Source organism: Homo sapiens, chromosome 1 (assembly GCF_000001405.40).
Source record: "Homo sapiens chromosome 1, GRCh38.p14 Primary Assembly".
Lineage (NCBI taxonomy): Eukaryota > Metazoa > Chordata > Mammalia > Primates > Hominidae > Homo > Homo sapiens.
Window position 1 is genome coordinate 182,770,448 of NC_000001.11, and position 120,999 is coordinate 182,891,446.

Sequence of the window (120,999 nt, forward strand, 5' to 3'; positions counted from 1 at the left end):
ACTGAAAATAGCAAGTTCATTGAAGGCCAAGGGAACATCCCCTTGTGAAAGTAAGAAAGGATGATAAAATAAGAAGCTTACTGGCAGTGAAAAGAAAACATCCTGTCTGAGTTGAATTGCAGGAGGGGGAGTCAGGGAAGGCTCCAGCCACCTTGGAAAGGCAGCATGGAGCAGCAGGGAAGCCACCAGATTTGGAATCTGAACAATCAAGTCTCAGTTCTTCATTTGATGAGCGCACTTTCTCCTCTTTAAAATGGAGACCCAGCCTGATGTGGTGGCTCATGCCTGTAATCCCAGCACTTTGGGAGGCTGAGCCGGGCAGATCACCTGAGGTCGGGAGTTCAAGACCAGCCTGACCAACATGGAGAAAACCCGTCTCTACTAAAAATACAAAATTAGCCAGGTGTGGTGGCACATGCCTGTAATCCCAGCTACTCGGGAGGCTGAGGCAGGAGAATCACTTGAACCTGGGAGGCAGAGGTTGCAGTGAGCCAAGATCACGCCATTGCACTCCAGTGTGGGCAACAAGAGCGAAACTCCATCTCAAAAAAAAAAATAATAAAATAAAATAAAATAAAATGGAGACTGAAACAAAGAAAACTGTGAAGCACACTATGAATGTAAAAATTTATCCTGTGTTGTTAGAAAGGCCCCTTCACACAGTAATTCACAGAAAGGGTTCCCACTCTGAACAAGGTCTTTCCATCTTCTCCACTTGAGGGCTGAAAGGGATGTCTCTGCCTCCTTTTGATTTAAATTAGCAGGTTCTTAAGAAGTGAGGGTGGGCAACAGAATTGGAGGCTTTCATGAGACAAAACTTACTAGGAATTTGCTTAGGAATCTGCTTTTGGGAGGCACTATGTAAACCCACACAGTGTGACTTACAGCCTATGAGGAACTTTCTTATGTTAGGCTCAAGTGTTAAAAATGCAAACCGCCTGTGGTGCACTGCTGGAGCTGCTATCCCCACCTAGCAAGAGCTGACTGCACACGTCTCTTCCCACCTCCTTGAAATTGGCCCTGGTAGAAGTGTTTACCTCATGGTAATTGACAAATGCTACAAATCAGGGTGTCTTTTCTTCTCTGTCTCCAGGAGCTTGCTTATGAGCACACCTCTGACTGAGGTCCACAGGACTCAAGATTCCTCCAGCCATCACTCTCCACTACAAATGCCACAAAAATGAAAATTTGACCATATACATAAGTACTAGATGGGAAACACTGAAAAGATACACCATGAGGAGGGAGAAAAAACAAAAAGCCAAAAAATCTTAGTATATCAACTGCACATTCCTACCACACGGAGATCTGACAATGAAGTATCTTGAGGGTTTTTGGGGGTTTTTTTGTTTTTTAAACTAAGAATAACTGTAATATGCCAGAGAATTTTGAATCAGCCTTATCTGTAGTCTCAAATGAATATATTCAAAAGTCATATTATAGCAGAAATGCAAATATCTTGATTGCATATTGAGGATAATATAATGGTGGAACAACTAGCTTGTCAAATAGGTGATCGGGATGGAATAAAAATGCATTCTTGGTTGTCTTCTATCCCAATGAGTTAAAGTAATATTGCACTTATAACTTTTCAATACATTATGGTCATATTGTTTCCTCATGCGTATTTTATTTGTTCTTTTTATCGTTTAAATGGATTGTTCCTTTTCTTCTGGAACTCCAAACATTATGCTAGGTTTTCAAGGCTGGTGCTTGTGATAGGGGAAGAGAATAATGCCTGTGTGTGTAAGGTGCTTGATGTTTCTCAGAGGCCTTTCCTATATGCAATCCTCACTTAATCGTTATACACACCCCCAAAGCAAGGCATACCCATTTTCAGACAAGGAAGAAGACACTCACATGATAAGAAGAGCTACTGGAATCTGGACCCTGCTGTCATTATTGTTCCTGGACATTAGATGTTGACTGTTATAGCCATCGATAATGCTGCCACTAGAATGATGGTCGAATTGTCTCTACTTCTTTGCATCACTCTTACAGTCATAAAACTCAAAACAAGAACATCTGCTTAACCGGGCTTAGGTCTCCTGTACGTACACTAACTGGCGAGATTTCAAGTGAACCGGCAGCTTGTATTTTTTGGGCTTCTGCTGTGAAATGAAAATCCTTCATCTAACAAGACAAAAAATGGTACATTCTCCAAACACAGGAGGAAGTTTAAATTCAGAAGAGTAGATATTATTATTACTATTATAGTAAGCATCTATTCTACCCATGGGAGCCTATCATCTTTTGAGTCTTTTCTCTATATTTGGAGACATATCCAAATTATGAGTTGTTATATAGGATTCACAATGCAAATTTCCAGCTGCCCTTGCAGCTAGGATTCAGGGACATGAATTACTTGGTGTCAATCAAGGACACCATATCATTATAAGATTTTGATTCAAGGCCAGCTGCAGTGGCTCATGCCTGTAATCCCAGCACTTTGGGAGGCCGAGGCAGGCAGAAAACTTGAGTTCAGGAGTTTGAGGCCAGCCTGGCCAACATGGTGAAACCCTGTCTCCACTAAAAATACAAAAAGTAGCCAGGGATGGTGGCAGGCGCCTGTAATCCCAGCTACTCGGGAGGCTGAGGCAGGAGAATTGCTTGAATCTGGGAGGCAGAGGTTGCAGTGAGCTGAGATTGTGCCACTGCAGTCCAGCGTGGGCAACAGAGTGAGACTCAAGAATAAAAATAAAAAATAAAATAAATAAAAAATAAAATGACACCAATTTATTTTTAAAAATGTTTTTGATTCAGAAGGAAGCAATAAGAAGAAAAAGGCTCTGCAGAAAAAGGACCTTGAATCTTTGCAAATTTGATGGTGAAGGGGATGCAGAGGTATCTGGTATTTTTTTGTGGTGGCTGTTTCCCAGGGTTTACAATAGGGTATTTTGGAGATAAAAGCAATAGCTGTGGAACAGCAGCATTTTTCCATTAAATCTGCTGTTTAGTTTGGGATATTATTCCTCAAGGCTTATTCTCAAGCCCAGTTTTCCAGTTCACTCAACAGTCCCGTGATCCACCCAATATTTTTAAATAAAACGCTTTTCTATTGATTCAACAAGAATCAGCGTCTGTTGTTTGGAGCCAAGAACTTTGATTAATACAGTTATATTTCCTATAAATGTGGAAACTTATGTCTTAAAGGTTAAATTGCTCAAGATGACAAAGTCAGTCAATGACAGGGCAAAGATTTGTACCTGGACTGTCATAATCTCAAGCCCATATTCTGATGCAAAAAGAGTATACCATAAGGTCATAAAACTAATGAGTTGTGCTTGAGTTGTTTTAAAGTTAGTATAAATTATAGAAAGATCTAGTCTAACCTAAAGCTCTGAATAACAAAGTATCAAGTGGAGTCCACAACCCAAATCTTTTGCTATGTAATCTAATGTGCTTTCTATGACACCTCTCATCATCATAATCCTATCACATTTTGCTTTATGTATTTTGAAACTAATTTTTAAGTGCATTTGTGTTCAAGAATATTATACAGAGAAGAGATTACCATTATTTCTTGCATCCCACACCTCTCTGTATTCAATTTTCAACTTACTGAAGTACATCTTTTAATAATTCTTTCAGCCAGGGTCTATTTTGAATTATTTATCAGAAAATGCCTTTATTTTTGCCTCATTCTTGAATGATGTGTGTTTTCTGGATAGTATCTTTAAAAGATGGGCATGTATGTCCCTTCTGCCTTCCTTGCAAACTACCCTGCTCCTGCACCTGCCTGGGATGCAGACCTGAGGGACACAGCTAAAGTAGCCATGTGGGATCCTAAAATAGAAGCCGCAAATTGAGAGTAACAGAGCCACTCTATCAGCCCTTGACATCTGGACTGTTACATGGGAAAGAAATAAATTTCTATCTCTTTTAAGGCTCTATATTTTGGGGTCTATCCTTTTTAAAAAAAACAATGTCTACTATGTCTTAGCAGTTGTATCCCTGCTTGCTTTGCTCTCTCCTTTCCTTATGCCTTCCTCAATATAGATGTGTACGGTGCCCTGGTACACACTCCCAACCCCTACCTTCACTTTTATTTCTGGGTCCTAACCAAAATCCACAGAGTGCCTTGACTGCTATGTGACCTGGCCAGTTGCAGTTTTTTCCCAGCGGATTTTAACCCTAAGCAGGGCCTTGAACATTCCCAGGTATTGTTAAAGGTATCTAGGCTTACTAGAAAGAAACTGGTCCTGAACCTGAGCCAAATTCCTTAAACCTTCATATAAACTCCATACCCTGACCCCCTTGCTGCTGACATACCTAAGTAGAACATCCCTTTCCTCTCGCTGTTCATGGGAAGGATTGCTGCAGCCCACTCTGTACACAAGTTCCCCTGATAAATGCTTTGGACTGGTCACCTTAGCATTTAGTGCTCCTTTCTTTGGAATCCCAATGAGCCCTATCTCAGGATGGTTTGGGGCACTCTCTTGTGAGAACTCCCCAGCACTGCTTTTGGGGTGACTCCAGCCACCACTTGGGTAGAACAAAACAATACATGTGTGAATACATAAATGCACGTGACCTCATTCTTACTTCAATTTCTCCTCTTTATGTCATATTTTTCTATCTCATTATTTCTCTGTGCTGCATTTTGGGTGATTGCCTTAGTTATTTCTTTCAGTTTACTTGTTTTCTTCAGAAGTCTAATCTGCTATTTAACATGTCCCTTTGAGTTGTTAATGTCAACAAATATATTCTTAATCTCTACACTTTCTATTTGGTTCTTTTACAAATAAGCCTGGTCTTTTCTAATGACAAAATAGTCTTCTGTTTTATTCCTTCCTTTATGTCTCTGACATTTAAGAGATACTTGCATTAGGCCAAATGTTTATAGTCCCCCCCGAAAAAAAAAAAATCATATGTTGAAATCCTAATCCCCAACATGATGGCATTGGAGGTGGAGCCTTTGGTAGATTCGTGTCTTTATAAAAGAGAGCCCAGCGCGCTCCCTCACCCTTTTGGCCATAAGAGTACATAGCAAGAAGACTGTCCTCTATGAACCAGGAAGAGTGCCCTCATCAGAAACCAAATCTGTGGGCCACTTGATCTTGGACTTCCAGCCTCCAGAACTGTGAGAAATAAATGTCTGTTGTTTGTAAGCCACCCAGTCTGCGGTATTGTGTCATAGCAGCCCAAACACATCAAGACAATACTTATTTCATAGTCTCATTCAGAGTTTTTAAATTAACCCAGTTCTTGGATTGTGATTTCTCTATTTATTTTATCTTCAGGTTTCCCTTCAGGGTGATTCATTTTGTTCTTAATTTTGTATTAAGAGTTCATCTTTAGCAGAGCTTGTTATCTGACCATACACCTGTGTACCTAAATCGTAGAAACAGCCCAACATGGCACTTTGTTTCTGGTGAAATTCTAAGGATTCAATTGTCCTGGACCAGATTTCATGGTAATTTCTTAGAATGAGATTTCTGTATCTCCCAAATCCTACATCTACTCATGGTAAATGCCTGGGAAACACATTTTTCCCACCCACAGCCATAGACCAACTACAAGTTTCCTTCCTCCTCTTCATAACAATTGTCAGTATTTTCCATAGTCCCTTCCTCACAGATGAGGCACCCCTTCTCCTAGGCTCCAGAGATTATTGACAAGACTCTGTCACAGGATTACCACATAAAATACAGGAAGCCCAGTTAAATTTGAATTCCAGATAAACAACCTTTTTTTTTTTTACCATAAATATGTTCCTTTCAACTTGTAGAACATACTTACCCTAAAAAATGATTCATTGTTTATCTGAAATTCAAATTTAACCAGCCATCTTGTATTTTAATTTGCTAAATCCGACAATTCTAGTCATAGTGTCCTGCCTAAACTTGGCCTGAGGTCCCATGTCCTATCTCCAGATGGGCCTCCACACCCAAGACCCCAGATCCTGGGACCTATGTGCCGTTCTAGCAACATCAGCCACAGTTATTACTCTGGCTCTGAGTTTTCTTTTCACATTGAGAACTAGAAGATTTCCCTTACTTTTTTCAATGCTGGTTGTAATGGACGGGTGTGGTGGCTCACGCCTGTAATCCCTGCAATTTGGGAAGCAAGGTGGGCAGATCTCTTGACCTCAGGAGTTTGAGACCAGCCTGGGCAACATGGTGAAACCCCATCTCTACCAAAAATACAAAAAATTAGCCAGGCATGGTGGCATGCACCTGTGGCCCCACCTATTTGGGAGGCTGAGGTGGGAAGATTGCTTGAGCCTAGGAGGCAAAGGTTGCGGTGAGCTGAGATTGCACCACTGCACTCCAGCCTGAGTGACACAGTGAGACTTCATCTTAAATAAAAAAAAATAAAAAACAAACAAACAAACAAACATGGTTGTATATTTTAAATTGCTGCCACATATTATCTAGATTTTCTATGTGACAGTGGTGGAGGGAAGGTTTCCCCATGTCAGCTAGTCTGCCATGTTGTCAGAAATATTTTAATTACTTCACATCTGCCCTCATCCTCCACGTGAGCATTGTACTATGCCATGAAAAAAAAAAATGAAGCACAGAGTGGCGAATTCACCCAAGTTAGTTGGAGACAAGGGAATGTCCAGGAACAAGTCCTCCTGACTTGTACTTCAGGGATGCCGCCCAGCTCATTCTTTCTACAGGACGGGTTCTCCAAAGAAAGGCAAACAGCTCCCAGTTTTGGCTAAGGTTGGACTTCCCAAAAACATGGGTATTCAAGGATTTTCTTTATATTTTTTGGGCACAGGAAGGAAGTAAAATTCTGACTTGCTACGTTTTACCGGGCCAAGTCAAAGATGAAAGGCTAGATGATGAGGTTAAAATAGAAAATTATTAACTAAAAAGGGTTGAAACGTCTATTTTAAGACCTTAAATTAGTCAAAACCTAGGGAATGGAAGACATAGAGTCATAGGATGAGAAAATAATGTGGTTTTGTATTGAAATGTTTCAGAGAAAGGCCCCTTTTAAAACAGTTCTAAATAAAGTTCTTGGAACAGAAGAAAACTATTTTGTTTTCACTTTAGACATGGAAAATCCCCTGGACCAGAAATTCCAAAATCCTCTCTGCATATTTTCTGATTTTTTTCAATAATTCCACATCCTCTACATGGTTTCCAGGCAGAGCCTAATTTGGCCTTGACCCTGCATGCACCAAAGATCTCAAATTCAAGCCTTTGACATAATGTCACAATGAAGTTTTACTTTCTGTTCTTATATACTGTGTATTAAGGTATCAGTTTGTTCAAGGTAAACATTTAAAATCATCACAGTTTTTGAAACTCTGTTTCAGCACATCTACACTTATTTCTACATTTTTCTTATTTTTATTTTTAGTATTCTAGACATCTTAAAAATTAATCCATGCCCTGGGCTTTCCACCCACTCTGGCAGGCTCTGCTGCTAAAAATTCACGTTGTATAAGCCTTAAAGAGTGTGTGTCCCTCCCAAACAGCTCCCACATGAATATGAGTTTAAGAAAAGAAGGTATACATTTTGCTAATAGAAATCATTTATAATTCAAAAGAAAAAGGAATAATACTTCTCGTGTTTGTCTCTGGTCCCAGAACTTACTTGTCCCACAAGACCTTTGGCTCTAATCACCTCCTAGGATTACTCCCTCTAGGTCTACGCCACTCAAAGAAAAATCACGAGATGGCAGTCTAAATTATGACTATCCCAACTTTCAAAGCAACTTAAATCAGAGAACCGTAGAATTTTAATATATGTCTTATTACAAAATAAACCATGTAACTTGGAAAACATTTGGAAATTTCGCAAAAGCATAAAGAAATGGAAATCACGTATCAACTCACCACTCAAACATGTTTCTGTGAATAAAACATGTTTTATGCATAAAACACATTTTAACAAAATGTAATCATACTCTTCAAGTTTTCAAATTTGCTTTTTTCACTTATCTATATATTGTGAACATTTCCCACAACATTACATATTTTTCTACAGTACCACTTTAGTGACTATACATTCCATTTTATAAATATGTGTTTATTTCATCAGTCCTCTCTTTGGGGGCATTTAGATTGTTCCCAGTTTCTCCTAACTCTGTGATAATTATCACTGTAGTAAAGTTATTCTTGCAGTTGGCTATTATTATTATGTCCTTAGGATAAATTCCCAGAAGTGAAACTGATTGGTTGAACAATATGCACATTGTCAAAATTTTAGGCACACATTGCCAAGTTACCTTGTAAAAGGTTCATCAATCCCACCAGTAGTGTATCAGAGTACCTATTTACTATCAGCTTTGAGGAATTTTGTATAAACTAAGTGATCATCAATAATGCAAAAGTATTTTTCATTTATGAAAAGGATTTACAACATGGCTCCTTTAAACAGTGAGCTTCCTGGTACATTTAAAACATTATTCAATTTAAAATATGATTTTAAGTTTCTGTAGAAATTTTCTATAACAAAACTAATAAAGAAAATAAAATATTTCTCTATTTGATTTTTTTTAATGGAGAATGCTACCTTTCAAAGGACTCTTTCTCTTTCTGTGTTCATCCAGCCTGAGAAGAGATACCACAGTTCAGCACCATTATTCTGCTCATAATCCATCTTCTATTTCATATTCCATTTCCCGTCATGCACTGGATAAACACGGCAGCACTGACATGATGAGAAGCCTTCCCTGAAGACTGCAGCCCACACTCATCTATCCCTTCACTGAACTCCTATTATACTTATTGTCTGTACCACACAATTAGCACTTTATTATATACTGTCTTGTTCTCTAATTGTCTGTACCACACAATTTAGCACTTTATTACATTCTGTCAGATTCTGTAATTGTGTCATTTATTTTTATCATATCTCTCCAACTAGATTACAAGCACCAGGGTGTCAGGGACGCTGTCTGGTCCTGCTTTGCCATTCCACATGGCACCAAACACTGTGCCAGGCACAACAAGGTAGGCCTTCAATACATGCTGGTGAGTTTATGGGTTGATGGTGGGTGAGTGGGTTGGGAGATTTGTTCACTGACTTTCTGGTGGGCTTTAAGTAGGCTGAGTTATCTGGAAGGCAGAGTAGGAAATATTAATTGATAAGGTACTGGGTAACAGAAGATTCAGGCACCATGGTCATTCCACCCACTGTCCATCTGTCCAACCTGCTTTGTTGCCTAGTAAGTCATTTGGTTCTCTCCACTTAAATTTTTCTGTATATAGTCACACATAACTTACAACAGGGATACATTCTGAAAAACACGTCATTAGGCAGTTTCATTGTTGTGTGACCATCATAGAGTGTGCCTACAAAAATGTAGACACTGTAGCCTACTGCACATCTGGGCTATATGGTATATAGCCTGTTGCTCCTAGGCTACAAACCTGTATAGCATGCTACCGTACTGAATACTGTGGGTGATTATAACACAATGGTATTTGTTTATCTAAACATAGAAAAGGTATAGTAAAAATACAATACAAAAGATTTAAAATAGTACACTTGCATAGAATACTTACAATGAATGGAGATTGCAGGACTGAAAGTTGCTCTGGGTGAGTCAGTGAGTGAGTGGTGAGTGAATGTGAAGGCCTATAACAATACTGTACACCACTGCAGACCTTATAAACATTGTACACGTAGGCTGTACTTCATAATTTTAGAAAATATTTCAACAATGATAAACTTAGCTAACTGTAACTTTTTTCCTTTATGAACTTTTAAATCTTTAAAAACTTTTTGACTCCTTTGAAATAGCACTTCACTTACAAACATTGTATAGTCATACAAAAATATTTTCTTTCTTTATATCCTTATTCTATAAGCATTTTTGTATTTTATTTATTTATTTATTTATTTTACTTTTTAAATATTTTTGTTAAAAACTAAGTCACAAATACACACCTTGGCCTAGGCCTGCACAGGTTAGGATCATCAATATCACTGTCTTCCTCTTCCACATCTTGTCCCACTGGAAGGTCTTCAGCGGCAATAACACACATGCAGCTGTCATTTCCTATGATGACAATGCTTCTTCTGGAATACCTGTGAAAGGACCTGTCTGAGGTGCTTTTACAGTTAAGTTTTAAAAATATAAGTAGAAGCAGTACCCTCTAAAATAACAATTAAAAGTATAGTAAACACATAAGGAACACTTGTTTATTATCATTATGAAGTATTATGTACTGTACATAATTGTATGTACTATACTTTCATAAGGCTGGCAGTGTGGTAGGTTTGTTTACACCAGCATCACCACACCCACGGGAGTGTGCTATGTGACAACAGCTACGTTACTAGGCAATGGGGATTTTCCAAGTCCATTATAATTTTACAGGACCACTACCATATATACGGCCCACTATTGACCAAAACGTCCTTATGGGGTGCATAACTGTTAAGCAGAACAGGGAAACAAGAACAAGTGACCAGACAATACCGTTTTAAAAATCACCGGAAACCACATTTTTCCTCTGATGATTTTACACTATAACTTTCTCTAATTGGGGAGGCACTGCTGTGTACAGGAAAGAAGTCATGCTTTGGAATTAGAGAGACTCCTTACCAGCTGTGTGATGTTCAACAAATTGTTTAACACCTCTCCCCCTCTCTCTGCTTCCTCATTTCTGAAATTATTGTGATTATGATTATTTGTGATATTGCCACTGAGTGTCTGTAAGCCTGCTGGAGTATTCTTATTTTTCCCAATTTCTGTAACTATCATGCCTTTAAGGAAGTGTTAAGTATTATTATTACCATAATTAATACCTCTGTTTGTTTCACACACTACTTGAAGAGTTTCTGCCTAGGCTGTGATTAATGGGTTTGCTTCTCAGTATGTGTAGAGAATAAAGTCAGACAGACTTACATAAGTCATCTTTTTTCCTGATTGAAGTCATTTACATATTGTGGTCTATCACATGACATCAGATTATGTATAGTAAATAATAAGAGAAGAAATGCCCAATATTCAGCATCAACAAATTTGTGCCTCAATCTGTCACGTTCACTTCTGCTATAAAAACTTAGGTGAATCAAGCATTGAGTTAATTATATTTCTCTGAATTTGGAATGATACAAATAAAATGTCCTGTCCCTGTGTGTCATCTGCTTTCCCCTGTCTAATCAGTATGTTTTGCCATGTTCTATCCTTTTGTGTTTTTGACCTTGTTTTTTTCAACTGGCAGGTACACAATAAAATGTTAACTAGTCACCTGGCCGTTCAACATGTTATTGTTTCAAAACAAGGTCAATGAAACCTCCCCCAAAAGTGCTGTTCTAACCCTGGGTCTTCTCTAACCCTGAGGGTCCAAGGAGTCTAGAGAGCTATGAGTGGCTGCTCTATAAGAAAGTGGGTCCTCTTTAAGAAGAGCTTCTCTCCCTCTGCATGTGTTGCCTGAATATCCTTTTGGCAAAGATGGGCTGTTTCTTTCTGCATATTTATGCTAATTGGGCTGTGTTCATTTATTCTTTCAAAAATATTTATCAAGGTCAGCTGTGTAACAGACAGGGGACTGCATGCTGGAGATACAAAAATGAACACCACACGGTTAGGAGCTCGCATTCAAGGAAGCCACAGTCTAACAGGGGAAGCAGACACGTCTGCAGACAATTGCCACACAGTGAGATAAGCATTAACAGAATATGCATGGCCAGGCTATCAGCTTGAGCCCAGTAGTGACCACCACAAAGAGTCAACTTGGTCTGGTAAATCTAAGGGAGCAGTTGACCTGGCTGTAGGTGCTGAATAGCCTGAAGGGAAGAGGACTGCTGGAAAATGGTCTCGTGGTATCTTAGGGTGGAGAAAGGAGAGTGGGAAAGGACAGCCTTGGGATGGGTATGGGGTGACTTTGGTTCCCTGTATTTGCTCCATAGACTCATGCTTGACCTCTACAGAGACAGAATCTGCAGGTAGAGAGGGAAGGGGCTCAAGTGAGACAATGAACACTTGTCATGCTCTTTTGGGGCCTAGGTGAAAAAATGTGAGGCAAAGTGGAAGAGAAGAGGCTTCTCTCCACAACTTAGGAACAGTGTGGTTGATGGCCTTGGGGCACAGGAAGAAAGCAACTTTGACTGAGAAGAGACACTGCCCCCCAGTGGCCTCGTGGCAGGGGGGTCAACAAGAAGCTCAAAGTGGAAGCACAGGCAAGAGAGGAAGCACATTGCAGGGATCACTTATATCGTGCCTCCCACTAATAATGGGAAGTTGGAAGGGAGCAGTGTGTCTGCATTAGGCAGGTGGAGTCTCAAGCCAATGCCATGTGAGTATTACCACTAATATAATAACTATTCTCATTAGGGCTGGTGTGTATAGGAAACCTAATTCTCCATATGCACAAAAGTTGTGGGAACACCAAAAAAAAAGCACTTATTTTCTGATCACAAGATTAAGCAGAGTGATGCCTATACTGGTTAATAATGGAATTGAGGTCTGGTAGGTGGAAAGACAAGAGGCCCAAGATAAGTAATAAAAGGAGACTCAGACACAGTGTTGGGGTTGGGGGCAACTGAGAGATGATGAGAGGGAGTTCAGCCAGGCCTTCCCTTCCCCTCAAACAGAGGGGCTTAAGAAGCTTAAGGAGAGCTCTCAGTGGAGGAGTCAGCAAAACGGAACTAAAGGAAATGGCCCTGAGGCTGGAGACAGGCTGGAGGCAAATAACTAGACAGAAATGTCCGCAAACAAATTCTAAAAATAAGACTTATCTCCTAAGCTAAACAAAATGAAAATCTACCTATGTGCACATAAATAGAATTCAAACAAAAAATAACCTTTCAAACAGCACTAAAGGGCACATTGAAAAATAAGTCCCTCCTGCCTCAGCCCCCTCAGGAAGCAGTTGGTGGCTGCCTGGCATGGTCTTGGAGTGCTGCCCCCCAGAGTCTTGACCGTCATTACAGGGTGAAAGCATAAATGTTAGGGGAACTCCAGGATCCCTAGAGCTCTAAAACCAGCATCCATCCCTGTGTGTCAGTGCTGAACCAGTTGTTAAATATTTTGAACATCACTGGTATCCTTCTAGAAATATGTGCACATATACAAGTATATCCCTACAACACCTCTTTTTTCCTTTTCATACAAATGGAAGAACTGAATAAAAAGCATTCCACATTTTGCCTTTTTTTGTGCCTACTTGGTCTATCTTTAAATGCATGAATATACATCGTATGTTTTTCTTTCAGAAATAACAGAATTTAGGTTACAGAGATAACAGAATACCTAAAACTGAGATATGGAGCACAGGAGTAACACGAGAGACTTTGGAATAACCTCTTGGAGCTTTTCATTAGGCACCAGTGAACCAGGCCAATGGCGACTGGGGAAACCACTCTGAAAGATGGAATCTGAGTGTGCTAGTCCAGGCTAACAGCGCCCTGCAGGCTTGGGCAAAAGGGAAAAGGAGGGACAAGATCAGTCACATTTGCCCAGGAGGGATCTAAGCTTCCTAGAGCCCTGACTCTTAGTGCCTAAATACAGCAGTTACCGAGAATCAAACCAGCCTCGGGTGGCACCAAGTTAAATTTCAAATTTCACACTCTGAACTTTTTCCAGGGAGTTTTTCCTTCATTCAAAAGAGATATAAAGTGAAGTTCTTCGTAAAAGACCTAAAATTTATTTCTCCTAATTGTCCCATTTTTACCTCAAATGCTGAAGGAAACATAGAGTTTTATTCATGAGAGAGAAAATACTTATAAACTAAACTTGAACTGGATTTTACAGTATATTCTACACATTGAAAAGTCAAGAGCACTAGGTGTACTCTTCTTACAGGTATGTTTATTTAAAAAACCCAAAGAACCAACCGGGCATGGTGGCTCACGCCTATAATCCCAGCACCTTGGGAGGCCGAGGTGGGAGGATCACGACGAGGTCAGGAGATTGAGACCATCTTGGCCAACATGGTAAAATCCCATCTCTACTAACATACAAAAAAAATTAGCTGGGCATGGTGGTGGTGTCCTCCTGTAGTCCCAGCTACTTGGGAGGCTGAGGTAGGGAAATCACTTGAACCCGGGAGGTGGAGGTTGCAGTGAGCGGAGATCACGCCACTGCACTCAGCAAGATTATGTCAAAAACAAAACAAACAAAAACAAAAACAAAACCAGTATGGGACAGGAGGCAAGTGTTAATTTTCCATGTCTCATTTCTGTTTCTATACAACATATTTTCATTATTTTAATATAAATGAGAGAGAGGCAGAGATTGAAGAAGAACATTTAAAACTGAGGGAGTAAACTGCACAGGAAGAGTACACAGAATGGGAGCAGAAAACTATTATCTAATACTTTTGTTGTTCCCTGATGTCCCCAGAAATTTTCAGTCTAGAAAGAGTCATAAAGGAGCAATTTCTGCTGATAGACTGTCACCTAGCGGTGGGTTTTTACCTTATTCATAATATAAGTGGCTGCTGAGCTTTGGAATGTTTTTAGAAAACATGCTCATTACTCCTTAAGATCTCCGGGGAACCTTTTACAATACTGTCACAAGCAGAATGTAACTCACTTTTGTGCTTCCCAAAGGTCTAATGTCCTTGTCGGCAATAGCTAAAACAGGTTGCACATCCTTCAAAAGGAAGTTTTGCCTCTGTAATTATTTGAATATTGTCAAAGAAGCCCTGTAGGCAAAATTAAGATTCGTAACTTTCTCTTCTGTTTACAACTCATAGCACCCTCAGTGTTCTCCTTGCTAATGGTCAAACTAGGCCCATATTTTCTAAAGTTTTCTCCATTTTTAGGTGGTGACAAAAGAGTGTATGTAACCCACTGGTCACATTGGCCTAGAGATACGATTCAGGACAAGGAAGTCACAAACTCAGCAACAAGACAATGTTCCCTAGATTTAATCTATGCCAGGAATCCATCCTGCTTGGTCACAAAGAGGCATTACAGTCCTCTTTGTCCAGTCCTTACTCTCTGTGTGATACCAGCCCTCTTGGCCAGGAGGGTTCCTACTGTTGCCTTAACCCTAGTCAACAGGGAGGCACCCTGCTCCCATCAGTGATAAAGTCTATGTTCAGGCGACAGAGCCAGCACATAGCTCTCTGTTATCAACATCCATTCTGCATGCCATACTATTTCAACCATTTATGCAGTATTGGCACTATATGTGTCACATGAAACAGAACAGATAGACCACATCCACACCAAGAAGTTGTGATCAGAAGGGAAAGCACTGGGTGTTATGAGGAGAGGTTGTCACCTACATTGGGAAGATCTGAGTGAGGTCCCTTTTAGGAAGGTTGCATCTGAGTAGAAGTCAGCCAGATGAAAAGCATCCTTGTCACAATGGAAAAGATAAATAAAATGTGGTATAGCCATACAATGGACATAAAAAGGAATGAAATACTAACTCAATCCACAATATGAATAAATCTTGAAAATGTTATGTATGCTAAATGAAAGAAGCCAGACACAAAAGACCACATAGCATGGCTGGGTGAAGTGGCTCATGCCTGTAATCCCACACTTTGGGAGGTCAAGGCAGGCAATCTCTTGGGCTCAGGGGTCTGAGACCAGCCTGGGTAACATAGTGAGACCTTGTATCTACAAAAAATAAATAGAAAATTAGCCAGATGCAGCACACGATTATAGTCCCAGCTACTTAGGAGGTTGAGGTGGGAGGATAGCTTGAGCCTGGGAGGTCAAAGGTACAGTGAGCTGTGGTCATGTCACTGCACTCTAGCCTAGGTAACAGAGTGAGAGCCCGTCTCAAAACACACACACACACACACACACACACCATATAATTCCATTTATATGAAATGTCCAGAATGGGCAAATCTATAGAAATAGATTAGTGGCGGCCAGGCACAGTGGCTCACGCCTGTAATCCTAACACTTTGGGAGGCTGAGGTGGGCGGATCACCTGAGGTTGGGAGTTTGAGACCAGCCTGACCAACATGGAGATACCCCGCCTCTACTAAAAATACAAAATTAGCCTGGCATGGTGGCGCATGCCTGTAATCCCAGCTACTCCAGAGGCTGAGGCAGGAGAATCACCTGGGAGCCAGAGGTTGTGGTGAGCCAAGATTGCATCATTGCACTCCAGCCTGGGCAACCAAAAAAAAAAGTAAGAAGAAAGAAAGAAATAGATTGGTGGCTGCTTATGGCTGGGGGTGGGGAGGGGGAAATAGAAAAATGAGTGACTACTAATGGCTAGGGTTTTATTGGAGGGAGTGATGAAAATGTTCTAAAATGGTGACACAAGTTGCACAATTCTGTGAATAGACTAAACTACTGAACTATTATACACTTAAATGAATTGTATCATAGTGAAATATATGTCAATAAAGTCGTTACTTAAAAATCTGGAGTCACAGATCTTAGGTTTAAGAATGCCAAATATGGAAGTATATCTCTTGTGTTCAACTCATTTTTTTCCTTCTAGCTCTTTCTCCTTAAGAACCCAGTAAGCATTCACTAAAGGGCTAAGCCAAAAGACAGCTGAGCATGGCCGCACTATGCTGCCCCCTCCTGGGATCCCAAAGGATCTTCTGAACCCAAGCTTATGCACAGGACTTTTCCCTTCTCAAGAGATGTCCCTCTCCTAGTTAGCACTCACGCTCAGAAGATAAACCCTAAAGGACAAGGGTTTTTGTCTCAGGGCCAGCAATCAGTTCAACTTCTATTCGTGGCCTGTTCCCTTCTCTGAAGACCTCTGGACTCTGATGAAAAAATAAACCCTACCTTTTCCATCAGCCCCATTGACACACCCATACAAGCCAGAATTTCCAGAAGTGACTCTCATACCCGGTTACGCATTCTTCACAGTGAATGGAACAGACTCTTGTCCACCTGTGGACAGACCTTTTACTGGAACACAATGGGTAACAACACTTCAAGATCCAACTTAGGTCTCCTTCCTTCATAAGTGTTCCGCAATTTAGCAGTGTTTCAGTTGTTGAAAACCCATTTTCTCTTTTCAGGTTAGTATAGCCTTACCAGAAGATAAGGGGAAACTTTCTGGGGGACCACCCCTCACCCACAGTCAGTTCAGGAGCCTGTGATGGGGGCATCACCTCCAGCTCCAAGGATAGAACATATGACTGTTCTGACCAAGTTCATTGCACCATATCTCCCAAGCTCTTTCCCCTGCACCAGTGGGTTTCAAATTTGAATTGTAGCAAACAAAATCTGATACAAAACCCTGACATACATTTGTTTTAAACAAAGAAGAGTTGATGGTAGTAATATTTCTAAATCTCACCCTCTTGGCCTGCACTTGGATAGACACTATGTCCTGCACTGTGGGAAAAACAAAGGAATAGGACATGATGCCTGCCTTGAACACCTTGCAGTGGAGTTGGGGGCAAGAAACAAAAGCAAGAAAATTAATGATTAAATAATACTACATAATAATAGAAGAAATCTCACAGAGACTGCCGCTTATCAGAAGGGGGTTAGAGGCCTGCAGTTCAGCACTGAGCCTTTTGTTGCCTCTCTTCTTCTAAGCCCTACTCATTGTCTGATATTTAGCTTGGCTGTGACCTTCCCCAGTAAGACGTTTCTGGAACACCCTCCTGCCTCTTCACACACACACACACACACACACACACACACACCACCCCCTTCAGCCCAGATTAGAGCTCAGTGTTCCTGTAATATCTCTGTACAGTCTATCACTGCATTTACCATATTTTAAAACAACGTCTCCCCAACACTTCACAGTATAGGCTCTGAGTTTCATAACGGCACAGAGTGGATACTGTAAGAATGCAGTGAGACTCTCCCTACTCCATGCTCCTTTCTTCCATCTTTTGTTCCACAGATGTCAGCCCTACATCAGTCTGCAGGCTGCTCCTGTCTGCTCCAAATCCCTCCCCCAGTAAGTTTCTTGCACATCTAATCCCATCTTAGCATCTGCTTCTTGGTAGACACTAACAAATTATTATAAGGAATTACTTTGCACTACCATATTTATACAAAAAGTAGTTAGTTCATGCATTTAGAATATTGGTTTGTTGGTTGACAATGTTAAGCCTAATGACCTATACCTTTTGGGTACTGACATACTTAATTTTGCACTTATTAAACTGTGACTTTCCAAAAAAAAAAAAAACTTTCATTGTACCATTAGGATATAATATTCTTGTTAATATTACAAAAACCAAACCAAAACAAAAACCATGCTGCAGCCTTAGGAGAACTTGCTTCATGTAACTAAGGGTTTTTCTTTTTCTTTTCTTTTTGTATTTTTTTTTCCTGTAGGATAACATAGTGTTAAAAGCACAAGCTTCTGGACTACTTGAAATCAAACCACAGCTTAACCAGCTCTATGGCTTTTGGCAAATTACTTCAACTCTTTAAACCTGTTTCTGATCTGTAAAATGGAATGATCCTTGCTCATCTGTAATATATACATTTATAAAACAGGACCCACCAATGGGATTATTTTATGAATTAAATGTTAAAACAGCTAGAACGGTGCAGGCTGAGTAAGCACTGAACACAGTACTTATTAGCTATTATCTCTGGTGCTCTGTGCAACGAAAGAACTATTAGAATACATTTAAAAGCACTTTGCAAACTAGAAAGCCCTTTGAACAATTTAGTTTCTCTAAATGTAATAATAAGCATCAGCCATCGCCTTTTATGGAAAATTGAGGTGGAATCACATCAGCAAGAGAAAACTGAGGACTTGTCTCTGGCTCTGTTCCTGATTTATTCACACAGTACATGATCCTAGAATAAGACTCCTGATACTCCTGAAAGTAGAGGCGGTTGGGTTAAAAATAATTTTCCCTTTCAAAACTCTTTCAAATGTTCTCCAAAAGAAGCCAGGAAAGCTCCCGTATGAGTAGATAATTCACTTTAAAATTCGCTCATCTCTCTTTAACACGAGAGTCTGCAGGGCTGGTGCAGCGGCGTCAACCCGAAGAGACCTGAACGCCGATGGGCAGTTGGGATTCTCCGTACGCCTCGGAAACAGCAGCCCAAACCTCACAACGCAGAACCACGAGATAGTGGGGATTGCAGAGCCCTGCGCAAGAGAAGGAAAATTAAGACGCAGCGGAGCCCAGGAGGTGCCCGCACGCGGGAAGGACTGGCGTGCAGACGAGGCAGGGGGAGGTTTGCACTCGGCGTGGCGCGGGTGAGCCGCGTGCTCTCGGGCACCCGGCCGCCAGTTCGGATGCTTCCGATCCTCGGGGAGCCGGGGCGCTGCGCCGGAGTCACTTCAGCCCATGTTGTTCAGGTGACACCCGGGGAAGAGCAGACTCCAGTGTGCAAAACGTTTCGGGGTTTCCGGGCCAGCGGTTCCGGGCGCGCCTCGCGGGCGGCGGCGCAGAACTACAACCCCCAGGCTCCCTGGCGTGGCGGCACGTGGGCCCGAGCCGGGCGGCCGCGGATATAAAGCGCGGCGGCGGCTGCCGGGCGGAGCGGCTGCACGGACAAGAGCGGAGGCCTGGGTGAGCGCGGCCCGCGACGGCACGGGCTAGGACAGACGGACGCAGACGGCCCGACGACCTGGGCGTTCGGGCGGAGGGGCGCTGGGGCCTGACTCGCGGGTGGGTGAGACGTTGACGGACCCGGAGGAAAGAGGGAAGGCAGATACGCTGGGAAACGGATCTGGGGAAGGTGTGAATGCGAAAAGTGTAGGGACAGACGGGGGCAGAAGAACTTACTCCCCCGGATTGTTTGCAGACAGCATATCTGCCGGGTCTCCAAAGGTCCTTTCCTCAAAATAGAGTTAGCAATTGAGCAGAAGAGAGCTTAAAGTTAAACCTGATACATCCCCCCTTCACTTGAGGAGAAATTGGTGGTTTTCTGCTTTTTTAAAAATCCCTATTTGTATCTCCTCTTCTCCGAGTACCTGTCCCTCAAGATATTCTCTGCCCAGAGGTACATTCTGCCCTCACTTTCTGTCTCTTAAAAAAACAACTTTGCCATTTAAAAAAGAATTTGACTTAGGCAGCTTTAATTCTTTGCACTGAGTGTTCTTATCTGTGGATGGAGGTATAAGATTTCAAGAGTAATACCCCCTCCCAATGTTTCAGTAATAATCTAAATTCACATTAAGCCTTAGGCTGGAGAACATTTGAGCTATTCGCTTTAGCTACGAGCTCTGAAAACTTCAAAGCATAACATTCCCAAGTTTATCTAAAACTTGAATCTTAAAAATAATGATAATTATCTGTTATGCTTCAAAGCATAACATTCCCAAGTTTATTAAAAACTTGAATCTTAAAAATACTGATCATTCTCTGTTAAAGTCTTTTGTTGTTGTTGTTGTTGTTGTTGTTGTTGTTGTTGTTGTTGTTTTTGAGACGGAGTCTCGCTCTTGTCGCCCAGGCCGGACTGCAGTGGCGCTATCTCGGCTCACTGCAAGCTCCACCTCCCAGGTTCACGCCATTCTCCTGCCTCAGCCTCCCGAGTAGCTGGGACTACAGGCTCCCGCCACCACGCCCGGCTAATTTTGTATTTTTAGTAGAGACGGGGTTTGGCCATGTTGGCCAGGCTGGTCTCGAACTCCTGACCTCAGGTGATCCGCCCACCTCGGCCTCCCAAAGTGCTGGGATTACAGGCTTGAGCCACCGCGCCCGGCCAAAGTCGTTTTTATCCCATTTCTTCCTGTAGGCGTTTCAAAGTTTGCAAAGGCAGCAAACTTTTACGTAGTGTAGTTATCTGTGCAAAGAAATTTTCCAAGCTGCCATTGCCCCCAGATGGCAGACAGTCTAGGAGAGGAGCCAAAACCACCCTGCTTAATAACTCTGATGTAAGGTTTTTAATGAAAAGCCACTGTTTGGGGGAATTCTGAGGTTTAAGAAATTATTTTCGGCTGGGGTATCAGGAAATCCCCTGGTTTTTAAAATGAGAGGTTTTTTGGTTTTTGTTTGTTTTTGTTTTTAAGCTATACCTGCTGGAATGGATAAAGTGAGCTTTAAAAGTTGATCAGACCGAAGAGATTGAAGTGAGAGAACCACAGGAACAAAGGCAAGCAGACAGACAGTGAAAGGTAGATAGGAGGAACAGCAAACAGTTTGTTCAGCTGGGCAAGTATAGTGCAGGCACGAAGATTTCAATAGAGACCCAGACCCCAGGGAGCTGGTTCTTTAGCCTACTGGCATTTTCTAAACAGGACAAAGACAAGACCAGAAATGCTGGTGTTACTGGAAGATTAATCTGACAGCTGGTGTGGATTGAAGAAGAGAAGAGGGATTAGGACAGTGATTCCTAACCCCTATCCTACACTCCCAACGGCCCCTTGTTTTGAATTTTTGAACTAATCAAACTACATTTGTGGTAATTAGTTTTATTTCTTTCCATTAAAGACATATAAAACTGCCAATTTGAGCTTCTGATGATTCTAAGAACATCAGTGTTACCGTCCTTAGTATCAAATAAATGCAGGCAAAAGCACAAGACTACGGAGTTTTATTTAGCCTGAACAGCCTAGTAGTGTTGGATTTAGGAGGTGTTTAATGCTGACTCAAGCTCTCAGGACTCTTATCACTTGAACCTTCTTGGGCCCTGTGGACCTGGGGTTTTGCCTATTTGTCTAGATAAGAGGTAACGAAGGGAAAAATTATAAAGGCGAAAGGAGGAATAGCAGGGGAAGAAGATAACAGAATTGAAATGACTTAGTCCCTAAATAGACAAGAGTAGTGAGTGTTGGAAAGGAGGCACTAGCAGAGCAGAGATGACTGGGAAGATGATGCTGGTAAGGGCATGATAGTATTTTCTACTGTCCTATACACATCAGGCAAGACTTCATGGAGAGCACTGAACACGTACTCACTATGTGCCTAGCATTGTTGTTAATCACTTTACATGAATTAGTTCATTTAATTCTCTCAACCCTATGAAATATAATTACTATTATCCTCATTTACAGAAGGGGAAACTGAAGCAGAAAGAGGTTACTTAATGGGCTCAAGGTCACCTACCTGGTAAGTGGTGGAGCCAGGATGCAGATCCATGAGGTCTGACTCCAGAGCTGGCCCTCTCACCCCTCTACAGTAAGGAACAAAGGAGATGGCAGGTCCCTTTGGGCATGTTAAGTTGAGATGTTTGTGGGAGTGCTAGGTGAAGATATACAGCAGGCATAGCATCAATCTCCTTTGATACTTAAACATCCCTCCAGTGGGGAGATGGCTTAGGTTATGGGCCTTTAAGGCTCAGAGGCTAAGTGGCCTGCTTATTGTACTGAGGGTGGTCACATGAAGCTCAAAGAGTGATTAGAGCCACATCTTATGATTTATTATCTTGTGTTTTCCCATGGGCCAGGTTATTGGATTCATCTTTCTAAACTTCCAATCTGCTTTTAGTCTCATGTTTGAACTAGGAAATACAGAGCAAAGCTACATGCAGGACTTGGTCTTGATTTTAGGAGCAACTCTTGCTGAGAACATGTCTGTTTGCAAGGAAAGTATCGTGTTGTCTTTCTACTGAAAACAGTCAGTGTTTCTCAAGGGCTTACCTGAGCCAAGACTCTTGGGGAAGAAAAATAGAAGATATGGTCTCTGTACTTCAGAAGTTTATTCTCCTATTTGGGAAGATAAGATGAACAATTAGAAGAGCAAACAAAACAAGATAGCTTATAACTAAGTACTACATTATGTGGGTTAGATTTAAGTATAGTGGGCATTGCATTTTTGAATGTGCCAGTAATGTCAGAACTATAGCATAACCCTTCTTGTTGGTCACCTACAGACATCACTTTATTTGCTACAAGACCACTATCTTTTGTAGAATTGTCATCAAATACTATCTGATTATATTTTATTTTCATTTTCAATTGTTAGACATTAAATTTGTGGTCTGAAATTGCATTTGTGGCTTTTTATGTCTTATAGCTCAAAAAACAATAATGCTTCTAGAACTAGCAAATGTCAGAGCTGTGAGTTGAACCAGGTGGTCTGCCTATGGAACTGAGGCTGTTAACCAGTCTGCTCTGTTGCTTCTTGTGGCCCATCCAGAGTCTTTTACACTGATTATGGGCAGGTACACTCTCTGCCAGATGGTGAGAGATCCTTTGGCCCCAAATGAGTGGTGTGAGTTGGACTCTTCCAGCAGTGCGCTACCCATCTGTGGAAGCCATCATCCAGTCACAGTCTGAACACCTCGTTCAGTCACCCACATATTCTTCGCTCTTGAATTGAACACCTGGTGTCAAGCAGAGGGCTCACTGCAGAGAGCAAAGGCAAATGAAACATCCCTGTCCTGGGAGCCTGCTGTAGTGGGGAAGAGGGAGGTGAATATGCAGTCTACATGGTTAACTAGAACTAGGAAAACTGGACAAAACTGGGCAAAATTAGGATATAAAAAGATAGGTAAATCTGAAGGTAGTTATGTAAATCATGATGAAACCTTAAGACAGGCTTGTTTTAGGTGAGATTCTAAGAATGAAGACAATGGAAAGAGAAAATGTCCCCTTTTATGACCATATTTCAGTTTAAGTAATAGTACAGTTGACCCTTGAATTACGTTGATTTGAAGTGTGCAGGTCCATTTACACAGATTTTTTTCAACCAAATACGGATAGAAAATCAGTATTTGCAGGATGCAGAATTCTCATATGCCAGGCTTGGGGCTGACTGTGTGACTTGAGTAGGCATGGATTTTGGTATACACGAAGGTCCTGGAACTGATCTTCTGTGTATACTGAGGCATGACTATAATTCACTGTATGTTTTACTTACCTGAGTTAGGTTCAAGCTCTTTCTTGGGTCTGCTGCTGTTAACCTCTATCCTTTGAGGTGTTAGATTGCTTCCATCATCTGTATAGCTAAAATGGGAGACTGTCCACGTAGTATTTTCTCAAGTCTACCCTCTCCTGTCTTAAAGTTTCCTCCTCAATAGAATTAAGCACTAAAATTTTACCATCTTGTACTTGCTCTGTGTGTTTGTGTACTTGTAAGCACATTTTACAGTTCTAAACTAGAAATGGACTTTGCCTGGGAGTTTTATCATTGACATTCCTTGAAGAAAGAGAGAAATTACATTGTATGTTTTCCAGACCTACCAGCAGCTCAATGGCCTTCCCAAAGAAGAAACTTCAGGGTCTTGTGGCTGCAACCATCACGCCAATGACTGAGAATGGGTAACTATCATTTGGGGCCTTGAGGGGATCAGTTCTCATTCAACCAAAAAGGAGAGAAGTTCTTTGTAACAACAGTCACTTAAGACCCTGCACCTCTGTAGAACTGTTGCCAAAAGGCAGCTTCTGTCTGTCATCCCTCTGCACTGTCTCTGATCCCCAAGTCTGAGGAGGCATTATATCTCTGACCCCAAAGTCAGAGAAGCACTATATCACCTTGCAGAAAGGGAGAAGGTGAGAAATGGCAGCTTGCCTTTCTCCCAGTGTCTGTAGCACCACAGAGCAAATTCTCCTTGGATTTCACCACAGCCTTGGCCTTTCTAAACAGGGCCAGTAGCATTGGATGAGAATCCCATTTTAGCATAATTGGATATCAAGCACTGACCTAGGCCCTCTCAGGATGCTGTCTCTGGACGTCAGCATGATTCCACTTCAGGCTGTTCATAGACTTGATAAAAATGTCCTACCCTGAGGAAAGTGGGAGGTTATCTGCAAGATGGACTCTTTTTTCCTGTTTACAGCCTCATTTCAACATTGACTAGATGTTGGGCAGCGGGGGAAGGGAAGTAACAACAGTCCGTTGTTGACTAATCATTACCCCAAGCAAGTATTTTGACCTCCAGATGAATACAGTGGCAGTCCTTCTGCTAAAAAATCAGATAACAAAAAGGCCCTGTGACATAGGGAGCCATGCACTGTGTATAACTCCTCCTTGAACATCACCCCTGACAAAAGAGAGTTCATCCACCTCCTGGATCTATATGTTTTTGACCTGTCAGAGGAGTCAGGCTGCCAAAAAGTTAGAATGCTGGCTTATTTAAGCTTCTCCTTTCTTTCTATGTAATATTATAATAATAATCATACCTACATAATGAATTATAAGCATTAAATGAGATAATTCATACAACAGTGCTTGGCACAGGGTCAATACGCACTTAGGTCAAAAAGTTTGAACTGCCTTTATGTCATAAGGCAGAGGCAAAAGGAAGATGTATTTAGTACACCTTTTACAAGGGACTTTCTTTTTGGTCTTCTGTTGCTGAATTTATAAACGTTCATCTTACCCTTTTAAAGGAGATGAAATTTCTCATGTCTTTTAGTATTCTCCTTCAAAGTTGGCCATTTTGCAGTTCTACCTTAGAGACTCTCCAATGAGTCCAAGACTTCTGGCTTCTAAGATCCATGAAAAATCACGTCCTTACTAGGTCTAAATAAGATTCTTGCTGATACGGCATTTAGATTACTCAGCTGGTTAATAATAATTTTTTTTCTGTTACTTCCCCTTTCCACAAGTTTTAAGAAAGACTGGCATCAGCTGTTTCTCAATGCATCAGTCACTTGTTCGCAGATCAAACAGAAGACATGTGATTGCATGAATCGGCAGGATTTACTTCCTGTTACAGAGTGAGATCCTTTCTGTAATCTCCTAACACTGCATCTGGTCCATACTACTTTAACCTTTTAATAAGACCCCTCTTATCCTGGAAGTGGCTTCTTAAAACAGTCTTGTTTGTTCATCAGGGACCCACGGACAATGTCAGTGTGTTCTTCCTCCCTGTTTTGCCGTTTTCCTGGAAGGCCAGATCCCATGATAGAGATAACTAAAATGACTTTTTCTGGATCTTTTTCCGTTTCCCAAAAATCTGTGGTCCTGCTGCATCCATTTTACTATTTTCTCATCAATTCTGCGTTTTTCTTCTAGGAACCTTACTTTCCTAAGGTGTGAAATCAAAAAAAAAAAAAAAAAAAAGAATGCATTATGTGTAGGCTCTTTAAGAAATAAATAGTGTAGGTCAGTGTATAGCACAGAGTAGGCATGTGAGCCATGTTAGTTCCCTTTTCTCCCACCACCTGCTTCATCAAACATTCCTGTAGGTATAAAGTAGCTTTGGAACACCCACCAAGAACACGTAGGCTTTAATGTACTTACCCACAAGGGAATCTGCACTTCTGGCATGTTTCTAAGACATGAGATGGAAGGAAGGGGCACATGGAATCTAATACCTGGAAATACTGCCAGGTGACCTGCCATTGTGGGAGTTCTCCTAACCTGGCATGTACATATACATATCCTCCATAATTCTGAGTGGCTGAACAAGGACTATTTCCCTATATCCTTTTTTCTTCTCAATTCCAATGAAAGCTCAGTAACAATTCAGCTTTCTGCATATAAGTTGATGTCCTGGAGTAGGGTAGCTGGCAGAAAGAACATGGGTAAGTAGATCTTAGTGAAATGATGTGAGTCCTGGATCCCAAGCTTTGCCACTAGTTAGCTCTCCGACCCTGGGGAGATCTTGTCACCTTTTGAGAGCTCTCTCGGCCGGGCACGGTGGCTCATGCCTGTGATCCTAGCACTTTGGGAGGCCGAGGTGGGCGGATCACAAGGTCAAGAGATCGAGACCATCCTGGTCAACATGGTGAAACCGCCTCTCTACTAAAAATACAAAAATTAGCCTGGCGTGGTGGCGCACACCTGTAGTTCCAGCTACTTAAGAGGCTGAGGCAGGAGAATCGCTTGAACCTGGGATGCAGAGGTTGCGGTGAGCCAAGATCATTCCACTGCACTCTACCCTGGGCAACAGAGTGAGAATATGTCTCAAAAAAAAAAAAAAAAAGCTCTTTCATATTCTCCAAAGGAAGTTCAACCACATTATCTCTATGACCCTTTCCAACTCTTAAGAGTCTGCAGTCCTCTCATGTCATTGGGGATATTGTGGGGATCACCATTAAATAAGAATGTATAAAGTACCTATAATTCCAGTCCATCGTCCACACTGTAGCTCAGTGAGCTTCCTAGTAAATAAATCTGATCATGTCACTCTCCTCTTTAGGAATCTTGACTCTCTTTTGTCTAAGCCTTGCTACCCATCATATGGCCCATGGACCAGTTGCTCCACCACCATGGGAACTTGGTAGAAATGCACAAGCTCGGGCTGTATCATACTACAGATCAGTCCTGCATTTTAACAGTGTCCCAGATGATTCTTTAGCGCATTAAAGTCTGAGATGAGCCGGTCTAAAGATTAAAGCCCAGACTCCCTGGGATGGCATAGGAAGTCCTCACAGTTTACCTTTCCTGCTTCATTTCTTTGTCACCATACCTCTTCTGCCTTTCATGCCTTCACTCATTCTCTTTCCTCTGCCTTTTTCTACCACCATCTTCTTCTTTCTTGCTCCACTTGAACACTTCTACTCATCTATCAAAACCATCCTTAGAAATTCTTCCCCAATTCTCTTAAAAGGAGTTAGATGACCCTTCTATAGCACCCTGTCCATACTCTTCCCCTGTGATCCCATAGCACCCTTTTTGTATTGCATCAGAATTATTTGTTTATTATTACAATAACTTTTTGTTACTTGTCTATGTCTTCCAGCAGGCTTTGAGCTGCTTAGCCCTGTTCAATAGATATTGAATGCCAATAATATACAAGAACTGAGAAATTATCTTATTTATCTTATATCTTAAGCATGTGGCATAGTTGTGGTAGCTTTTGTTATTTTATGAGTGAATATACTGCAGGAATTACTAGTGCTGATAGTCGAGAAAAAGGGAAGGAAGCAAACACTGATTGATGCTATGTCAGTCATCATGCAGGCATTTTCATTTACATGTTCCCACTTAATCTTGACAACAGCTATGTGAGGGAGCCATAGGTATCTCTGTCCTGGCAGTTGAAGAAACGGAGATCCTAAAGGCTAGCCCAGCTGCCCCAAGCCACACAGCTAGAAAGGTAGGATTTCTCTACCTATCCAACCCTTGCCTTTTTATACACTAGTAAGTCTAATGAAAGACTTGCTTTTTTTTTTTTTTTTTTTGAGACAAAGTCTCGCAGCAGGCGGGAGTGCAGTGGCACAATCTCGACTCACTGCAACATCCCCCTCCCAAGCTCAAGTGATTCTCCTGCCTCAGCCTCCCGGGTAGCTGGGATTAGAGGTATGCACCACCCTGCCCGGCTAATTTTTGTGTTTGTAGTAGAGACGGGGTTTCATCATGTTGGCCAGGCTGGTCTCAAACTCCTGACCTCAAGTGATCCGCCCGTCTCGGCCTCCCAAGGTGCTGGGATTACAGGCATGAGCAGCTGCGCCAGCCAAGACTTGCTTTCCTTATTTGTTCTAAGAACTCACTTTTTCTTTGGGCAGGCTCACAGTCATTAGACCAGAAAGTCCATTTCAGATCTAAAATGTCGAGAAAAAAGTTGTGTTTTTTCCCTCAAATGTTCTTGGCATCACCCTGGGGAATCTTCACAATACCCTCTGGTAAAAACAAAGCTGTTACCCCAGTGAGGAAAGGCCTGGCCTGCTAGAGTCAGACTGGCATAGATTATTGTCTTTTTAACAGTCTTTGGGAGACGAGGGGACCCAGACTCCCAGAACAGAACATTTTCCACCTCCAACAGGGTGGGCAGGTTAGTCCCTGCCTGCCTCCCTGCTGAAAGAATTTTAAAATAACCAGTGGCTGTTTTGCCAAGAGTGCATATAACTGCTATCTGATTGAATGCTGAGAGATATGTATAAAAGGCAAAAGAAAATGGAAAATCAGATTTTCTGATATGCATGCCACATCATGTCAGGTATGAAAATAGCCTGTCCTGTGGATTCTGTCTTCTCAGATGAAGTGAAAGTCTTTCATGGTGGTTCGTGCACCAGGAGAGGAAACAAACAGCAATAGGGATTTCTCCCTGAAAAGCCACTTAGGAAAAATTCTATTACCCTTTTACCGTAAGAGAAGAGTTGTAGAGTCTACCTGCAGTTTCACAATCCACCCACTCTGGACCTCAATTTGTGGCAAAAAGAACAGAAGACTTTCTTCCGCTTATGTAGTTTGGGCAAACTAAATGTCTAAAAACAGACAATTAGAAAAAGGAATTAGAACAGACAATTAGAAAAAGTAATTATACTCATCCATAAAATAGAATGTTGTTTAGCCGGTATAGTAATGGACCATCTAAAAATGTGGGAAGATGTTAAAATTAGAATGCTGAATGAAAAGTATAAAACTGTGTCTAATACGGCCATATTTATACAAGAAAATATAATGTGTATTTGTGAATAGAAAAATATCAAACTAAGAGGAATCATCTCCAGAGATATCCTGAGTGGGTTTTCTTTTTTTATTGTATGTACTTTCTAAAGTAAACTATATAGCTCCTGTAATTAAAAAAAAAAGTTAAATAAAATTAGTGGGGCACAGTGGCACACATCTGTAGTCCCAGTTACTTGGGAGGCTGAAGTGGGAGGATTACTTGAATTCAGGAGTTTGAGGCCAGCCTAGACAACATAGCAAGACCCTGTCTCCAAAAAAAAAAAAAAAAAAAAAGCCCCAAGGCATGAATCTAAACCCAACGCAAAGAATCTGAATCCCCAGGAATTGAAATTAAGACATTAAACTGGGTTTAAATATAAAAATGACTACAGCAAGCATGGAATTTGGTTCTGGGTCACTCTCCCCTGATGTGCCCAGTTGTTAGATGTGTTCTTGGGGCTCATGAAAGAAGAGAAGGTGCTGTGCAGCCTATTCAAGTGAATTGACTTCTGTCAACTCACTTCTGTGAGCACTGAGCTCCAAATGCCCAGTGGGTGGGCAGAAGAATAATCCAATCTCATTGTTTCCATTCTCTCTAGTGACTTCCTGGTAACCGATCATGGTTAATGGCCTCTGGTGATGAAAATAGACCTAGGTACCATCAGAGTAGGGTGGGAAAACAAGTGAAGGGACAGGCTGGGCATGATGGCTCACACCTGTAATTCCAGCACTTTGGGAGGCCGAGGCAGGCAGATTGCTTGAGCCCAGGAGTTCGAGACCAGCCTGGGCAACCTGGTAAAACCCTGTCTCTACAAAAAATACAAAAATTAGCTGGGCGTTGTGGCACACACCTGTAGTCCTAGCTACTGGGGAGGCAGAGGCCAGAGGATCACTTGAGCCTGGGAGATTGAGGCTGTAGTGAGCCGTGATTGTGCCACTGTATTCCAGCCTGGGTGACAGAGCAAGACCCTGTCTCAAAAAAAAAAAAAAAAAAAAAAAAACGGACAGAATCCTCAAGGAGAATTATTTTCGCCCTAACCCTGCCTTTTGGGTACCTATGTAACAAATGTGGTAGCAGCCCTGGATGATTTCACCCCCACTTGTGCCTGGAGCTGCTGAGCATCCCAGCCCAAGGCTGCAAACTTGCACCTGCAGAGTCAGGCAGGGATCTGAAATGCCTGAGGGACCTGGGGGCATCCAGTCCTCTAAAGTAGGGCCTACTGCTGCTTTTTCTAATTTCCAGCTGTATGGAAATGTAGCCCTGGCTTTTTTTTTTTTTTTTTTTTTTGAGACCGAGTCTCGCTCTGTCACCCAGGCTGGAGTGCAGTGGTGCTATCTTGGCTCACTGCAACCTCCACCTCCCGGGTTCAAGCAATCCTGCCTCAGCATCCCTATTACAGGCTGAGATTACAAGTGCCCACCAATACGCCTGGCTCATTTTTGCATTTTTAGTAGAGACGGGATTTCACCATGTTGGCCAGCCTGGTCTCAAACTCTTGACCTCAAGTGACCCACCCACCTCAGCCTCCCAAAGTGCTGAGATTACAGGCATGAGCCACCATGCCCAGCAGCCCTGACATTGTTAGATTTTTCTGGCTTTTCAAATACTCATTTTTTTAAAGAAAAAATACAATATCGTCAAAGTCAAACATATTTAGAGTTAGCCCCTTTTCAACCTAGATCTCTCTAAAGAGGTCTGGTAGTTCCAAAAGGACTTAAGTCCAAGAACATTTTCTGGATGATGACCACTGCCCCCAAAATTCTGCCATTAGTGTCATTCTTGTAGGTTAGGGGCATTTTATAAGAAGCAGCAACCTACTTTCTCCTTTCTTGAAGGGACAGATAATGCAAAACCCATTAGACCTCTAACCCTGAGTGAAATTGTCAGCTGAATAGCCTGCCTCCCAGCAAGGCCTGAGGGAGAGAGGTGAGGGTAGGTCGAAGCACTATCCACTGAGGCCATCAAAACTGTGAAGTTCATGGAGAAAAAAGGAGCTTCTAGTTTCACATACTGGCCTAGACCTGCCTAAGGGTGCAGCCAACTCCCTAAAAAGAGGATGATACTAGAATAGGACAGAGCAAACAGTATCTCTCAAGAATGTTGGAGGGGTCGGGCTCAGTGGCTCACACTTGTAATCGCAACACTTTGGGAGGCTAAGGCAGGAGGATCGCTTGACCCCAGGAGTTCGAGACCAGTCTGGGCAACATAGTGAGGTCTCATCTCTACCCAAAATTTTCAAGTTAGCTGCACCTGTGGTCCTAGCTACTTGGGAGGCTGAGGCAAGAGAATCACTTGAGCCCAGGAGGTCAAGGCTTGCAGTGAGCCACGATTACACCACTGCACTCCAGCCTGGGCGACAGAGTGAGACCTTGTCTCCAAAAAAACAAAAAAATGTTGGAGGGAAGGAGGACATAGGGTTTTGTCCTATTTATCCAATGTCTTCTTTCCAGCCTCCCTAGCTGTCATTTATCAGTCCTCTTCTGAGCCCCCATACAATTACTTTTTGCCTCAGTCATAACCTTCATTATATTTTGCTATTTTAATCACGTATACTATCTTCTTTAATTAATGTAATAGTGAAATTTCAAAATATTATGCAAGCGTGGTGCTAACCTGCTTGTAAAGGCAGAGCTTGTGGTGATTTCATCATTGTAAGTTCCCACATCACCACTCCTTTGCCCAGCCTTTGCTGAACACCTGGGCTGTTCCAGGTGCAGACAGAGGTCAGGAGGGAGCAGTGTTAGGATATGGAGGCATGTGCCATAATGAGGGAGTTCGCTCCCCTTATAGGCTTTATAATTGCATTAACACACCTTTTCCCAAGTGGCAGGCTCAGGCCTGCTATCTTTTCTCTGAGCTTGTTATAGGCATGATTGCCTGTGCATTCTTTGCATTTAATAGCTTTCCTTTTAAACTCAGAGTCAGCTGTTCTCTATCTTTCCTCATTTTGTTCTTATGCCTTTTGACATGTACATTTTGATGCCTTTGTTTCCTAGATGCATCAGATTTTTTTTTTTGTTTTTGTTGTTTAAGGAATTACCATAGGTAAAGGTGAAAAGAATGTTAATAAGGCCAAACTTCAATTAGGATTCTCTGGCCCTACAGACAAAAGTGCGGTGGCAGCCAGCTAGCACTCTGTGTTCTTGGCAGGGTAACCATGGGCACAGTGTAACCATTTAATGCAGGCTTGCTGCACCATTTTCCTTTGAATTTCACTCTTCATTGCCCATCATTCCCCTCCTGCATTTTGATTGAGGACAGGTTGCCTAATACAACTTGTGAGGAGTCAGTTTTTAGATTTTGAAATCAATATGATTTTAAGAGATCTTAACCTTAAGCATCAGATCCTTACAAGGTTAGTGTGCCTCAAATTGCCAAGTGCATGCAGATCACACGGCGATCTTGTTAAAATTCAGATTCTAACTGGGCCGGACTGTGTGGGGCTTGGGATTCCATGTGTCTAATAAAGTCCCCCAGATGCTGATGCTGCTGTTCCGCCTTTGAGAGGCAAAGTGATGACAAAGTTCCCTTCTAACTGCTAACCTTGTTCAATGTAAAACCAGCAAATACAGATGGGTTTAAGACTCCATGTTTGTCCCAAATATTAAGTGCTAAAATTCTTATAATATTAAGATTGACTTTTCCTATCCTGTGAGCCTAAGAAATGAATGTTTCCATCCTCTGTAATGACTTCCTAATAATTGATCATGGATAATGGCCTCCAGCGATGAAAATAGACCTAAGTACCCTAAGAGTAGGGTGGGAAAACGCAAGAAGGGACAGGCCAGGCATGATGGCTCATACTTGTAATCCCAGTACTTGGGATCAAATGGCAAATGTTAAGTTCTCATTTAACCATGTCTGCAACCATCAATCTTCCCCTAAAAGGGCAAAAGATGTGTGGCCATATGGACTTTAAAGAGAGAGCGTTGGGCAAAAGATAGTTCGTTAACTACTTTTTAAATACTGCTTGTCATGAGGTGTAAATATAAAGCCTCTGTTGATAACTAACAGTGTTTTGCTCACAGAAGTGAGGCATACATGGCTGAGTGAAGAAATCACCAGATTCAGGGGGGGAAAAAAACCCCAGGCATTATTTACAGCAGGCTAAGAATTTCACAAATTGAGTGGATTTTTAATAACTATTAGCAAGAGGGAGCAGTTTATATACCTGAGCATTTGTTGAATAATAATCTGAAAAAGACTAAATATGCCTTTTTTTCCACATGTCTTCTAGAGAAATCAACTTTTCAGTAATTGGTCAGTATGTGGATTATCTTGTGAAAGAACAGGGAGTGAAGAACATTTTTGGTAAGTCAACTCTGGGGATGTCGCTGCATGTCTCCAGCTCAGTCTTTAGAAGGTATATCTTACCTGGTTACCAGCCAAGAGGTCACACAGTCATGGTGTCACAGGTTATGATGGAGCCTGGCTAAGCTAACTAAAATTTGTGAATTTGTAGGCCCACCAATCTTAGACCTACAAAGCACCTCAAGAGATTACCTCATTTGATAGTGTGCCAACACTTAAGGTATTATTTTTTATCCCCATTTGGAGATGAAAATATATGACTCAGATATACTCTAGGTTGCCCCAGGCCATTCAGCCAAGAAGTGGTAGAGTAACAACCAAACCCTCTTAAGTAACAACTAAACACTCTTCTCTCTTTTGTTTATTTATTTATTGAGATGGAGTCTTGCTCTATCTCCCCCTGGGCTGGAATGCAGTGGCACCATCAGCTCACTGCAACCTCTACCTCCCGGGTTCAAGCAATTCTCCTGCCTCAGCCTCCTGGGTAGCCGGACTATAGGCGCACACCACCACACCTGGCTAATTTTTGTATTTTTAGTAGAGACAGGGTCTTGCCATATTGGACAGGCTGGTCTCGAACTCCTGACCTCAGGTGATCTGCCTGCCCCAGCCTCCCAAAATTCTGGGATTACAGGCGTGAGCCACCGCGCCCAGCCTCTTCTCTCTCTTAAGAATGGGCTTTATTCTGTCTTCCCCTGGCCTTTCAAATTGTGAATGGAAGAAAGACTCTAAGTGTAGCACACAAAGAAATCACAGGACTAGTAGTTATCCCCTTTTATTTCATAGAAGTGAAAGTTTAAAAAATTAGATCTTGAACATTTTAAGCCTGACAGCTATACTTACCTGCGATTGAGCTGTCCCTTGCTTAGTGTTCTGGGCTCTCGGACCCTTGGATGCATTTTTATTCTGAGAACACTACACCTTGGTCCTGACCTACTGCTCTACCAACAGGAGCCCCTCCAGAGCCAGAGGTACCTGGTAATAATAATCAGAGCAGATTAAAACTTGTGTGGAAAAAGTGTCCTGGGCCACAGGTCAAAACTGAGACCTGATTACAAAACCACTCAATGTCCCTCTACAGCGCTAAGCCATAGTGGAGAAGGCAGATTCTTACTCAACAAAGGGCAGCAGATCTCCCCTGGGTATGAGGAAAAAGCAGGAATATCCCTATGACCAGAGTATACTTGAAGTCAAGACCTCAAAGAAGTGGTTAAAAATACTTTCCGACTTCCCTCCCCTGCCTCCCCAACCTCCCTTCTTCCAACCCAGTGCTGAGTGCTTAGAGATTCAGAGTGCCACCATATGCATGAGACCTCAGTAATGTATCCTACTGCCATAGGCATCTTTCTGTGATCCATTAAGAAATGATTGTAGTAGGCCGGGTGTGGTGGCTCACACCAGTAATCCCAGCACTTTGGGAGGCTGAGGCGGGCAGATCACCTGAGGTCAGGAGTTCAAGACCAGCCTGCCCAACATGGCAAAACCCCATCTCTACTAAAAATACAAAAACTTAGCTGGGCATGGTGGTGGGTCCCTGTAATCCCAGTTACTCAGGAGGCTGAGGCAGGAGAATCACTTGAACCTGGGAGGCAGAGGTTGCAGTGAGCCAAGATGGCGCCACTGCCCTCCAGCCTGGGCGACAAGAGCAAAATTCTGTCTCAAAAAAATGAAATAAAATAGAAATGATTGTAGTAGAAGGAAAAGAGGAAAGATGATGAGTTTTGGAATCACACAACTCTGGATTCAAACTTAAATTATTTTCTGTTTCAGACTTTATCTTTTTATCTGTAAATGAGAAAAATAATTTCTACTTTGCTGGGTTGTTGTGAGAGTAAGTGGATATGTAAGAGCACTTGGTATAAGAAATATTAATATCCTTTGTGCTTATTTATGAAATATTTATCTAAAAAACGAGTTGTCCTAGAGCACTACCATCATGTCAAACTGTAAATGGAGATAGTTTGAGATCTGTAGTATACAAAAGCACCCGCATGAGTAACTCCCACTTATTTGACATCCTGGTACTAGATAGTGTTGATTTCCCTGCCATTCAAGCCCAGATATAAAACTGGGTAGTGTGTTTGGAGATTGACGTAAAATGTGGGCAGTCATCTCTGTCTTTATTTAAAATATTTCCTGACTGTCCCTAATATCAAGGTCAGATTTATAATTACAAGTCACAATTAACCTTCCCACTGCCTTTGACAAGGTGAAAGTGGAAAAAAGATGGAGTCTGAAGTGAAAATGGAAACATGGCATTTTCCCCTCCTGACCATCCTCAGTGCAGTGGTTTCTGACCCTGCACTTTCAGACTCGGGGTTGGAGAAGCAGAGGTGCTCCTTGGTCCTGCTGACTTACTCTTTGTTTGAACAGTGAATGGCACAACAGGAGAAGGCCTGTCCCTGAGCGTCTCAGAGCGTCGCCAGGTTGCAGAGGAGTGGGTGACAAAAGGGAAGGACAAGTGAGTGGCTGCATGAGGATAAAAATGCCCTTTGGCAACAGCTGTATTCAGTGAGCCTCTTCCCCAGAGGATACGCCCTCCCTGCTTCCTGGTCAGAGCCGGGGCTTGAGGTCAGCTGGTGGGAAGATGAGCAGGGCCCCCGGGATCCTGGCTTCTTGGAGAAGAGCCCCCTCCCTTTCTGTGCAGAAGGGCAGCCAAACTGCTAGACACACCTGCCACCCAGAGGTTCCGCTGGGAAACTGCTTCTTACCTGTCTACAAGGCCAGTCCCCTCACAGTTACCCGTCTTTGGGCTGAAAGGTAAGAGGGGAGGGTGGTGACGGACTCTGCTGGTCACTTGGCTCTTCCACTGAGCAACTCACACCCCTTCCCTTCTTGGGATGAGCGCCTGATGCTTGTATTGGCCCACTTCTCCTGACAGGTCTCTGTGCATCCAACTCAATGTGCTCTTTTATGGTGCTTCCTCTTGCGCTGTTGGAGGACTTTCTGTAGCCCATAAACTTCCATGCAGTGATAAATTTTTGTAACACCCAATTCATGCCATGGTTGAACAAACAGGATAGTATCAGTTCCATAGCACTTCCAGTTTAACTAAGTTTGTTTTTTTGTTTTTGTTTTTGTTTTTCTTGAGACGGAGTCTTGCTCTGTCGCCCAGGCTGGAGTGCAGCGCGATCTCAGCTCGCTGCAACCTCTGCCTCCGGGGTTCAAGCAATTCCCCTGCCTCAGCCTCCCGAGTAGCTGGGACTACAGGCGCATGTCACCACACCTGGCTAATTTTTTGTATTTTTAATAGAGATGGGGTTTCACTGTGTTAGTCAGGATGGTCTTGATCTCCTGATTTCGTGATCCACCGGTCTTGGCCTCCCAAAGTGTTGGGATTACAGGTGTAAGCCACCACACCCGGCCAACTAAGTTTTATTGATTTGTCTGTTACAGTGTTATATGTTATGTACTGTGCTAGGCACCAGCAGTATAAAGTAAGGGCTCTGCCTTCAGGTTGCTGACCATCCGGTAGGGGTGTTAGATCATGAAAACTAACACCCCAACCCTTCTGATGAATGTATAAAAAAAAAGGGAGTAATTGACGTTGTCTTAGGTGGAGGTAAAAGATTGGAGGTAAGTTCCAAGTGAGCAGAGGTTGTCAGTGTGAAGCCCATGATGACCTTGGGAATCCTTAATGGCTTCAGGGCAGCTCCAGTACTCTGAAATTATGTGCCAAATTTGAGTGCATATCCACAGAAGCATTCTCTGGTGAGTCATCAGCTTTCAGTTAATTTCGTGAGATCTAGGGTCCAAAAATATTAAGGACCATGGGCAGAGTGTGAAAACAGGAGGGCTAAGGGCACACATTAAGAACAGTACTGGCCGGGCATGGTGGCTCATGCCTGTAATCCCAGCACTTTGGGAGGCCAAGGCGGGCGGATCACGAGGTCAGGAGATCGAGACCATCCTGGCTAACAGGATGAAACCCCGTCTCTACTAAAAATACAAAAAAAAAAAAAAAAAAAAATTAGCCAGGCATGGTGGCGGGCTCCTGTAGTCCCAGCTACTCAGGAGGCTGAGGCAGGAGAATGGCGTGAACCTGGGAGGTGGAGCTTGCAATGAGCCAAGATCGCGCCACTGCACTCCAGCCTGAGTGACAGAGTGAGACTCCATCTCAAAAAAAAAAAAAAAAAAAGAACAGTACCAAAAATGAGGGACAGGGAAGTAGGCAGAGACAGAAAGCCCTCAGAGGGTAGGAGGCCAGTTGGGAGTGAGTCCTGTCACTGCAGCCAGGGAAGAGAATGATTTCAGAGACTGTCAGTGTAGCAGGGGCCATAGAGCCCGACTGCCTGAGTTAGAGGCCCAGCTCTGCTTATTAGCTCTGGGAACTCAGGCACATCACCTAACTTCTGTGTGCTTCATCCCTAAAATAGAAGTAATAATCATATCTCACTTATGAGGTTGTAGTGAGGATTAGAAAAGTGCCTGGCAGGCACAGTTCACATAACACATTCACGCTAATGTAAGAATTCATTGTAACTATTTAGATGCAGTAAATGCTATGTTCATTATAACGTTTGTTATAATAACTATTAGATGCCATGAAAGTCAGCACACGAAAGACTGAGAAGACCACTAGGTTTGACACATCATAGGAAGTCACTGATGACCTCTGAAAGAGCAGGGCCAGTCAGGTTATTGTAGAGAAGCCAGACTGCAGTTGAGTTATAGAATGCAGCAGACATCTGCAAGTGGGAGCGGTGAGTGCAGCTGATCCTCACAAAAAGTTTTCTGGCAAAGGGAAGGAGAGATGGAGTCATACATTAGGAAGGAAGGAATAGGCAAGATTGAAAGAAGGGTAGTTTTGTTAAGTGGAAAAATGTTGAGCGTGTTTCTGTGCTGAAAGGACACTGCCATGGAAGAAGAGATTAAAGATACAGAAAAGACTGGTAAACCTTGGCTGGGTGCAGTGGCTCATGCCTGTAATCCCAGTACTTTGGGAGACCAAGGCAGGCAGATTGCTTAAGCCCAGGAGATCAGGACCAGCCTGGACAACATACAGAGACCCTGTCTCTATAAAAAATAAAAATAATAATTAGCCGGGCATAGTGGTATGCCCCTGTGGTCCCAGCCACTTGGGAGGCTGAGGCAGGAGGATCACTTGAGCCCGGGGTGACAGAGGTTGCAGTGAGCCAAAATCACACTACTGTAGTCCAGCCTGGGTGAAAGAGCAAAACCCTGTCTTAAAAAAAAAAAAAAAAAAAAGTGGTGAATTGATACCTTTGATGGAAGGTCTTGGATAGGGGGATTTGGCTAGGGGTTTGACATACAGATGTTCCTCCACTGATGACAGCATTACATCCTGATGGATTGATCAGAAATTCATTCAACTTACAATTTACATTGGGTTTTAAAGACATAACCCTGTCATAAGTCAGGGAGTGTAATGATGCTTTCACCCCATTTTAAGGTCAAACCATCATAAGTTGGGGACCATCCGCACAACCCAAAGTAGACGGAGTAGCTTTAGAAGACAGCTGAAGGCCTGGCACAGTGGCTCACACCTGTAATCCCAGCACTTTGGGAGGCCAAGGTAGGCAGATCACCTGAGGTCAGAAGTTTGAGACCAACCTGGCCAACCTGACAAAACCCCGTCTCTACTAAAAATACAAAAAAATAGCCGGACATGGTGGCAGGTACCTGTAATCCCAGCTAAGCAGGAGGCTAAGGCAGGAGAATCACTTGTACCCTGGAGGTGGAGGTTGCAGTGAGCTGAGATTGCACCACTGCACTCTAGCCTGGGCGACAGAGTGAGACTCCATCTTAAAAAAAAAAAAAAAAAAGTTGAGAAGCTAGGAGGAAAGCAAATGGTGATATAGCCCCACACACAGGTGGAGAGAAGGAAGGATAAGGGAGTCTGTGTGTGAAAGCTTCTTCATCTTTGGTCTCTGGGACTCTAGGACATCTGCCCAGAACAAGGAGTTGGGTAGAATTTAGAACTTGACAGGAATAGTCAAGATTTGGAGTAGCCACTCCAGAGAAATGAGTCATGACAGCCAGAAGGCTCGTTGGAGCCTCCTCCTGGATTGGGAGATTACTAGGAAATGTGTATTTTAAATTTCCAACAGTGGTAGCTGTGCCTAGCAGCCCAGGAGAAAGAGGAAGAGCAAATGGATGATTGGCTTCACCTAAACCAAGAGAAAGGGGTAGTGAAGGGAGGGGTCGTGCAATAAAACTGCTGGTGAGAGTTCAACAGGTCAGTCAGCCCTCCTTTCTCCATTCAGAAGTCTTCTATTATCCTTTAAAAATACAAACCTGATCATGTCACTTCTCAGCTAGGTCCTGTTTTACCTAAGACATAGCTAGCCAAGAACCCCTGGAGGACTCTGTGATTGGGCCTAAACAGGAATGTGGTGTCTCTGTCTCATGAGGGCATGTGTTATTCAAGGTCCTTCAGAAGATTCACTGGGAAGACTGCATTCACAGCTGAACATTATTAATCCCACTTTGAGATGACCAGTCTCACTGTGGCCTCTCTCTCCCCAGATGGGAACATGGTATACCCCCAAAAATGAACATCGGGGTATCAGAACAAATATCGCCTTTTGGCCAAATTCTGAGGAGATTTGCAAAATAGGAAATTGCTTTTTATAGTGAATTCACTTCTCACAGGACTAGTTCCTGGTTTTACTCTTTGAGGAAACTCTTTATTTTTCTCTCCAACCAAAAATATCCCAGTATCATACCTATCTTCATTTATGTGATACCACCAAATACAGCATCTAAAACAATGCTTAACCAAAATAAGTACTCATGTATTGATTAATCAATTATTGCTTTTCAAGTTCTGCTTGGTTGAACCTTAAATTCTATTCCCTAGACATTTTTTAAAATCCCTAATGATTCTTTATCTTTACTGTTTTCTGTAGTTTTGCAGCATTAAAAGGCTCTATTCTTTTTTCTCTTTTTTTCCTCCCAAACTTGTTTTTTTTTTCTTTAAGTCTCTATTCTTAAGGCTTAACAGTAATAACTGCTAATATTTATTAAGCATTTACTGTGTCATGTACCATGCTGTGTTTTACCTGCATGAACTCACATAATCCTTACAATAGCCCTGTGAGACAGGTAATGTTATTATCTGAATTATTCCAGGAAATTGAGGTGTAAAGGTGTTAAGTGCCTTTCTGAGGAGTTCACAGCTGGTTCATAACAGTCAGGATTCAAGCTCAAGACTCTAACTCTGGGATATAAGTTCTTAACAGCTATGTTGTACCACCTCTCAATTAGATTTCTTCCCTAGTGCTTGATTCACCATTGGCATCTTGATTTTTTTTAAATTTACATTTGATCTAAGTCAACAATTAGCCAGTGCCAGATATATGCAAAGCACTTTTACATAAATATGTGCAATATCATTTACTTACAAAAATCATATGTAATATCTGACACATAAATTGATTCTAAACATGATTAAACTAGGTCATTTCTTTCCATTAGAATTTATTATTTATTTTTATTTTTAATTATTTTTTGAGACATGGTCTTGCTCTGTTGCCCAGCCTGGGGTGCAGTGGTGTGATCTTGGCTCACTGCAGCTTCCACCTCCTGGGTTCAAGCTATTCTCCCATCTCAGCCCCCAAGTAGCTGGGACTACAGGCACACACCACCACACTTGGCTAATTTTTTGTATTTTGGGTAGAGACAGGGTTTTGCCATGTTGCCCAGGCTGGTCTTGAACTCCTGAGCTCACGCAATCTGCCCACCTCAGCCTCCCAAACTGCTGGGATTATAGATATGAGCCACTGCACCTAACCTATAATTGATTTTTAAATTTTGTGTGTTTTATCACAACTTAGAAGTGTTTTTTGTAAGCATGTATATAAGACGAATTTCTACAGACTCCAATTTAAGATAATGGGCTCGGACTAAATTATCTTTGTGATCCTCTGCCTCTAACTTAATGAGAGATGAATCCCATTTCTGTACACATTTAACGATTTTCAGCATATATTTCTGCTGTTGGTAACATGAAACCTCCATGATACTGTATAAACATACCACCTTCCCATTGGCTCTAAATGAAGTCATTGCAGAAATGGCTGTATTCCTACAGAAAGGAAGAAATGAATACCATTTTAACCTTGCCTTTAAATACCTCCTTTGGGGGCTGAATATTCTCTGCTGTGAAATCAGAATCATCCTAGGCACAGTCAAATCACAACCAACCTCTCAGTAACATGACAAGACTTTGATATCAATGACCTAGGTTAAAAAGATCACCATAAGCCCCTTTAAGTAGATTAAATATATTGCTATAGAACTTAATAAGTGAGATTAATAAGGCATCAGTTAACTGCTAAAATCAGCACAAACCAGGATAGTGCAGCCCTTCTGCATGCCTCTAAACTCTAAGCGATGCAGCAGTGTTTTTTCTTTTGCAGGCTGGATCAGGTGATAATTCACGTAGGAGCACTGAGCTTGAAGGAGTCACAGGAACTGGTATGTATGCAGTTCCATCTGGGAGAGACCATTCAAGGGGCCTCCATTTTTATGCCGCAGTTAAAATCAGTACTATATTTGCTATGTAGTAGATGGTGTGCCTGAAGAAATAAGGTGTGGGATCTCAGGGGCTTACTGCATAGAAGCAGGCATTGAGCCATAAAGAAAAGGTTGTAGCTCCAGGTGATGATGACTGTAGGATAGGAGATGGAAGCACCTTCCTCCAAGGAGAGTAAGGATGGATGCAGCTGTAGCTGAGTTTGCAGGTAAGGAGCAGAACTGAGCCAATTTCAGTTTTCTCTGGGAAGTAGAAGGCAGTGCCATCTGCAGGGCACAGAGGGACAAAGGATAGAGTAAAGGCTTGAAGAATGGCAAATGTGAATTCTGCATTGGAGAAAGGAGGGAGCTAAAACACAAAAGGATTGCTTGGTGGTGCTGAAGACCAACTTAAGTTGTAAGTTATAAATTTGTCATACCACCCTTCAGCACCGTTGTGGAATTTTTTTTTTCTGGGTACACTCTTTAGCCAGAATATAGGAACAAGAACAGAGACAATTGGATTGCTCCCACTTTAGAGATTAGCAGGTTAAGTGGAGCAGAGGCAAGAGAGGAAGGGGTTAAAGTTCCTGGCAGAAAAGCAGGTGGTGTGGTGATTCTGAGGCCTGGGTGAATTGGTTAAGAAAAGAAGGCACACACTTTGGGAGGCCGAGGCAGGCAGATCACGAGGTCAGGAGTTTGAGACCAGCCTGACCAATATGGTGAAACCTTGTCTCTACTAAAAATACAAAAATTAGCCAGGCATGGTGGTGGGCGCCTATAATCCCAGCTACTCAGGAGGCTGAGGCAGGAGAATTGCTTGAACCCAGGAGGCGGAGGTTGCAGTGAGCCAAGATCGTGTCACTGCACTCCAGTCTGGGCAACAGAGTGAGACTCCATCTCAAAAAAAAAAAAAAAAAGCACAAAGATGTTTAAAATTGTTTATCAGAAGGCCCTGTACCTGGACTGCTATAAATTAACCAAGTTTCCAGAACTTAGATATTCTACCTCTAAAGATTACAATGACTTTTTCTGGCCCAGCTTCTTCTTAATGGGTTTTGTTTGATTGTTTTGGCTATTTAGATTTAGAAATGGGATGTATAATATATTTGCAAAAAATTGCAACTTAGTGCTTTAGGCAAGATGCAAAGGAATATCTATCATTAGCCATAATAAGTGTGGAATCAGAATTTAGAGACTTGATTTATTCCTCTTACATTTGATTTGCTTCTCTTACAAAAGGTTTTTCAACTAAGGCAGTGTGGTGTAGGGTATATTTTTCTTTTTTCTCTCTTTTCAATTGCTGCTTTTCCAATGTATAATACAAATTTTAAAATATTATCATGTAATGACATGAATGACAGTATCATCCATTGGACTGAACACCCGAATAGTATAGAGGTAATCTTGGAATGAATAATCCTCTGGAATAGGGATAATCTCCTGGTATAGGGGTAGTCTTGCCAAAGAGATAATAACATCGGTATCTGCTTAGCCATAACTCTTTATTGGATGATGCTTGAATGGACACTGCCATCAACTCTCTTAGGTGTTTCCTCTTTCCTTGCTTTCAGCTAAGGTTAATCTACTCTTTTTCTAAACAGAGTAGTAAGCAAATGATTTAAATATGTCACATTCTGATCCTGTGTTAATGAAATTATTCCCAGTGCCTTAATTGGGCTATATCCCAGTCTTCTCCTTTTAACTATTCTAGTTTACTTCTGCAGAAAGATAATCACATCTATTAGATATAGATATTACAAGTCAAAGTCTCAGAAGGAAGGCCCTTTTCCCTTTTTAGATAGTGGGGCACGTTCTGAAACAACAAGTATCTACTGGTTCCTTGCTATGTGCCCAGCACCATGATTGACCTGGACTCAAGGGTAAGCAAGATCTGAGCCCTGCCCTGAGGGACTTACACTCTAGTTGGAGGACAGTCACCATACACAACTGCCTTAGAACCTGGTAGGTTTAGGTACTTTATTTGAAATAGATACATAGTGTTATAAGGGTCCAGCAAGAGGAAATGTTACTTTTTTCTGGAGGAATTTGAGAAAATATCAGAAACATGGTGCAGAGTATCTTCTGTGATGTATATAATCTTTTCCTTTTCAGCATGTCTCAACTGCATTCCCAATCTAATACAAATTTTACAATATGACTGTCTTGTCATTGGACAGAAAAGACAGTATCATCAATGGGCTGAACAGAACAGAAATTACATGAGCAGATATCTCGATTAACTGTTATAACTTATCAAAATGAACCACTTACGTCTCCTTAGCAAGGTTTTTTGTACTGACAAAATATGAAGTATAAGATTAAGTGCACAGCTCACCTTCATCGGGGAGCTCTACTTTGCGACCTGGGATTTTCCTGGCAATGACATTCATTAAATTTGGTTAATTTTCCCACTTTCCAGTGGTACATCAGTTAGCAAATTTGAAGAGCTTGTTACTGATCTTAGTATCTAAGCTATAGGTGACTATAGTAAATCACTTGCTCCAATATGGTCTTCTTTCTTCCTTTAAAGGCCCAACATGCAGCAGAAATAGGAGCTGATGGCATCGCTGTCATTGCACCGTTCTTCCTCAAGCCATGGACCAAAGGTAAGTAGATAGGTCTGAATGCATGGCATCTCACATGGTCCACTTCTTCTTGCCTCCATTCAAAATGGTTATATTTAATTTGTGAAAGTAAAGCACTATAGATTGGAGGCTTGAAGTCGCAATGGTACAGTGGTTCTCTGAAATATTTGCTCTCCCTGGATCCATAAAAGAGACTGCATTAAAGTACTTCAGTTCTTTTGCCCAGTAATTGATCTGATTGGGTCATCCACTGAGCCTGGTTGATCTGTAGATGCCTGTTTGGGTCAAGTGTCTGCTCCTAGACCAGTGAGTTGCATAGGGTGTCAGTCACATGGCAAAGCATGGGACCATTTTTCTTAGAAGAATATAAGTGATGGGCATTTTGAGACTACACATCCTATTCAAGGTTGAGTGAATGATGAATTTTAAGAGATTTCACAGAAATATTCATTGCCTTCTAGAATACCAAAGTATTGCTTTCTCTTTCTCTACTGTCTTCTCTGCAGAAACTATTTATGGTGTCTAAGTATACCAAGTCTTTTTAATCCTTTTTGATTAGCAAAAAAAGAAGTATAAATTTTAGAAGGATAAAAACAGACATTATTTGCCTACATGATTAAATAAATCCGTAATTAAATGCAGAATAGGTCTAAATCATCATGAAATATCAGCTATTATTGATACATAGAAAATAGTTCATTTAGGTAAGCAATTTAATATTTATAAATTGCGAGTTTAAAATGAACATTTTTAAAGTTTTAAAAATTTTTTAAATTATTTTTTAGAGATGAGGTCTTGCTCTGTTGCCCAGGCTGGAGTACAGTGGCATGATCATAGCTCACTGCAGCCTCAAACTCCTGGGCTCAAGCAACACTCCTCCATTGGCCTCCCAAGTAGCTGGGACTTACAGGCGCATGCCACCATGCCAAGCTAATTTTTAAAAAAATTTTATAGGGACAGGATGTTGGTATGTTGCCCAGGATGATCTTGAATTCTTGGCCTTGATCCTCCTGCCTCAGCCTCCCAAAGTACTGGGATTACAGGCATGAGCCACTGTGTCCAGCCCAACATTTAAAAATTTTTTCACATGGCTTTACAAATTTTTACGTGAATATGTTTCCTAAAAGGAAAAATAATGAATATATGCATAATAATTTGTCAGAAATATTATCATAGACTTGAATACACATCGTAACAGTATTAAGTACATAAAATTCTCCTATTACCCAGTGGCATCCAAAGCAGGAGGAGTGCTGCTGGACCTATCATCTGCAGTAGTGTTGCAGGCGAAGCTCACATGAGATGATGCAGGAAACCCCACTTACTCAGCAAACCAGAGTGTGCTCTCTTTTGATGTATCTGGATTTCTCCCCAAAGGGAAAAGTACCAAATTTTGCTGGAATTCTTGCAAAATGTGCCACTACTGCTATAATTTCCCTCTTGAAGCAGATATTGTTTATCTTTTTGTTACAGGATTTTCTCAATTAAAATCTTATTATTATCCTATAGTAGTCTCTGTTGTTTACTGTTCACACTTAGCCTTTTTGGGGTAAGACGACAAGAGTCTCACATGATGGACTTGTTTTTCATGATCATCTCTTAATATATGGGAAGGTTTTCATCAATTTTTTAATAGAGTTTAGTATGGTAGGAGAATAATCGTCTTACTTTGGGCTTTCTACAGAAAGGAAAATAAAACTTGAAGGAAGTGAGTTGCAAAAACATTGCAGTAGCAGTAGCAGGGATAGTAAAAGTGGTTGAGAATTTGAGGCTTCTGAGAAACATGGTTGTGTTTCATCAGATGATTCTCTTTTTTACCAGGAAAGCCACTGTTTTACACCTGTTCACACCATGACTGTTCCTACTGTTCTTTCAGATATCCTGATTAATTTCCTAAAGGAAGTGGCTGCTGCCGCCCCTGCCCTGCCATTTTATTACTATCACATTCCTGCCTTGACAGGGGTAAAGAGTAAGTACTGCTTCTGTTGATCTTTCTTTCCTTCCAACTCTCACATCTTACCCTATTATGCTAAGAAACTCCACTCCATCCCACCCTACCCCATGCCCCAAAAGCACACCACCACTGACTGGGCAGTTCCAGTTGTTTCTAAATGTCACTCTAAAGTCCCAGCCCTTATCAATCATTCACACTGCCGTATAATGGAAGTTGTTAGGTATGAAAGGAAATTTGATCTCTGGGCACTTGTAGCACATACCTTTCATCTCTATCACACACACACCCCTTCTTCTTATTGAGAAGACATGAGTCTGTAAGCCTCACTAGGACAGGAGTGTATCTACCTTGAACCTGTTGTATTCTTAGTGCCTGTAGCACATAGGAAAGTCCTCTGATCTCTTCTGACTTCTCTTCTAGCTTTTCTTTTATTATTACTGTATTTCTCCGAGAGAAGAGTTTTACAATTAGCTGAAATTTCTTAGATTATTTTTAAAATCCCACTCTTTTCTAAATTCCATAAGAGGAAAAATGGAGGCTGTACTTTATAAACATTCTGAGGAAAAAAACGAAACAAAACTGCTTTTCCTATTCTCTACTCTCATACTTAGCAAACTCAACGCAAAACATTTTACCTCTGGCCACCAAAATGTGTGTGGGCATTTCTCCCCACCAACAACCAATTCTTCATCAGAGACGAACTGGGTGTCCTCTAATTGGATTCAGTTCTGACACTGTCTACTGGAGTTAGCACTGGATCCCACAGGTTAAGGGCTTAGTCCCACAGGACTGCCCCCACTTCAGTGCCAGTCTCAAGTCCCAGGTTGTGGCCTGTACTTCCCACCAGCTGGCTATAAATCAGGGTTCCAATTACCTCCTCCTTGGGTTCAATTAATGTGCTACAGCAGTTTACAGAACTCAAACACTTTACTTACTATTGCCCATTTGTTACAAAGGAAACAGATAAACAACCAGAGAAGAAGAGATGCATAGGGTAAGATATGTGAGAAGGGGCATGGAGTTTCACGCCCTCTCTGAACAAGCCATCCTCCAGGCACCTTCACGTATTCAGCAACCCAGAAGCCCTGTCCTTTTAAGTTTCTATGGAGACTTCATTATATAGGCATGATTGAGTACCTCATTGGCCATGGGTGATCAGCTCAATCTTTAGCCCGGCTTTCCTCCCCAGAGGCCAAGGGTGTGACTGAAAGTTCCACCCCTCTAAGTACATGGTTGGTTCCCCTGGCAACCAGCCCTCATCCTGAGGCAATCTAGGTGATCTAGCCATCAGTGAACTTCATAGCATACAGAAATATACATATCACTTTGAAGATTCCAAGGGATTTAGGAGATTTGTGTCAGATGCTTCTATCTCTCAGGAAATTACAAAGGTCTTGGGAGCTCTGTGTCAGGAATCAGGGTCAAAGACCAAGTATTAGAATAAAATATTCTCCTAGCACCCCTGTCTACAAGGTTTTGGGTACTTTGTCTCAGGAACCAGGGACTGAGACCAAATATATATTTACACTTCACAAATATCCATCTACTGCCTTCAAGGAATGGGAAGTTTAGCATTATAATTGGACAAGCACATAGGAGCTGCTAGTCAGGGACCAGTGATTATGCCTAGTCTGCAGTCAGTTCTGGCTGACAGCAGCGTGTGGCAGCTCACTGCAGATGCATGACACTATATGAGATGTTATTTCCTAGAGATGTGCAGATTAATGAGGCACTTATTATTTTGAGCAGTTCGTGCTGAGGAGTTGTTGGATGGGATTCTGGATAAGATCCCCACCTTCCAAGGGCTGAAATTCAGTGATACAGATCTCTTAGACTTCGGGCAATGTGTTGATCAGAATCGCCAGCAACAGTTTGCTTTCCTTTTTGGGGTGGATGAGGTAAGTCACCCCCTAGCATGTTGCAGCAGGTCAGTTCCCTCCAAAACAATTTGTGTAGCTATATAGTAGCATCTCTTCTCTTTCTCTTTTTTATACAAGTGAATATTTTTTGTTTCTGATTAGCAACTGTTGAGTGCTCTGGTGATGGGAGCAACTGGAGCAGTGGGCAGGTAAGCATGACTCATTTTTCCCAGTGGTTATAAAGTCCCCCATAAAGGCATTCATCACCAAAGTAGCTGTATTTCTTGCATGTGTATCCTTTCTAATAGAAGTTTCCTTTCTTTTCCACATTCTTCCAGTGAAAGGGAATTAAATACTGCTTAGCTGTTTGTTAGAAATTCAGTCATTGGACTGGGCATGGTGGCTCAGCCTGTAATCCCAGCACTTTGGGAGGCCAAGGTGGGCAGATCACTTGAGGTCAGGAGTTCAAAACCAGCCTGGCCAACATGGTGAAACCCCATCTCTACTAAAAATGTAAAGAAATGGGCCGGGCACAGTGGCTCACGCCTGTAATCCCAACACTTTGGGAGGCCAAGGCGGGTGGATCACGAGATCAGCAGTTTGAGACCAGCTTGGTGAAACCCTGTCTCTACTAAAAATACAAAAATTAGCTGGGCATGGTGGCGGGCGCCTGTAATCCCAGCTACTTGGGAGGCTGAGGCAGGAGAATCGCTTGAAACCGGAAGGCGGAGGTTGCAGTGAGCTGAGATCGCACCACTGCACTCTAGCCCGGGCAACAAGAGTGAAACTCCATCTCAAAAAAAAAAAAAAATTAGCCAGGCGTGGTGGCAGGCACCTGTAATCCCAGCTACTCGGGAGGCTGAGGCATGAGAATCACCTGAACCCAGGAGACAGAGGTGGCAGTGAGCCAAGATCAAGCCACTGTACTCCAGCCTGGGTGACAGAGTGAGACTCCATCTCAAAAAAAAAAAGAAAAAGAAAAAGAAAAATTCAGTCATTGTTTAGAAGCATCTGTTGCAGTTACGGGTGAGACACATGACCACATGAATTGAGCACATGCACAGGGCCTACACCTTAGCAGGAGCTGACCCTTAGTGCTATAGACTCTGGTGACCAGTGTCTCAAGGATGGACTCACACTTTGTGAGTTCTATCTTTGTCAGAACTTATTTGGTTACAAGTAACAGAAACCCATTTGAACTAGCTTATGTACAAGAAGATATGTTATTATAAAATACTGGGAAATCACATAGAACCTAAGAGGAGGATGTACAACCAGGCCTCAGAGAAGATGAAAGCCAAGAACTGCAGAATCTCAATAGCCAAGGCAGATTATCTTCTATATGTGGTTTTTTGGAGAGACTCACCTCCACATCTTTCTGCACATCTCTTTATTTCTCTTCTCTCTCTCTGTATCCAGATGGGCTTTCTCTGCTTTAGCATGCACATGGCCAGTCATGGCTGCCCAAGCGTGGCATCTCGGGACATCATTAGATAGCACTACCTAGGCAAGTGTCCATGTCAGGTCCAACCAGAAGCATGTGGCCCAATGCCTACTTAGCAAAAGACAGGCAATTCAATTAGCATGTCCACTGCACATGTTAACCTGATTCATAAGAATATGCTTCCAAGCAGATTGAATGAAATTTTTGCATTAACTGAAAGGTACCAGGGGAGCAAAATAACATTTATAACATGTCTTGGTGAGCCTGGCTGTGAGGAAGAGTGACTGAGTTGAATAATATAAATGGCTTGTTCACCAAGCCAAGATGGCCTATGACAGCCATTGTAACTTCAGGGGTATTTCTACTGAGGAAATTTGAATGTGTATTTGTTGACCATATGTATTAATTCATTCTCACATCGCTATAAAGAAATATCTGAGAAATTTATAAGAAAAGAAGTTTAATTGGCTCACAGTTCTGCAGGCTGTACAGGAAGCATGGCAGCGTGTGCTTGGCTTCTGAAGGAAACTTTCAATCATGGCGGAAGGCTAAGCAGGCACATCTTACATGGCCAGAGCAGGAGGGAGAGGAAGTGAGGTGCCACACGCTTTTAAATAACTGGATCTCACGAGAACTCACTATCGCGACAACAGCACAAAGGAGGATGTGTTAAACCATGAGAAACTGCCCCTGTAATCCAATCACCTCCCACCAGCCCCACCTCCAGCACTGGGGATTACATTTCAACCTGAGATTTAGGCAGGGACATAGATCCAAACCATATCACCATTAAACCTTTTTCCGCCTGGAAATTCTTTCTTTTTTGGCTCCTGCTTTTTGTCCTCCATACTAGGCATTTTAATTCTGTCAACATAATCTATAAGCAAAGTACATTTGGTTAGACTTCGTTTCTCCCTAGTTATAATCACCTTTCTGTCTAACCAGGGATACACCTAAGACCATTGGGATTCAAATGTTAGTATTCTGAAACTCCTCAGACATTGTTCTTCCTTGCTCTATTGCCACAAGATAACATGAGCTTCACATTCCTGGAATCCCTTGCTGTTGACCCCAGTTCTATATATACAAGTCCAACAACATTTCTGTTAGTGGTACATCAAGATAAATACTTTTTCTGATACCGACTTACTATGAGAGAAGCCATTTGAATTTAAAGAACTTGGGGAAATATCCTTATTATGAGTTTCTATAACCTTCTACCTTGCTGGTTTCTCTAAGAATTCAGTGACTTATTTAAGATATTTATCTTTATAGGTAGAGTTGGAGAGTTTTTTAAGTCCACAAAAATATTTTGTCAGATCAAATTCTCACCTTCATTTTTGTTGAATTGTTATAGAAGACAACATGAAGCAATGGAAAGCTTTCATGGAAACCCTGAAGCCCTTCTTTAATCAAAATAAAAACCAGGCCTACCTTGCAGGGTTTTACAAGGATTAGACATGATTTATGTCAAGCACCTATAATATAATAGGCACTTAGTAAATGATCCCTCATTTTATTATCATCATTATTAATATTACTATCTAGAAACTAGTCTTTAAGTAATATACACATTAGCAAGGAATATAGGTAATTTATTGGGATTTGCCCCTATTTTCATGGTGCTCCATCCACCCAGTTTTTCAGCATAAGGCTTTTAGGACTCACCTCAGATGCTACCTTTTATCCACAGTTCTTGTCTAGCATTGCACCTGTGTGTACCCTAGGGCAAGAGCTGGCCTCAGTCGCTTCCTAACAAATACACCTCCATCTTTTTTATCTTTTTTCTGATTTTCTTCCTTTATCCCCTTTTGCCTGTCTTCCTTCTCTGCAGTACTGCTCAGTATTGCTGGAAAACTCAGAACTGAAGACAGTCTTGTCCCCTAATAGATTAGGATTCAAAAACAGACTTTAGGAGGACTAGGTGTATTTTTTCCCTTTTAAACAGCAGAGGGATTTGAAGATCTGGACCTTTCCTGTTGAGTTATTGAACCTGCAGTATTTGTTATTGTCTTGCCAGTACCTATAACTACCTGGGAAAAAAGACAAACCAGATGTTGGAGGCTTTTGAACAAAAGGACTTCTCTTTAGCCCTGAACTATCAGGTAAACGTTTTCTTCTCTTCCCATAAATCACAGCCTTTTTTCTTCCCCACTTGAGGATTCTTTTTCTTCTCTCTACCATGCCTGCCCTCATTAAAATTGCCCAGCCACTTCTTTCTTTACCTTTCTTCTGTTTTGTACTTTTTCTTGTTTAAAACCAAAGCTGTCCCCATTGTCTGTGTTCCCGACATGTCTAATCAGGACAGGACCCATACAGGGATGGCTCCTCTCTTCCTCCTAGAAAGGATCTTATTTTTACTCTATCTTCAAAGTACTTTTGTGACTATAATAAAATGGTCATAGATTTCTGGGAAAATGACCACAGGCTGTCCCCTTGAGGACATCACATCAGAGTTATCACAGAATATGAGGAAGCTATGAAGATGGTAACCTAAAATGGGGAAGGCTTCATTCAAAGTCAGGGCAGGTCAGTCTTGTCCACCCTGGAAATGTGCTGAGAACTAGGAACATCCACCAGGAAGGAAATAAGAGCCTAGTGGGTGATCCAAAGTAGATACAGGATTTGAGACAGGAAGGAAAAACCAGCAGAAGCTGATATGTTGCACGGAAGACCCCAGAGGACATAGTGGCTGCTGTGAATGTTCCATGGAGGACAGCCTAGCCATCAGGGAAAGAAGAGCCTCAGTGAAGGGTGGAACAGTCTCAACAACTGGTTGTCTTTTATTTAGAGATAGGGTCTTGCTCTGTTGCCCAGGCTGGAGTGCAGCGATGTGATCATAGCTCACTGCAGCCTTGAATCCTCCTGGGCTCAAGCAGTCCTCCCGCCTCAGCCTCCTGAGTAGCTGGGACTACAGGCATGCGCCACCATGCCCAGCTAACATCTGGTTCTAACCCATGGTTCTAAAGTGTAAATGGAATGAATTGGAAGAAAGTAGGGTGGATATGAGAGCAAGACTTTTGGGGTCTGAGAGGCGTGAGGATTTTCAGGATAGTATAAGTGGTTGAGAGGAGTATCCCAAGAAAATAAGTGGGAATGGAAAGACAGAAGCAAGATTGGAGCAAATGGTTGGTCCTAATAAAGCTTGGCTGTGGGATCTTTCTGAACAGGACAGGCTGCCATCAGGGTAATCAGAGATTACAGATCAGAAGTACAAAGTATCCTGGGGGTTAAAGGAAGTGACCTGCAGCCCCAACCCAAAGACAACATGAAGAAGCAGAATCCAGAGTGGTTTATTCCCTACCCGTAGGCCTCAAAGTTGAGCCATCATAAATCTACTTCCTCCTTAAAGTTTAAATACCATATGTAATATTCGCCTTTGTCCTCAGACCAAGTGAAGCTAAGAACAGGAACAGGGTAGGGATCTAGGAAGCTGTGCCAAATAAACTAAACATCGACAAGACTTTGGTTTAGATAAGGGTGAGAAGAATGAATTGTGCAGACTCTGCCATCTCCTTGCATTGATGGTTCTCTCCACCCTGCCCAGTTTCCTAGAAAAGGTTATTTCTGAAAATTCTAACCTGTTCTGAGCAGAACATGGAAATCATAGATGGAGTAGACTGAAGCAGCTATAATGCTGACCCTTCCATTCAGTGACTTCTCTTATTGGTTAATCTAGTCTCCATCTTTTTTCCCCTCTTAGTCCCACTCTAAATAAATCATCCCATTGAAAACAATGTTGGTAAGGAACTTAGTTTACCACTCTCTGTTTCAAATAAATCATCCCATTGAAAACAATGTTGGTAAGGAACTTATTTTACCACATTCTCTGTTTCTTCTTAAGAAAGCACGTGTGAGTGAGTCTTATTTACTCAGTACATAATTTCAGTAAAGGTGGTTTCTGCTCTTAAAGAGCTTGTAGTCAAGTGAAGAAGCAGACAAAAAGTTAGGGCTAAATTTATCTCATTCACTTTAATGTACTTAAGTGCCATCTGTTATATTTACATGAGTGAAATTACACATGTACAAAGATATTCCTTGCAGCTTTGTTTGTAACAGCAAAAGATAAAAACAGCCCAAATATTCATCCATAAGGCAATGGTTAAATACATTTTATTATGCAATTGAATTATATATAGCTCTTAAAATGAGATAGCTTTATGTATTCTGACCTGGAAAGATCTACATGCTATGTTAAATGGAAAAAAGCAGCAAAATATAAGATAGTAAATGTAATGTGCTATATTGTTCATGGGGTAGAACATATATGTTTGTAAGTCTCTGGGTATTAAAATTTTATTCTACATTTTATTTCTAGTATACAGTCAGTTAAAACAAATATGTTAAGCATTTTGAAAAATACTTTTAAATATAAAATGTTATTGAAAATGCATCTCTTAATAAGATGCATGAGGTTCTAAGGCCGGGCACGGTGGCTCACGCCTGTAATCCCAGCACTTTGGGAGGCTGAGGTGGGCGGATCATGAGGTCAGGAGATTGAGACCATCATGGCTAACGTGGCAAAACCCCGTCTCTACTAAAAATACAAAAAATTAGCCGGGCGTGGTGGCGGGCGCCTGTAGTCCCAGCTACTTGGGAGGGTGAGGCAGGAGAATGGCATGAACCTGGGAGGCAGAGCTTGCAGTGAGGCGAGATCATGCCACCGCACTCCAGCCTGGGTGACAGAGCGAGACTCTGTCTCAAAAACATAATAATAAAATAAAAATTAAAAGATGCATGAGGCTCTTTTTTAAAAAATCAGTTTGTCTGGAATCCGTGGATGAATATTACTTAATGCTAGGATAAGTTGAGGTTCAGCATCAATACTATTTTTGTTTTTAGAGAAGTAAGTGCTACAAAACTGTGTTCATGTAAGTTAGATAATAATGGAAGGAATTTTGTTATAGCAGTGTCACCCAGTTCTTTGAACATTTTTTGAGTCATATGCCAAAATCACAGAATGCTTTAATGATTTTCAGCTGAAACCTGAGTAGCAGTGTAGAAAGGAAATCATTGAAAAACCTCTGATTTTTGAGAGGACTTATTACCTATTAATTAGAAGAATCACTGTCCCTCTCTTTATCAATACCAATACTGATATTTTGATTTGTATCCCAAGGCAGTGATATAGAAGGCTGTCTTTATTTTTTTTCAAAAGTAGAAAAGACTGTGCAAGGGGAAACAGAAAAGAACAACCTGCACCTCCATTTCATGCAGATTCTTATGCTGATCAATTTTAGAAAACAGCACTTATGGAAGTTGAGGATCTAGAAATTGATTCCCATAAATCTTAGCCTTAGCCATGTGCTCCTTAGGCATCCTGGAAGGTGCCCCAGAGCTTATATGCACCTGAGTTTGAAAACCACTGCACTAGCTGATAAGTTTACCTATGTAAGCCAGATGGATAAGGGGTGTGATTCCCATCTTTACTCTCTTGTAGAATTCCATCATTGAAGCTTCTTTTCTGCACGGGCCCATTTTGTAAAGCCTACATGTATGAAAAGATCTTACCTTAGCCTGGATGGATCCCAGCCATCTTCACTTGGCTATTTTTCTCCACTCTGACAGACCTTCAGTAAATGAAGGTGTGCAGACTTTTTAGGGTTTCTGTAATTTGACTTCTACATTATTTACATTGTTTACACAGTTCAATAATACTAACTATAGATATGTTGTTCTTTTCTAGTTTTGTATCCAGAGATTTATCAACTTTGTTGTCAAACTAGGTAAGTGCCACCCATCTTCTGCTTTGTCTGCTGCTGGAGACTGTAAAGAAAATGGAATACCATCACTTTCTCTGAGGGTTCAACAAGAACACTTTTTAATGGTCTGTTGCAAGCAGAGTTCTGTTTCCCTTATTAACCCTCGGGGCCAACCATATAAAACTGTGAAGTAAACCTAGTTGGAAAATCTTTGGCAACCTTCTCCATTTTAGCACATGCCTACCCCATTTTCCATTCTTTCTCTCCTAAACCATCAGCACTCCCTCCCTTTACTTGCTTCAGCTCATTAAAATTCTACTACTGCATTGAGGTTGATTTCAGCCTAAGTGCTTGGAGGAAGGCAGTCTAAATACAGATTTTACTAAATTGTGAATGACTGACAGCTCTCCCAAGAGTATTTACAATTTAAACAGAGTTTATTAACACAAGTAAGCCTAAATGGATGGAGGTTTGGATAATATGACAAAGTAAAATTGGGGAGCAGTCGTGGGGAGAAATACAGTGAATTTGAGTAGAGAAACCGCTCCAGAGTCTCTTAAATCTTCTATAACAAATGACAAATGCCACTATCCACTCTTCTGCAAGAGATTGGCCCTTGGGCCAATTGAATCTGCGTTAATGCAGGAAAATTTTTAAGTTTATTTTTGGTAGACCTCCCTGCTCCCTGTCAGAGTCCTGCATAATTCTGACAACTCCTCCCTCTCCCCCAAGCACCTCTTCTGTGTTATGCCCCTCATTCTTGCAGGGTTCTCAACCCACTCTCTTACTCCTTCAAGGACGTTTCTGTTTGTTTTTCCACTTTCGTGATTTTTGCACATTTGTGTGCTGCCAGTGCTATGAACTACCTATTATTGTTCCATTTTTCTAAGCAATGGTTTCACAAAATTGTGGGTTTGGTGTGATAATTATTATGTTCCTAAAATACATTAAAATAGGTATTGAACTGTTAAAATTTTAGACAAACTAAAAGCTTGATGTGTGTAGTAGTCCCCCCTTATCTCAGGGGGATATGTTCCAAGATGACCAGTGGATGCCTGAAATTGCAGATAATACGAAACCCTATATATACTATGTTTTTTCCTGTACATGCATACCTATGGTAAAGTTTAATTTATAAATTAGGCATAGTAAGAGATAAACAGTAACTAATAATAAAATAGAACAATTATAACAATATACTGCAATAAAAGTTATATAACTATGGTCAGTCTCTCTGTCTGTCTCTCAAAATACCTTATTATTTTTGGACTGCAGTTGACCACAGGTAACTGAAACCATGGAAAGTGAAACTGCAGACAAGGGAGACCTACTGTATATTCGATCATGCTAATATTTTCCCTCCCAATGCTCAGTTTTTACTGCAACTAAGTTAACTTAGCAAAAGAAAGTTAGTTCTTCTATCTTGAATCTGAACGCAATAGCCAGCTAAGAAAACAAATTACAGACATTTTAGAAGATGGGGATTGGGGATTATGATGGATAATTATTAGTTATGCTTTTTACATATTAACAGTGTACCTGATCTTCCATTTGCCTCTCCAATCTGAAGGCTTTGTCTTTCTTTAGTTCTGAAAAAATTCTCTGTTATCTGTAAAGAATGTTTTGACTACATTTACTCAAATCTCTCATTCTGAAAGTCTATTAGTTGTATTTTGGATTTTCTCAATCTGTATCTCAATTTTAAAAAACATTTAACATATCTTTCTATGCTGTATTCTGGATTATTTCCTTAGATCTACCTTGAAAATCACTAATTCTTTCTTTAGCTATGTTTTTACTGTTTGATTTCCCTAAATATATATATTTTTTTCAGTATTTCTTGTTGTTTTATACTCTACTGTTCTTTACTTCTCTTAGCCTATGGCTTCTATTCCTTCTTTTATCTCTGAGAAGTCTCTTTCAGAATTTTCTGTCATCTACTCTCAGGATGTAAGTTTTGTCATTTTTGAATGTGCTGGTTCTCCTGCTGCTGCTTTTCCTCATGGGTTTTGTAATTTTTAGCTTTGAGCTCATGTTCAGAGACTGTTGTTTTCTGGGTAACCCATTGAACATTAGGTTGTAAGGTGCCCTATCAAGTGAGTTTACATTTGCCTCTGCTAGGACACTGTAGTTCCACCAGTTCTAACCAGTCTTTCGGTTAATTTTTTAGTATAGTACCTATACTAAGTGTGTGACATACATTGAGATCCACCATTCACCTTTGGCTCAGGCTTGAGATTTCTTTCATGAGATCTGTTTCCATCCACAAGCCTAGTAGAAGTCAAGCTTTCTTCTTTATCCCCAGACCAGTGGGCTGGGTTTTTTTCTATTGCTTTTTACAGAAGGCTGACTACCAGTTTTACATAGGTAGTTTAATTCCAGCTTCTCACCATGCATAGATCTAAGGCTTCATTTTCCATTCCCATCCCAGCCGTATAACACCAGCATGAAAACAGCAGCGTTGAGTCATAAGCCACCTTAAGTACTGCATTTCTTAGGGACTTCCTAAATAAGCTTAAACTAAATTTCATGCTGGCAATAAAGTCCTACCTCCTTTGATCAACAATAGTATATTCCTAAATCAGATTATCCTCAAGGGCTGTTTGGCATCAGCTTCTCCTCACCCTTCTGACCTCTTTATTCCTGACACCTTTGGCTTCTCCTTCTTGGGTTTAAGATTAACCTTGAGTCTTTGTTTTCTTTTACTGTGATCAACTTTTAAAATTTTCCAGCGTTCTGTGTTTGAAGCAGGAAGAGGGATTTCGAATGATTGCTCATCTGTCATATTGACTAGAAATGTTCCCATCTTTTGTTTTAATCTTACCCTGTTGTAGTAGTTGCTGTTAGCATATGATCTCCTTCTTTGGGATTTTTGTGGAGAGATAGACGGTACCAGTCATGTTTCCTCATTTGTTTTTCCCGTCTAGGTTTTGGAGTGTCACAGACCAAAGCCATCATGACTCTGGTCTCTGGGATTCCAATGGGCCCACCCCGGCTTCCACTGCAGAAAGCCTCCAGGGAGTTTACTGATAGTGCTGAAGCTAAACTGAAGAGCCTGGATTTCCTTTCTTTCACTGATTTAAAGGATGGAAACTTGGAAGCTGGTAGCTAGTGCCTCTCTATCAAATCAGGGTTTGCACCTTGAGACATAATCTACCTTAAATAGTGCATTTTTTTCTCAGGGAATTTTAGATGAACTTGAATAAACTCTCCTAGCAAATGAAATCTCACAATAAGCATTGAGGTACCTTTTGTGAGCCTTAAAAAGTCTTATTTTGTGAAGGGGCAAAAACTCTAGGAGTCACAACTCTCAGTCATTCATTTCACAGATTTTTTTGTGGAGAAATTTCTGTTTATATGGATGAAATGGAATCAAGAGGAAAATTGTAATTGATTAATTCCATCTGTCTTTAGGAGCTCTCATTATCTCGGTCTCTGGTTCCTAATCCTATTTTAAAGTTGTCTAATTTTAAACCACTATAATATGTCTTCATTTTAATAAATATTCATTTGGAATCTAGGAAAACTCTGAGCTACTGCATTTAGGCAGGCACTTTAATACCAAACTGTAACATGTCTCAACTGTATACAACTCAAAATACACCAGCTCATTTGGCTGCTCAGTCTAACTCTAGAATGGATGCTTTTGAATTCATTTCGATGTCACCACTTTTCGCTCTTTAAAAACACTGGGTCAGGTGAGGACTTGTTTCAGTTCCTATAACTAAGTAAAGGGCGGCTTTCTCATAACAAAGGAAAAAGTCTTCCCCAAAGATGAATTTAAGTCTCCACTTTTTTCTATACAGAAAACTCAAAACTCAAAGTTTCAAAGAACCAAAGGACTCTTCCTCTGGGCACCACAAACTTCCCCTTCCTCCACTGAGAAGACTGTCTCTCCCGCAGGACCCTGAATTATTGAAATCGAAGGCTGACTTCCTTTCTGCAGTGAGCCCAGGGGCTAATGTTATTATCCTGTCACACTTGCAACTAGTGACTTTTGTTTAGTGATAGAAGATTTGGGGAGGACCCAAAGGACTCAGAACTTTCTCTCCATACCTCCTTTTACTCTTTTCTTTCTGTGTAATGTATCAACAACTGTTTAATCTCCCTTCTAACAAACCTTGATATAAGCTTTCTGATATCAAAGTATATTGACAGTTAACCCTTACTGATTTTAAACTTGACTATCCAGTCTGTTAATTACCTAAGATTTTGTTTTCATTTCATCTCTAATTGTTTTGATCATTGGCAGAGAAAGAGTATTTGAAATTCATATCAGTTTTGCTCCTTATTTTAATCTCTTTGAATTAAAAATAAAACTTTTTCAAAATGGAAATTTGAAATTATAAGTAGACTTCAATTATCTTTGCTAATCCTCTCTTTAATTAGTCAGCTAGTTAAAAGTTGTTATATTCATATATCCTCAACCCTCTTTTTGCCTTTGTAGCTTTTAATTTCCTGAAAGAAGAAAATGAGTTGTTCGTTTTTGGTTCTGAGGATGTGATATCCGTACTTACTGATACTAAAGCCAAATTTAAATTCTAAAATTAATTCTTGGGTATCCAATAAACAAAGAACTATTTTTCTATTTTTGCTTTTGTGAAGTCAATGCTTAGAGGATTTTTAAGATGGTGAGTGAGCTTTTGTGAACATAAAGAGAAATATGATTTTAAAATGACCAGGTCTGAGTTTAGCTCTGTTAACATCCAGTAGCTTAGAAATGAATATCATGGCCGGGTGCCGTGGCTCATGCCTGTAATACCAGCACTTTGGGAGGCCGAGGCAGGCAGATCACGAGGTCACGAGATCGAGACCAGCCTGACCAACATGGTGAAACCCATCTCTACTAAAAATACAAAAATTAGCTGGGTGTAGTGGCGCACGCCTGTAGTCCCAGCTACTCAGGAGGCTGAGGCAGGAGAATCGCTTGAGCCCGGGAAGCGGAGGTTGCAGTGAGCCAAGATCGCACCACTGCACTCTAGCCTGGTGACGGAGCGAGACTCTGTCTCAAAAAAAAAAAAAAAAAAAAAAAAAAGAAGAGAAAAGAAATGAATATCATATAGCAGTAGGCTATTAATAGTGCACTTAAGTAAAATTTTGGAATACTATGAACTTACCGTTTTGTTTATAATCTATTCCTAAATTGTTTTTAACATTAAAACTACAGTAATGGCATGTGAAATATTTCATTCAACACAGTAGTAAAAGCTGATTTCCAACCTCTTTGTTTCAAGATAGAAATCTGAGATCAGTCCACTGGGGATGGTTGGAGGGACAGGAGTGATTTTAGGAATTGGTTTTACTTAAGATCTCTCTTGCCAGGTGCGGTGGCTCACGCCTGTAATCCCAGCACTTTGGGAGGCCTAGGCGGGTGGATCATGAGGTCAGGAGATCAAGACCATCCTGGCTAACACAGTGAAACCCCGACTCTACTAAAAATACAAAAAATTAACCGGGCATGGTGGCGGGCGCCTGTAGTCCGGGAGGCTGAGGCAGGAGAATGGCGTGAACCCGGGAAGTGGAGCTTGCAGTGAGCCGAGATCGCACCACTGCACTCCAGCCTGGGCAACAGAGCAAGACTCCGTCTCAAAAAAAAATAGAACATCTCTCTTGGGTTTATTGAAAGATGTAGGAAAATGCCATGGGGGTGAGGTGCAAGTAGGGTTGGGGGGCAGTGGGAGTAATGTATATTCTTTCCTAGAAAGGGTATTTGCCACAACTTGAGAGAAATTTCTTCTTTCTGATCACCTGAAGGGCACGGAAAATCCAAACTCTTAGGAGGCTGATGTCTAAGGCTGGGTTGAGGGGCTTTGCAGAGTGACTGCAACCCAAGTTTAGGTACCCACCTGGGCTCACCAAGGCTTTTTCATACAGAGGAAATGGAGTGGGATCTACAAACCCATCAAATCAAGTAGAGGAAACAACACATCCAAGCCATTTAACCATTTCCTTATCACATGCTGACTCAACCCTCAGTTTCCTCCAGTGGAAGTAAGAGGGAAACTTGGAACCAAAATTATGCAAATAGCAGAGCTAAGCCCCAGGTAGAGGCAGAGCACTACCTCACACTTTGTTTCTGGGGCTGAGAAATGGCTATCTGGGTGGACAAAAAAACCCAAATCGTAGTTTCTCCTAAGAGTCTCCCCTTGGTGACTCTTAGGAAATTGTTTGATACATAATACATTTTAGCATGTTAAGTTACACAACTAGAAGGAAAACCCTAAAGCATTTTCTTAAGTCTTAATCACACAATTAATAAATATAATGGAATGGATTCAACAAAATACATAGAGAACTATATCCAGCAGGATGTGTTACCTTTATCTGGAGACAAGTTACAGAGAGTGTTCAAGTTCTATTCCAGAGGGACCACCTAAGGAGATTATACATCAATCACACATTCACTTCTGATATATTTTCTCTGATATATTCTGCTAGAATGCCCTTCATGAATATCAGCATCCCATGTTTGAGGCAGATGTTGGGTTAGGCCCTATAGGCGCAGAAATTGTCACAAATGCCAGCCTTTGGTGTGAGAGACAAGCCTTCTCATCTATCAGCAAGCACACATAACAAGGTTATCTTTGAGGTCATGGGGAAGTGGGTTCCCACAAGCGGGCAAGTGCATCAGCATCTCAGTATGGTCTACAGTCCAAGACCAGTTTGTACCATTTTAAGGTTATCCTACCTCAGGTAGAAGGAGGTGGGATAATGACCACATACTACATTCTTGAGAATCCTCAGACTAGGGTGAAACAAAGTGATCCACCCTCAGCTTGAATGAGTGGACACATTTAAAGCATGTTAGAGTGGCAAATAATATTCATAGCCTGTATTAGTTCATTCTCATGCTGCTAATAAAGATGTATCTGAGACTGGGTAATTTATAAAGGAAAGAGGTTTACCATTCAGCATGGCTGGGGAGGCCTCAGGAAACTTTACAATCATGGAAGAAGGGGAAGCAAACACATCCTTCTTCACATGGTGGCAGCAAGGAGAAGTGCTGAGCAAAAGGCACCCTTGTAAAACCAGCGGCTCTCGTGAGAACTCACTCTCACGAAAACAGCAGCATGGGAGTAACCACCCTCATGATTCAGTTAACTCCCATCAGGTCCCTCCCATGGCACATGGGGATTATGGAAACTACAATTCAAGATGAGATTTGGGTAGGGACACAGCCAAACCATATCACAGGCCTAGCTGGTCTTCAGGTTGCAGTTACTATCTGAACTCCCCTGAATATTGGCCAATTAGTACTGTCCTTTTCCTAAGGTAATAACCTCAATCAGGTTTGACTTCCCAATTTGAGCAGAACTTCAGAATCATTCAGTTAAAACACTAAGTATATTCTGCCTTTTGCTCTTTCATTTGTCTATATAGAACTGTACCTATCTGTATGTCTTTCAAGATCCTTCAATATGGCCAGAGGAAAGTGGTGGGAGATGGAGGTGCAGAAGAGGGACCAATTTCCACAAGGTAGTGAGAGGGGGCTTCTCTGGGTCCATTAGACTTAATCTGAAGTTAGAATGTTGGAAAGAAACCAGTCAGGTGAAGAGTAGCAGAGGGTGCATTCCAGGTGGTAGGACCCACATATTTGACAGTTCTGAGCCATGGGAGAGTCTGGAGTGTGAAAAACTGAACAGAAGCCAATGAATCAGAGCTCAGACACCAGGGAGAAAGAGTAGGAAGTGATTAATTTAAAGGGACTGCAAAGGAGCCAGTTCTTGTAAGGTGTTGTAAGTCATAGGAACATTAAACTCACACTGTTTTTCTGTGCTGTAACTTTAAGTGCTATAAATTTAGAGTGTAAAATAACTATAGGCCCCCCTAAAGACTGAAAAATTGGTACAGAAAGAAGAAAGTTTACAACAAGCCTTCAGTACATTACAGTTTGTAAATAAACTGTCTTTATTATTTCAACTTGTTGATATAACCTTGTCTCTGGAAAAATTGATTTTTTTGGTCTGAAATTGTTTAGTTTTCTTGGGTTTACAGAGAATGCATCATGATTTTCCAGTTAAAATATTATTTTCATTTAGTGGCTTTTCACTTAGCAGTAGGGTTTTCAGGAGTGAATTAAACATAATAACGAGGAAAAGGTATATTTCTATTCAGTAGCAGATAATTCTAGTATCTAAAACATTTATATATAATTCTGTCAGTTTTCTTTTTCTGCTGGCACTCAACTCATTGGACTTTATTTGTTTTTTAGAGACAGAGACAGGGTCTCACTATGTTGGCCAGGTTGGTTTTGAACTCCTGGCTTCAAGTGATCCCACACTTCAACCTCCCAAAGTGTTGGGATCACCCACATGAGCCACTTATACCCTGCCACTCATCAGAGGTACTTAAGATCCTCACCCGTTTTATGATTTTTTGAACTCGAGCTTATGTTCAGTGGAATTTTATAGGAATTATTTGAGGTCTGGATAGAAGAATATTCCACCAAAGAGAATATAATTTTAATCCTTCTAAGTGATTTATCTCTGTTGACTAATAACCGCTTTAAATAATTGGCTTGAGGTTTTTTTGGATATCAGAGGAAGTAAGTCTTTTTATTCTACCTAGCATCTAGTTTTTGATAGACAAGTTTCCTTATTATACCCCTCTTCTGGTTGGTTTGGCTTCTCATTGTTGCTATTGTTGTTCACTTTTCACTGAAGATATAAGGCTTTCTGGTTTATGTGTAGGTCTCCTCTCAGCCTCTGCATGTTGGGCAGTCTCTTTTGTCTCCTTTCTCGTAAGCCCCAATGCAGCTTTTATTAAAAGGAAGCTCAAGTTCATTAAAAATCAGCAGACCCTTTCAGGGTAGGTGCTTACGTCAGGGTTCTCTTGCCTCTCTGGATTCATTCATTCACTTCATTTATGTTTACCTCTAAAGCATTTTCTTTCTTGGCAGCACAGCAATACATTTTTTTTTTTGTATTCAACATTTTCTGTTATTTTTCAATGGTAAGTTTATTTAGGGCATCTCCATTTTTTTCAAGCTTTTGGAATCTTTTGCTTTCAATTACTCTTAAATACAGCAAATTTATATTTTGCTACAGGTTCCACTCTGAGTCATTTTTTCTTAATAGATTATTACATCCCATTTACCTTTATTGAAAATCTTTCTAAAGTAGTTTGTAGAGGGAAACATTAATTTGTTCAGGTAAATAAATACAGTAATTCTAGTATCCAATAAGAAATTACAAATTCTAGATATGTGAAACTAATTAACACTGGAAAAAAGTAAAACCCCATAACCTTATAGAAATGTGTTGTTCTTGTGGTGGCTCATGCCTGTAATCCCAGCACCTTCAGAAGCTGAGGTGGGAGGATCAGTTGAGGCCAGGTGTTTGAGACTAGCCTGGGCAACATAACAAGACCCTGTCTCTACAAAAAGAAAAGAAAGACATGTATTAGTCTCAGTTAAAGCTTGTATAAAGCAAGCAACAAAAATGCTCAAATATACAAATGCATGGGTAAATAAAGCCCTGAACCTTAATGTGGGAACCGTAAAAGCAAATGTGAATATGGCATTTCAAGACTACATAACTGAGAAGCAAGCCAAACTATAAAATAAATTAATTCCTGTAGAATAAATACAGAGAAAGCAAATGTAACTGTAAAAATGGAGCAAAACATGTTGCAAAATCCTGTGAATGTGAATAGATTTCTATATAGCCATAGAACTTGTAGATTAACAAATGGTTCAAGAAGAACTGGTACAATGGAGACAGAAAAATGACTTCCAATGTTACAACTGCTTATAGAAAAGATAAATATTCACTTATGTACAACAAGCAATAAAAAAGGAAGACGTCTAATAGAAATTGGCTTTTGAATGACCGTAATTATTAACAAGAAAATAATTTTAGAAGTATCAGATAGGTTCTATTCTTCATTCTCAAAATCTAGACTACCATTTCTGCTGGAATCCAGATTATATACTTCATCTGTGTCACTCATTGCATTAAGAGTCATCAGTCCTTTAAACCAGCGGTCCCCAACCTATTTGGCACCAGGGACAGGTTTCGTGGAAGACAATTTTTCCACGGACCAGGGGCCTGGGAGGGATGGTGTCAGGATGAAACCGTTCCACCTCAGATCATCAGGCATTTTCTCATAAGGAGCACGCAACCTAGATCCCTTGCATCTGCAGTTCACAATAAGGTTCACACTCCTATAAGAATCTAATGCTGCTGCTGCTGTGACAGGAAGCGGAGCTCAGGCGGTAATGCTTGCTCGCCCTTCGCTCACTTCCTGCTGTGCAGCCCCATTCCTGACAGGCCATGGACCTGTACCGGTCTGCAGCCCAGGAGTTGGAGACCCCTTCGTTAAGAGATCAACCAACTCTTCAATATGTCAAGATTTATGTGGGTAATTATATCAGAGGAGAGAAGGCTCTGGTCTTGTCCTCTTATAAGGGCACTAATCCCACCATGGGGGCTCTACTGTCATGACCTCATCTAAACCCAGTTATATCCTAAAAGCGCCATCTCCAAATACCATCACATTGAGGATTAGGGCTTCAGCATAAAAATTTGGGGGAGATACAAATATTCAGTCCATATCAGCATATGGATGGTGGTTGGAATATAGAAGAATAAGACTCTCCAGGTAGAGGGTATATAGAGTGCTAAGAACAGAACCTGGGTGTGACTTGCAATTGGAGTGCACACAGAGGAAGAGAAGTTGAGTAGGAGTCTAGAGGGAGTGATCAGAAATATGAGGGCAGAACCATGCTCAAAGGAACTCCAAAGGGCTTAAATTTGAGCGACAGAGGTACTCAGAGAACATTTGCTTTTGGGAGTCTCATCCTGGAGAAGATATCTTTGTATCTCTTATTTCCCACCAAACTAAGTGAACTTTCATCAGTTATTTCTAGTCAAAAAGGTAAATGTGAAATATTAAGTAGTCCAGTTGAAGCAGACCTTTCATTATTTGATCATTGAGTGACCTATAGCCTCAGTTCCAAATTCTTAAGATAGGGACAAAGTTACCTGTTTTATAATAAAGCTTAAAAAAAAATTCCCTACCCTGCTCTGTCCCACTTGACCTCTGAAATCTCCTAGTTGGTCAGCTACCAGGAACAGGTAATGGTTGTGTTGAAATCGGCCCACTTTCCATACTTTTGGGACATGTTTTAAGGCTTCATTTGCAAATGTTAAGATCTTAGACAGTGCTAGTTGCCAAGAGCCACCTACAAAGGTAATGCCAGTCCTCGGACCCAAATCCCAGGGGACTCTAGGTCTCAGGTGCAGAGCCTAAATTAAGAACCAACTCAGTAACAAAATTCTCCTTAATCCTTGGAAGCTAAAGATCCAGCTTTGAAAAATGTATTTCCATGTAATATATTGATACTTTTGTTGTGCTCATTATATACTATAAAACACTTGCAATTCATTTATGCTAGTTGAGTCTCTTTATTTATTTACTTATTTTGAGATGGAGTCTCACTCTGTCACCCAGGCTGGAGTGCAGTGGGACGATCTGAGCTCGCTGCAACTTCTGCCCCTCCTCCCTCCAGGTTCAAGCAATTCTCCTGCCTCAGCCTCCCAAGTAGCTAGGATTACAGGCACACGCCACCTTGCCCGGCTAATTTTTGTATTTTTAGTACAGACAGGGTTTTGCCATGTTGGCCAGGCTGGTCTCAAATTCCTGACCTCAGGTGATCCACCTGCCTTGGCCTCCCAAAGTGCTGGGATTACAGGCATGAACCACCACACCTGGTCTTGTTGAGGATTCTTGCATCTATGTTCATCAGGGATACTGGCCTATAGATTTTTTTTCTTGTGTCCATATCTAGTTTTGGTATCAGGGTAATGCTGCCCTCACAGGATGAGTTTGAGAACTGGTATGAGTTCTTCTTTAACTGTTCAGTAGAATTCAGCAGTGAAGCCATCAGGGCCTGGACTTTTCTTTGATGGGAGACTCTATATTACTGATTTAATCTCATTACTCATAGTTGGTCTTTTCAGGTTTTCTATTTCTTCTTGGTCCAATTTTGGTAAGTTGTATCTGTTCAGGAATTTATCCATTTCCATTTGGTTTCCAATTTGTTGGCATATAGTTGTTCATAATAGTCTCTAATGATCCTTTGTATTTCTGTGGTATCGGTTTAATGTCTTCTAGGCCCCTGCTGCTTTCAACACCCTGAAGGGTACAAAAAAAAAAAAATTAAGGTCTTTCCTTCAATGATTTTATTCTTAATTAAGGAGAACAATCACATGAAGAAAATAATAAGTAAATGATAAACTATGTTGTTCTGATTTTAAGAATGACAGTTTTAAAGGGAGTGATCACTATCAGCTAGAAGGATTAAGAAAAACATAAGGAAAGAGGTGAAAAATAAAGATCCATAGATATAATGAGCCCAGATAATTGATTAGTCTGGATTCCCTGGAACAATCCCAGCTGGAAATGTTTTGTATCATTACCTTCATGGGACGCACTGGAGTTTCAAAATTTAACAGTGACTAGTATAATAATTAAGGACACAATTATTCCAAAGACTTGGAACACAAAATTACTCCAAAGACTTGGAACACAAAAGGTTATCCAATTTAAACAAAAGCAACCTTGCAGATTTTATTCCTACCTTAAAGTAGTTTGCTGAGCACTTACAGTAATGTTCCAGGCACGGCAAGGAGCGACCTGCGTTAGCCAGGCAGAATGCCCGCCTTCACTGAGCTTATTTCTTTCATGGTTTTTTTTTTTTTTTTTGAGACGGAGTCTCGCTCTCTCGCCCAGAAAATGGCGTGATCTCGGCCCACTGCAACCTCCGCCTCCGCCCCCGACCCCGGGGTTCAAGCGATTCTCCTGCCTCAGCCTCCCGAGTAGCTGGGATTGCAGGAGCCCGCCCAGCCACCCAAGCAGCTGGGATTGCAGGCGCCCGCCCCCATGCCCGGCTAATTTTTGTATTTTTTTTTTTTTTTTTAGTAGAAACGGGGTTTCACCACGCTGGCCAGGCTGGTCTCAAACTCCTGACCCCAAGTGATTCGCCCACCTCGGCCTCCCAAAGTGCTGGGATTACAGTCACCACGCCCGGCCAGTTTATTTCTTTCAAGAGACACTGGCGTTCAGACTATCTGAATCAATCCGGTAACTACGCCCACTGAACACCTACTACATGCCAGGTATTGAACTAAGCCGCCCTTCATATGCCATCTCATGTAATTATCTCAACAACCCTACCAAGTTAGCAGCAAGGTTTCCAGTTCTGCCTTCGAAGGGAACCTCCTCTCACCGGAGATCCCTATGACAGACCCTGCGAAATATTTTGCTGCATCAGAATGCTACAGGCCGTCAACTCCCTAACATGCGCAAAAGCGGGCAGCCGATTATCCAGGGTAGTGGATTATCCAGGAGAGTGGATTATCCAGAGTAGCAGGTCTGGCGCGATGCCCGCCCGGCTCAGCCCATCTCCCTAGCAACGAAACCCTTCCGCGCCGCGAGGTTGCTGAGCCCCGCCCCCTCCATTGGCGCGCCCTCGCCATCCCCCGCCCTGGCACGCGCTCTGCGCATGCGTACGCTCGCTGGCCCCGCCCCCTAGCGCCGCGGTCGGAGCCATTTCGCCGATTCCTCCATGCGAGTTGCTGTGCGTTTCTCTGTTGTCTCGGTAGAAGGCCAGAGTCACACACGGTCCTAAGAGCTGGGCACCAGGAAGCGAAGGCTGGTAAGGGAGAGACGTTCCGGCTACCATGCGGGGCGGCGGGGTCGCGGGCGGGCGCCGTGGACCATGGCTCCGCAGCCGGCTTTGTTGCGAAGCGCGGGCGGCGGCGGCGGCTGGGGGTGGGGGAAGGGACGAGCCGCCCGCGGGTCCCCGGATTGCGGGTTGCGTGCGCGCCTCGCCGCGATGCGCTTGCGCCGTCCGGGCAGCCTGTGGCCCCCTCCCCTCTCCTCCGCCCAGCGTTTCCCGCTGCTGCCTCTAGCAGGCAAAGCGCGCTTCCTCCTCTGGCCTGCGTACGCCGGGGCACCGCGGCGGCTGAGGGAAGGGGGTGCTTCGCCTGTGGTGGTTGCCGCCGGGGCGCCACTGGCCTAGGGCTCTTCATTCATTCAAGCCACGAATAACTGGCGCCGTCGTGCAGGCCTTGTGGGTAGAGGAAAAAAAATTGAAGAATGTAAAGGGAGAGCGCCTTTGGCTAGTATAGCGAGGTAAGGCGTCTCGAAGGAGGGAGGCTTTGAGCTGATAACCTCGGCCAACGCGAAGGAAAAGCAGAGCCTGCAGAAGCGGAAGGGATTAGTTATCGCTTAAGGGCAGAAACTGGGCGGGAGCTGAAAGCAGGCCATGTGACTGGAGTGTGGCGAGAAGGCCTTCAAAGGAGAATGGGTTTTAGGGTGGCAAGAGTGGAAACAAAAACCGTGTAGGACAATATTTCACTAGCCCGGGTGTGCAGTAGTGGTGGCAGGAGAGATGGGGAGAAACGAATGGATAGGGGACGTATTTTGAAGCAGAAATGCGTAGTGGTGGAAGGTAGTAGATCTGGAGTCAGGCTACGTTTTCTGGAATTCTTGCGCCTTTTTTTTTTTTTTTTTTTTTGCAAGAGTCTCGCTCTGTCGCCAGACTGGAGTGCAGTGGCGCGATGGCGGCTCACAGCAACGTCGGTCTCCCGGGTTCAAGTGATTCTCCTGCCTCAGCCTCCGGAGTAGCTGGGACTACAGGCGCGCGCCACCACGCCCAGCTAATTTTTGTATTTTTAGTAGAGACGGGGTTTCATCATGTTGGCCAGGATGGTCTCGATCTCTCGACCTCGTGATCCGCCTGCCTTGGCCTACCAAAGTGCTGGGATTACAGGCGTGAGCCTCCGCGCCCGCCCGAATTCTTGCTCTTATAATTAGGAGCTCTGTCTTCCTGAAGCAAGATATTCTTTGTCTCAGTTTCCCCTTCTCTAAAGGGATAGTGATCTTACCTGTACAAGGTTACTAAGGATTAAGTAAAATAGTTCCATTTAGATGATCTATTATGGATATTGTTTGACACACATTAAGGGTTCTACAAGGGATAGCTATGGAGAATCTTAAGGGAGTGGACGACTCTCAACTTGTGCCAGGAGTAACTTGGTGGATGTCGTACCGTTTATGGAAACCGAAATGTAGGGGTAGGGTGTTGGAACAGATTTGAGGGGAAATTTAAAATTCTGTTTTGACTGAGATGCCAAGTTAGCATGCAAATGGGTGAGTTAGTGCCACAGTTGGATGAACTTAATTTTGGACTTTAAAGAGAAACGACGGGCGGGCGCGGTGGCTGACGCCTGTAATCCAGCACTTCGGGAGGTTGAGGCGGGCCGATCAAGAGGTCAGGAGATCAAGACCATCCTGGCCAACACGGTGAAACCCCGTGTCTACTAAAAATACAAAAAATTAGCTGGGCGTGGTGGCGGGCGCCTGTTGTCCCAGCTACTCGGGAGGCTGAGGCAGGAGAATCGCTTGAACCTGGGAGGCGGAGGTTGCAGTGAGCCAAGATCTCGCCCCTGCACTCCAGCCTGAGCGACAGAACGAGACTCCGTCTCAAAAAAAAAAAGAGAGAAAAGACTAAAGTTTAAATATATGTATTTGGGCATCGATAGCATGTAGTTGGTATTGAACATTATGGGGTTGTAAGAGACTAGGGAGACAGGAGTTTGATAGTATAGTCCTTCGTATTTCATATTACTCATTCACCATGAGGGCTTGTTGTTTAATTATTCACGAGGTGGAATTTCCAGATAAACATTTTCAGCTTTCCACGGCTTTTTTGTTAATAGGACATTCCCTTCGCCAAATGGATGACCAGAGTTAGACTGTGGCCACTCAGACGTAACAAATTTATGCTAGGGGTGCAGTTTGATGACGTTAGACTTAGGTGCTAACAAAATGCATCAAACGTGAAACGTGAAGCAGACGGTTTAATGCTGGTAATGGGATTTCTTCTCACAGCAAACTAAATTCATAGCATATTTTATTTTCTCTGGTTATAAATGTGGTCTCATATCTTGCTTACAGTTTAGACTCAGCATTTAGACTGATAGGCTCCATATCTTGTGGTATTTTATAGACTTGTTGCACTTCAAGAAAACTTTAATATCCTCAAATTTTAATAAAAAGGCCTAAAGGAGAGATTTGGTATAGAACATTTAAGTTAATAGGTTACCGTCTTCAGTACTGAGTGCTTAATGTATTTGAACTTTATTATATTATTAATACATGGCCTACAACTTTGGGGACAATATGCTAGTGGTCATAATCAGAATGAGAATAAAACATTGAATTTATATGCAAATGATAACTTTCTTAATATATAGTAGTTTGGATTTGAATTTAGGCCTCCACGGTGGGTGACTTGGAAGTTACTTTTTTAAATCTTAGTTTCTTACTTCCTGAAAAGACAATGATAGTACCCACCATATCTGTGTGCCATTGTTGTGAGGATGAACTGAGTTAAATATATAAGGTGCCCGTTGTAGAATATAGGGCCTTATATAAAATACTTTGTAAGAAAAGATAAAAATCACTCTTAGTCCCCAAAGATAACCATTTTAGGGGGTATTTCTTTCCAGTCTTGATCATGTATATGTACTTTTCATGAAGTTCAAATCATACCGTTTTGTATCCTTTTTCTTACAACATATAAACGTTCCAATTATGTCGTTAAAATTTATGGGGAGTCTTAATAGCAACATGATAGAATATCCTATGTTTAACCCAGATTCAGTAATCTAGATAATTGGTTCCTCCCAGTTTTTGCTATTATAAATGCTGTTTTTAACTGACTTTTGTTTTCTTAGATCTGAAGAAGACACTTGAATCATGGGTGACGTTAAAAATTTTCTGTATGCCTGGTGTGGCAAAAGGAAGATGACCCCATCCTATGAAATTAGAGCAGTGGGGAACAAAAACAGGCAGAAATTCATGTGTGAGGTACTGAAGAATACAGTTTGCATTTATGTGATTTATGAGGTTCATTTTGGGGTTAAAAGAAAAATGTTTTCTGTTTGGAGATGTTAATGTGTTGCACATTAGGAAACGACAGTTCTTTATTGTGACTTGACTGCTATTGTAAATCATTTTCAAGTCAGCATTACTTTTAAAACAATCTGACAGGTAAATTATTCTAATTAGAGCCTATATCTTCCTCAGCTTCCTCAGTACCAGTAGTGGGGATGGGAAAAGTTGGATCAACTGTTTGCAGTTTTATAAGCACGTTTAGAAAGCAGAGCAATTCTTGATTGCTTCAAATCAAAGTGCTTAAATACAAATGGAGAGCTTGTTCATGGATATTACAGAATCAGATTTTAATGTGAACCTTCTGTTATATGAGAAAAAAAAATCTGAGCCACTTAAATTATTTTTGGATACAACACAATTTAAGCTTTTTCAGTAGCTCATGCATTCTCTTATTTTTATATTTATATTTATAGAGTATATTTCCTAAAGTTAGCTGTTTGTTGTCTCTTAATGGACTACTGAATTACGACTTTTTAAAATCTCAGAATTACCCAGGTCAGTCTCTTAGTACTTTTTTTTTTTTTTAAAGGTTCAGGTGGAAGGTTATAATTACACTGGCATGGGAAATTCCACCAATAAAAAAGATGCACAAAGCAATGCTGCCAGAGACTTTGTTAACTATTTGGTTCGAATAAATGAAATAAAGAGTGAAGAAGTTCCAGCTTTTGGGGTAAGTACCTATGGCGAAGCACTTGAGATGTATGTTGTAAAGTTGTACAAACTCAATATGCGTAAGAGACTCAAGATAGTAATTTTTCACTGTTTTCAGATATATCGTGTTTCGTAATGAAATTTGGCATCTTGTTTTGTCTCAGCACTGGACAAAATTTCTGAAGATGTGGATTGCATCCTTATTATATACCTGTCTTAGGGGCTTGAGAAATTCCATTAATCTTTGTGTCTTATGGCTTTATTTCATGTATTTATACACCAGAAATTTCAGAGTCTGTTATGTTCCATTCATTACCAATGATAATACTTTAAATAAAATAGAAAAATCAGTAATATTTTAGACATGTTTGCTCCCATTGACACTCCCCCTGCCCCGTAAGCGATGAGGTCTTGCTCTGTTACCCAAGCTAGAATGCAGTGACACAACCATAGCTCACTGCAGCCTCAAACTCTTGGGCTCAAGCAGTCCTTCATCCTTAACCCCCTTAGTAGCTGGACTACAGGTGCATGCCACCACTTCTGGCAAGTTCTTTGTGTTTTGAGGCAGAGTCTTGCACTGTCGCCCAGGCTGGAGTGATCTCGGCTCACTGCAGCCTCCGCCTCCTGGGTTCAAGCGATTCTCCTGCCTCAGCCTCCGAGTAGCTGGGATTACAGGCACGCTCCATGATGCCCAGCTATTTTTTATGTTTTTAGTAGAGATAGGGTTTCACCATGTTGGCCAGGCTGGTCTTGAACTCCTGACCTCAAGTGATCCATCCACCCACTTCCGTCTTCCAAAGTGCTGGGATCACAGGCATGGGCCACTGCACCTGGCTGACATGTCCTTATATAACAAAATAGTATTTTATGCAATGGAGTATTTTTGTGTTTTTTATGTCATGATTATCTTAATTATATTACGTAAGTATGCAACAAATACCTCTGTCTAGTAGGTTGTTTTGGGGGATTTTTGTTTTGTTTTTCTGCCTTTTTTCTTTTTGGGGCTCAATCAAACTCTTGGCCTCAAGCCATCCTCCCACTTCAGCTCTTCCCCAGTAGCTGGGACTGTGGGTGTGTGCCGCTACACTAGGCTCTAGTAGTTTTTAAGAAATAAGGTTTTTTTTGTTTGTTTGTTTGTTTTGTTTTTTAAGACGGAGTCTTGCTCTGTTACCTAGGGTGGAGTGCAGTGCTCACTGCAACCTCCACCTCCTGGGTTCAAGCAGTTCTCCTGCCTCAGTCTCCTAAGTAGCTGGGATTACAGGCACCTGCCAACATGCCCAGCTAAATTTTGTATTTTTAGTAGAGACGGGGTTTTACCATTTTTTGCCAGGCTGGTCTCGAACTCCTGACCTCGGCCTCCCAAAGTGCTGGGATTACAGGTGGGAGCTACGGCGCCTGGCCCACGCCCAGCTAATTTTTGTGTTTTTAGTAGAGACAGATTTTCACCATGTTGGCCAGGCTTGTCTTGAACTCCTGACCTCAAGTGATCCGCCCCCTTCAGCCTCCCAAAGTGCTGGGATTACAGGTGTGAGCCACTGTGCCCAGCCTGTCTATGCCAGTTTTAACAGGGTCCTGTTACTGAATTTTTGTATTCTGCCTTGTTTATGACAGTATTCTGACTCGTTATGAAAGAAATCTTATTTCCTTCCATTCCTTTGACTAAGAACTCGATAGACTTACTTTCCGGTAGATTAACTGCTGGGTAATTATAGTATCTTACAGTCTTTAATTTTATTGGTTTGCCTATCTGTAAAATGAAGGGATTGGGCAAGATCATCTTAAAAATGCCTTCTGGTAGAGAAAACAGTTTTGCAAATGTCTTTTACATGTTTGAAGTCTCCCTCTATTCTTTATCTTTTAGGCTCTTCTCTATGGTCTTGTAGATCTGCTAGTGACAAATTCTCTTATTCTCTTTCTGAAAATATTTTTATTTTACCTTCTTTAAGAATATTTTCACTGGATGTAGAATTCTGGGGTACCAGATATTTTTTTCCCTCTTTTGGTATGTAAGTGGAAAAAAAAAAAAACAATTTTCCTCTTCTCTCATACCACAACAATCAACAAAGAAGATTTCTGTGACTAAATGTGGGGTGGAGGTGGGGGACTTTTTCCACACACCCCAAGCAAGCAATCAGTTCTGCAGCAGTCACTAGCAGGGTATCCTCCAGTTCAACTCTGACACTACCTGGAGATAGCGTCAGACTCCACAGGGTGAGGACTCAGTCCCACAAGACTCCCCAGCCCCTTCAGACACCACTTGCAAGTCTGGGCCTCTAGAACTTCTGACTGACTAGCTTCAAGTTATGGTTTTCATGACTGCCTCTTTGGGGTCAGTTAATTTGCTAGTGTGGCTCACAGAACTCAGGAAAACCTACATTTACCAGTTTATTATAAAGAATACTACAAAATACAGTTGGTGAAATAAGTAGGGCAAGATATGGCGGAGGCAGCAGGGAGCTCCCATGCCCTGCCTCGAACACCATTCTTCAGGAACCTCCACCTGTTCGGCCATTTGGAAGCCCTCCAAACCCTGTCCTTTGGTTTTTATGGAAACTTCATTATTCAGTATTGATTAAATCGTTGGCCATTGGTGACTTGACCTTCAGCCCTTCTCACTTCCCCAGAGGCTGGGAGGTGGGACCGAAAGTTTCAGCCCTCTAATCTTTCCTTGGTGGTTCTGGTGACCATCCCCCCACACCTGAAGCTACCTAGGGCCTGCCAGCCAGCAGTCAACTCGTTAGCATACAGAAAGTCTCCACTTAGGAGATTATAAGGATTTAGGATTTCTATGCCAGGGAAATGGGATTGAAGACCAGATGTACTTTTTTTTTTTTTTTTTGAGATGGAGTTTCGCTTTTGTTGCCCAGGCTGGAGTGCAGTGGCATGATCTCGGCTCACCGCCACCTTTGCCTCCGGGTTCAAGCGATTCTCCTGCCTCAGGCAGGAGTATCTGGGATTACTGGCATGTGCCGCCATGCCCGGCTAATTTTGTATTTTTAGTAGAGACGGGGTTTCTCCATGTTGGTCAGGCTGGTCTCCAACTCCCAACCTCAGGTTATCTGCCCGCCTTGGCCTCCCAAAGTGCTGGGATTACAGGCGTGAGCCACTGAGTCCAGCCAGAGACCAGATAGGCTTTAAAGATAATATGACACTGTCTACTTGCTGTTTTCTGTAAGAAGTCAGCTATAATCAAATCACTCTCTCCCATATGTAATGTGGTAGTCTGTGTTTTTAAGATCTTTTCCTGTTATTTTTGGTTTTTAGTATTTTGTGTTGTGACCGGGCATGGGTTTTTTTGTATGTGTGTGTTCTAACTTGTTCAAGGTTTGCTGAGATTATTGAATCCATAGATTTATGTATTTCACCAACTTTGAGAGACTTAGCTATTATTTAAGATATTTTTTGTTTTATTTTTTCTTCTTTCCTCTTGGTGTTTATATTTATAAAGACTTGATATCCCACAGGTCCCTGAGGCTCTCTTTTTTTTTTCCTATCATTTTTTCCACTGTTTCTCAAATTGAATAATTTTTATTGATTATCTTCAGATTCTTTGATAGTTTTTTCTGTCCCTTCCATTTTGCTAAGCCCACCCAGTGTATTTCAGACACTACCTTTTTCACTTTTAAAATCTCCAGCTTATTCTTTTCTGTATGTTTTCTCTGGTGGCATTTCTTTTCATTCGTTATAAGTGTATGTTTGTAATATAAATATGGATTTCTTTTATGTCATGAAGCTTAATTCTAATAGCTGCTTTAAAATCCTTGCCTACTACTACTAACATCTGAGTCATCTCAGGGTTGGATTCTCTTGATAGGTATATTTTCTTGAGGTTGGATCACATTTTCCTCTTTGTGTATCAAATAATTTTTTATTGCATTCTGGGCATTGGAATATTATGCTGTGGAGACTCTGAATAATGTTATACTCCTCCAAAGAGCATTGATTTGGTTTTTTTGTTTTGTTTTGTTTTGTTTTTAATCAGGCATTTAATTTAACTGGACTCAAACTGCAAATGCTGTCTTTTGGATGTTAACTCAGATCTCACCTCAGTTTTCTGATCATTTAGGACAGCCATGGAAGAGTCCTTCAGGTCTCCTTTGCTGGGCAGCTTGGAATCTGCCCTGTACATGAGTGGTTTTCAAGGGTTAGCCAGAGATTTCAATATACAGAATTCGGGGCTCCTCCTCTCTGGCTGTTTCCTTTCCAGCATTCCCTCACTTTCTAGCAGCTTTGCTTTCCCTGAACTCTAATTCTGATTCTTCAGGCCAAAAAGATGGTTTCATTGGAGGTTTAGCTGCCTGGGATGGCTTCTCTCAGGCTAAAAGCTACAGTAAACTGGAATTAGACCCTTGATACTCCGTGCTTCCCCATTTTAACTTCTCTCAAGAATCTACCTGCTTTTTTCGTTCATTTTTTATTGCCTGCATATAGTTCTGGTGTGTTGTGTGTGTGTTTGTATTTTTTCCCCCTAAAGTTTATTTTACCTGCAGGAGGGTCAGTCTTACAGGAACTTACTTGGCTACAACCAGAAGTAATCCCCTAGGTGATTTTTTTATTATTGTTTTAACATGGCTCAGGTGTTTCCTATTAAATGCTCTGTGGATTTCCTACTTTCTTCCTTATTTCCTCTGTTCCAGCTACAGTAGCTGTACTTCTTCATAGGTCTTCAAATAAGCCCTCATCTTTCTGCCTCAAAACTTCTATACCTGAAGGACTCTTCCCCAGCTGTCCTATTTAACATTATAAACATTGTCACCCTCAGGTTACTTCCTAAACTCCTTCAATGCTTTATTTTTCTCCGTAACACTTACTTTTTAACTCAGTGTTTCTCAACTGGAGACCATTTTGTCCCCTCAAGGGATGTTTGGGGATGTATGGAGATATTTTTGTTGTTGTAACTCGAGGAGGCCACTGACATCTAGAAGGTGAAGGCCAGGGATGCTGCTAATGACCTACAATGCACTTGACAAACTCCTACAACAAAGAATTAACCAGCCTAAAATGTCACCAAGATGAGAAACCTTGTTCCAACGTAATTTATTTTTGTTTCATTGTATTAGAATGTAAGTTCGTGAGGGCAGGGATTTTTTTGTTTTTAGTTCGTTGCTGTGTCTCCAACATTTAGAATGGTTCCTGGTCTATAGCAGATACTTAAATGTTTTTTGGTTGACTGAGTAAATGAATGGATGAATTTGGAAAAAAAAATTATAACAACCCATTTCTACTTTTAACCCCACTGTATTATTAGTCCATTCTTGCATTGCTATAAAATACCTGAGACTGCATAATTTATAAAGAAAAGAGATTTAATTGGCTCACAATTATGCAGGCTTTACAGGAAGTGTGGTACTGGAATCTGCTTGACTTCTGAAGAGGCCTCAGTAAACTTAGAATGATGGCAGAAGGTGAAGGGGAAGCAGGGATGTCCTACATAGCAGGAGCAAGAGAAAGTAAAGGGGAAGATGCCACACACTTTTAAATGACCAGATCTCATGAGAACTCACTCACTGTTGCTAGGATAGCAGTACCAAGGAAAGTGGTACTAAACCATGCATGAGAAACCCACCTCATGATCCAGTTACTTCTCACCAGGCCCTACCTCCAACATTGAGGATTAAAATTTGACATGACATTTGGGCAGCGATACGTAACCAAACTGTTACCAGCTACCATCTTTATCTTACCTCCTCATTCTAGGGAAATCCTTTTTCATAATCACTTATTTCATCTGGAACTTACCCTTTCATGCCATAAATTGCATTTGCCAAAAGTGAGCATGTAGAGGATATTTTAAAATTTTTTTTGCTGTGGACAATTGTAGATGTGTATAAAAGAATAATATAGTGAAACTCCATGTTTCCGTCATCTGGCTGCAACACTTTCAATTTTACTCATTTCTAACTACTCCCCTTTCTTAGATTATTTTGGAGCATCCCAGACATCTTATTCATCTGTTAATATTTCAGTTTTTAACTAAAACATAATTCTTTTTTTAAAAAAAGTATTATAATCAAACCTAAAAGAAAAATTTAAGAATAGTGTCAATATAATGAGATATCCAATTAATGTTTACATTTTCCTGATTTGGTAATGTCTGGAGATGTTTGAACTTGAAGGAGGTGTGTTGATGGCGTCTAGTGGGTGGAAGCCAAGGATGTTAAAAACTATGGTATTCAGAACAGCTTTCTGCAACAAATAATTACCTGGTTGAAATGTCAGTGGTGCTAATGTTGAGAAACATTGGTCTGTAACCTCACCACTGGTTTTAGATACCTTAGTATTCTTTTAATTTGCTTTTTAAAATTATGAGTGAAGTCAAACATCTTTTGGGCTTTAAGGATCATTTACATATATATTTCTCTGTACTGCCTCTACATATATCTTCCCTTTTTTTTTAATTGGATTCTTGGTCTTTTCCTCTGTGTTTGTTAATATATTAGCAATATTAACTCCTTACCTGTGATGTGTCACAAATATTTTTTCTCAGTTTGCCCATTATAACTTTATTTTTACTTGTGTTTTTTGCCATATCAAAAAAACTGGTTCATTGTAAAGTGTACACACGTACCCCCCCCCCTTTTTTTTTTAATTTCATCAGCGTTCAGCTTTATTGATAACATCCTCCAACCCATCAAAATTTTTCTGTCTTCTCTGGCACTGGATTCTCTAATTATCTTTCTGTCTCTGACTGCTCCTTAATTTTTTTTAACCTTCCTCTTGGTAGAGTGTGGAACCATATCCTTAAGTATTAAGTATTCATACATAATACTACTCCAAGCTTGGGTATTCTGTCAGATACTTGTGTCTTTTTGTAATGAATGCATCAGTACTTGACTATTATCTAGGCTAAATCATCCAGCCTTGGTGACAGAGCCAGACCCTGTCTCAAAAAAAAGAAAAATGGCGTGGTGGCTCACACCTGTAATACCAACACTTCGGGAGATAGAGGCAGGAGGATCTCTTGAGTCCAGAAGTTCAAGACCAGCCTCAGCAACATAGACCCCATCTCTACAAAAATAAAATAGAAATATTAGGTGGGAATGGTGGTGGCTGCCCGTAGTCCCATCTACTCGAGAGGCTGAAGTGGGAGGATCACTTGAGCCCAACAGGTTGGGGCTGCAGTGATCTGTCATTGCACCATTGCACTCCAGCCTGGGTGATGCAGTGAGACCCTGTCTCAAAAAAAAAAAAAAAGGTTTTAAATGGGAACAGATTGTGAGAATAGAAAAAGAAATAAATGGACTATAGCATTGCCAATGTTGCTAAAATCTGTGTATTTTTGTTTAGATAGTTACATGTGTATTTTAATGTGATAAAATATATATTGTGTATACTATTTTATAACCTACTTGAAAAAGTATTTTCTCACATTGCTGACTCTTCCTTAGGCAGAGCCAAGATTATGCACTGTGACACTTTCAATACTCTTATACCTCACCTATTTTAATTGATTTTGAAATGTTAAAAAAGGAAATCCTCCCCATCACTGGAAAATAGAAGTTACATCAGACACCTCAATTCTCATACGTTAGGAATTTTCTTTTAGGTTGGTGTAGATAGAGAGTGAGGTGGAGGGGAATTTGAGGTCCTGGAGTGGCAAGGTGGTAGAAAGAGGAGGACAAGTTAGCATTGTGGTGCCAGGACTGCCCAGTGAATTTTTCCTGTGCCTTGGTTATTAGGGCTGACCCTTGAATAGGTTCTACTTTGTCTCCATAACCCCAACCTTGGAGGAACACTATCCTTCAAGGTATAAGCTCTCTAGAAGAAAGCAGAAAAGAAAAAAATTCACAATGTACTAATAACACAACATTAGACATGTTGCTATATATATTGGCAGAAGCAAAGTGGTAATGTGAAAAAGTAACAAAGCGCCCAAAAAACCCTAAGAGACAATTGGAAATTTGAATTTAGATCTAAGTGAAAATTTTAAATTATGATCATAGACTATTTAGATAAGTGTCTGGCAAAACTCTGGAGTGGTCAGAGGAACAATCATTTATTCAAAATAATAATAGTTATACTATTGCACAAAAAACAGCTTTTTGAATGAATTAGCTTTCATCTCAGAATGAAACAGGAGAAATTAATAGCGATAAAATCAGAAATTGCTGAATTAGAAAGTAAAAATAAGTCAAATTTTTAAATGTTCTTTGCAAACAGAAATAGTTCATCCCATCTAGTTAAGGAAAAGGTTGTATAGATCTCAGTTCTTCATCCTAAAACCCATGTGGTTAGATGGGTTTAAGAATTCAGAATTTTCCTTAGTTTAGAAAACCAATATATTTTATGTAACAGCACATCTGAGGCAAAACCCTGTAATTAAACTTTCTTAATACGTAGTACTAATGATCTTATAAGAGAAAAATATCTATTCCGTGATCATCTTAATAAAGGCTTTTGAAAAAGTATTTGATAAAATTAAACACTAATGACCAATAAAATACTTAAGAAATGGAGTAGAAAGATACTTTTTTGACTGCTTTAAAAGGTGTTAAGGTAGTAAACACTACTAAAAATGAGCCCCAGAGCAGTGTTACTCAAAATGTTACAGTTTGTGAGGAGGTAAGTACAGAAATGAGTAAACATTTAGAAATACAGTATTGTGACAGGTTGTTCCCAGTGGATTAGGGGAAACAACCAGTTCTTCATTGCAGACATTTTGAGATGCACTGCTCTAGAGACTTAACCTCTAAACAAAGATGGTAATATTACAAAGAAAGGAGGTATGACACATGGGTCCTTTTAAGTATTAAAAGAATTTACTAGTCCCCGTGAAGGCAAAAGCACTGACAGCTGCCTTGACTTTTTCTTTTGCAGGTAGCATCTCCGCCCCCACTTACTGATACTCCTGACACTACAGCAAATGCTGAAGGAGATTTACCAACAACCATGGGAGGACCTCTTCCTCCACATCTGGCTCTCAAAGCAGGTAAGGGACTTGAATCCATGCACGTGGTGGAGAATAAGATATACACAATCTTGATCACCATCTCTGTTTCTCGTTTTGGGTAGAAAGAACTGCAGTAAACTCTTGATGTTAAGAGACAACCCAAGGCCTTCATAAATTTGCACATATTACCAGATCATTTATTTTTTTCTTAGAACATGTGGTACAGCATAGTTCTTTGCTGTCATTGGCTTTTACTACATTTTTCTCTGAATAAATAGGTTTTCCACAGGCTAGAATATTTGGTGAAAGAATCTTATGAATTGCCTTTTCTTGTTCCTTATTCTTACTAAATATATTGTTGACTTGTTTGTTTACCCTGTGGATCCAGGCCATTGCAGAATGACTTACAGTAGGTCCTTGAATAACTTTGTTTCCTTCAATGTTATTATCTTACAACATTGCTTATAGTCTTCGTTTCCAAGAACCTAGCAGCGACATTAATTGAGGATTTACTGTATAGTCACAGCTTTTATTGGGATGTCTACCATATGGTAGATTAGGATTTGGGTCATATTGCTTAAGTCTCATATTTACTGTTTATTGAATAGCAGTAGTATCTACTTCATATGATTGCTTTTTGAGGCAGAGTCTTGCTCTGTCACCCAGACTGGAGTGCAGTGGTGCAATCTTGGCTCACTGCAACCTCCACCTCCCAGGTTCAAGTGATTCTCTCACCTCAGCCTCTCTAGTAGCTGGGATTACAGGCATATGCCACCATGCCCGGCTAATTTTTGTATTTTTAGTAGAGACGGGGTTTCACTATGTTGACCAGGCTGGTCTCAAACTCCTGACCACACGTGATACCCACCTCAGCGTCCGGAAGTGCTGGGATTACAGATGTGAGCCTCCATGCCCGGCCATAAATTAGGATAATTCTTTAATGTATTTAGGATTTTTCTACAGTTATGACTCATTAAGAGAATTTTTTTTCTTTTAACAGAAAATAATTCTGAGGTAGGGGCCTCTGGCTATGGTGTTCCTGGGCCCACCTGGGACCGAGGAGCCAACTTGAAGGATTACTACTCAAGAAAGGAAGAACAAGAAGTGCAAGCGGTAAGGCCAGCACCGTAGGTTACATCTCTGAGAATGTGATTTGGGACTTAGTTAACAGCAAAGCTTAGGATTAGGATATTCACAAGTTAATAATTGGGTGCATCTTTTAAGAGGTTATTTGAGACTACTTATTAGCACAAGTCATCATAAAGCTAAACTACCCATTTACTCTTGTTATTCACATTGCCTATGGAGGAAAAAAACAGTATTTTTTTCTTGGTAGTAATAAAAAGATCTCCTCTTCAGCTTTATAGGAAATGTAATTATCTCAGGGGACCTTATTTTATGAGCACTTAGAGTAAAAAAAAGTCTTTAGTATAGCTTATTTTTCCACTTCATGTATTCAGTGTTAAAACAAGCACAAAGAAGTTGTCATTTTTTTTTTTTGGAAGAATTTAAATGCAATGTATTAACTAATAGCTTGTTTATATAATAGGGCCTTTAGATGCAATAAAAAGTAATTCTGGTTCAGTTTTTGACTAGGATTATAAACTATCAAAAACAGCTTTTGCATTATAAAGGATAGTACAAAGACAGTATTAAAAATTTCTGTGCCTTGTTTGTATACCTAAACTTAACACAGCCAAATTTAATTATCATTGATTCTACAGACTCTAGAATCAGAAGAAGTGGATTTAAATGCTGGGCTTCATGGAAACTGGACCTTGGAAAATGCTAAAGCTCGTCTAAACCAATATTTTCAGAAAGAAAAGATCCAAGGAGAATATAAGTACACCCAAGTGGGTCCTGATCACAACAGGTTTGCTTGTTTCATTCTTTTCCTTCTGTAGTAAGTTAAGGTGGTTTTGGATATTCACTGTTGAATATAATCTATTTTTGTACGTTGTCTGGTTAATTGTGTGGATTAGAATTGAATTGTTAAAAGATAACGTTAATTTGCACAAGAATAATTATTGATTTGTGCAGTTTCCATGGTTTTCACATGAGTGAATTTTAGCTGTGTAAGAAGTTCAGCGTAAATCTTTTTGACATGCTAGACATTTAAGATGCTCATTTGAATCTGAAAGGCAAAAGTCATGACCACAATTGCTGGTTTGTCCCTAGTTGATGTAAAAGCCAGCCAAAGGTGGTGATTTTTTTTTTCACCTTGGTATTGTTAGAGGCAGTTACTATTTCTTTAATGGGTCAGGTTAGATACTTAAGCTTTGAGTCCCAGAATTAGATTGTATTGCATCTACATCCACATTTCACTTAAGCCTTGAAAACTGCCAGCTTTCCTAGGAGTCCTAGTGAAATTTAAGGGCTTATCGTAAGGTCGAAAAGGAACAGCCTTGGTCTTTGTATGTGGGGGTGTACTTTTTTCCTGTTAAATGTATAAAACAATATAAAGGGAGGTCATTTTAACAGTATGTTTCTCAGCCTGCTTGCTGTTCTTCCTGAGAGCATTCCAGGGTGTAGTAATTATTACTCCCAGGAAGGCTCATATGGATTAGACTTTTCTGGGGAGCGATGTATTTTTATTAGAACGGAGGGGAGGTTGTAATGGAAACCTTTTTGAATGATTCCGTTTGCTGTCCGTACTTATGAAATAAATTATCCAAATACATTAAAAATATTTTTCTCGAAAATCAAAGTGTTCTCCATTGGATGCATCTAGCGACCCTGAAATAATTAATATTAATACAAAATTTTGTCACTGATCAAAATGATATTTAGAGCATGGTTCCCCCTTCCTCCCACTGTTTTGTTCAATCCTGAATTCTCAGATATTTCTGGTGTCAGCCTTTTTAAAACCGTCAGGTTGCAAAGGAGTGATACATTTGTTGATGATTTGTTTTCTTTCATATTTTGTCTTTCTGAACGCATTGGGCTTGGTAGCACTTGGTGACTTTAAGAACAATGAGATACCGAAGTGTGCCTGAAGCTCATCGTTGCAGACATTTTTTGTTATCAGTATCTTATCATAGATTTCTGATACAAAGCAGTGAAGAATTCAGGAAAAGACAATGTGGGAGGCACAGACAGTTGGGGGAGCCAGGACAGCATTGCTCTTTGTATGTCCTTTTATTTAAAGGCATAACAGACAGCAACACCAGAGGTCTGTGTTCATACACACATGTGCTGCTGCTTAGGCTGAACTAAGCAATCACATGGGAAACTATTGTAAACTGATTTCTGGTGTCGCTGTTCCCCCTAGGTGGAGGAGAATGAGATTGAGTGCTGACTTTAAGCCTGGCTGAGAAACATACTGGCATCGATGTCATTAATGAAAGGGTGGATGTTGTTCCCCTGAAAGCCAGTGGCCTTTGACCCCTGAAGCCGCTGTGCCTGAAGGTCAGTTCACACGAGGTATAGGAAGGAGTCTAACATTTATTTTTTTCTTAAGCCTCACCTAGCCTTTTATTCACACCACCAAGTCTAGGTTAGAATGTATCTGAGCAGTGAAAGGACCAGAATGCATAGTTATCAAAGGGCAGTTTTTCCCTTGCTAAAACCTAAATTCATTTTTTAGACTCTGCTAGCAGTTTTAGATATAATGTTACAACATGTGTTTTGTTCTCCAGGACCTGATTTAAATAAATGTGATAAAAATAGGCTAAGTTTTTTGTCATCCAGGGCTGCTTCCAACTGCAGGCAGATGTGAGAACTCTGCCTCAGGAGCCACTGATATGCACAAAGTGTATGTGCATGTGTGAGTTTGCGTATATTAGCTTAATAGATCGCAGTCATTAATGGGTGGCCTATGCAAAGGAATCTTAAAATAATTATAACCGTAATGTAAAACATTTGGGGCCTACTTTATTTCTTGGCTCCAAGCTAAGTGGAAAATTCCTTTTCATTGAATGTGTTCTAGCTCTTGAGACTCCAGCCTTTGGAATAAGAGTAAGTAAATATAAAATCTAATACCCTAACGTTTTCCTTTCATGAACAATTGGCTCATCAACTTTGATTATAGTTGTCTTATGCCATGTTGTATATTATTTGAAGTTTATATACTTCATTTGTTCTAGGGTTGGGCAGAAATAAATGTTGGTAATTTTTTTTTTCTGTGATTTGCCTAAGCAGTTGGAAAGCCTGCCTGACTTGGGAGACCTGGATTTGCTGGTTTCTAACAGTGAAATTTCTAACCTTGCTTGTATATGTTGTTACAGGAGCTTTATTGCAGAAATGACCATTTATATCAAGCAGCTGGGCAGAAGTAAGTGTTACTGTTTCCCCAATATTCCAAGTCTCTGTATAGAGAAGGAATCTTCACATTTTAAGTCTTGAGTCACGTATACAGAAGCTGTATTATTTGAAAGAGCACATAATGTAAGATAGCATCTAGGGTATATTTTAGAATATTAGTAATTATATAAATTAGAGGCAAAGTCTCCCAGTTTGCATGTGAAAACAGACCATGTTAGTGTAATCTTTCAAAGGTAAGACACAGTGGGATGATTAGGAGTCTGCCAGTGTCAATTAATTTTAAACCTTTTTTGTTTTTTGAGACGGAGTCTTGCTCTGTCGCCCAGGCTGGAGTGCAGTGGTGTGATCTCGGCTCACTGCAAGCTCCGCCTCCCAGGTTCACGCCATTCTCCTGCCTCAGCCTCCCCAGTAGCTGGGACTACAGGTGCTGCCACCAAGCCCGGCTGATTATTTTTTGTTTTTAGTGGAGACGGGGTTTCACCATGTTAGCAGATGGTCTCTATCTCCTGACCTAGTGATCTGCCTGGCTCAGCCTCCCAAAGTGCTGGGATTACAGGCGTGAGCCACTGTGCCTGGTCTTAAACATTTTTTCATTTTTATATATACAATGAGTTATTTTGAGTGGATGGATAATACTAAGGGAGAGAGGATAAAGGCAGGCTAACTTCTGTCAGCTCACTTACCTTATCGAGGTTAATTTGGCTAGTTAGGCAGAAAGATACCTTTGTACCCCTTTGCTTTATATTCATCTCTCCTAAGGATGAATGATACAGGAGGAGAGGAAACTTTCTGTTAATATTTTCTATAAGGATATGAGTAACTTAGCTTTAGTTTAATGCTAAGGTCAGCAAACTATAGCCCTCTGGCCAGATCCAGCGTACTGCCTGTTTTTATAAGAACTGTTTTATTGTAACATAGCTACACTCACATTTTAGACTTTACAGGTCACACATTGTTATTCTCATTTTATTTTTACAACTCTTGAAAAACGTAAAGCCATTCCCAGTCCTATGGTTTATCAAACTCTGTTGTCAGTGACTGCTTTCACACATTAAAGGCAGAGTTGAGTAGTTGTGACAAGATACTATATGGCCTGCAAAGCCTAAAATATTTATTAATTGACCGTTTATAGAAAAAGTTTCCCAAATCCTGGTCTAGGTAACCACTCTGGACCCAATTACTTTTACTGGTTTATTTTTTACTCTTTGTCTTTTCAAACTATGTTTTCTTCCCCATTTTAATGTCTGATATTAACAGTGACAACTTTGTTGAAATAGGTTATTTGCTTTCATAATATTGATTTGTATGAGTCCTAGTATCAGCCAGTAATCAAAACTGTTGGTTATTTAGTTGATAAGCTGTTTGGCAATTTCTTTTGTTTAGCAGATATTAATAGAATAAAAAGGAACTAGAAGCCATGGCATACCCTGTATTTTAGGGCTTCTTGTGTACGTAAGCCCATAGTTTCTTGTGATAAGATGTTTCTTTACTCAGATGATTTCTTTCTGTCTGATAATCCTGACCTTACATTATAGGGATTTTTGCACGAGAACATGGATCAAATAAGAAATTGGCAGCACAGTCCTGTGCCCTGTCACTTGTCAGACAACTGTACCATCTTGGAGTGGTTGAAGCTTACTCCGGACTTACAAAGAAGAAGGAAGGAGAGACAGTGAGTCTTTAGATTTAATAGACTTGTGAGATAGTGTGAGATTCAATTTAGCTCTTGTTTAGTGTTTGGCTGAAGAAGTTTAATTTTAAGAATCTTACCTCAGGAAATGAAAATGGCCCTGCTAATCATCTCTGTGTCTGGCATGATGTTCATAATAGGCAGTGAGTAAATAATCATTGAAGTAATTCTCTCACAAAAGGGAACTGACTATTGGTTTAGGAATATTGTAGACCTAGTGTTGACTGTATAGTCTTAGCCCCATTATAGTAGATTTGAGTAGTGTTGTTAATGTGTGATCCTTTTTCCATAGGTGGAGCCTTACAAAGTAAACCTCTCTCAAGATTTAGAGCATCAGCTGCAAAACATCATTCAAGAGCTAAATCTTGAGATTTTGCCCCCGGTAAGCATAAAGCTGTTTAGTTCACATTTACGTAGAACTCTCCGTAGACAAGCAAATCATATTTTTTGTTTGTTTTTCTTATTTTTTAATAGCCTGAAGATCCTTCTGTGCCAGTTGCACTCAACATTGGCAAATTGGCTCAGTTCGAACCATCTCAGCGACAAAACCAAGTGGGTGTGGTTCCTTGGTCACCTCCACAATCCAACTGGAATCCTTGGACTAGTAGCAACATTGATGAGGGGCCTCTGGCTTTTGTGAGTGCAATATTGTTTTTGAGATCAGAGTCTTGTGTTTTACTCTTGAGACTATATTTGATTAGTATGTCTAGGTAAAAAATGGATTTATTTTGAAGCTGAATTATGTGCTTTTGTTTGACTATGTTGGCTTTTTGTTTTACAGGCTACTCCAGAGCAAATAAGCATGGACCTCAAGAATGAATTGATGTACCAGTTGGAACAGGATCATGATTTGCAAGCAGTAAGTCTGAATTATTTAGACAAGTAGTGCTCAGAGCTTCAGAATGTTCTAGGTATGGGTAAAAAGTCAATGAGCAGTACATTTTGCCCTTTTAAGGAGGGCATATCAAAAGATATGTACCAAACTGCTAATCCTAGTTACCCCTGAAGTTAGTTGCTATGAGTTGAGGGCCTGTGAGAGAATTTCACTTCTTAATGTAATTTAATAAAAGTGGAGAGATTTAAGGCAGTGACTCCTTTTGTTGTTGGTTTTTTTGTTTGTTTTAGTGTTTTCCAAATAAAAAATTAAAATGTTAAAAAGAATGCGTGTGCGACTTTCAGGGACAATGAGAATTTAGTTTTTGGACAACATCAAAAGATACATTCTTCAGAAGTGTAGTGAAAAGAAGTAGTTCTATTAGAGATATAAATATACACATTCTTTTTTGAAAAAAACATTTTCATCACTAAGCCAATGGAAATGAGTAAGTTTTTATAGAGATGGAAGTTTGGTTTTTTTGTTTGTTTTTTTCTTGAGACAAAGTCTCGCTTAGTTGCCCAGGCTGGAGTACAGTGGCTCAGTCTCGGCTCACTGCACCCTCCGCCTCCTTGGTTCAAGCAATTCTCCTGCCTCAGCGTCCCAAGTAGGTGGGATTACAGGCACACCCCACCACACCTGGCTAATTTTTGTATTTTTAGTAGAGATGGGGTTTCACCATGTTGGCTAGGCTGGTCTCGAACTCCTCACCTCATGATCCTCAGCCTCCCAAAGTGCTGGGATTACAGGCGTGAGCCACCGCGCCCAGTCTATAGAGATGGAAGTTTTTTAAAGGATCAAGACAGTTGCTTCTAATGTGTTGGTAGACATTTGACTGAAGTGTGACTTTTCTAATGCAGATCTTGCAGGAGAGAGAGTTACTGCCTGTGAAGAAATTTGAAAGTGAGATTCTGGAAGCAATCAGCCAAAATTCAGTTGTCATTATTAGAGGGGCTACTGGATGTGGGAAAACCACACAGGTTCCCCAGTTCATTCTAGATGACTTTATCCAGAATGACCGAGCAGCAGAGTGTAACATCGTAGTAACTCAGGTAAGTGGTAAACCAACCATGAAATACCTAGAGAGCAGACTATTTCTGATTCTTTCTTTGATTAACTAATTTTTGTAATTATTTAAGATTGAGAGAGCATTGTGCCCTTGAAATTAAATTTAAAAAAAGAAAACATAAAAACAACGTAGTCTTTTTCTAATCTCTAGTATGCTACACTAATAAGCTAAACTGGACTATGTGAGGGATTCTTTTTATCTGGGCTAAAGAGTCTCTGGGCCTAGAATCAGACTGTCGAGATTAAGAATTCTTTGTCCTAAAGTTCATCCAAATCTTGGTCATCTCTATCTAACCACCTTGATATTGAGTAAAAACCAGTCAGACAGGTAATGGTTAACTTTCACTGTATGCCATGTTCTATTCTAAGCAGTAGCTTTTTAGAAAAAACTCAATCGAAGTTCATAATGACCCTAAGATGTAAGTACTATTTCACATAGTATTTCTCTTTCAGTAAATTAAGGCATAAAGAAGGTAAAATGCCCAAGGTTAACACAGAAAGTGGTAGAACTAGGATTAAAAAACCAAGCAATCCGCCTTTTAGGATTCTTCCTTTTAACTAACACTGTATTACCTTACCAGCAATGAGCAGCGCCTGCATGTTTGTCCCAGTACTTAGGGAAGAACTGATTAGCTCTTCTAAGTGCTCTCAGGTTAAACAGTTCCGTTGGCTCTACCCTGTACTTCTGGCACTTTGTGGGAGAGCATTGCAAATAGCCAGGTACTACCTCTGAGGTAGGCTTACATCTTGACTTAGAAATTATTTTTTCCCCGATGGGTTAATGTTGCTTAACCTGGGAAACATAATCAGTTTTCAGAGGAGAGTTACAAACTTTGAAATGTGTGCATGTTCATTTACATTTGCATGTATAAAGCATATATCTGAAACTTTTTAACATTTCTGAAATTGAGATACATTTTTATAATTAGTATATTTGTATAATTGTATAATTAGTATAATTGTATATTTTATGTGAGAATTGGGTTTTCTCCTGAAAAAAAAAATTGCTGTGAAGGAATCATGTTGCATCCTAAGGCTGATGATACCTTAGGCTTGAAAAAATATGATAAATTGACATTTTTCTGGGAAAGGATTCCTAGCTTGTTCACAAAATTTTCTTTGATTTTCCGACTCACCCCTAAAACTGGCTATGGATTTTTTGACTTACAGTGAAGGCTGCAGCCCCAGATGTCATCATACTCCAATAAAATATTCTTACTCTTAATTCTTACCTCATCTTTCAGGAAGAACATTGTTCAAGAGTGCAATTTTACAGAAGAGAAGCCTTGAGCTCAGCTCTGCTCTGCTCTTCTCTTCCCTTCCTCTCCCTTCTACCACTATCCATTTCTAATCTCAAAAGCAGTTGTGGCATATAGCAGAAAGAAGCAGAATTTAACAAGCGAGCTGTGAAGACAGGAGTCTCAAGTTGTCTGCATGTCATAAATAGAGTAAAAATTCCTGCCCAAGTGAGAAGTGCTTTGTCTCACTGTCTTTTAAAATGTTCAGTGGCATGGAAATGTATTAGCAAACCTGTGTCTTCTGATTTGGGGTGAATTACTTATAACTCATATTGCATCTACATTCTGTGGCTTGCATGTTTTTGTCCTAGCGTTTGTCCCAAAATCAGTCTCATACCTCTTACCTGTAACAAGTCTTCAAAATTTTAAAAACCTATATTGTGTCCTAGTATGTACTTAGTTTGAAAGTCTCAACTAAACATTTATAGTTCAGCCATGAAGGTACAGTAAGTCTAAGATTTAAACACACTCAAATTCATCAGCACCTACCTGTAATATGAAAAGTAGGCCTGAGCATGCTGATTGGTTATTACAGAATACAGTTTTTTATTATTTTTGTTTTTAATATACTGTACTTCTTTTGGCACAGTCTGAGATAGCATTAGTTATTTTTGTAGTACTACCACTGTTGAATCATTTTTCCATTATCTTGCACTTGTAGCCATCTATAGGAAACCACATGAAGTCATCAGTTAAGTATTAGAAAGTTTTTTTATGTTCCTGATTTTAAGTGTATTATCTCAGTTCACAGAGCACAAGTTTAGAGTTATGGACTGGCGTATAACAGAATGAGTAGCTCAAACCATGACATCAGCCTTAGTGTAAATTCTCAACCAAACTCACTGAATTTTATCCTTCGGTCTATCCATACTCAAGCCACTTAAAACCTGTGGGCTGTATGCAGAAAATTTTAAGTAGGAAATAGTTGTCTTCTACCTTTAAAGTTATTTGAAAGAGATGAATTGTAATTGTAGGATGTAAATCAAGCATATTAATGTAATTTTATCAATCCTGTACTTACCCCATAGTACCATCATTTCAGGATAAGAACGGTTCTTTGTATAAAATAAATTCAGAACCTTAGAAGATAGAGATAGTGGAGCCTGATACATTTTGTAGTATCTAGTGCATTAGGAATCTTGACATTTTGTGGCAGCTTAGTCATGTTACTGTGTATATAACGCTTAGATGTGAAAAAGCAAAGTTGGGACCTTTTAGAACTTCAGTTTTGAAAGATGGAAGAAATTGCTGTAGTTCTGAGTAAATGGCAAGAGGTGTACATTAAAGGTATGGATTCTAGAATACTACAAAATAACAGTTTGGGAGAGATCTCCAACCTCTTATGGTATAGAAAGTGTTAGTTACCCAGTACCTGGTACATAGTAATTTCAGTGACTGCTTAGTACATATTATTAGAGCTACTTCAGTTAAAGCAGACAGAAGTGTGGGGAAGAGGTTAGCACTTGAAATTACCTACTACTATGGCTGGACTCCAGGCAAGAGTAGTAAAATTCTAAAGAGAAAATGAGATAAGCAGATGTATGCAATGAAAATTAAAAGCACATATCTGGAGGACAGTTGGAACTATTCTTCCAGCTTTCTGTTGGAAAAATATTATCCTTTGCTTTCATCACTGGTACTTTCTAACTAGTCTCACTTTTGTCGGTTATTGTTTTATTTTTAACATATTTAGTAATCCAAGTGTAACATAGTTAAAATAATAAAAAGTAAAATAATTGGAGAAAGGATTATATTGGGAGTAAAGGAAATTTGAAGTCTTAAGTCATTTATGTGTCCTTAGGCAAAATAACCTTTTTGAACTTGTGTTTTTAATCTACTAGAATGCAGCAGGAAAAGATTTTACTAGTATTCTGAAGCATAAATAAGGCATATTTGCTGCCATGGTTTTTACTGTTATATTACACAAATACGATTTCTAGATGTCTCTGTGTTCTTGGTTCTTATTTATATTTGAGTAATATAGAATATGTATATATTCCTTATAATAGAAGTGGCCGTGCAGGTATAGATAGAACTTGTTTTACCTATGAGCCTTGCCTTGTATTTATTCACTGTGGCAGAATATATAAAATAATTATTGAAGCACAGAAGATCAAGGGAAAAGTGATAGATTATTTAAGGGATAAGTAGAGCATCTTCATACGCTGTACAGTGGCATGCAGTCTGAGAAAGGTTTAAATAGTCATTGATACGCTCACGTTAGGCATTGTTTTCCCACACAAAATGCCTGTCCTGTGAATATTTCTAGTGAGCTAAGAATTAAGAATTAGAAGATTTTTTTTTTTTACTGCTTTTGGTGTACTACAAGAGTAATACATACACCTTGGGGAAATTTTAAGAATAGAATAATTTTTTAAAAATCCAAAACCCAGGCCAGGCTTGGTGGCTCACGCCTGTAATTACAGCACTTTGAGAGTTCAAGACAGGTGGATTATTTGAGTGCAGGAGTTAAAGACCAGCCTGGGCAACATGGCGAAACTCCATCTCTACAAAAATTAATTAGGCGTGATGGCACCCCAGGGTAGTCCCAGGTACTTTGGAGGCTGAGGTGGGAGGATCGCTTGAACCTGAGAGGAATTTCTTGTTTCTTGAGAGACAGGGTCTTACTCTGTTGGGATTACAGGGACACACCATCATTGCTCACTGCAACCTCAAACTCCTGGGCTGAGCAACCCGCCAGCCTCAGACTCCTGAGTAGCTGGGACTAGAGGCCTCTATCACCTGACCTAACTGATGTTTATTTTTGTAGAGATGGTGTCTCACTGTGTTGCCCAGGCTGGTCTTGAACTCGTTGCCTCCAGCATTCCTCCTGCCTTGGCCTCCCAAAATGTTGGAATTCACTGGCTAGCTACCATACCGGGCTTAAAGATTTTTTCTGATATTTTGATATGTGTGCTGGGATGAACATACTTGTATACGCCTTTGATCAATTGGATTAAATTCCTAGACATAGAATTGTTGGGTCAGAGGGTATGCATATTTTAACTTTCGTGCATTTTGCCACACTCCCCTGAAGAAAAATGACAGATTTCTAGTCAAATCAACTAGGGATGAAAAACACTTGTATTTTAAATGTTTTTTGTTTAAGTCAAGGGCTATTGAGGAAACTGGAAGTTGGTAAATCAGAGAAGCATATAAAATATGGGAAAGAGATTGCGGGGTCATTTATTTCTTTGCTGTTGAAATAGTTGTCATGATATTAATGTTCTAGTCGTACTTAGAGAAATTCAGCAAAAAAGTGCTTCTGATCATGGTTTCTTAGCACCTCCTGTATTAGTATTTAAAACCTCTATCATGTCTTCCTTGGGATTTAAGACGTTTGTGTTTTATGGGTAGTTAAGAACTAAAATAGATAACTGCTTGAGAAACTGACCATCTCCTGCGCATATTCAGTTTAGGAGTGATCTGGAAACCACAAGGATCGTAGACTTGAAAATAACCCCAAGGTGACAAAGCAATCTCTGAGTACCAGTAGCATGTGAACACACCTCAGAAGAGTCAAATATCCTAATATTTTAAGTCTTTCTAGAAGCCAGCTGTTAGTAGAAGTGTTAGAAAAGAAAAAAAGAAAAACTATAGGGAAGACAGTAGTAGAAAAGGGGGACGATAGGTTGTAGAATACAAGCAACTTTTGGAAAGGACGCAGAAAACTTGGTGGTTACATTTTGTACCTTTAGTGAAATAACATTTTCACATTCCTTAACTCAAGTATGTAGAATTCTCTTGATGGACAGATACAGAGCTCATACTTTCATGTAACGCTATTTTTCAGGGTAACTGAGGTGCAGAGCACTGTGTCTGTATCTCATTTTATTCTCACTAATTAAATCTCTGGATGAAAGTGCGTGTATATATAATGTGTTGATATTTAAACAGCTGATCTGACTTACAGGAGTTGAACCTTCAGAACTTTGGTAATTTCTATGAAATACAGAGAAATTCAAGAAAATGGTGACATAGGTGGAAAAATCCTTATCCATTGCTAAATAAGATTATTAAAAGGATTGTTTAGTAAAAAGAAGATAGTGATCAGTAAGAGCTACCAAAATTCTACACAGTATGTTTAACAAAGTAGCTTTCAATCTTTTATCTTTATGGGCAGGATAAATATGAGCCAGGTGATAGTATACACAAGCAAGGAACTGAAATCTAGCCTGTCATCAGGAACTTATAGACAGAATCAAATCCAAGGCACCTTAAAAGCATGCAGTATATAAATCTTCGTGTACCTCTGTAGCTATACATTAGGCATGTCCTCATAGTATCCACCAAGTAAAGATCGTTTTTGTACTTAGAAGACATGGAACACTTCAGAAGAGTTTTCATAAAAAGATCCAACACTTAAACATTAATCTATAGCATTCCCCTTAGAGTTTTGCAGATTGATTGTTGGAAATAGCAATACACACAGTTTTTCCTGCTATGTGAGCTCATCAAAAACAGTGATTTCAGTTTCCTTTCTCTGGCACCTGATGCAAAAGTGCATTGAATGTTTGATTACTGAATTAATAAGTGAGCAGAAAGGTGGTCACAGTACATATGGCAAAGAAGGCAGTTGTTCACCTTCCTGATTCCCATAGGTCTCAGTTAAATAATTTTCTAAAACTGTTTTTAGTGTGGCGATCGGTTACAAAAACAAACCCCCCTACGTATGCTGTGCCCTGTTTCCTACTGGAAAATCACTTTGCATACTATTTTAAGAGTTGGCGGCAATGACAAATTATAGAATCATTTTATATGCAAAATGAAAAACATTTTTTAAGTGTCTGCCGTAGAACCAAATAGTATTTTTTGTACATTTATTGTTTCTGTTAATTATTCAACTAGCAGTAGGACAGATTTACTACAATAATCCAAAAATGCTAATAAACAAGTATATCTAACTTTGTAGTTGTTAAGTCACTTTTCTTTTTTTCTGTCTCAGCCCAGAAGAATCAGTGCGGTTTCTGTGGCAGAGCGAGTTGCATTTGAAAGAGGAGAAGAGCCTGGAAAAAGCTGTGGCTACAGCGTTCGATTTGAGTCTATACTTCCTCGTCCTCATGCCAGTATAATGTTTTGTACTGTAGGTCAGTAATGTATTTTGATTTTTCATTTGGGGTTTATATTGTGGTTGTGAAGAAAACTTGATAGCAGAACAGAATGACTGGAAAGAAATAATGAGCCAGTCTCAGATTTCTTGTTTAAATAAAACTTTTGGCAGTTTTTTCCTTCATGGAAAGTATGATATACCCATTAGATCTTGTAGCTTAGAGAAAATGAAATCATAAAATCAGTGAAAAAAACTATATTTCATAGTACACTATCACTTTTTAATAGTTTAAATGTACATGTGATTATTTTCTAAAATGATGCTGGGGTCTCTTAGTTGAAATATAGATAATTGTCCATAGATTTACTACTTTGAACTTTTCTATAGTTTATTGATTGTTTTTCTTTTCAAGGTGTGCTCCTGAGAAAATTAGAAGCAGGCATTCGAGGAATCAGTCATGTAATTGTAGATGAAATACATGAAAGAGATATTAATGTAAGTAACTTGAGAGGTACAGTAAGGTACTTAATTCTGCTATTTCTAAGAGAAATCAGTAGAATGTCTTTGTTTTCCCTTTCCCCCGTTTTTATCATTATCAAAACCATGAACTTCAGTCACTAAGATGTTGAAAATCTTTTTTTAGTGAGATTATTCAATCTTTTTTTTCTTTATTGTTAAACTTTACAGAAAGCCTTTTGGAGGTGAAGACCTATGTTGTAAAGTATAACTGCAGTAATCAGTATTAGCTGGCATAATTCAGCAATTGAACTAATGGTTTATGACTAAATAGCTGATGGAATTTTTATGATTCGTTTTTCTTTGATTTGGAAGTTTATGATAGATTTTATAATCGTTTTTTGTTTTGTTTTTTTGAGACAGAGTCTTGCTCTGTCACCCAGGCTGGAGTGCAGTGGCGCGATCTCAGCTCACAGCAACCTCCGCCTCCCGCTTTCAAGCAATTCTCCTGCCTCAGCCTCCTGAGTAGCTGGGACTGCAGGTGCCCACCACCATGCCCGACTGATTTTTGTATTTTCAGTAAAGACTGGGTTTCATCATGATGGTCAGGCTGGTGTCGAACTCCTGACCTCAGGTGATCCACCTGCCTTAGCCTCCCAAAATGCTGGGATTACAGGCATGAGCCATTGTGCCCAACCTATAATGTTTATAATTAAGAGTCCTTTTAGATGTTTTCAGCTCTGATCTTTTCAGATGTTAATGAGAATCATGCCAAAAATTAGGAAGAAACTAGAATTTATTTCCAACCCCTCCCTCTTTTGGTCCTTGACAAAAAAACTGTGTAAAATCAACTTGCTATGCAATTAAATGATATGAAATGATATCCAAGCTAAGTAGTATAGTGACTTTCAAAGGTTTCAGTGCATGGGCAGCATGCTTATTTAAACTGTCAACCATAACTCAAAGCATTTCTAGTTTTTATTTTTTTCTTTTTTCTTCTCCCATCCCCCATCCTGAAGTTACCCAGGGGTTACCAGCCATAAGTTCAGTCAATCATTAGCAAACACAAGACATCACTTCAGAGTTTCTAAGTGTTTTAGGAGTTGTATGCCAGGAAAGGGGGTCAAAGACCAAAATATATATTTCATAATATCATAAGTCATAAAATTGAATAGTACTCAGCAACAAAAAGAAAGTACTGATTCATCCATCAGTATGGATAAACTTTAAAACATTATTCTAAAAGAAAGAAGCTAGAGGAGACATACCTACCATATAATTTTATGCATATGAAATTTTAGAAAAAAGCAAATCTGATCTGTGGTGACAAAAATCAGTAGTGTCCAGGGATTGGGAATTTCCAAATTTCAAGCATAACAGTCAAAAAAAAATTTAACTGTTATGCTTGAAATGTGACATTATTTGATGTACTTGCTATTTAATAAAATTTAAAATAAGGTTAATAAAAGAATTTGGATTTTAGATCTCATGATAATCTAACACTTATTTTAATTCCTTTTTTTTTTTTTTGAGGAGTCTTGCCCTTGTTACCTAGGCTAGAGTGCAATGGCGCGATCTCGGCTCACTGCAACTTCTGCCTCCCGGGTTTAAGCCATTCTCCTTGCCTCAGCCTCCCAAGTAGCTGGGATTACAGGTGCCTGCCACCAGTCCTGGCTAATTTTTTGTATTTTTAGTAGAGAGAGGATTTCACCATGTTGGCCAGGCTGGTCTCAAACTCCTAACTTCAGGTGATCCACCTTCCTGGCCTCAAAGCATTTCTTAAAGATTTTCTCCTCTTACTTTTATATCTGTTTTTGTTAAACATCTTCAGTTTTGTCAAAACTAAGCTAAAGCAAATAAGACTGGTTTGGATGGCTTATGATGACTATAAATCATGTAACTTTTCAGTAGGGCAAAATTTTTGCTCTTTTGTCCTTTATAATCTCTTGGAAACTTTATAGGTTTTTCCTAATTAACTTAATTGACAAATGTTTTGATATTATCTTTGCTTGTTAATGTAGCAATGTTCTTAGGGTTTAAATTATTCCAAACACTGGAATAATGTCATGGATTATCGCTGGTATTTTTCTAAAACAGTAAGTTTTGGTCAGCTTAAGCAACTTAAGATGTAAGTCTGGGCCAGGCACAGTGGCTCACGCCTGTAATCCTAGCACTTTGGGAGGCTGAGGTGGATGGGTCTCTTGAGGTCTGTGTACTATTCACAGTGAAACCTTGTCCGGTATTGTTTGGTCCAGTCTTCTCCAGTCCTGACCGGTCTTATCCGGTTCGGCCCAGTCTGGTCCGGTCCTGACCAGTCTTATCTGGTTCAGCCCGGTCTTGTCCAGTCCTGTCTGGTCTAATCTAGTCCGGATAGGTCTTGTCCTATCTGGTTTGGGCCAGTCCTGACCAGTCTTATCCGGTTTGGCCTGGTCTGGTCCTGTCTTATCTGATGCTGACCAGTCTTACCCGGTTTGCTGCGGTTTGGTCTGGTCTTGTCTGGTCCTGACAGGTCTTGTCTGGTTTGGTCCAGTCTTGCCCAGTCCTGACCGGTCTTATCTGGTCCTGACCAGTGTTGTCTAGTTTGGTCTGGTCCAGTTTGGTTTGGTCTTGTCCAGTCCAGTCTTGTCTTGGAGTTTCACTCTTCCGCCCAGGCTAGAGTGAAGTTTCGGCATCTCAGCTCACTGCAACCTCCGCCCCTGAGTTCAGGCGATTCTCCTACGAGTAGCTGGGATTGTAGGCGCCTGCCACCACACCTGGGTAATTTTTGTATTTTTAGTAGAGACAGGGTTTCACCATGTTGGCCGAACTGGTCTCAAACTCCTGACCTCAGGTGATCTGCCTGCCTCAGCCTGCCAAAGTGCTGGGATTTACAGGCATGAGCCACTGTGCCCAGCCTGCAGAAACTTTTCTTGTTCTCTTTCAAGATAAATCTTACCTAGTTCTGTCACCTTACATAGAAAACCCAAGTGCACTTACAGACCAATTACTACAAATAATAGAATTTAACAGTCTGGCTGGATAAAAGGTAATATACCGAAGGCAGTTGCATTTTTTATACTTACACAAATAACTAGAAAAACAAAAAAAGATACCATTGCAGTAGTCAAAGTATTTAGTACCTAAGAATAAACAAAAACATGCAAGATCTCTCCAAGAAAAATAAGTTTTATCACAAAACACTGAAAAAAGACCATGTTTATATGTAGAAGGATTTAATAGCATATCAATTATTTTCAAGTTGGTCCACATTTTGAATGCAATTCTAATTAAAATCCCAGTAAGGTTTTCCATATAACTTGATGAGGTGATTATAAATACTTAAAAAGATAGATTTATGGCCCCAAATAGCCAGTATTTCTAAAGAAGAGCAGAATAGAGAATCTTGGTTTACAGATAACAAGACTTGCTTTGAAGCTAAAATAATCGAGACAGTGAGGTACATGAGTTGACAGATGGGATAAGACAGGGCACAAAAGCACATTGTATGTTATATGTTACATGCAACATTGTTAGGAGACGGTGGCATGTCAGATTAGTGAGAAAGGGAATGAGCAATTAAGTAAATGGAACTGGAAACTAATGGTTATTTCAAAGTAGTTGAAATCGGTTCCCTACCTCATAACTAAGTACAAAAATCAATTCCATATAGATTGAGAACTTTAAACGTGTTGACACATGAAAGAGTTTTTCATACACTGAAGTAGAAAATATAAAAATATAAATAAGCATCGTCTAGACAGTGCTGTCCAAAAGAAATATGTAAGCCACATAGATAATTTAAATTTTTCTAGTAACACATTTAAAAAGGTGAAAAGGTGAAATTAAACATATTTAACCCAGAATATCTAAAATATTTACAACACGCAGTTAATTTTAAGTTACATTTGAGATATTTTGCATTATTTTTCTTATGGTGTGTTCAAAATTTGGTGTGTGTTTTACATACAGAGTACATCTCAATTCAGATTAATGCTACTGTATTGGGCAGCATAGTCTTAGACCTTCTGAAAGGATTGCTGAAAACATGAAATGCACTAACCTTGAAATAAAAGATCAATATATTATTCTATATTAAAATTAAGGTTATTTGTTTAATCAAAAGGTTATTTCCTTACTTTAAGGAAAACCACAAGCTCAAAGATTCCAATATGTTAGTATAGGAATATATAAGCAACTTCTACAAATCAGTAAGATAAGTAAACAACTTAGTAGAAAAATGATCAAAAATACAGGCATTTTATAGAAGAGGAAACATTTGGCTAATAAACATGGAGATACTCAATCTCATTGGGACTAATAGGAAAGTATAGATCTAGATCACAACAAGACACTGCTTTATATCTGTTTATTTAATAAAAAGTGACACTAAAAATGTTGGAGAGTATGTGGATCAGCAGGATCCCTTATCCACTGCTTATGGGGATATATAAATAATGGTACCACTTAGAAAAATAGTTAAGCATTACCTTCCGAAGTTCAGCAGTTACATACCCTATAGCTTGGCAATTCCATACCCATGTTTAACCTACAGAAACTTGGATATGTTTAGCACTCCTGTTTAGACTTGAACAAGAATGCTCATAGTAGCAAATGTTCACATTAGTAAATCTTGAAAAGAAGCCAGATATGTGTAAGAGTAAGTGAATTAACTGATATATTCATACACTGGGACAGTAAACTGTCATCAGAAAGGATGAGTATAGTAATGTGTGGATGAATCTTAGCAATGCTGTTGTATATAAAAAAGGAAATCCCAAGACAACATAAAATATGCATTCCCATAAAGTAAGTAAAATTTAAAAATATAGTCGGCCGAGGCGGGTGGATCACTTGAGGCCAGGAGTTTGAGACCAGCCTGGCCAACATGGCTCGGCTCACTGCAGCCTCTCCTTCCTGGGTTCAAGTGATTATCCTGCCTCAGTCTCCTGAGTACCTGGGATTACAGGCATGTGCCACCACACTGGGCTAATTTTGTATTTTTAGTCGAGACAGGATTTCTCCATGTTGGTCAGGCTGGTCTCGAACTCCCGACCTCAGATTATCTGCCCGCCTTGACCTCCAAAAATACTGGGATTACAGGTGTGAGCCACTGGGCCTGGCCAATAGCACTCATTTCTAATCACAACTATTAGGCTACAACTGTTCTCAAAAATTGTTATTGTTATCTTAAAAATTGATAAAAGATCCATTGTGGTCCTTTATCTTGGCACTTCTGTGAGTCATCTAAGAAACTGAATTTAATTGATGTCTTATGGCTGTATAACTCTTTTAGGCATAGCTTGTTATATAAACTTAATGTAATTTCAAAAATTTTGTGTTTGTTTTTTAATAGACTGACTTCCTTTTGGTAGTACTGCGTGATGTTGTTCAGGCTTATCCTGAAGTTCGCATTGTTCTTATGTCTGCTACTATTGATACCAGCATGTTTTGTGAATATTTCTTCAATTGCCCCATCATTGAAGTTTATGGGAGGACTTACCCAGTTCAAGGTAATATTGTGGGGGTGGTATAGGAACATCTTTTGTGCAATAGGGTTTGTATTTTCTTAATCCTGGAGATTGGAGTTACAATTTAAAGAATACTTAAAATACAGGACAAATTATAGTATCAAATGTATCATAGCATTTTTGAGGAGTTTCTCTTCTGTTATTTTATACAGTAGTGAGTACAGTCTGAGAAGTGAGACCAGGTTTCATTTACTACTTGAGTAGTTTGCATATGCAGTAAGTTTCCAGGCCTTTACTTATAAAGCCAAACTTTTAAAAATTATAAAGTATAGTCAAAGGGAAATCACTGTGGTGTATAGGTAATTATGGGAATTACTGTTAAAAGTTTAAGCAGCCAGGATCAAATTAAGAATCCTTTTTAGAGCCTGAGCAACTAGATTTTGAATTAAGATTAAAGGAAGTGTATCAAGGTTATGTATTTCTGATAAGTGAGAGTTCTTTAGTATCTTTTTGTTTTTCTAAGACAAGGTCTCACTCTGTCACCCAGACTGGAGTGTAGTGGTGCACTCACTTGGCTCACTGCAACCTCTGGCTCCCAGGCTCAACCAGTCCTCCCATCTCAGCTTCCTGAGTACCTGGGACTACAGGCGCACAACACCACGCCTGGCTAATTTTTGTATATTTTGTAGAGACAAGGTCTCACCCTGTTGCCCAAGCTGCTCTCAAACTCATGGACTCAAGCAGTCAGCCTGCCTCAGCCTCCCAAAGTGCTGGGATTACAGTCTAGAGCCACTGCGCCCAGCCTTCTTTACTGTCTTTAGGAGTTGTTACCACAGTTTTCTAGGATAGTCATCTGGTAGCTGTGGGGGAAAAAAAAGAATTATGGTACATTCTAATTGAGGGCATGAAAATAAGAGAGAAACAGTGTAGACAGATACGAAGTGATGTTATGGCTATGCCAGCATGCTAAGCCAGTATAATTCACTGGGGTACAGGTTAATTCTGAAACTGCTGTACATGTGTACTGGAAATGCCATACAAGTAAATGGATGGCAAGTGGTGGGAGCTCAGTTTCTTACTACTAGGAAGAGAAGTTAAGGATAAGTGGGATTGCTAGAACAAACCGTATGTTACTGGATTATACTCAAAGAGATCAGTACGAACGTGTGTTTAGCTAAATGGAGGTACAAATGGATAGGTATAGAAATAATTATAGATAGGTGTGGATACATGTGTTAGTATACATATTTTTTTCTAGCTCTGTGCTGAGTGGGAGTAGAAGCAGTGACACCCAGTAGATAGGGATATGCCCCACATTCAGATTTTGTTTTTAATGCCATTCTCCAACTAAAGGAGCCAGATATTCCTGGAGAAATGGCTGCTTCTAGGATGAAACAATATACAAAAATGAGCCTGGAACATCTTGTCCCTTAAAGTAAGGAGGTGCCTAAAAGAAGCCCATAACGATGGGGATAAAGGGACACAGGAGCCAACCTGAAAGAGTTCCCAATGGCCAAAGCTGGAACAGTTTGAGGAAAAAAAATAACATGGTATTAGATTACCAAAATACAAAATATTTGTGTGTCTATACTGATATGTAAATAAGTGGTTTAATAAAAAGAATAGTGACAAGTGCCTCTTACAAAAGAATTTCAAATAATTTATGTAAATGGTCTCCCCATTTTTCAAACAAGTGGGCCTACACTACCTAACCCCTGAGTGGGCTGTGTTTAATAACTTCTGAAGACTACAGTGTGGGAAGAAGGGAAAATGAGTAACTTTACAGTGGAGAAATTTGGCAGGCACTACCACAGGTGATCAAGTTTTAACATCATGAGGAGTAAGTCATATTGATAGGATATGCCCTTAATATGATGTGATGAGACTGGCACTTTGGGAGTTTTTGGATATAGAGGGTGTTTTGATTATAAAGACATTCTGGGGCCATCTGAGAATCTTGGGCATAATTGATCAACAGATCTTCCAGTCCTTGCATTGAGATCCTTCTTCAGATTGACCAGAAGCCATTTTGTGTGTGCATACTGATAGAGGAAGGATGGACTGTGGTATATTGTATTGAAGTTACTTCTTTCCATGTATAACTCCCACACAATGGAAGTGTATAGATAAATGTTTGATTGAATGTTATACACAGAGGATACCCCAACTGGCTCTGGGAACATGTATAAAAGACACCTCACCCTCCTTCAAGGTCTAAGAGAGGGAAACACTGAGTTTGATTAGGAAAATAAGGTTATTGCTACTGGAACTTTTTGGCATTTGTGAAGAATCAGACTAGAGGGGTATTAAAGTAGTTTTGAACTATGAATTAGCAAATGAATTTAGGTCTGCTCCATTGTGAAAGTTGATAGTACTTAACCTGACTGGATTGTCCCTGGCAGAATATTTTCTGGAAGACTGCATTCAGATGACCCACTTTGTTCCTCCACCAAAAGACAAAAAGAAGAAGGATAAGGATGATGATGGTGGTGAGGATGATGATGTAAGTGAATTTCATGAAGAATTTCCATTATGGGCAAATTGTCAATGCAGAGAAAAAAATGAGTTAATGTAACATGCAATGTATTAGCATTACAGCAAACTTTCTTAAAAACTGACTGTAATGTCTGCCTTTGGATTAATTGATGTATTTTACTGCAAAAAAATTCCAGGTTCAGTGACAAGCTGTTTTCTATCACAAGTTAAATTATCTCTGGCGTAAAGATCAAAGGAAAAAGAAGAAAGAATGCGATGTTTAAAGGCCAGGCATGGTTAGGGACAATGCTGTTGTATAAGGTTTTGCTACTCAAAGTTTTTCAGTAGGCTGCAGCATCTGGGAAACTGGTAGAAAGACAGAATGCTGTGCCCCACCCTAGATCTACTGAGTCAGAATCTACAGTTTAACAAGATCCTCAGGTGATCTGTATATACAATAAAGTTTAAGAAACAGCAGCTATAGCTTTAGCTACAGGAGACCGGTGATGACATTATCAGGTGGACAGAGTATTAAATCAGGGAGCAATGAGGGATTTCCTAGGAGAAACAGGAAAGAAAAGACTTTGTAGTGCTTGAGAGTTGGACGACGATAGTATAGAAATGGATTATCTGGAAATACAGACTGAGACAGCCAGCAATGCAGAATTTGCTAGAAAACCTAAGATTATATCTTTTTAATCAAAAGATCTGAAGATGTAAATGAACAGCAGATTAGAAAATTTAGAAAAAGACCAATTGCAACAACTGTTTCTCAACTTGCTTTATCATTGATTCAAATGTAAACTTTTTGGAAAATACATTATTTCAATAATACAAAGAAATATACTCAGAAGGCTCCATGAGAGTTTTGAGTCAAATTTAAGTTTGTGTTTGAATTTTAGTCCTATCCTGTGAGAAATACTAATTAGTGGAAAAGTTCAGTATATTGATGTAAGCTCTACATTTTTGGAAATTAAATTTCTTCTGTATTCTATAGTGTGTGACTAGTCAACTAGAATAAATAATGACATTACAAGTAATTAGAGTCACTAGAAGAAATCTAGAAGACTTACCTCATGAGTAACTGAGACAATCCAAAAATATGTCTCCCTGTTTTTTACAGGCAAATTGCAACTTGATCTGTGGTGATGAATATGGTCCAGAAACAAGGTTGAGCATGTCTCAATTGAACGAAAAGGAAACTCCTTTTGAACTCATCGAGGCTCTACTTAAGTACATTGAAACCCTTAATGTTCCTGGAGCTGTGTTGGTTTTTTTGCCTGGCTGGAATCTGATTTATACTATGCAGAAGCATTTGGAAATGAATCCACATTTTGGTATGAGTCTTTGAATTCTCACATATTTGAGAGTGAAAATGAATGTTTTTGCTAGTGCCTTAGCCAGTATGTGAAAACAAAATTTTGTATTGTTTCTACTTTCGAATAAAAATATGTATAATGGAGAGCTGTTTGAAACCAGCTCCTGTTTTTAGTCCCTGATTGTTCTTTATTGTTATATAGGAAGCCATCGGTATCAGATTCTACCCCTGCATTCTCAGATTCCTCGAGAGGAACAGCGCAAAGTGTTTGATCCAGTACCAGTTGGAGTAACCAAGGTAAATATTAAACATTAGAGTGATGGGATTGGAAGTGACGTAGATACTAAACAAATGTTACAGGCTTTCAAAGAGCTACCCAAAAAATTGTAACCCATCTAAATTGAGGAAGAAAAAAGGAGTCTTCTCTTTCTGAGCTTAGTAGATTGTTGTTCATTAATCAGTTATTGGGTGATCTTTTTAGGACTTCTGTAATTTTCTTGTCATTTGTTACATACATAAGCAAATCAGTCCTTTTAAGTAACTAATAAGAATATTTTCTGGAGTGTAATTTTTCTTTCTTCACAGGTTATTTTGTCCACAAATATTGCTGAAACAAGCATTACCATAAACGATGTTGTTTATGTCATTGACTCCTGCAAGTAAGTTACTGGGAAACCTATTTGTCTGCTCCAGTGTTACTAACTGGAAACTTCTTACCAGTTAACAGAATCAAAAACACCTTATTTTTAAACTCCTGTGTTCTTAAATCTCCAAAATTATTGTGCATCTATATAGCATTATAGGTAATTGATAATTAAGAGTAATTATTGTTGATTACTGCAAATCAGTTACGGTAGAAAGTGACAAAGCTTGAAACTGTAACTGATGATTACTTCTCATTGCTCTTGGCTGCTGGTGTCTCACTTATTTCCCATTGGGTGTTTCCATTGATCACTGCCATACTATAGCATGCTGTTTGATGAATAAAGATGACCAGTGTTTAGCACATGACAAATATCCTACCTTGAAGGACACTCCTTTAAGGATTAAGGGTCTTCATTTTGGTATGAGATGAGCCTGGAAAAATATACCAGGAGACATTCTGTGTAGATACAGGAATTACATGGTAATTGATAAATTGAAAGGACAAAAAAGTTGAAACTTGGTTATATCTGGCCAACTTGTACCCCATGACTTCTCTTTATAATTCCTTAGTCTGTCCTGACAATGAAAACAATTTGCTGCCAACATCCATTTTAGGAAATGATGAATAGCATTCTGTGCCAATCCCAGTCATTTAGTGGCAGCTGTCTCTGTATGTAACATTGAAGGAATCTGAGGTTACTTGGGGGTTCAAATGGACCACACAGGCATCACTAGATACAGATATCCTAAAAGTTACACTAAACTTTGGAATAGAGATGACTTAAATAATTACTTTCTTTTGTGTATGTGCCATATTCCATTTAAATGCTTTGCATTTGTTAATTTATTTAATGTTTACCAAAAAAACTATAAGGTAGATAATGGCATGCAAAGTTTGGCCAAGGCAGTTCAGCTGATAAGTGGCAAGTGGATGTTACATTGCCTTTTAGTAGGTTGACAACTAGGAGTTTGCAGTCAGATTGCTGATTCTTACTTGTGCCATTCATGAATAGACATCACAAGTAGGTATGGCTTTAACTACATAGTGGAAAGCATTCACTACTTAGTGGATATATAATAGTTATTGATAATACACATGAGTCTTAGAATTAACCACTTTTTCCTATGTAGGCAGAAAGTGAAACTCTTCACTGCTCACAACAATATGACCAACTATGCTACCGTATGGGCATCAAAAACAAACCTTGAGCAACGGAAAGGGCGAGCTGGCCGAGTACGGCCTGGATTCTGCTTTCACCTGTGCAGCCGAGCTCGTTTTGAGAGGTAAGACCCATTCTTGACCTTTAGTAAGGGATTTTTGTTCTGTTCTCTGTAGGGACAGATGTGTGCAGTTATGTAAACCTGCCAATATAAGCTGATCTAAGTCTTGCCAGCCATGTTGGAATCAGGTGTAAATGTTTCGTAAGAATCTTCATCACAAATCATTTAGAGAATAAGCCAGATTTAGAAATATAGAGACCTAGATTTTAATATTATTTGTGCCTAATACATTGTATAACACTAAGTGGTTACTCCTTAGGCCTGCATTTCCCTCATTCTATAAAATATTAAGTTACTTAACCTCTCTTGTTTCCTCAGTTGTAAAAAGAATATAAATAATGCCTAACCCATAGGGTTGGTATAAGTATTAAATGATTTAATAATGTAAAATACTTTGAACAGTGTATGGCACATCATGATCTCCCAATAAGTGTTTGCTGTTGTTAATTTATACAGGTCAGATATCTCTTTTAAAACTGAAATGCTTGGGACCAGAAGTGGTTTTGGATTTTTTTTCTTGGTAATATTTGCATTGTATTTACCAGTCGGGCATCCCTAATCTGAAAATATGAAATCCAAAACGCTCTAATGAGCATTTCCTTTAAGTGTCATGTCAGAAGTCAAAAAGTTTTGGATTTTAAAGATACATCTATAAGAGCCTTTCTAGTGGCACTAAAATTACATGAACTAGGAAGGTGGGAGGTTGTAGAGAAATGTTAGTATGAGTTATCATCCTACAAAAAGTCTTGTTGTCGTTTTTAACCCATGTTTGTCAACAGGCAAGGCCTGAAGAGACCATGGGTGGAGCTAATAACATTCGCGATTTTGGATAATTTTTTCATTTTTCTTCTCAGCCTAAAAGGCTATCAAGCTGTGAGGATAAGTCAGAAACCACTATGCAACCAGATTAAATTTTGTCAACAGTGTGTATAGTGAACGATAAAAGGTCCGATGGTAATTGTAAAATAAAAGGATGAGGAAAAGGCAGCTCTGTATCCCTGATTACCTTGCTGCAAAAAGTTTATTAACATCTGTGTATACACAAGGAGGATGGTTATTTTATGCTTATTTTCTCTTAGACTTGAAACCCACATGACACCAGAGATGTTCCGAACACCATTGCATGAAATTGCTCTTAGCATAAAACTTCTGCGTCTAGGAGGAATTGGCCAATTTCTGGCCAAAGCAATTGAACCTCCCCCTTTGGATGCTGTGATTGAAGCAGAACACACTCTTAGAGGTACTTACAAATACAAACCTACTTGACGCAGATATTAATCATACCATCTGTCTTGTTCTGGCAGATAACACTTACAAATGAATCAAGATGATGAAGATGTAGTCAACAGGGCTGTGATAATAATAGTAAGGCCTCCAGTCTTACCTTAGATAGTTAGTATAGTCACTGTTCTAATGAGCAATGAGAAGGAAGAAAGGGACAATGTGAGTCTTTAAAAAAGAAAAGAAAACTTAAAAAGGCATCTCTTAACTATGTACTAAAGATCAGAACATAACTTACTCATGATACCCACAGTATTTCATATGAATCTCTTACAACTTTTTTTGTTTTTTTGAGACGGAATCTCGCTCCATTGCCCAGGCTGGAGTGCAGTGGCGTGATCTCAGCTCACTGCAACCCCCACCTCCCAGGTTCAAGCCATTCTTCTGCCTCAGCCTCCCGAGTAGCTGAGACTACAGGCATACACCACCACACCCGGCTAATTTTTATATTTTACTAAGACAGGGTTTCACCATGTTGGCCAGGCTCTTCTGAAACTCCCGACCTCAAGTGATCCACTCACCTCAGCCTCCCAAAGTGCTGGGATTACAGGCAGGAGCCACTGTGTCCAGCCTGGAACATTTATTTTTTCTTGCTAAACTTGTTAGAGGTACAGTGAAAATTAAGGGCATTGGAGCTAGATCTGAATTTGAATTTTGAATCTAGCATTTATCTACTATGTAACTTCAGAATTTTCTCTAGATTTTATTTTTTTTAAAACATTAACAGCTGGGTATCAGACTTCTTATGGCATGTAGAAACTTACGCTGCTATTATAGTTAATACTGTATTTATAGACTTCATATGAATTGTATTTGTTTTTATAACCTACAGGATTTAGTTGTAGTACCTTTATGTTGGGTGCTCCAGATTTTGATTTTGTTCTATTTTTGAGTACAGAGAATTGTTGGCCGTAGACATGGTATTAGCGATTGGCTTGACAAAAGAGGAACTCTAAACTGTCTTAACCTTAATTTAGAGTAATGTTTTGTCTGCCTAAAATTAGTGTTCATTTGTTTCTGCTCACAAAGAACTATCTCCCCACAGAGCTTGATGCATTAGATGCCAATGATGAGTTGACTCCTTTGGGACGAATCCTGGCTAAACTCCCCATTGAGCCTCGTTTTGGCAAAATGATGATAATGGGGTGTATTTTCTAGTAAGTGCTTTGTTTTATTTCTCTTCGTTAAGTGGCAGAATAATTTCAGAATCTTCTCCTCCCTGTAAAAGCAGTATTGGCTCAGATAGACAAAAAAAAAATCCTAAATGTTCTTCAGGGAAGTAACATACCTAGATATTGAGAGCAGTGTAACACTAAAAAAATGAACAGTTCCAGTAGGTGGATATCTGGGCCCAATATGGGGAAAAGGGCACTGATTTCTCAAAAGTTAAAAGCAAGCAGGCCAGGCAATGTGGCTCACACCTTGAATCCTAGCACTTTGGGAGGCCAGGGTGGGAGGGTCCCTTGTTATTAATAGTTGGTCTTGAAAGAGCGGTGTCAGGAAAAGAGGTTTATTTTATCAGAAAATGTTGAAGATTAAGAGATTTGGTATGATGGGGAAGAGAGAATATAAAAGGAAAAATATACTTGGTCATAATTTATGATAAATATGTGGCCATTAGAGCATCAGAGCATTTTTTTCTTTCTGATTCTGAAGAGAGCAGCTATAAAGTTCTTTGTTAAGCCAGTTTCATTGCAAATAAAAGTAGAATCATAGCCATAAAGACTGCAACCCACAGTCGACAGTCCTACCTGAGCTGCTGGCAACAACATTGTGATCTAGTCTGGATTTAACTGTCTTTGTGTATTTCAGCGTGGGAGATGCTATCTGTACCATTGCTGCTGCTACCTGCTTTCCAGAGCCTTTCATCAATGAAGGAAAGCGGCTGGGCTATATCCATCGAAATTTTGCTGGAAACAGATTTTCTGATCACGTAGCCCTTTTATCAGTATTCCAAGCCTGGGATGATGCTAGGTATGAGTAAGATTTGGGTGAGCTGTCTGTAGTTTCTCATTTGTATTTAGTTCTCTGGTCTTAGAGAATGATTTCTCATGCCAATTTATTTTAGAATGGGTGGAGAAGAAGCAGAGATACGTTTTTGTGAGCACAAAAGACTTAATATGGCTACACTAAGAATGACTTGGGAAGCCAAAGTTCAGCTCAAAGAGATTTTGATTAATTCTGGGTTTCCAGAAGGTAAGACTTCTTCCATTCTTAAGATATCTTTAAAGTGACATTTATATAGTACATGCAAATTGACAGCAAAGTGTATTTTAGTTTCAAATTTTAGACCCTATGATTTTTATATATTCCCGACTATTTCTTAGTTCTCGTGAACACTGGTCTAGTTCCCAGAATGAGTACTTTGCTGATAACCTTATAGTGGTTTGCAAAGTAATTTATTAGCATTTAGACTTGAAGTAAATTCTACCACATTAAATTTTAAATGACTTTAATTTATACTTTCGGTGTACAGATGATTAAAGGACTTTATGACATCTAACATAGAAAAAAACCAACCCATGTTTCTTGATGAGCTGTAGTACTTTTCTTTTCCAACTAGGTTAAAATATAGAATTACTTCCTAAAACATTGAGAACTGGAATGCATAACCAGAAATAAGACTGTTGAGAGACAGAAGGTAGTTGGGCAAGATGGTAAATTTTTAAAGGCTGTAATTGGAATAACTAAACAAAGTAGTGAGTGGTTCTCTTCTGTCATAAGCCAGCCGAAATTTTAGTTTTTCCTCAAAATTATAAGAAAGGGAAAACTTCATGTGCTAGAATCTTGAGATGAATTTTACAGGTAATGAAACAGGCACCAAGGTATAAATTGTCTTTAATTCATCCAATTAGGAGGCTATAAGACTAGAACTCGTTTGTCTAGAACAAAATATGTCTGTGCTTTCAGCGGTTGACTGTCATGCTTTCCAGTCAGTAGCTAAGTACTCAAAGTGTAGACTGGGTAAAAACGTCAGCCTTCATTCCAGTAGGTGTCCTCTTAGATTATCTCCATCTTCTCTACAACTAACAGCTATTTAAGAGTAGCAGATAAATACTTTGTGGTCCTATCAGTCAAGCTCTTATTCTCAGAGTAGATGGTTGATTGGGGGACTTTAAAAAGTAATCACCCCGGCCGGGCGCAGTGGCTCACACCTGTAATCCCAGCGCTTTGGGAGGCCGAGTCAGGTGGATCACGAGGTCAGGAGATCGAGACCATCCTGGCTAACACGGTGAAACCCGTCTCTACTAAAACTACAAAAAATTAGCCGGGCGTGGTGGCGGGTGCCTGTAGTCCCAGCTACTTGGGAGGCTGAGGCAGGAGAATGGCATGAACCCGGGAGGCAGAGCTTGCAGTGAGCAGAGATGGCGCCACTGCACTCCAGCCTGGGCGACAGAGCGAGACTCGTCTCAAAAAAAAAAAAAAAAAGTAATCACCCCAAGCTTATTTATGGTTGAGTCTATAAGAGAATAGAGACGTTTTCGTTTTCTTATTGTGGAAACTCAGTAACATTACTCCTTGAACTTAATCTGGGTGTAAGGATTCTGAGAAGAGAAAGTTTTACAGACAGGTTATGTGAAAAGAGTGAGGAAGAGTCAGTTCTCTGAATTATCTTAAATAGTTTGCATGTAATGTGAAGATCAGCCAGTTATCTGATTTTTGTTTTCACTGTGCTCCTCTTAACAGATTGTTTGTTGACACAAGTGTTTACTAACACTGGACCAGATAATAATTTGGATGTTGTTATCTCCCTCCTGGCCTTTGGTGTGTACCCCAATGTATGCTATCATAAGGAAAAGAGGAAGATTCTCACCACTGAAGGGCGTAATGCACTTATCCACAAATCATCTGTTAATTGTCCTTTTAGTAGCCAAGACATGAAGTACCCATCTCCCTTCTTTGTATTTGGTGAAAAGGTAAGAAAAGACTAGAAAAGTTTACATTGAAAGTTGAAATTGTCTTTACAATCATTAGGAACATGAATTTTGATTTTCAAAGCACAGTATATAGCGGTATTTGGAAGTTGGAATGTCAACCATTTTGTATTGTCTCTTTCTCCATTTGCAGATTCGAACTCGAGCCATCTCTGCTAAAGGCATGACTTTAGTCACCCCCCTGCAGTTGCTTCTCTTTGCCTCCAAGAAAGTCCAATCTGATGGGCAGATTGTGCTTGTAGATGACTGGTATGGATTTTCAGATGTGAACTCCAAACTGAATTCTTAGAATTACAATATGATGGAATTCAGCTGCTAATCTAACTTAATTATATACTAATTATATCTAACTTAATTATATACTATATACTTAATCTTAAATTGATACCAGTAGAAGCAAATGCATTAGGAATTTGAGCCATGTCTACCACTAGGCACACCACCACTATGGAATCAGAATCTAAGTGAAGCTTGAGTACCCTTTCACATACTCTGTATATTGATTCAAAACTAGTGGTAAGCACTGGGCAAAAATGGAATAGAGCTTAATGGACAGCCAGTAGGCTCAGCCATCATATTCTTGAAAACCTAGAAAATGCCAGTATTCTGGGTCTCTTAAATTCATTATTTTAAAGTCTGGATGATCTGGCTGGGTGCGGCACATCACTTGGGCTCAGGAAGTTCAAGATCAGCCTGGACAACATGGTGAAACCTGTCTCTACGAAAAATCCAAAAAAATTAGCCCCGTGTGGTAGCGCACACCTGTAGTCCCAGCTATTCTGGAGGCTGAGGCAGGAGAATCACTTGAACCTGGGAGTTGGAGGTTGCAATGAGCTATCACGCCACTGCACTCCAGCGAGGGCAACAGAGCAAGACTCTGTCTCAAAAAAAAAGAAAGTCTGAATGATCCATATTGCTGGACTTTGTTTTTTGTTTATTATATATTGCATATATTTTTATTATATTTTATTTGGCTTGATAGACTTTTTGGCTTAAGACTCCTGCTCATAGCTAGCAGTGAATTTTAAGAAGCTAGTGCTGATTATAACTACTCTTCATATCTGTGTTTGCCTAAGTTTGGGGCCATTATAAGTAGTTTTTTTTTTTAATATTAATGCTTAAGAAGTTAAATTTATTCTATAATGTGCCATGTGTGAAGTTGAGAGATAATGGTCTTTTTCTACATATACTCCCTCTCTTATTTTTAATGTATTTCGCCACTTTAGGATTAAACTGCAAATATCTCATGAAGCTGCTGCCTGTATCACTGGTCTCCGGGCAGCCATGGAGGCTTTGGTTGTTGAAGTAACCAAACAACCTGCTATCATCAGCCAGTTGGACCCCGTAAATGAACGTATGCTGAACATGATCCGTCAGATCTCTAGACCCTCAGCTGCTGGTATCAACCTTATGATTGGCAGTACACGGTGAGTACCAATATACTTCTTACTGAACCAAGTAGAGGGGAGAGATCTTATGTAGGCCTAGAATTCCTGAAGTTAGTGATAGAAGCCCTATTACTTAAGTAAAATTCTAGATATAGATAGAGCTATATAGATAGAGAGTTTGATGTTCTGAGTTCTAACATACTCAGAACAAAGAATGTCATTTACTTTTTTGTTAGTAGTTGGTCTGCTGCATCAGTGCATGTTGGTAGTGTTAGAAGGAACTTACAAATGCACATACATAGTTCAGAGTGGGTCACATGACAGGGAAGTGACACAGCCCAGATAGCCCTTTTTCCATGGTACTGTTTTGGCATCTCTAAAGAAAAATATTGATGAGATGTTAAATTGTTTCTGTATCAAATGTATATGTGTTTTTGTTTATCTTAAACAACTAGAGCATGGATATCTTAAAGAAATGAGAAATTTATCTTAATTCTTAAAATTTTTATTTGCTTCAGGTTTTAAAATTTTTTCTTTGCCCACTAATTTTTATTTACATATACTTGATACTTACCAAAAAGGCAAGAAGAGTGATACAATGTATAGCCATATAGTCTTTATTTAGGTTCACTAATTTTCAGCATTTTGTATTTGCTTAATATTTGTGATGAAGTAGCAGGCATTACCACATTTTACATCAATACACTTCATGTCTTTTAAGAACATGGCCACAATACCACAATCACACCCCAAAACCTTAAGTGTTTTAGTAATACTATAATATACTAAGGTACTAAAATTCTTCCAGTTATCCAAAAATGACCTCTAATTCCTCATCAAAAATGATGTATTGGCATTTGATCTATCTGTAAGATGGGTAGATTGTTATCCTCATCCTCTTTAATATAAACAAGGAAACCAGGCACAGATAAGACCCAAGGTCATACAGCTAATAACTGATAGAACCAGGTTCAAACCCAGGCAACATGGCTCCTGAAACAGTGCTCTTACTATGCTATTCTGTGGCCCTCCTAGGTGGTTAAATGCATAGAATAATTCAATAACCGTCATAGGCAGATAACAAATGAAGTATTCATGGGTGTTTAGGAGAAGAGAGATTATTTTTGGTAGGAGGGCTGGTAAGCAAGGAGCCGCTGTGTATATAATCTGTTTCTATGAAGGATAACAGTCCGGAAACTAGAAAGAAAGGGATATATGCAAGAGAGTTTAGGATGTATGAATATGTGGTGGCTTAAATTACAGTAGTAGAATTGCAATGGGGAGATGTGACTGGATTAGACAGATTTGTGGTAGAATCAATAGGAATTGGTGATGGACTAAAATGGAATAGTGCAATGAAAGAAGGAAGACAGATTACAGTCATTTATTTTTATTTTTATTTTTTTTTAAATTTATTTATTTATTTATTTATTTATTTTGAGAGTCAGTTTTGCCCTGTTGTCCAGGCTGGAGTGCAGTGGTGCCATCTTGGCTCACTGCAACCTCTGCCTTCTGGGTTCAAGTGATCCTCCTGCCTCAACCCCCCGAGCAGCTGGGATTACAGGCACACACTGCCACGCCCAGCTAATTTTTGTATTTTTAGTAGAAACAGGGTTTTGCCATGTTGCCCAGGCTAGTCTCTAACTCCTGACGTCAGGTGATCCACCCACCTCAGCCTCCCAAAGTGCTGGGATTACAAACCTGAACCACTGCACCCAGCCACACAGCCATATTTCTGACTTAGCTGCTGAATTGGTGGTGTTATTCTCGAAGAAAAGCTGCACAGGAATAATAAGCAGATTGGGGATATGTTTAATTGAAGTTGTTGACAGTCCATCTTGATTTCTGCAATTTTTTATTCGCTTTATTTTCCTTATTTGCCACATGAAACAGATTTAGGCATTATTACCAAGGACATTTTTCAAAATCATATTTCAGAATTATTGCAGGAAAACATCTGGTGATAAAGACCAAATAGTTTATTGGCAGCTCCAGGAACCCTCTCCTAATGCTTGCCTTCTTGGAACACTTATGTTATTGAACTGAGTAAGAGGACTGTCTTAAAGTTCTAATGACATACTGCCAAAATTCAAAACCTTTGAGATTGAACCAGAACTTCAGAAAAACAGATGGATACAATTGATGACTGTTTTAGAATAGCAGATCAATTTTATTTCAATTTCTATTTGTGCATTTGGCTTCATTCCCTTTATTAAATTTTCAAATATAACTAAATGTGTACATTTGGTAAGTCGTTGGGAAATAATAAGAATGCTTTGCTAAAGTGATGGTTTTGTGCTTTTCCTAGGTATGGAGATGGTCCACGTCCTCCCAAGATGGCCCGATACGACAATGGAAGCGGATATAGAAGGGGAGGTTCTAGTTACAGTGGTGGAGGCTATGGCGGTGGCTATAGCAGTGGAGGCTATGGTAGCGGAGGCTATGGTGGCAGCGCCAACTCCTTTCGGGCAGGATATGGTGCAGGTGTTGGTGGAGGCTATAGAGGAGTTTCCCGAGGTGGCTTTAGAGGCAACTCTGGAGGAGACTACAGAGGGCCTAGTGGAGGCTACAGAGGATCTGGGGGATTCCAGCGAGGAGGTGGTAGGGGGGCCTATGGAACTGGCTACTTTGGACAGGGAAGAGGAGGTGGCGGCTATTAAAACTTGGTTATGTCAGTTCCTGTGTGTAGACAGTAAGGAAAAAAAGGCATGCTATGTGTTACGTGTTTTTTCCAGTATGTTTATTTGCCACCAAAAAGTAAATGCATTTTCACCCATTCTGTGGTTCATTGTAGTTTAAGGAAACCAAGCATATAGATGCATTAGTGATTTTGTTTATATTATGTAAAATATAACGATCTCTTAAAAATACCACAGTTTGTATTTTTTCTTTAAGGAGTAAAGATTTGCCTTTAAATAACTTGGTATTTTCCTGGCTTTCGTTTAATACAATAGAAAATAAAGTATTACACCGAATACTTGCCGTGTAGTTTGTTTGTTGACCTCGTATGTTAGAAAATTTTACAATGCCAGCTACATCTGTTGATTTTAAATGTCAGAGAAGTTGTACCCTGTTTCAAAAGTATACTAAGTGATACTACTTGTAATAGAATAAATCATCTTGGAATTGAATTGTTACCTTTTGAAGTAAATACTGGCAAGTGCACAAGCCACATAAACCTGAATAAAACTTTTGACCTAGGGTTGAACATTTGGCTTCCTCCCATATTCTGTCTTTGAATAAGACCAAGGCCAGCATTTTCTTTTCTAAGTTAGTTTCCACGATGACAATTAAAAGCAATAAAATCAATCCATAGAACTCTTGAATAAAAGGTAAATGAAGCTTCACTGATGTGACACATTTACCTACCTTACTGTGTTGCAAAAGGTTTTTGTTAAGCTACTTTGTTTTAATAGAGATATTCATACATTTATAGCACATTACAGTTTCCAGTGAATTTTTTCACATTTCTCATTTGAGCAAGATACAGTGGAGAGGGCAAAGGTACTGGATTACACAGAACTGGGTTTGTCTTAATTCTGTTCTCAACCATGTGGATGATCTTGGGCATATTTTTGTTTTGGTTTCCTTTTCAAAGTCCTTTATCCTGCATACATGTTTTAGATCACCTTCAGCAATTATTGTTAAGCTGATGGCACCTATCTGCAGACTCACAAGTCTGTCTCCAACCGAAATTTCCTTTCTGAGCCATGTAAACAACTGCACACTGAACATGCGTCTCTGCTTAAATATCCCACAGAAAAAAATCTCAGTGCCTTCCAAACTGACCTTCCCCTCCCCACCTACCCTGTGTCCTGACAGTACTATGTTCTCTGCTCTGCTCTTTGGAGTTTCAGCTGCTTAATTGCTTAAGCCACCATCTCTAGTCAGCTCAAAATATCTTTCAATATACTTTTATAGTTGAGTTGCCTCTGTTCTATTCAGTCTTAGTTTGGACATACAGTGCCACAGCAACTTAACTGATCCTGCCTACAGGCCTGCCTCAAGATGATCTCCACTACAGCTACAGTAAACATTCCCAAACAAATCCAGTTTCATACCCCCTCTCCTGACTTAAACTAATGGTTCTTAACTGCCGTCAGGGTAGAGGCTAAACTCCCTTCTTAGCCACTCACTCCGGCTCTACCTTCATTTCTGCTGTACAGCTGTAGCTAGCCAAACTGAACTAGCACCATCGATTGATCATGAGCTTTCTCTCCCTTTGCAAGTTGTGAAAACTCCCATAAAAGGTATAAAATCAGTAATGGTTCATTTGAATGGTACTCATCCCTCCAACAAATTCAATTAGAAATGTAAATTGATAAATGGCCAAAAGTTGTCAAAGTGCATTCTCTGAAGGTTGAAAGAAGCACTAAGGCACAGTTCTAACGTTACCATGTTCAGCTAAAGACCTGAGGAGCTCCATGTGTAGCTTCCCCCGGTCTTGTGCCCCACATATTCCAGCTGTCCTCCCTAAACTCGTTTGTCTCTTAACCGCAGTGCTCTGCTTGGTACTTTCTCCCTCTGCCATGACCCAGAAAGTGCTTCCACATAGCCATGGACTTGTCTCATTTGTTTTCCTTATTGGGGATCACAGTTCTGCATTGCCTGTTACCTAATGTCTGAAAGCAGCTGTTTCACTAGTTGCTTACATGGGAGGAAAAGTTCAGTGCCATTTGTATTTGTCATAGCTGTAAGTGGGAATCCAGTTACCAAAGAATCCATCATAAGGTCCAGAAATCATTCCTTTTCTTAGATGAGACTTAAAAGAGCAGAAGGCTACGTAGAGTATTTTGTGACATTAATACCTTGAGACATCAACCACTGTTTAATTTCTTTTTTGAGGCAGGGTCACCCAGGCTGGAGTGTAGTGGCACAATCTCAGCTCACTTGCAACCTCTACCTCCCAGGCTCAAACAATCTTCCCACCTCAGTCTCCTAAGCAGTGGATAGCTGGGACCACAGGCCCCTGCCACCACCACACCCAGCTAATTTTTGTATTTTTTGTAGAAATGGGTTTTCACCTGCCCAGGCTGATCTTGAACTCTTGACCTCAGGCAATTCACCTGCCTCGGCCTCCCAAAGTGCTGGGATTACAGGCATGAGCCACCACAGCCCGCCTTCATTTCCTTTCTTAGCCATCTCTACATTTTGCTTAGAACAAAGACAATAGTTAAAGAATGTCACAGCAAGTGTGCAATGACTGAAAGTTCTTCCAAAATGAGAGCTTGAATACACACCGTTCCCATTCAGGAAATGGGAGAGAATTCGAGGAAAAAATAATGTAGAAAGTTTTCTGCTTACCACCCCTTCTCTCACAGCACATATCTGCCGGGGTTTGGGGGTAATAAGAGTTGGCAGTGACAATTGAGTCAGCCCTTCTAGAAGTTCAGACAGGAAAGAGTGGCCTGATGTGCACGTGTTTGGTCTGTGGTTGACAGTTTGAAAGTTAACTGGAAGAAAAAGCTGATGTGCCAATTGCAGGAAGCCATGCTGCAGACCTCCCTGCGTTAACAGAATGTGTAGGTACAGTGTCCTCAAGTAAGCAGCTACAATTTGGTGGGATCTTTTGTGCTGTGAAGCTACACTCCAGACCCTCTGAATGTCACCGATGCCATAGGAACAGATCAGAATATGAATAGTTGTGCCAACTTAGGGGTCAGCCCAGACAACAAGAAAGAAGACATTAACTTTAGCCAAGCATGTATTTGAATACCAATTTCCCTCTTTCTGAATCTGGAAACAGAATTGGGACAGGAGGATAGTAAAGAAAACCAAAAATGGAATTTCTAATTTGGAACTGATGTGAATTTTGGTTTTGACTGGGAAAACGGCTCCTGAATTCTACTGTATTTACCAGAAAGACTTAGACTTGAATTACTGTCCAGAAGACAAAAAGGGAAGTTTTTTAAAGTTGTATTTGTGTAACTTTCATATTTGCAGACTGTTCTATTACATGTAGTATAAAATATTTCTGGACCATGTGGGGAAAATTTAATATTGAATCTCAAAGTTAACTGAGGTTACCTGAATTTCTGAGACTATTTTAGTGATAATTTAGCTTCTAAGAAAAGATGTTGAGGAGAGGTGGAGCAAGATGGCTGAATAAAAGCCTCCAGTGATCATCTCCCTGCAAGAACACCAAACTGAAAACTATCCACACAAAAACCTTTGTAAGAACTAAAAATCAGGTGAGCGATCACAGTACCTGGAAAGAGGTATATTGAGGAAAGAGGCACGGAAGAAGGTAGGAAAGACAGTCTTGACTGGCCTACATCACCACTTCTCTATGCCCTGGCAGCGGCCACATGGCGCAGATAGAATCTGTGTGCCTGGCAGTGGGGGAACAGATTGTGAGACTGCGTTGGAACTCAGTGCTACTCTATCACAGTGCAAAGAAGAATTTAGCCCACGCCCATGGAGGAAACATTTATACCTAGCCAGAGATAGCTAGGTATATTGATACCTAGACACCTAGATATTTATAGCCAGAGATGAATTGTCCTTCCCAGTAGTTGGAACCTGACTTCTGGCAAGCCCTGCCACTGCAGACCAAAGTGCTCTGGGGTCCTAAATGAAAGGCAGTCTAGGCCACAAGGACTGCAATTCCTGGACAAGTCCTGGTGCTGTGCTGGGCTCTGAGCCAGTTCACTTCAGGTACACACAACCTAG

The 120,999-nt window shown here is 40.2% G+C and overlaps 2 protein-coding genes and 1 long non-coding RNA gene across 8 annotated transcripts, besides 6 other annotated features; 2 read left to right on the forward strand and 1 right to left on the reverse strand.

The window, feature by feature from the left end:
* Positions 12,080–12,169: an enhancer, noted in NCBI's record as "active region_2207". NCBI's record gives its function as "activates an Ori minimal core promoter by ATAC-STARR-seq in GM12878 lymphoblastoid cells {active_cell/tissue: GM12878}" and the evidence as "EXISTENCE:reporter gene assay evidence [ECO:0000049][PMID:35858748]".
* Positions 18,979–19,479: an enhancer, noted in NCBI's record as "H3K4me1 hESC enhancer chr1:182758561-182759061 (GRCh37/hg19 assembly coordinates)". NCBI's record gives its function as "activates a minimal SCP1, AML or CMV promoter by ChIP-STARR-seq in naive H9 embryonic stem cells {active_cell/tissue: H9 hESC(naive)}" and the evidence as "EXISTENCE:reporter gene assay evidence [ECO:0000049][PMID:30033119]".
* NPL (N-acetylneuraminate pyruvate lyase) lies at positions 19,326–59,937 on the forward strand. Of its 5 annotated transcripts, none has more exons than NM_030769.3 (13): positions 19,326–19,358; positions 21,785–21,839; positions 23,909–23,992; positions 33,251–33,324; positions 35,698–35,785; positions 41,709–41,766; positions 44,336–44,411; positions 46,267–46,359; positions 48,094–48,242; positions 48,366–48,412; positions 51,668–51,752; positions 55,334–55,373; positions 58,277–59,937. In NM_030769.3, the coding sequence occupies exons 3-13, from the start codon at positions 23,925–23,927 to the stop codon at positions 58,459–58,461; spliced, it is 963 nt and encodes a 320-aa protein (NP_110396.1). In that variant the 5' UTR covers positions 19,326–19,358; positions 21,785–21,839; positions 23,909–23,924; the 3' UTR covers positions 58,462–59,937. The 5 variants fall into 5 exon arrangements, with proteins under 5 accessions (NP_110396.1, NP_001186985.1, NP_001186981.1 ...); NM_001200056.2 differs by having other exon boundaries at positions 59,156–59,937; NM_001200052.2 differs by lacking the exon at positions 51,668–51,752.
* Positions 59,126–59,275: an enhancer, noted in NCBI's record as "active region_2208". NCBI's record gives its function as "activates an Ori minimal core promoter by ATAC-STARR-seq in GM12878 lymphoblastoid cells {active_cell/tissue: GM12878}" and the evidence as "EXISTENCE:reporter gene assay evidence [ECO:0000049][PMID:35858748]".
* On the reverse strand, positions 63,225–69,144 carry DHX9-AS1 (DHX9 antisense RNA 1). Its single transcript, NR_148933.1, has 2 exons — positions 68,865–69,144; positions 63,225–67,487 (listed from the first exon to the last, which is right to left on the reverse strand). It is a non-coding gene; the product is annotated as a DHX9 antisense RNA 1 (long non-coding RNA).
* Positions 68,525–69,366: an enhancer, noted in NCBI's record as "NANOG-H3K27ac-H3K4me1 hESC enhancer chr1:182808107-182808948 (GRCh37/hg19 assembly coordinates)". NCBI's record gives its function as "activates a minimal SCP1, AML or CMV promoter by ChIP-STARR-seq in primed H9 embryonic stem cells {active_cell/tissue: H9 hESC(primed)}" and the evidence as "EXISTENCE:reporter gene assay evidence [ECO:0000049][PMID:30033119]".
* Positions 68,790–69,219: a silencer, noted in NCBI's record as "silent region_1621". NCBI's record gives its function as "represses an Ori minimal core promoter by ATAC-STARR-seq in GM12878 lymphoblastoid cells {active_cell/tissue: GM12878}" and the evidence as "EXISTENCE:reporter gene assay evidence [ECO:0000049][PMID:35858748]".
* On the forward strand, positions 68,900–117,535 carry DHX9 (DExH-box helicase 9). 2 transcript variants are annotated; one of them, NR_033302.2, is made up of 29 exons: positions 68,900–69,009; positions 72,098–72,230; positions 72,847–72,987; positions 81,786–81,897; positions 82,859–82,971; positions 83,583–83,731; positions 85,130–85,266; positions 86,085–86,131; positions 87,657–87,793; positions 88,104–88,193; positions 88,286–88,447; positions 88,593–88,670; positions 89,546–89,737; positions 95,997–96,138; positions 96,514–96,596; positions 101,890–102,046; positions 104,407–104,507; positions 105,603–105,816; positions 106,000–106,094; positions 106,383–106,456; positions 107,574–107,726; positions 108,803–108,963; positions 110,050–110,161; positions 110,817–110,978; positions 111,073–111,200; positions 112,692–112,921; positions 113,073–113,188; positions 114,166–114,366; positions 116,636–117,535. NR_033302.2 is itself a non-coding variant. In NM_001357.5 (28 exons), exons 2-28 carry the CDS (start codon positions 72,120–72,122, stop codon positions 116,985–116,987), a joined length of 3,813 nt encoding a protein of 1,270 aa, NP_001348.2. In that variant the 5' UTR covers positions 68,900–69,009; positions 72,098–72,119; the 3' UTR covers positions 116,988–117,535. The 2 variants fall into 2 exon arrangements, 1 of the variants encoding a protein (NP_001348.2); NM_001357.5 differs by lacking the exon at positions 85,130–85,266.
* Positions 119,746–119,795: a silencer, noted in NCBI's record as "silent region_1622". NCBI's record gives its function as "represses an Ori minimal core promoter by ATAC-STARR-seq in GM12878 lymphoblastoid cells {active_cell/tissue: GM12878}" and the evidence as "EXISTENCE:reporter gene assay evidence [ECO:0000049][PMID:35858748]".

Bases quoted from the DNA above. Each gene is read 5' to 3' on its own strand.
- DHX9 (NM_001357.5), top strand. From the start codon at position 72,120: ATGGGTGACGTTAAAAATTTTCTGTATGCCTGGTGTGGCAAAAGGAAG. The intron at 82,972-83,582 runs GTAAGGCCAGCA...TTGATTCTACAG, and splicing joins AAGAACAAGAAGTGCAAGCG to ACTCTAGAATCAGAAGAAGT. The intron at 88,194-88,285 runs GTAAGCATAAAG...ATTTTTTAATAG, and splicing joins ATCTTGAGATTTTGCCCCCG to CCTGAAGATCCTTCTGTGCC.
- NPL (NM_030769.3), top strand. From the start codon at position 23,925: ATGGCCTTCCCAAAGAAGAAACTTCAGGGTCTTGTGGCTGCAACCATC. The intron at 33,325-35,697 runs GTAAGTCAACTC...TTGTTTGAACAG, and splicing joins GGGAGTGAAGAACATTTTTG to TGAATGGCACAACAGGAGAA. The intron at 41,767-44,335 runs GTATGTATGCAG...CTTCCTTTAAAG, and splicing joins TGAAGGAGTCACAGGAACTG to GCCCAACATGCAGCAGAAAT.